The sequence below is a fragment of the Schistocerca americana genome, chromosome 1 (assembly GCF_021461395.2).
Source record: "Schistocerca americana isolate TAMUIC-IGC-003095 chromosome 1, iqSchAmer2.1, whole genome shotgun sequence".
Lineage (NCBI taxonomy): Eukaryota > Metazoa > Arthropoda > Insecta > Orthoptera > Acrididae > Schistocerca > Schistocerca americana.
Window position 1 is genome coordinate 333,974,986 of NC_060119.1, and position 144,179 is coordinate 334,119,164.

The 144,179-nt window shown below is 43.6% G+C and overlaps 1 protein-coding gene across 1 annotated transcript; it reads left to right on the forward strand.

Annotated features, from left to right (window-relative positions):
- Window positions 1-63,969: 63,969 nt before the first annotated feature.
- On the forward strand, window positions 63,970-113,092 carry LOC124547742 (cuticlin-4-like). The gene is made up of 6 exons (XM_047125130.1): window positions 63,970-63,999; window positions 87,751-88,021; window positions 100,092-100,366; window positions 101,253-101,633; window positions 106,712-107,308; window positions 111,422-113,092. The coding sequence occupies exons 1-6, from the start codon at window positions 63,970-63,972 to the stop codon at window positions 111,779-111,781; spliced, it is 1,914 nt and encodes a 637-aa protein (XP_046981086.1). The 3' UTR covers window positions 111,782-113,092.
- The last annotated feature ends 31,087 nt before the right edge of the window (window positions 113,093-144,179 follow it).

A 144,179-nucleotide genomic window follows, 5' to 3' on the forward strand; every position in this document is an offset into this window, starting at 1 on the left:
CTGCTATGCAACCCCAAAGTGACTCGCAGACTACAGTTGGAACAGAGGTTCTGCAGTTCATTACGATTTTTTCTTTTTTGTGTGTGATCAGAGATGTAGGTACAGGTAAGCGACAAATATATTTAACTGAGGAGCGTGAAAATTCAATTATTTATTCAGAATGTGAAGTTCGTTTCAGGTAGAATACGTGAGACAAGTATGACAGAGATGTGTGATTTAGCGTTGCTCGTAATACGTAATGTTTCTTGACATAGCGAAGTTGTGTTGCTCCATGCTCTGAGTGGGCGAGTCCCGAAACAAGGCAGTGGGTGCCATTGTACCGCTCGGAGGTGAACTGGTCGCTGTAGGGCCCCAAGAACGGTAGCTGCGCGCTACCAGACAACGGTCCTGGCCGGCAGAGCACAGGAAGCTCTATCCGGCCGACACTTGCTTCACGCAACACGAGTGGACAACCACCGGACACATCGAGGGAGCGTCCCGTTAAAGGCTCCGCTCCCAGGACCTGCCTGCCCGCTGTTTCACCTTCCGTGGTCTTAAAATATGACGCTGTTTTACGGAGAATGAGGAAACGGACATGTTTGCATGTGTATGTGTGTGTGTGTGTGTGTGTGTGTGTGTGTGTGTGTGTGTGTGTAGCTCGGGCAGTACGCAAGAATGGGTCGCACACGTGTTTTCGCACACCACAAAGACTATATTCGAACGTCAGAGAACTGTTTCTTCAACTCATCTCCATTAACTTACATTTCCTCATATTTAGAGAAAGTTACCATTCGTTAGACCAAATAGATATTGTTTCCAAGTCATCTTGCTTCCTCCCATAGGCACTCAAAGACCACACTTTCCCCGTTCACTACAGTGCCATCAGCAAGCAGTCGCAGATTATTGATCACCCTATGCGTAAGACCGTTTATGTGTATAGAGAGCTTCCTTGGGGGCACTCCAAGTTGCTACCCTTGTCTCTGATGGACACTCTCCGTCCAGGGCAATGTTTTCAAGCCAATCATAAATCTGGCAATGTGTTTCATATTTCGAGCTTTTGTTTGCAGACTGCAGTGCCACACTGTGTCAAACGCATTCCGGAAACCTAGAAATGTGGACTCTGCCTGTTGCCGTTCATCCATGGTTCGCAAGATATCTTGCGAGAAAAGGGAAAGCTGAGTTTCACACGCGCGATGTTTTCTAAACCCAGTTGATTTGTGGATAGAAGGTTCTCTCTCACTAGGAAGTTTATTATGTATTCGAACATAAAGTACGCTCAAGAATTCTGCAGCAAATCGGCGTTGAGAATATTGATGTGTAATTTTGCAGGTCCTTCCTTTTACCCTTTTTTTATATATTACTATTTGGCTGAGTCTTTTTAATGGCCTTATCACGTCTGATGTATTATCACTTATCAAGCTTATGTCTTCTTTACTTGTATGATATCCTCCGAGATCACTGGGATGAAACATGAAATAGGGACATGGTTCTGGTTCCTCCGTCTTATCTGTAGAACTATCCAACCTCTCTCTCTCTGTGCACCTGAGAACTTAAAAGACTGTGTGTACTGTCTTTTAGTACTATTAATTCAACTTCACAAACAGGACAATTAGATCGATTTTCTCCATTTTTAGTGAAATTGCAAACCATTAACCACCAGAAACTGTATCTAACGTTACCATTCGTCTAACGTACCATATTACGCTCACTTAGGTATAAGCACCTTTCTTTGCTAGGAAGGAACATAACTACGCATGACATCGTTTGTAGGGATGGTCACAGCGGTGTAGCCAATGGGGAGGTGTTGTTATAAATCATAATGCATAATGGGCCTGTTCTTTCACTCAAAGATCCGCTTAATAAAATCGTTTATAGATTGCATACACTTGTTTCCAAAATGTTCATCTTTCAAGAATAAAATAGACTTAAAACTAAGATTATTTAAAATTCCTGGATGCCTCCTCGTAGTCACATACATGTGTAACAATGAACTTCATCATGGTGCTCGTTTGAATGTGGTTGCCCGCATCTCGTGGTCGTGCGGTAGCGTTCTCGCTTCCCACGCCCGGGTTCCCGGGTTCGATTCCCGGCGGGGTCAGGGATATTCTCTGCCTCGTGATGTCTGGGTGTTGTGTGATGTCCTTAGGTTAGTTAGGTTTAAGTAGTTCTAAGTTCTAGGGGACTGATGACCATAGATGTTAAGTCCCATAGTGCTCAGAGCCATTTTTTTAATGTGGTTCTAAATGTTTTAACTAGATTGCAAACTAACGTTGTAACGGCAGAACGTATATTTTGAATCCTTAGTCGTCTCGAAACTCCTCTTAGATTAACCATGGGAGAAAAACGACTCACTGGTGTTTCCCTATCGCGTACCCTCTCGGACATCGAGAAAAATACTGAAACAAAAGCTTTATGAAAAGAAATAACAGGTGACTTGAGTTATATATGTTAATGTGTTAAAATCTTTTATAGATTTTACACTTGTTATCTTTTTAAAATCGAGTGAGATGAAAACCATTACTGAGAATACATAGACGTATAACAAAAAAAAAAAATAAAAAAAAAAAAAAAAAAAAAAAATTGACCAACGAAACAAATACAAAATCAGTATAAATCATAGGAAAACCACCCAATTTGAATCTATGCCCTGGTAAATGAACTTAAGATACGGGTCTGGGTGGTTATACATCTGGTAGTTGCATAAATTATTGAATGTAATTATTGATTACGCAAACTATTCTCTTCACAGTATGTGTTCACAACGAGGATTTTGATGAATTGCTGTTTTAACAAGCTTAAATTTTGAACGAGGCTTATTTGGATTACGTCAATAATGTGGCTCTGCGCATTTGTGGTGTGTCCACATTTTATTATACATCTTCCTCTTCTTTCTTCTTTTTCCTGGCCTTATTCCGTATCTTCCCGGGGTCGGCATGTTAATCTGGTTTTTTTCAGTGTAAGAGATAAAGGTTGTCCCCCCCTCCTCTCCGGGACGAAATTGGTGTATCCCATTGTCTGCATCTAGCGTTATCCCATGTACGTCCCCGAATCTAGGACGTGGCGTGCTAACGAATGCGAGTGGGCACGTTTTTATTTTACATTTCTGAAGATATTTTTGGCTGAAGGAAATTGATTACCTGGATTTTTGTAAAACTGTGACCAAAGACCGTGAAAAAATAGTCCGGATATCATCAAGATTACTGTTAAGTACTGGTGACAATGTTGTAATTAGTGATTTTAGTTGCACATTCGTTAGCAAGACTGTATCTATAGTATATTTGAATGTTATAAACACTTGAGAGAAAGATAATATTAGCGCAGTAATAGTTCGTCACACATAAGACAGGCGATAGAGTTTTCACCAGCGCACTACCGAAGGCATTGTCACCTCCAGGTATGCGCCGTTCCCGTAGAGCCGGCATACTGTTCGCACGGTTTCACGTTTCTGTGTCACAGGAGCGGAGCGGTCGGACAACAAAACAATGCGGTAGCCATAGAATGAGAGTATTTCTCATACCAGACACACTTCACACGACACGAGAGGGCCACGTGTTATCCTAACACCCTCATCAACTTCTCGCAGATTTTTTCCGCACGGTGGAGAGTCAACGAGAAATCTCCTTGTTCGTTTAATAATGCTCCATCCACTCTGAGAGCTTCCTTTTAGGTTGACGGATTTGCATAACTGTCATATAATTTCCTCTTTATGTCCAGTAATCAGTGGAGTAATGGAATGGCTGCAGGAAAAACATTTTACACCACTGTCCTTGTTTAAAAGTTTAACCGACGTAGTTAATCTCAGTCAGTTAACGCAATGAAATATTCATGGCCCGAGACAATGGAAGTGGCACGCTGTGGCAACAATAGATGGCCTGGGCGTAATGTGACTCGCGTTCGATATTCCGTCAACACTTGTGCATAATGTCCCGGTCACGGGGTCGTTCCGAACGCCTTGCACCGGGCTAAGTGTATGCAAACGGCATTTCCGTGAGATTCTCTCTCTCAAGGTCAAGCTGCACTGCTGGAACAGACGCCTTGGATTCTGGGTGGAGGAAACTTCTTTTAACCATTGCAATATGCCGCCTTTCGAGACATCAGGAATGCATACAAATAGCGCTGTCATCTGCAGGCGTGGTTGGATCCGGGTCTTTCTGCATTTTGTAGTCCTGACGGGACCATTTATGCATCTTCTCATAACTGTATAGACAATTTATAAGATGAGTACTCAACTGATTTGGCGAAGATCGTTTCTACGTCTATTAATATGCTCTGGAAATCACTAGAAATTGCGTTTTAGGGAGTACTTCTCGCTTTAGGACATATTCAAGTATCTTTCGAGATGTATTTAGAAACGAAGCTTTCGTAGACGATTGCTGATCTGCCTCTGTGTGAGTTGTTGTTATTATAATTAGATCTTTAGTGTATCGGGGAAAGAATAACTGTTTCTTAACGTATCTAAATCCGATGATACCGTATATACTCGGAAAGTTACTCTTCTCCGCAGCTCGTGGTCGTGTGGTAGCGTTCTCGCTTCCCGCGCCCGGGTTCCCGGGTTCGTTTCCCGGCGGGGTCAGGGATTTTCTCTGCCTCGTGATGACTGGGTGTTGTGTGATGTCCTTAGGTTAGTTAGGTTTAAGTAGTTCTAAGTTTTAGGGGACTGATGACCTTAGATATTAAGTCCCATAGTGCTCAGAGCCATTTGAACCATTTTTGAAAGTTACTCTTGAGTGCATGGCGGACGGTACTTCGCATATTAGGTAGTTTTCTTTTGACAATTCATATTTCACAGCTTTCTATAGTTAAACAAGCCGTTGACTATTCCTGATGCTGTCTCACCTATACGCTCGATAGGTTCTGAGAATGGCCTGCCCAACCCTTGGTATGTATGCTACTAAAGGACCCAAGAATCTTTTCTCCGGCGCTTGTTCGCCATTGTACTACTGACAAAAATAATTCAATGCAAGTTTCAGTAGTAGGAGTTGCGCTCTACTTGGTAGCTTAGCCAAAACTGTAAATTCTTAATTTTCTTCTATTGGTCTCCTATGTAGTTTATGATTTTTGTACCTATCTTTGATAGCCGGCCGGAGTGGCCGTGCGGTTCTAGGCGCTGCAGTCTGGAACCGCGAGACCGCTACGGTCGCAGGTTCGAATCCTGCCTCGGGCATGGATGTTTGTGATGTCCTTAGGTTAGTTAGGTTTAACTAGTTCTAAGTTCTAGGGGACTAATGACCTCGGAAGTTGAGTCCCATAGTGCTCAGAGCCATTTGAACCATTTTTGAACCTATCTTTGATACGGATACCTCATGCCAACAATAATTTGAACTGATGGGAGTCCGAAGATTTCGTAGGAGATTTCAATTTTTTTAAAATAATTTTGTGTACAGCTCCTCGTTGTACTACAAAATTAAGTATGAACCGATCGTCCGAGCACGTTTAAACGGTGGCCCTGATGGTCGAAGAAGACAGATGCGACTCAGTCGGACGTCAGCTCTTATTTAGTTTTCACCAAAAATTATTTTATTTGAACAGTACGAATTGATTCCGCAAAATTTACTTCTATTTTTTGAAGGACTTTTACAGATAGTCATTGAAAGTTACCTGTAGTTTTATTTTTATGCTTTACGAGGTGATACAATAAAGTTTGCAAAAGGCAGGGTCATCCTGATAACCATAAAGAATAAGGCAATATGAAGGCGTTTCGTACTGCTTAACGAATTATACCAAAATGATAAAATGTGTGATGAGATACTAGCGGTATGTGTCTGGCAGATCATGAAGTGCCCAGAAAAATAATTCCTATTGTGGCGGCGATCATAGTTTCCTGATGCTTTTTCCCCGCTGTTTCATAGGGCGGTCAAAGGCTTACATGAACTGTAAGTAGAGGTAGAAATTGATTCACTCCTCAGAGCAATGATTTCGCAAAGACGAAAATTTGTGCCATGCAGCCTAAATCCCCAGACGCGTCTTTTTGGAGGATTTAGGAAGGCAGATCAGTAGGCAGGGAAAACGGCATCTGCTATAAGTCGAGCCCTTCCGCGGAAGTTTGGCGCCTCTACAATTCTGTCTGTTGTGGAATGCCACCCAACTTGATACCAGGAAGGAACGGAGAGTGAGACTGATATAAACTTCCGTTTTGTTTCCAGTATACAGCAGACACCCTACATCCGACTGCAGATTCGAAATTGCTTAAAACTGTCCACAGTACGATGGTTCTAACTTCCTGAATATTATCTATTGAAGAACTCAAAACATCTGTGGGGTATTCAAACAACTGTAACTAGTTATTTACCTCACCAGCATTCCCTTTGTAGAAGTAGACCTTAAATACGAGGAGGATTACTGTAAATTTGACACAGCGAATTTTTCGCAGTGGTTAAGAAACAGTTGTCACACTACGGTGGATCGGGTCTAATCACCAAACCGACCACACAGTTCAGGATTTACGTGTTTCGCGTAACTCGTTTAAAGTGAACAATGGGATGTTTCCTCCTAGAAGGACACGGCCAATTTCACGTCACACCCTTGTCCAGTTGGACCTTGTCGTCAATGAAAAGTTACTGTTGTTTCCTTTTTTAAAAAATAAATGAATAAAATTGTCACGACATAGGTGTCCTTTTTAAGTACATTTTCACTTCAGTTTTAAATAAATCCACCAGATGATGGAGCTGTAAATCTCCTAAGCGCGTAGTGGAAACAATAATTTGTGTGACTAGTAGAGATATTTGCCTACTCAGTTGATATTATTAACTACCATGAATAGAAACTTATAAAAATCTTCTGTAATGTGTGTCAGGGTACTTAGTTCATTTCGATGAATCAACTTCGACCTGTTATATTTGTGATGTTATATACCGAACTGCACAATACGTCGGCGAAGACCAGTTTTTGAAGTACAACAAAGACATTCGATGCATACAGTTTGTATCTGTCTCTAATCTAACGTTCCCTGTTTGGAACGTCATAAACAGGAACAAAATAGTAAAAGAGTCATTAACTCGAAGGTTAACTCGAAGCCACAGAGCTTTAGGAGGCACGTTCGTATTGAAGGTGGTTTGCCACTGCCTTCCTCCGACTTGGAATTGGCATTTATAGGGAGAGCTACCGAGTGAGATGACGCAATAGTTAGTACACTGGCCTCCCTGAAGGCAGATGCCACGATGGATTGTTTGAAAAGGATACGGCGGATTTCCTTCTTCATCCATCCTTAATCCGAACTTGTGTGCCGCCTCTAATTATCTCACTGACGGGATGTTAAACTTAAATATTTCTTCCTTTAGTTATAAGAAGAGCTTTCGTTTAATATGGACTCCGAACCACAGTGCGAATTGACGTTTATCATGATAAAAATCATTGGCAGAGATGAAAGACATAATACGTGACAAGAAAAAACTCCTTGGATGGATGCGAACTAACACCGGATCTTTGGGATGGTAATCCGGCAATGAGATGGTAAGCCACACATACAGGGTTAGTCAGAAGGAAAGGTACATACTTTGAGAAATGATATTAATAGTGATTCTGAACAAAAACGTCAAACGAACATATGACGTTTTCTTAACCGAATATGATACACAGCCGTTTGAAAGTCAAGGGCATCAGTCGTATGTCCTTCTTCAAAGGAACTCATATGTAAACACAACCAAAGCGACATTAAGCTATGTAGTGTTGTCAGTTCAGTGCGCTCTTCATACAGTACCTCACTGAAACGTATCCTAGACGTTGGATCGGTCGCCGTGGAGTAATTTCTTGGCCACGGAGGTCACCCCATCTTACTCCGTTGATTACTGTTTGTAGGTTGACTTAAGAGCGAGATCTACACTTGCGCAGTAGAAACAGAGGAGGAACTCCTCACTTGTATTTTACATGCGTGTTCTGTGATAAAGGATCGTACGAACAAGCTCAGATCATTAACACAGCAGCTGCGTACAAGAACAGCGAAATGCCCTGCACCTGATGGAGGATTTTTTGGACATCTTTTTTGAGGAAATGTATACAATTAAACAAAACGTTATATCACAATGTTTCATTTACTATCACCTCATTGTTTTCATTAATCTTCTTGGAAACTGTTAAGTACAGGACATATGTTCATAGAACTTTTTTGTTCGGGATCACTAATGCTATCACCCTTCAAAGCATTATCTTCCCTCCAGCCTCACCCTTGTATAGGTATGGTATAACACGACAAATTGGAAGATACTGACTCGTCGATGGTCAAGAATCTTGCGTAGTGCAGCGTGTTGGCATGTTAGAAATTATCGACTGACAATTGTTTTCTCAAGTTCGAAATTTTTGTTTCATCCTGTAACAGTGTTTCTGCTACTCAGCGACTCTCAAATTGTACTGACCGTTTCCTCGCAGCCCCCGTGTATTGGTCCAGTAATCGACGATTTATGGTTGGCTTGAAGCGCTCAGGCGGTCCCTGAAGTCTTCCTGCTTTAAGATATTTGATCCCTGCAGGTTCGCTCCATTGCCATCCATTCCTGTTCAGAGTTGAAGAATGGCACTCGACTTGTAAGCGACTAACAGTTTACTATAACTTTCGGAGATTCGACAAGTTTTGTTCGTCTCCGTCGGAGTGCTCCGTTCACTCGTGTGGTTGCACCACGATTCTGGAGTAATACCAATTGGCTTCGAATGGTGAAGAGGCAAACCTGGCTGCTAGCGCGGCCATGAAAAATGTGTATCCTTTCCGGCAGAGGGAGTTGGAGCGTCCACAGACGCGTCGACAGCAGCGCGCAGGCTCCTTCTTTCTTAAAGGGGTGAGCGATGCCAAGGACAGACCGGCGGCTCCGGCTGGCGGCTCCCGCGCCTCAGCGCACCTCGCCGCCTCACGCCGGAGCGTCCGTCCCATCGCAGTGCTTTCTCCGCGCGCGCCTGCCTTGTATGTCACCGGCCTACTGTCTGAGGCCCGCGGCTTGCGCCTCCATCCGGTATCTCCCCGCCTCGTCCCGATCGAGCGCCAGACACCGTCCAACCACAGTGAAAGCCGCCTACCGTTTGACAAATAACGAGACTTCAGACACCGGTAATGGCTTTCTCTTCCTGCAGTATCCGTGGGCGGATCTCTGGTGGCCAGATAATACATGTAATAGATAACATGCAAGGAGCAGTTTGGATGCAAACGGGAAAATATGAGAGATTACTCCACACATAGCCGACAGGTAGTATTAGGCACCCTTACAGTATGCAGTTACTGCTCACGAACGAATTATCCGAATGGGACGGAAATCGGTGGATACAATGTACACGCACACACAAACAAATGATTACGGATTCAGAAAAAAATTTATGATTTATTCAAGAGAAAGATCTTCCTAACTGAGCAAGTCAATAACGCGTTGGTCCACCTCTGGCCCTTATGCAAGCAGTTATTCTGCTTTGCATTCATTGATTGATAGGGTTGTTCGATGTCCTCGAGGGCGATATCGTAGCAAGTTTATCCAACTGGCGCGTTCAGATCGTCAAAATCCCGAGTTGATTGGAGGGCCCTGTCCACAATGTCCCAAGCGTTTTAAATTAGGGAGAGAAGGTAGGGTTCGGCATGCACGAAGGCAAGCAGTAGGAACTCTCGCCGTATGCAGGCGGACATTATCTTTCAGAAATGCAAGCCCAGGGTGACTTGCCATGAAGAACAACAAACGGGGTGTAGAACATTGTCACTGTATCGCCGTGCTGTAATGTGCCGTGAATGACAACCAAAGGGGTCCTGCTTTGAAAAGAAATGGCCCCGTGACTATCAGTCCAGGCTGTTAGGTCGTGTGGTGGGCGACAATCAAGTGGGTAGCCCGTCGCTGTCCGGAGCGTCTCCAGACTTGTCTCCGCTGGTCGTCGGGGCACATTTCGAAGCGGGAGTCATCACTTGAGACACTATTGCAGTCCATGAGGCCGAAGAAGTGTCTGGAAACGCCCGGGTAGCGGAAGATTTCGACGATCTAAAGCGCCAGTTGGATAGAATTTGATTCAATATCCCTCAGGAGGAAATCCAACAACTCTGTCAATCAGAGCCAGAAATTACAAATGAGAAGGGGAAAAAAGCCATGAGTTTTAAAAGCGCAAAGCTGATACATTTTTTTGTTCAGTAATTGCTATCCGTTATGTCTATAACAAAGGATTAATCATATGCTTTATTAACTCACCACGGTTCTCAAAAAAAAAAAAAAAAAAGGTTCAAATGGCTCAGAGCATTATGGGACTTGACATCTGAGGTCATCAGCCCCTAGAACTTAGAACTACTTAAACCTAACTAACCTAAGGACATCACACACATCCATGCCCGAGGCGGTATTCGAGCCTGTGACCGTAGCGGTCACGCGGTTCCAGACTGAAACGCCTAGAACCGCTCGATCACAGCGGCCGGCAGTCATTTCGTCGGATAAGTGTTCTTTCACACTGTTTCCATCTTCTGGCCAAGTTTACCTCCCAAGAATGACGCATGGTGAGGGATTCAGTGATGATTTGGGCAGCCATATCGTAGTATTGTATTGTATTGTATGTTAACCGGTTACCTAGAAACGATGGAGAGGCTCCGTTCCTGCCGCAGCCGCAGTGATCCACAACCCCACGACGACTACCACAGTCCACTTCACCCCTTTATTCTGCGGTTCGGCCTCCGGTGGACCCCCCAGGAAACGTCGCACACCATACGAGTGTAACCCCTATGTTTGAATGGTAGAGCAATGGTGGTGTAAGCGTACGTGGAGAACTGGTTTGCACAGCAATCGCCGACATAGTGTAACTGAGGCGGAATAAGGGTAACCAGCCCGCATTCGCCGAGGCAGATGGAAAACCGCCTAAAAACCATCCACAGACTGGCCGGTTCACCGGACCTCGAAACAAATCCGCCGGGCGGATTTGTGCCGGGGGCCAGGCACTCCTTCCCGCCCGGAAAGCGGCGCGTTAGACCGCACGGCCAACCGGGCGGGCTTATCGTGGTATTACGTGGGCCCCAAGGTTGTGTGCTCGCTATCCACCTCCATCATTGTTTCCTGATCTTGCACTAAGAATGGTAAAATATTCCCTTTAAAACAATAAAGAACCTGTATTTATCCAGTCCGAGACGACTGGAAGCTGTCTTGAATGCCAACGGTTTTCCTACACTTTATTAGACACGGCAGTTTCTTGTATTCGTGCTGTTTCTATATTTCTGTACACCTCCTGTATGTATAATGGATCGCCGGCCAGAGTGGCCGAGCGGTTCTAGGCGCTACAGTCTGGAACCGCGTGACCGCTACGGTCGCAGGTTCGAATCCTGTCTCAGGCATGGATGTGTGTGATGTCCTTAGGTTAGTTAGGTTTGAGTAGCTGTAAGTTCTAGGGAACCGATGACCTGAGAAGTTAAGTCCCATAGTGCTCAGAGCCATTTGAACCATTTGTATAATGGATCCTGTGCTTACCATCGAGGAGGTCAACGCTTAGGCCCCCACAACACGCTTCTACCAAACCGGGCAGCAACATTCACTTGCTAGAAACCTGCATTTACGCCTCACGTATAGGCCTGGCGCGCGCAGTATTGAACGAAAACAGTGCCACTTTCAGCACTGGGTGTGAGGAGCGAGGGAGAGGGGTGGTCTGCAGCCAGCGATATCGCCCAGGAATGTCCAGGCAGCGCCAGACGGCTGCGTTCCGGGAGAGAAAACCTTGTACGGGGAGCCGGAAGTGGCACGTGTACGTGATCCAGAGCGACAGCGCCGGAAACCTGCCGCCGACTTTCTCGCTGGCCAGCGGCGGCCGCTTTGAAATTCCAATATCCCTCCTCCCCACACTGGCTTTCTAATAGTTGCTGTAGTTTGAACAACCGTATTTTCGATTTCCACATTAACATGTAAAGCCGTTGCTTCCACCGTCTCTCCATAGAAGTAGCCTGCCTCGGTAAGTGACGTCGTCGGCAACGTGCGCCGGTGTTGTGACGTTTGACGTAGTGGTAGACGGTACGAAAAACACTCGTGTGACAAATTTTATCAATGGGAATCGGCCTCCAATGGCAAGAGAGGAGATAGTGGGAAGTTGATCGTTATTATGTAACGGAGATGTTTAGTGAACTTCAAGGGATTAGCTGAACGAAATACTGTATTGCATTCGTTATCCCTATAATAGATTTCCCGTAATCGTTCCATTTTATGTCGCTTCGTAGTAATACCCCTAGGTATATTTACGAGAAGACGAACAAAATCATTGCCGGCCGCAGTGGCCGAGCGGTTCTAGGCGCTTCAGTCCGGAACCGCGCGACTGCTACGGTCGCAGGTTCGAATCCTGCTTCGGGCATAGATGTATGTGATGTCCTTAGGTTAGTTAGGTTTAAGTAGTTCTAAGTTCTAGAGGACTGATGACCTCAGATGTTACGTCCCATTGTGCTCAGAGCCATTTGAACCATTTTTTTAACCCAATCATTTGCTACTATAGCTGCACTCGGATGCCGTCCAGTTCTTTCTCGTGTTAATGAAAATTATCTTACATTCGTCATTCAGCACATCAGATTGTACTATTGTTACCGTTATGCAAAACTGGTTCAAATGGCTCTGAGCACTATGGGATTTAACTTCTGAGGTCATCAGTCCCCTAGAACTTAGAACTACTTAAACCTAACTAACCTAAGGACATCACACACATCCATGCCCGAGGCAGGATTAGAACCTGCGACCGTAGTGGTCGCGCGGTTTCAGACTGTAGCGCCTAGAACCGCTCGGCCACTCCGGCCGGCACCGTTTTGCATTTTCTAACAATAATGCCGCAGTCAAGTAGAAGAAGACTACGGACTTTCTTATTAACCGATGCGTAGAATCGAAATACTGCATTTAGATCGCTTCTAGTCTGTAGACTCGACATTTAGCTCCGCAAGGGAGGACAGTTTTATGCATAAGTTGTTGTTTTATCTCACTGCGAGCAGCAAAGTATTAAGTTATAGGGACGAGAGCATACATGATTTATCAATGAATGGTCTAATCTTTTCTTGTCATCAGCCGTGTGGCAGCGTCGTCTTGAAGAGAAGTTTTAGCGAGTACCTGCTCGCTGACTTTGCCTGTAGGTGGTTTAAACAGCGCTGGCATTCGGCTGATAACACGAGAAAATTTCGTCTGATTCTAAGGAGCCTGAGCCATGTAATGGCCCTTAACAGCTGCTTTTTCTTCTCGCCATCACTTTCTTCCATCCTATGAAAAGAACTGTATTTGGATTCTTATAAACATTTACAAGCTCCGTGGAACTATCGTTCCATAAAACTGTGGCCCTCTCACCGACCGCTGCTTAATATTGAACGGGTGCCTCTTCGATCATTACAACCGCTTTCGAAACAGCAGTCGCTTTAACCACTTATCAATCTTCTTACCTTAACTTGCGGCATTGGTGACCACTCTAGAATATGAGTGGACAAACGTAAGCTAAAGACAGTTCAACTCTCCTCCGCAGGAGCTTCGCCTGTTCGAAGTGGACGTTAGAGACAGTAAGATCTCAATGGTCAGCTGTTCGGTTATGCTAAGCACCTTGAGTTCCATTTTGCGGTGGGTACCGTTACGTTGGAGCGGCTTGGAGGAGGGCGCAGCTGCTTCCGGAATTAGCAGCTGCCACAACGTGCCGTTGCTTCCTCTTGCGCAAAGAATGCACCGTTCAGAATACTGGGTTTAGCCTAACTGATGTTCCCGAGCATAGCCCACAGATTCCAGCGCGGTCACATACGGTTAAGTACGGAACACTGGGACGTCCCTGCTCATGGTGAGACGAAAGCGTTAACTATACTGGCTGGGTTCGGCTGTCAGTGTTGCAAAAGTAACTACCATATGAAAATATCTGCGTGTAGATAATTCTTTGATGACAGCCCCTGAAGGACCATATTCCAAACAAAAATGCAGATATAGAATGATAAAAGAAAGATTTTCCAGCCAATAAATAACAATAATACGAGCAGTTTATTTCAGGAGGCTCATTTTGCACTTGCGCCGAAGCAACAAGGTGGTAAAATGGAGTTTGGTGAGTCAGTGACGCGACTCACAATTCATAATTCACGTGTTTGTCGGAGGAAGAAATTTTAGTGTCCAAGCGAAGTGGATTGATAAAGAAACGAATTCAGGGGCCATCTCTCCTAAATATGCCCATTACTGTTAGGAAATGGTAACATGGAATGATCACACGCTGTACTTTACATAGCTATAATGTGTAGATTTTCCTTACATTGACTGCACTGTACCTACGATTGAAATTATAGCCGCGCGGGATTATCCGGGCGGTCTAGGGCGCTGCAGTCATGGACTGTGCGGAGATTCGAGTCCTCCCTCGGGCATGGGTGTGTGTGTGTTTGTCCTTAGGATAATTTAGGTTAAGTAGTGTGTAAGCTTAGGGACTGATGACCTTAGCAGTTAAGTCCCATAAGATTTCACACACATTTGAACATTTTTGAACATTGAAATTATACTTGAGCAGCATGGAGATATTCACTTGCCTCTTTCTTCTCCTTTTCCTTATTCTTATTACTTGTTTCCTTCTGGATTGAGCATGATGTTTAGAGCATTAGAAAAGTAATCATGCTAGCGTAACATAATGGAAAGTGTCATGTTATCAGCATCTGCATCCCTGTAAGATAAATACGGCTTCAGAAAGTGACGAGTTGGTTGTATGTTTATGAAGCCAGATATACTTTTACAATCACTGCTGAGCGAAGTTCCATTACAAGAAAAATGAGAAAGTAGTCATTGAAAAAGTCGAGGACGAGAGGAGAACAACCCAAAGAGGTCGAGAGACTGAGAACCACGGTACCTAAATATAGCGAAGATGAGAGTAATTGCAGTAGGTTTTTGAAACCGGGGCTCCTGTGAGTAAGTTTACGATAAGCACATAAAGCTACATCAGTATGGTCGGATGGGGATTGTAACATACGCCGTCTCAAACCGAGTCCCGTATCTTAATTACTTCCCAACCGTACTAATAAGAAGTTATTAGCTGTTATATTCGAGAATTCAGTTTCAAGGTTTCGTGATTTTTCGATATTTTTCCAACCGAATACTGATATAGTTCATATTAGAAGTCATTTACGGTAAACTGTAAATGTGCGTTTTTAACATAAACTCTTCGTTCTTGCTAAAACCTATTATCAAAGATTGAAATAAAACTGGAAAACGCTAAGGTTGGTTGGTTGGTTGGGGGGAAGGGGACCTAACAGCGAAGTCATCGGTCCCATCGGACAAGGGAAGGAGGGGGAAGGAAGTTGGCGGCGATCTTTCAAAGGAACCATTCCTGCATTTGCCGGTAGCCACTTAAGGAAATCACGGAAAAATCAGGATGGCCGGACATGGGTTTGAACTGTCGTTCTCCGGAATGCGAGTTCCGTGTGCTAACCACTGCGCCATTTCTATCTGTTTACGGTAAGGATAGCGCAGTCTTCCATCTATTCCACTAAAATGTCTGTCACTGTAATGTCGTGTAATAATGTTTATGGTAGCAGTTGTTTCCATTAATACTTTAACTTTGACACCATACACTATTGCTACATCTCGGTTTTAAATGAATGTTGAACAACAACTCACAGAATTTGAATTTCGGTTCTATGAATTTAGGTCACCATTAAATTTGTAGTGACTCATATAACGCAACGGCTTCTGCGTGACTGGAGAGTTGTGAAAGGGAGCACCTTGCCACGTATTTCTTCTTGTAGCAACTGTCAACAAGAATAAGCGCTATAAGTAGACGCCAACGAAAACTTGCTGTCTTTGGGAACACTAAAGCTGCATAACGAGACACAGGATACACATTACGACCAAAACACGCGAATCAAGCATTGCTGGAATGGTATTAGATTTTTCATTTCCTCTTTCACATGAATGCACTCGCAGAGCATCATACTGTCCTCAAATAACTCCAGAGGTGTATTATAGCACATTGGCCAGTTGGCACTGCGTAGTTCAATTTTTTAAGTTTTCAAACAGTTTTTAAATATATTTAAAATCCGGCTTCACGACTATTCAAAATGCGGATTATTTTACTGTACACATTTCGTTTTATTGATTTAAAACATCGTCAGTGGTAGCACTTTTTTTTTATTTACGTTTACATCTGAAAGTGTTGTCTGCTTGCACGCTAGTCATGAATTCCTGCATTAAGCACTCATGTTTTTTGGGGATATTTTCGCGCTAGTTTGCTGCACTACAGGTTTACTGAAGTACAAAGCGACTAAATATTGCACCAGCAGTGCTGGTTTAGGTTCTGCTGGCTTTTTGTGTAATATAAATACGGGATTTAAATAACCACGTTATTATTCACTTTCCAGCCCTTCGAGACCACACGAAGCACAACAAGCGGCAATTCAGGAGTTTTGTTTTAGCTTCTCCTTGCCCCATGTTACTTTCATTCTTTCAGAATGTCCTATTCCCTGCTCGTGGTACAATGTTGTTCAATATTCTTGGGTTTTTCTGGCACGCCAACAATCCGCTTTCGAATTTTCTGCATAAAAAGTCTGGTATATCAAGTTGTGTTATTTTTGCTTTTCATCGGGTCTCCTTTTACTGCACCGATCCATTTTATCGTTGCAGTTCAAGATTTATTGAGATTTCCATTGAATTCCACAACATGTCTCGTTAATGTGGTTCATTCCTTTCTTTTCATATGCCAATATAATTTTAGTCTGAGATTTTTTTCTTATTCGAATAAATGTTGGTACACTTTTCAGTTTTATTATTTTCTCTGAATCTTACTTAATTAAGTACAAACACTGCGGGCACGAGACGAATGAGGGATTTTAGTCAATGCAAAGAAATGTCAGTTCAAAACTATACCACACTGGTTTATGATGGGAAAACCACTGAAAACATTGAGAACGATGATCACATGAATGATACTGCTTAGTGAATAGCAGAGAGTACTTTCGTGGAGAACCAGCAGGGGAGCATCTGGGGAGTGGCGGGAAGCAATTTTTCGACCGTGGCCGGTTTGGCCGGATGGCGCAGTGCATCGGCCGTGACTTGAGGTTCGCGCGCGGTCACTGCCAAGCGCAGGGCCAATGTTTATACACAGCGCGGCCTTGGTGACTGCCCAGAGGTCTGACGCAAGTTGCCGGCCCCGAGTGCTGCTGCTGCTGCCGCGGCACCTTGCGGAGGAGCCGCCAGGGGAATGGAAGCGAGTCAGTGTGTCAGCTGCCGGCCGCTTCCGTCCCGGAGACACACACCGCACCAGAACCGGTCTCCCCTCATCCCACACTCGACACCCCAGCCATTCCCCCAGGGAAGGACGCGCGGGCTCCGATTCCAAAAACAAAAAAGGAACCAGGGGCGGCAAGTCCCGTTATGTGCACTCTCCTGTGACGTACGCATCCCGCCAAGAGGGGTGTGAGAGCGGTGGTGGTGGTATTGCGGGGGGGGGGGGGGGGGGAGGGGGGGAATTCAAAGCGTGTGTGTGTGTGTGTGTGTGTGTGTGTGTGTGTGTGTGGTGGGAGGGCAAAGGCAGCAGGTGACTACGTTGGCGTCACGTTGCTCCCGGTGGATACCACAAAAATGCTGCCTACCTGGTGCGTACGGTAATTTTCGTACGGATGTCGTGCAGAGGTATCGTAACATCCGTGAGAATGATGACAGGGTAAAACGAATACTGCTGTGTCAGGTAACGCAGCGTGACGAAGCAACAGGTTCAATAGATTAGCTTTTGCTGCATGAGCATGTTACTCATTATCAATAGGTCTATATGTCAGAAAACAAGTCGTGAAATAAATAAATGCCGCGCGCGGTACCCGCGCGGCTCCCCTCGTCGGAGGTTCGAGTCCCCCCTTGGGCATGGGTGTGTGTGTGTTGTACATAGCGTAAGTTAGTTTAAGTTAGATTAAGTAGTGTGTAAGCCTGGGGACCGATGGCCTCAGTAGTTTGGTCCCGTAGGAACTTACCACCACAATAATAATAATAATAATAATAATAATAATATAAAAGCTTACACCAGGAATGAAAGACGAGAACCGTACAGTTATGAAATACCCAATAATTTTTTGTAAATAATTTTTGTGAGTTCAACGAAAAGTATCTGTAAGAGTGAAAACAATAATATCAAATCGCCTCGCTCTCTCCATCCTACCCTTTTCTCGATAGAATACATGTTTCAAGTTGTGCGACAAACGGTAGAATGCTTTAGCGGTGTGCTTGTCACGAAGGTACATAGCCAGAAATGACGGCACAGTTTACAGATAAACAAACTTGTAACCGTTGAAAGCAGAATAAAACAGTAATTTTGAAACAAACCGATCACAACTGGTCAAATGAAACTTGCGCTCTACACGTAAGACTGCACTGAAACGACCTTCCCCGGTGGACTGAATTGTGTGGCGAAACGTAAATAGAACGTAGTTCTTTAACTGTTACGCCGATACACAGTTTTAGTTTGTCGGAAATTTCCAGAGGATATTTTCCACGGTTTACTCCGGACTAGATCGCAAAGCGCAATATATAAACAATCTCTTAAGACTACTTAATAATATTAAGTAATAGATCCAGTTGCATAAAACGTATCTCTTGCCACAATAAATATATTTTTAAGCAACAGCAGTTATTGTTTAATCAAACTTATAACAACACCTCGTGTCCAAGACTGAGGAACACGTTTAAGAAAACAGTAAAGATCGCGAATGTTACGAAATGGAACATCATCGTATTTCAAGGTTTATGTTACCATCAAGCACCCGGCAGAATTATGTTGTCCATCTTCCACAGAATAAGCGTTAATGTTATCGTTAAACTTCTTCGTGTAGAATTACTGTCAGGTACCCGGGTTCCCGGGATCGATTCCCGGCGGGGTCAGGGATTTTCTCTGCCTCGTGATGACTGGGTGTCGTGTGATGTCCTTAGGTTAGTTAGGTTTAAGTAGTTCTAAGTTCTAAGGGACTGATGACCATAGATGTTAAGTCCCATAGTGCTCAGAGCCATTCGAACCATTTTTTTGAACTGTCGGGTAAACTATGTAGATCGCCAATTTTGTCCCAATTGTCGATGAGGGCTGTAACTTTGTTGAATGTTCCGTCTTTTCGCATTAGGAGTTGTTTTAAAGATACGTTTCTGGCAGAAAATTTTTATTCAAATATCATTATAGGGTATTTCCCCCTTTTTGATAAAAATGCATTGGAGACATCAACATTAGCTAAATAGCATCCCTATATGCAACTGAATCACGGGGCACTAGAAACAAAGCAAAATGTATCAATAGTGGCTAGCACAATCAGACATGTGCAGCTAAAGAAAGGTCCTCTTCTCACGTACTGAAATCGAATTAGGAAACTGTGTGTCCGCAGCACAATATTGTAATGCGATGTTCCTCATACAAACATACTGAAGACTGAATATACGAGGGACATTCAATAAGTAACGCCCCATTTTTTTTCTCAGAACGTATTTATTGTTAAGAGTCAGAATTTGGTGATAATATGCAGGAATACGTCTTGTCCATGTTCTATTTTGCTACTTAATCACTTTCTATGGGAGACCGATGACCGTAGTAGTCTGATCCCTTTAATCCCACAAACCAACCAACTTTCTATCGCCTTAGGCCAACGTTGTGGAAGAGCATGTATTCCCTGCTGGTAAAAGGAAATTGGAAACTTGTGAGAAGTCCTATGGGACCAAACTCCTGAGGTCATCAGTTCCTGTGACGGTCGCAGATTCGAATCCTGCCTCGGGCATGGATGTGTGTGATGTTCTTATGTTAGTTATTTTTAAGTAGTTCTAAGTTCTAGGGGACTGATGACCTCAGCAGTTAAGTCCCATAGTGCTCAGAGCCATTTGAACCAATTTTTGAATCATCACTCCCTAAGCTTACACACTACTTAATCTAACACAAACACCCATGCCCGAGGGAGGACTCGAACCCCCGACGGGGGCTGGTAAAAGCTCTTGTCCTGTAGGCGTGGCCATGTTTTCACTGCGTGACTGACACTCTCGTCATCTTCAAAGTGTGTTCCCCGTAGAGAATCTTCAAGTGGCCCAAAGAGATGGAAGTCCGAGGGTGCCGGATCTGGACTGTAGAGTGGATAATGCAATGTTGTAACAGGACGTTCTAGGTGTAGCTGATCATGGAACTCAGTTTCTGCGTTTCCCGGGGCTGTTAGTTTCTTTGCCCATCGTCCAATTGTACTCCTACCAACCGCAGCATGGCCAAACACTGCACACAAACGTATATGGATGCTCACCACGCTTTATTTTTCTGCACACAAGAATTCAATAACAGCACGCTGCTTGTAACGTGAGTCGTATGCAGACGCCATTTTACGGTTCTGCCATCTGCCGGAACGATTCGAAACTTCACCAGCGAACAGAACAAACATCAAATCTGAAGCACCAACAAGGACGTTTGTCTATGTATATTAATGGCCTTTTGAAATAATGGGGGCCATTATTAACGACCCTCGTAAAATTTTCGCTACAATAAAAATATTTTTGATCGTTAGTCGCAACATTAGACACACATCATTACCACGAATGTTTTCTTCTAAATAACTGAGGAGCTATCACACTTCTGCAGCGATTTTAGAGGATGTGGATAGCACTCTGTTTATTACGCTGAGGTGACATGTGTCTACTACATAGTTGTGTGCGCTGGTGTAAGAAAAAAAAAATGGCTCTGAGCACTATGGGACTCAACTGCCGAGGTCATTAGTCCCCTAGAACTTAGAACTAGTTAAACCTAACTAACCTAAGGACAGCACAAACATCCATGCCCGAGGCAGGATTCGAACCTGCGACCGTAGCGGTCTTGCGGTTCCAGACTGCAGCGCCTTTAACCGCACGGTCACTTCGGCCGGCCACTGGTGTAAGAACTTATATGATGTCTTCACTATTTAGAGTATTTTGTGACGTTAATCTTGAGAAAGGTTCTCTCATAGAAGAACTCTGGCAAGGAGAAAATTACCCTTGGATTACAATTGAAGAACGGCAAGAGCTTCACGACTGGTACAGCTCGGATCGTGACTAGCCCTTTCGCGCCACGTTTTGCCAAGAGTGAAAACTTCATTTAGCTTCTGCACTCTCTCTCCATTCTGTTAAGCAACAAGTTTCTAACAACCATGAATGTTCGCCTAGCGGTAACTGCTTACGACATTGACCATAGCGATTTCCTGTCAGGACTATATTTTACATTTAAAATTAAGTACCTAAAATTCGATTGCTCCAACCATGTACAACGGATAATAATAGTTGTTATCAAATGCTTATAGCACGAGATAAGAAGGAAAGAAACACTTCTGATTACACAGAACACTCATACACTCAAGTCTTTCTCGAACAGATTCTTTATCAGCGAGACTTATTACACCATCTTCTTGTTTGTTGTTTCGATCGACTTCAACCATGTCCGTCTCTGTATTATGAAAAGGCGCTGCTGAACCAGCATTTCAGCGCCCCACAACCGTAATCATCATCATCATCATCATCATCATCACTGTCATCACAATCATCCTATGGAAAGATGTCGTTGTCGCTCGTGTAACGTTACTGTTGTATTTTGAATTCTGGGACGTTTAATCAAGATTTTACGTTCAAGGTCGATGTATCGATTGCAAAGCAGCCTGTTCGAAATCAAAAAATTCAAATAATTTTCCTTTTAAATATAAATGCGGTACAATGATTAAAATCACTTCTTCGTTCGTGCATGTCCAATTTTAACTCGTAAACGACTTTATAGAGTCCTACGAAGGGCCAGCAGAAGACGTTATTGATTGCAGACCGGCTAGCTGATGGACAGCTTACAGCTGCTTGACCCTCTTGGTGGACATCACAAGGCTTCTGTTTTCTTTCTGTGTAATCACTGCCTGTTGTAAACCTTTCAATGGGCGTCAGTATGATTGCAGGCATCTGATGCATAACTGTATAGTTCTGGTTAGTATGATGACGCTAGTACAGTTTACTGTTGTATCTGCTGTTACTAATGGGTCCAATTTCATTACACTCTACACGTATTCCTTTATTGAATGAAGGACTAAGTACGTGCTTGGAAAAAGATCTACCATACGGTGAGAAAACCACCCTTGGTTGTTCTACAGCTATTAATTTCATTAGACGTTTCGTCTTGATTCTTACACGTCTATCCATGCATGGGATACCGAGAAACGATAAGCTTTCTCCGTCGTATAAGGGTAACAGTGTACATGTGTCCTTCCCGGCGATAGCCTGGATATATGTCAGAGGTCTCAACAGTACTTTTTTTTTAATTTCGTAGCGTGTCATTAACACTGAAGTCTGCTTTCTTTTGTCAGGATTGGCCGCTTAAACTAGGTACTGAGAATACCGGCTCGATGACGTTTCACTTGGAGGCTACGGTACAACAGGCGGATCACGGAAACTCGCTCTGCCGCTGGAGAAAGTTTGCAGCCTCATTGTTTCCGTTCTTTCAAACTGCGACCGTGGCCTTCGTGCGGACGCAGTCACACTGGTACTATCGGTGTCAAGGCAAAACCGTGAACCATCCAGGCGCGTTTCTGTCTCAGATGCAGCACCGCGACCGGCTCCACTGCGTGCCGGAAGGAAAACAGCTGGTGAAAGAAAGGGAAAATCTTGGAAAAGAATAAATTGTGGTCGCACCGGCAGAGAGACAACACGCTAATGAAACTCGACACACCTTTAGTAGACCATCACCTTGTGATCCGACTCGAAATATAAATGCTGCGACTGAGTTTTTCTGCACAGTTTAACTGGCATCCCCCACTAGCCACAGCGACAGGTTTTTAAAGAGTTTGTAAATATTTTATATCGATTATTATATTTTTAGTGTCAAAACATTTGCTAGAAATGATGAATGCGCCCTACTTTTTCATTTGTTTACTTTAATAAGAGACTAATGAAAACAGTTTCTGGAACTTTCTAATGCGAAGTTACTTGCAGCAATATTGTGTCTTAAAGAGTTCCTAGATTCATCAGCTGCTAACGAAAGATTCCATTTAGGTAGCGCTTCCATTGCCTTGTCCTTTGTTCCGTTTGAAAAGAACGGAGAAGGGACCCCAACACTGGGTCCCCCGAAGAAGATAATTCTAGAAGATATTCAATGAATCACATATAGAGCTGGAATTTAGGACGAAGAATCCTGTTATCTTCTGAAGGGGACCTCGGCGTGTTTTAGGAAGAAAGACATGTTACGCTCAGACGAAGTTATACATCGTTCCCGAGTCCCGTTCGAGCCATCCTTTAATGTCTCTGTGTCATTTCGCTCCTATCTACCACTTATACGATTATTTCTTGTCTTTTCACATCCATCGAACTTTTGTTGTGGCGTTCTTGGCATGTTCTTGTGCCGGAACGTCTGCTTCATATCAGAAACTTTGGCAGTTCGATATAAGGCGCTCAATCCGTAGTAGGCTCTGGCTTCGAATTTCCTTTCGGCTTTCCAGATTTCCATAAGCAAATTAAGGCGAAAGCCAGCATGGTTCCTATGAATACTCCATGACAGATTTCCTTCCACATATTTCTAATACCCCGCGCCTCTAACGGTCCCGGTCTTAGCTGTAACCTTTCTTCGCCCATAGTAAATCGATACTAATAACTGATCTGAAATAACAAAACGAATGTACTTCTTGCATTTTCGTCGTTGACCAGTTCCCATAAGTGTTCAAAAAAGTACCATATCTTTACTGTCTAAACCCGTAACCCCAAGGACAAAACATGGAAAGTCCTGTTGCTTTGTGTTTTTTTGCTGTCGTAAATGCTAAGCTGCTTAAAAATATCGTACAGAGTGTAAAAATTTCATCTATCGATAAGAACAAACGCACAGATTAAACATTCTACCTTACTTTTCATCTAAAATTTCATTATTTTGTTACTACACTCCTGGAAATGGAAAAAAGAACACATTGACACCGGTGTGTCAGACCCACCATACTTGCTCCGGACACTGCGAGAGGGCTGTAAAAGCAATGATCACACGCACGGCACAGCGGACACACCAGGAACCGCGGTGTTGGCCGTCGAATGGCGCTAGCTGCGCAGCATTTGTGCACCGCCGCCGTCAGTGTCAGCCAGTTTGCCGTGGCATACGGAGCCCCATCCCAGTCTTTAACACTGGTAGCATGCCGCGACAGCGTGAACGTGAACCGTATGTGCAGTTGACGGACTTTGAGCGAGGGCGTATAGTGGGCATGCGGGAGGCCGGGTGGACATCCACCGAATTGCTCAACACGTGGGGCGTGAGGTCTCCACAGTACATCGATGTTGTCGCCAGTGGTCGGCGGAAGGTGCACGTGCCCGTCGACCTGGGACCGGACCGCAGCGACGCACGGATGCACGCCAAGACCGTAGGATTCTACGCAGTGCCGTAGGGGACCGCACCGCCACTTCCCAGCAAATTAGGGACACTGTTGCTCCTGGGGTATCGGCGAGGACCATTCGCAACCGTCTCCATGAAGCTGGGCTACGGTCCCGCACACCGTTAGGCCGTCTTCCGCTCACGCCCCAACATCGTGCAGCCCGCCTCCAGTGGTGTCGCGACAGGCGTGAATGGAGGGACGAATGGAGACGTGTCGTCTTCAGCGATGAGAGTCGCTTCTGCCTTGGTGCCAATGATGGTCGTATGCGTGTTTGGCGCCGTGCAGGTGAGCGCCACAATCAGGACTGCATACGACCGAGGCACACAGGGCCAACACCCGGCATCATGGTGTGGGGAGCGATCTCCTACACTGGCCGTACACCACTGGTGATCGTCGAGGGGACACTGAATAGTGCACGGTACATCCAAACCGTCATCGAACCCATCGTTCTACCATTCCTAGACCGGCAAGGGAACTTGCTGTTCCAACAGGACAATGCACGTCCGCATGTATCCCGTGCCACCCAACGTGCTCTAGAAGGTGTAAGTCAACTACCCTGGCCAGCAAGATCTCCGGATCTGTCCCCCATTGAGTATCTTTGGGACTGGATGAAGCGTCGTCTCACGCGGTCTGCACGTCCAGCACGAACGCTGGTCCAACTGAGGCGCCAGGTGGAAATGGCATGGCAAGCCGTTCCACAGGACTACATCCAGCATCTCTACGATCGTCTCCATGGGAGAATAGCAGCCTGCATTGCTGCGAAAGGTGGATATACACTGTACTAGTGCCGACATTGTGCATGCTCTGTTGCCTGTGTCTATGTGCCTGTGGTTCTGTCAGTGTGATCATGTGATGTATCTGACCCCAGGAATGTGTCAATAATGTTTCCCCTTCCTGGGACAATGAATTCACGGTGTTCTTATTTCAATTTCCAGGAGTGTATATTCAGGCATTAATTCTGGACACATAGTTTCAGTTACGTAACATTTTTCAGCTAACATTTAATGTTTATTATAGATAAATGAAATTATTGAAGTAATTTCGGTAATTAAAGCAGGTGTTCTATTTGTAAATGACCAGCCCAAAAAACGTTTTATGTCCAAGGAAGAAGAATGGAAAATGTGGAAAATGCATTTGCGGAAAATGCATTTGCGCAACATGCATTTGCGCAACATGCGCAACATGCAGTTAGTGCACATAAATGAGCTTTAGGGTCAATTAGGGAAAAATAAGCATGAAGAATGATATGTCACTCTACATACAAAGTGAACTATGCGCTGATGACCCATCACCCATTGTGTCTTCAGCAGTCAGTAGCTTCTTAAACAAAAATGCGAGCATTGTCTCACTCAACGTTCTGCGCTTTGTTTTTAAATCTGCACGAAGATACACTGACGGAAAAAAATCGCAACTCCAAGAAGGAGTTGTGCGACATAAACGAAAACTGGTATGTGTGTTTCTACATCTGAAAGATGTCTATTCAGATTTGGTGCTAGTCGCATAAGAGTGGCGCTAGTAGCGCAATTATGAGGCTGCAAGTAAGGCTTTCTTTAAATACACGCTTTAATGGTCGTGAGCGTTAGATGCTTTTGAGATTGGGTGTAGTGAGTTGATATTAGTGAAAAATGCCTTTAAGACGACAAAGACGCCATTATCAACACCTCATTGAGTTTGAATGAGGTCGTATAATAGGATACGAGAAGCTGGGTGTTCTTTCTGCGATATTGCAGAAAGCCTTGGAGGGAATTTAGCGCCTGTACATGACTGCTAACAGTGGTGGTCACGGAAATGTTGGCAGAAAGAACACCAGACTCTACTTTGTTGTACAAGAGAGGGAAGATCACTGTATTTGGGTATGGCTCTGGCGCATCGTACTGCATCTGCAAGAGCAATTTGAGCAACAGGCGGAGCGCAATGACACAACGAACTGTTACAAATCGATTACCTCAAGGACAGCACCGAGCCAGACGCCCTGTAGCATGCATTCCAATGACCCAAACCACTGCCATTTGGACTTCAGTGGTGTTAAACGAGAGCTCATTGGAGGGCAAGATGGAGGCTTTCTGATGAAAGTTGGTTCTGCCTCGGTGCCGCTGGTCGGCGCGTGTTGGTTAGAAGACCAGTTGAGAGTCTGCAACCAACCCGTCTGCGTGCTAACACAGTTGACCTACACCTGGAGTTATGATCTGGGGTGCGATTTTGAGAGAATGCAGGAGCACTTTTGTTGTTATCCCACGCACCCTGACTGCCAATTTGTACGTCAGTCTGGTGACTCGACCTCTTGTGCTGCCATTCACAAACAACATTGCAGGGGATGTTTTTCAGTAGGATAATGCTCGTCCATATACCGTTGATGTTACGTAACATGCTCTACAGAGTGTCGACATGATGTCTTGGCCTGCTCGATTACCAATCGATCTCCAATCGAACACTTAAGGGAAGAAAACTCCAACGTCATCCGTAACCAGCGTTAACCGTGTCTGTATTGACCGACCAAGTGCAAGAGGCATGGAACTCCATCCTACAAACTGACATCCGGCACCTGTGCGATACAATGCACTCACGTTTGCATGCTTGCATTCGTTTTCTGGCGGCTATACCGGTTATTACCGCACCAGCATATCACATTTGCAATGGCTTTTCTAGTGCTTACATTAAACTGTAATTCTGTAATGTTAATCACTTAAATATGTTACTTAGACAAAAGTATTCCTAAAATTGCATTATTCTTAAGTTAATTATTTTTTGGCGTTGCGATATTTTTTCCCGTTAATGCATAATAAAAAGAATTGTATCCGAAGCAACAGCTATCGGAGACACGAGGAACAGGTGCGTCAGACACTTATTTTCCACTCTCGTGACAAGTTATGGCTATCGGTATCCGCCCATACAGCCATGTGGTCTCTAACCGAATGTTTATCTTTCGCGAGCAGGTTTCTTACCGACAATAGTCTCCCGACTCAAAGCTTTACTCTGTTGGCTCCTATCTCCTTGCTTTCCAAACGACACAGCCCCCTCCCTATGTTAAAGGTTTAGCACTCACGGTAGAATGGGTATCGCTGAGAAAAGCTTAGCTCCAGCTCAATAATTGTTTGAATAATTAGTTTTTCACTGCTCAGTCATGTGTATATTGTCATCATAGAACTGGGATTGTTCCATATTTCCATCTACTGCTGGGTCCAGAACTGGTAGTCATAACCGCATTGTAAAAGATTTCTTGCCTGTGGATGTATATTTATAGAAATACTCATTTGAAGTAGTGCGAACTCTACCTACTACATTTCGGGTGTTATTCGGGAATATTTTCAGGGTATTTCGATATAAGGAACCCATGGTCTCCAGTGACTCGTTGCATAGTAAATGCATTTCCTCCACTGAAGATGACACGGCGTTCGGATGGTCCCGGTAGGCCACTCGTGGCCTGAAGACGGAGTGAGTAAGCGGAGTGCAGTGATCAATGGCTAAGAGCAGTAACAAGCAGGGGAAAGAACAGCGCCAGATGGTCTGTAACGCAGAATGCTAAAGCCTCTAAACTCTCCAAAATAAGCCCTTAGAATAATCTCAGGTGAGATGTACATCTTTTGGAACAATCACCATTCACACGATCATTCAAAACAAATACATAAAATATTATGAGCAAACAGAAACATCGTGTCACTTTCTCACTCAAAATGTGGGCAACGAGACCCTCTTATTTTTCCCTTAAGCTTCCAAAACTTAGTGTAAACCACCACTTTAGAGAATAAGAAGATACGCAAACACTAAGCACAAACAGTTATTCAAAGACACTCTATAAACCCTCATTTTCTAGACCGCAGATGGAAACAGCTCATGGCGCTTCGAAGGTCGAACCCCATACAGAGTGAGTGCTAAGGAGTACGCTGGCCGCATATTCCCCGCTACCTGGCTTTCTCCGGCGAGTCCCAACGGCGAGCGCTTCCGCGAATAATTATGTAAACAAGCGCGCTGCGCGGAGGCTGCGAGGTGCCCAGCAGCGCCGAGATGAATGGAGCGCGGCGCCGTCCCAGATGGCTGCCGCGGCCTACATGCCGCGCGCTCCGTCATTAAGGTCACTCCGCCCGCCGCCAGCACAGCCACCGGGCCGGTCCCACGGTCGCGGCCTTCTTATTAAAAACTCCGGACCTCGTCACTCCGCGCCGTAATTAGCGCGCAGATGATCTCCCCGCCGCCGTGGCCCCGCAACAGCGTCTGTGAATGGGTGAGCGTACCCTCGCCCTCAGAGTCAACGGCGTAATCCGTGGCACCGGCAACAACGGCTAGACCCCTCTTACATCCGTGGTTTTCATCTTGGTGAATGGACGTATGGTTCAGCAAATTAATCTACTGAAGCAGCAGGCATACTATTGATTCCCAACCAAACAGGAGCCGTTGTGAGAAAGAATATCGCGGTAACGTTACGTGTCTTCATGACCGAGATCGCTAGGCTGCAAAGCGAGGTACTTCCGACCTCGACGTAGCCGGTTCATATCTTGATGATGCAATATACACTACTGGCCATTAAAATTGCTACACCAAGAAGAAATGCAGATGATAAACGGGTATTCATTGGACGAATATATTATACTAGAACTGACGTGTGACTACATTTTCACGCAATTTGGATGCATAGATCCTGAGAAATCAGTACCCAGAACAACCACCTCTGGCCGTGATAACGGTCTTGCGACGCCTGGGCATTGAGTCAAACAGAGCTTGGATGGCGTGTACAGGTACAGCTGCCCATGCAGCTTCAACACGATACCACATTTCATCCAGAGTAGTAACGCGTATTGTGACGAGCCAGTTGCTCGGCCACCATTGACCTGACGTTTTCAATTGGTAAGAGATCTGCAGAATGTGCTGACCAGGGCAGCAGTCGAACATTTTCTGTATCCAGAAAGACCAGTACAGGACCTGCAACATGCGGTCGTGCATTCTCCTGCTGAAAGGTAGGGTTTCGCACAGATCGAATGAAGGGTAGAGCCACGGGTCGTAACACATCTGAAATGTAATGTCCACTGTTCAAAGTGCCGTCAATGCGAACAAGAGGTGACCGAGACGTGTAACCAATGGCACCCCATACCATCACGCTGGCTGATACGCCAGTATGGCGATGACGAATACACGCTTCCAATGCGCGTTCACCGCGATGCCGCCAAACACGGATGCGACCATCATGATGCTGTGAACAGAACCTGGATTCATCCGAAAAATGACGTTTTGCCATTCGTGCACCCAGGTTCGTCGTTGAGTACACCATCGCAGGCGCTCCTGTCTGTGATGCAGCGTGGAATGTAACCGCAGCCATGGTCTCCGAGCTGATAGTCCATGCTGTTGCTTACGTCGTTGAACTGTTCGTGCAGATGGTTGTTGTCTTGCAAACATCCCCTGTTGACTCAGTGATCGAGACGTGGCTGCACGATCCGTTACAGCCATGCGGATAAGATGCCTGTCATCTCGACTGCTAGTGATACGAGGCCGTTGGGATCCAGCACGGCGTTCCGTATTTCCCTCCTGAACCCACCGATTCCATATTATGCTAACGGTCATTGGATCTCGACCAACGCTAGCAGCAATGTCGCGATACGATAAACCGCAATCGCGATAGGCTACAATCCGACCTTTATCAAAGTCGTAAACGTGATGGTACGTATTTCTCCTCCTTACACGAGGCATCACAACAACGTTTCACCAGGCAACGCCGGTCAACTGTTGTTTGTGTATGAGAAATCGGTTGGAAACTTTCCTCATGTCAGGACGTCGTGGGTGTCGCCACCTTCGCTAACCTTGTGTAAATGCTCTGATAAGCTAATCATTTGCATATCACAGCATCTTCTTCCTGTAGGCTAAATTTCGCGTCTGTAGCGCGTCATCTACGTGGTGTAGCAATTTTAATGGCCAGTAATGTACTTTACTTGCCAGAGTTGAGAGTTCAGCCGACCAAAATAGGGTTTCCGACTAATCAGTCAGGTTAAAAATCTTTGCTTTGACTCCCAAGTGAGGTAAAATGACACTGGAAAATATCCTAGCTGTGTCCTTATTGTTGTTCTCAAAAAGATGACTAGTTTAGTAGTATGGCATTTTATCTCTGGGGCACTCCGAGAGATATTCGACAGTCTCATTAGAAAGCGACTGGCAAAGCACGTATTCTTTAAAGAATCGAACTCTCGCACATAATACAGCTTTAAAAGTCTGATTACTTTACAAATGAGTTGATATTTTAAATGTTGGTGAGTAACACAACCAACCATAAATATAATTCGCCGACATTCATTAACTGCTGTGGAGTTCACAAGATCCACCGTGGACAATTTAGCACTCCGTCTTCAGGCTACAAGTGGCCCATCGGGACCATGCGACCGCCGTGTCATCCTCAGTTGAGGATGCAGATGGGGCGTGTGGTCAGCACACCGCTCTCCCAGTCGTTATGGTGGTATTCTTGACCGAAGCCGCTACTATTCGGTCGAGTAACTCCTCAACTGGCATCATGAGGCTGAGTGCACCCCGAAAAATGGCAACAGTGCATGGCGGCCTGGATGGTCACCCTCCCAAGTGCCGACAACGCCCGACAGCGCTTAACTTCGGTGATCTCACGGGAACCGGTGTATCCATTGCGGCAAGGCCGTTGCCCCACCGTAGACAATGCAACATTAATTAGTTAAATATTTAAGTTTAAGTACATACGCGAGAAAAAGCTCAGGAAAGATTTGAACTAGTGCTTTAAGTTTGTTAGAAGTTGCTAAATGCTCTCACAAAGAAACACCAGATGACAACAGTCTGGGTAATTCGCCCTTCATTTTAAGCACTAGTTAGTTTTTCACGTATCTCAGTTTTTATGATTTCAAATCTCCTGAACTATGTGTTGTACAATAATACAGTTTTTCAGGTTTATTCAGTGGTATATGCAGATACTTTCTGCATAGTGAGTTGCAAACAGAGGTAGTAGTAAAGAAATAATAAATTAAAACCTCATGCATGCTGCTGAAGTTTTACTGAAGGCCATTTGAAGCGAAAGCTAGTGTTTCACGTACTTAAATGTGTGTGATGTCATATCTCCAGAGTTATGTGTCATACAATGAGATGACCTCGGGTACAGTCATTGGTATATGTGGATACAGCTTGCGAACAGTGTTGCGAATATAATGCTTGATTGGCGAAAATATAGTAAGCGAAAACCTTTTTCCCTTTCGCTATTTTCTGAGGGTGTCAACGATAAAAAGTTTCTTAAAGGTTTGAAATTATGTTCAGAGTATGTTGGCAGTCGCTAATTGCTCCCATTCTCAAATAGTCGATAAACATAGTCGCGGTGTTTGTGCGCCATCAGCTACTCTCAGGAAAAACCGACAGTTTCTAACTGTAATTCTTGTTTCTTTTTGGTAAAATTTTAATATGAGATTACACCTCTTAAAGAATAGATTATTATAGCAGTTTAAATTTTTAAATTCGGTCAATAATTACCAAAAAAATTTAAAATCAAATTATTGTTGAACCCGCACTCTACTACATTTTTTTTTCTTTTTTTGATCCATACTACTATCTCTGAAATCTTCCCGGCGGAGTTCTGATTCACCTTGTACAGACACTGGGCACTCTGTTCAGTTTGTTCTGATAGAGGCGTTGTCATACGGATGAACACCCGGCTGGAGTTCAAAATCAATGATTTGCGATACACTGTGCAATCAATAACATGTCACTGATGTCCCTTACAGGTGTTCTTACCTGTTCTCCAATCAGATGCTCGATTAACAAATCCTGGTTGAGCCTTCGTGCTTCCTATTCCAGTTAAAGTTTTCCAAATGTACTTTTGTCGGAACTTCTACTTAAATTCCAATCTAATGTCTACATCGTAATATTTCTGCTAGCTACGAAAGCTTCCTTGCTCGTCGTATAAAGCTGTTTCGATCTTCTCGTGTGCTCTTTCTTCTAGACCGAAAAACTCTATCGTGTTTGATATTTCTTAAACTCTTGATTGTCCAGCAGGTTGCTATTTTAGCAGCAAATGTAGCGTAAATAACATTGAAACAGTCATGCCAATGTCTCCGGAACACCACTGTTCCATACTATAACTGCTTTCAAATAGAAAAAGTGATATTATAGGAAATGTAGTTTGTTGACGTCTGTTCAGATACGTTTTAGCATGCAAATCAAACGATAAAACGTTTACATTGCTTCTGAAGTGCAACGCTCCGTGTCTGCTGTGCTTAGTGTATTGCGCCTCGGACACAGAAGCTGCTGGGGTCGGACGGACAGGTTACTAATGGGTTGAAATTGCGCCGCTTGGCAACGCAGAAAGCATTTCGGGAATTCCAGCTGCCTTGACGATACGGGCGGAAACAGAGGTGTCTCAATTTCCGAGAGGGCGGAGCGCGTGTCCTGAATTCGGCGTGAGTGCCCGCGGAGATGATCCACTTGCTGCGTGACCCCCCACCAGATTAAACTCCAACGTGACCGCCACGCCACGCGGTATTCGGTCGACAGCCTGCTCTTGTTGTTAATTAATGGCTCTCACGGCTGCCCTCTGTAGCCTTCACTTCGCCCGAGTTTCCCAAATCGAGGGGAACGCTACGAGAGTTGGGTCTTAAAATGTGTACTGCTGATTGTTTACTGTAAGCGACGCTACTAAACAATGGTGGAGGCGCATGAAAGAACTAGGTGCCCGATAACGTGTATAGGGGTTGGGCAAAAATATGGAAACACTGCTAGAAATGTATGGTTGAATACAAATGCAGATGCTAGCCAAGCATGCAGATGCCGCTATTGTATTTGCTGTTCAATGTCCTTAACATGTTGCAAACGTCATTCGTGGTCCAAACAGTGTTCTGACTGCTTTTGCGGGCATTTTGTCGGAGGTAAGTGAATTCGAAAGCGGGCAAATTGTTGGTGCCTGTGTGGTGGGTGCTTCCGTAACCAAAGGAGCCGAAGTGTTTGGTGTTTCAAGAGGCACCATATCGAAGAAACCGGGAAATCATCGTTAGGTGTCACAACGTGGACGAACGTGTGTGTTGAGGAACGCTGACCTATGGTCACTGAACAGTATTCGCCGAAAAATAAGGGGACGAAGGTTGCCGCAGAACTGAATGTCGAACTCGCGAACTCTGTCATCACCGAAGCAAGACGAAGGGAGCTCCATAACCAGGGAACTACCGGGTGAGCTTGAATTCTAAAACCGCTCTTCAGCGAGCAAACCCCCGTAACTGGGAAACGTGCCGGAGGCGTAAAATCTGCACAGTGGAGCTGCGGAAAGAAGTAATTTGATTGTAAGAGTCTTGTTTCACACTTTTTCCAACTTCTGGCCAAGTTTACGTCCAAGTAGTTAAACATGGATGGGTTTCGATGATGACTGGGGCAGCTATAGATATTCCAATGGTTACTCTGGTAGGTCAAATTACTGTCAAGGATTTTGTGAACAATCTGGCTGATCAGGTCCACCCTACGTACAGTGCTTATTCCCCTATAATTGACGCAGTGTTCCAAGACGGCAAGGCCCCTGTTCACACAGGTCTCATCGCCCAGGACCCTTTTTGTGGTCACGTGAATGAATTATCGCATTTCCCCTGGCTGTCACAGTCACCAGATCTCAATATTATTGAGACTTTATGGTCTGCTTTGGTAGGAAAGGTGCATGTCGCTATCTACCTCCACCATCGTTACGTGAACTTGCCTCTGTGTTGCAAAAAAAATGGTGTAAGACTCTCTTGAGAACCTTATAGGACCTATAGTTATCCATTCAGAGAGGACTGGAAGCTGTTTTGAACGCCAACGTATTTCTTACACAGTATTAGACATGGTAATGTGTTGTGTTTTTGGTGCTTCCATATTTTCGTCCATCTCCTGTATTTCTTGCCCAGTAAAAGTTTTGAAGATACGCGTCCGCGCCGTCATGTAGTAAAGTAGACATACGTTTCGGCCATTCTTGTAAGTGATCTTAATCGATGTGAAGTACTTACCATCAATATGAAGGACACTTCAATAGTGACTCAAATGTTGGGGCATGTAACAACACAATGAGGTGGTTCGCTTACTCGGGAATGTTTTAATGGAGGTGACAACATCCATGGAAGTCTCGTACAAGTATTTCTGGTGGTGACAAACATTTCACACTTTCTAAATTGCGTCCTACTAGTAATTCTATTCATACTATTACTGTTCGCTGGTTACTTCCAGATAAAATCAATTTTAAAATTCACATGTTTCACCACTTTCGTGCCATCGTCAGTGAGTATTCTTTATTCAGATATATAAAATGTAAACATAATTTAAATAATAATCAATCCAACGAAATGAGACGTAAAAACAGTTTTTGTCCGTTAGTATCATTATCAAATGTTTTCTATATTATTCGATTAGGTAGGTCCGTCTGTACATTATTAGATATTGCTAGCTTGTCATGTGCAGTCTAACGACGCTGCTGTGAGTTTAGTTAGCGCCATCCAGTAATACTGTTACCTTCTATGGAACTGACCTGAACATTATCTGTCCAGTTCATTTATGTGCTGGATAGTTGTTGAATCGGAGAGGGTACGACATGAGAGGAAAGCTGCAGAACGGTGAAACATTTGCTTCGGCGTCGAGGGGTGGTGCATTCCGAACTATTAGCAGCACTAATAAGGAAAAAGTTTGGGGACAGGCAAGTATTGGATCGTATGTGACATGTTACCGTGAACGCTGGGTCCCGACAGCGTACAGAGATGGAAAAATTGCCACAAGATATGAAGAGGACAGCATTAAACGATCGATGCATGTAAAAGTACTCTATGATATTTTTGGAATTTAGAATCGCTTTTCTCCCAAGGAATGAAAGAGTAAAATGTCAGTCTATATTACTCAGTGGGTTTTGCTAACAACAAAGACTGGACCTAGGAGTGTCATATGAGAAGAAAGGAAGGAAGATTAGAGACTAATGTTCCGTCGACGACGAGGTCATTAGATACGAGCACAAGCCCGGATTGGGAAAGGATTAGAAAAGGATCAGCCATGTCCTTTTCAAAGGAACCTCACAGGCCTTTACCTCAAGCGATTTAGGGAAACTACGGCAAAATCTTATTTTGAAAGGCGGATCCTGTGTCGTGGTTCAAATGGCTCTGAGCACTATGGGTCTTAACATCGATAGTCATCGGTCCCCTAGAACTACTTAAACCTAACTAACCTACGCACATCACACAACACGATCCTGTGTCTTGCCACTGCGTCATCCCAGTCTGTACGCCATACGAGGAGTTATGTCGGATGATTCACATCAACAGAAGATGAGGTATGCTTGTCATGAGTGTAGCGGGGCCTGTAACTGGCTCCCTTCGGGCAATTCATAAGAGCTGTGCCGGCGGTCTCTGGCCGCAATCCGACGTTGCAGCCTACATTCAGGCGCAGGCCAAGATGAATTATTTAGCGCGGGGGGCTCGCCAGCGGGTCAAACACCCATGTCGTTCCAGCACGGATCGGCCTCTGTTTACCAACGAGGCTGCACCGGGGCTCACACTTGCCGTCACAGCTCATCACGTAGATCACCAAGACGTCGAGTCGTGTATAACAACGAATGACACCGTTGTCGATTTCAAAAACGTTCAAATGTGTGTGAAATCTTATGGGATTTAACTGCTAAGGTCATCAGTCCCTAAGCTTACACACTACTTAACATAAATTATCCTAAGGACAAACATACACACCCAAGTCCGAGGGAGGACTCGAACCTCCGCCGGGATCAGCCGCACAGTCCATGACTGCAGCGCCCCTGACCGCTCGGCTAATTACGCGCAGCTTTGTCGATTTAGAGTTGAAAAAAATCGCAAGTGTTTCTTTCTAACATAAGACTCCAAACATTTCTGGAACATTCAAAGCATCGAAACAAAGTGTTTGAAGAGGCTTTTGAAAGAGGAATGAGTGAGCCAAAAGCCATTAATCGACATTATTTCTCGTAACATGATGAAGTGGCATAGTGTTTGATATAAACTCTCGAATCCTCTACGAAAAACTCAGCTACGTACCGCGTATCCATTTCTTCATAGCCGCTTCCACCTCGTCTGCGTCATCAAATTGTTGTCCCCGGAGACTGTCCTCGATTTGAACAAAATGGCAGAAGTAGGAAGGCGCCAAATTCTTTTTGCGCAGTGGGTGGTGACAGGCAGGTTACACCCGAGTAACTTCATTTCTGAACGAGGTTTGGGCTCGATCGTTGTCACAGAAAATTTGGATAGTTTTGAATGTCCTGTGAGATCTCTTCCCTTTAATGGCTTCTCTAAACCTCTGCTGTGTTTAGAACGCCTGCTCGGTATTGATGATAAGAGAATGTACAAAAAAGTCAAGAAAAACTCATCTTCGGCGTATCAGTTCCTGCGCGGATCACTGGCTCTTGATCTTTCTAGACAGTCGAGAGGGTGGGTATAGTCATTCTACGGCGAGATAATTCGGTTCTGGATTATAAATATAGGCGCAAGATTCATTTACAAATAACAGGATGAAGAAAACAGGGTCTTCAGTGGTTTCGAATGCTTAAAGCGGATCAGAAACCTTCCACGCATATCTTCTTCAAAGTGAGTTGTCCACTCAGCATTCATATCTCAAGATTTTCGTCATAAGCTACAAGGTAATCGACGACAGTTCCGTTATGCAGCAATACTCGCGAGTTACGACACTTCTGTTCACACTCTAATCACAAAAAGGGCCCGTAGTCGAATGATTGCATTTCCGTAGTCTAGGTCTGAAACCGTTTTACATCACGGCGTTTAGGTGTCAGATGGATATGAACGTGCCTAATTGATTGCTTTCTTTTTCAAGAGCCGATAAATGACATATTGTTCAGTTATCTTTGGAGCCATTCCCGCACCATGCCATCTCATTGCGAACAAAGGCTTTATGGTTTGGAGAGAACGTCGCAGAGGAACAATGTGAAACATTCACCGCCGTCGGGAAAGTGGGACGTACGCGGAGCGTAGCTCTGACTCCATTGTGATGCACAAAGCAGCGCTTCCTCTAGAAAGTCTCCTGCGATTTCCACCCAATACTAGGCAGCTGTTTGCTAACAGCACTTCAGTTGCTTTTTTTTTCGTTAGTGTGAATATTTAAACGGAGCTGTGAGAAATGTTGTGATGTTTGATTTAAGGAATACTTAACTAAATTTTAGCAGGGAATGTTATAGAAGAAGTGTTGCTTTAGTGAGTGAAGTTTAAAACGTTTTGAGTCTGCACAGTTCGCTTTCTGTGTGGAAGAGCATTTTTAAGACTGTTGAACATCATTCTGGGCATTATTTAAGGTCAATGAATGACTTCTATTAGAGAATTACGTTGCTGATGAACTTGCACGCAAGTTTTACGAAACTAAATTCTCTTGCTTCACCGTGGTAGCTACCTCTTGGACTATCGGGTCTTTGTGTTAACTGAACTGCGATAGATAGAGAGAAAGAGAGAGAGACAGTTTGTTGATTAGTTAGCAGTTTCTTAATTAGTTACAAGTTCCACAGATCATCTGAACGATTGTTTAATCGATATGTTTTGGAATTAGTCAGTTTACAGAATGTATTTATACGATTAGTGTTAATATTAATGAACATATTTTTAGTTATACTCATGAAGCTATAGTTAAAAACTAAATTTGTTTACAGGCTCTTAGTTTTTAAACATAAATTCGTCATGGATCCGCAGTTGTCCACGAAAAATGATTTACGTTAGATTCAAAACTTTCTTCTCTACCTCTCACATATTTTGTGTTATTGGAGAAATGATAAAAAAGTTTTGTTACTACATATTGAACTCATTTCTGAGCCGCTGGCAGGTTTAATAATGGGTAATAAACGTCGTTGTTTTCTTCTGGTGTTGTAGGGATGGAAGCCACTGTTCTTCTCAGATTGTGATGGATTATTTTTGACGAGTTTCATTTGTCGGTATATATATTGTAATGGTGCTATTAAAATGCCTAACCGCTTGAAGAGGTATCTACGTGACAACCGCGGTTGCACACCAAGTATTATTCTTACTGTTCGTTTCTCCACAGTCGCTTCTTTCGAAGTGATGATTTATCCTAATAAATTATTGGCTGGCTCTGAGCACTATGGGACTTAACATCTGTGCTCATCAGTCCCCTAGAACTTAGAACTACTTAAACCTAACTAACCTAAGGACATCACACACATCCAAGCCCGAGGCAGGATTCGAACCTGCGACCGTAGCAGTCGCGCTGTTCCGGACTGAGCGCCTATAAATAAATTATTCCTTAGCACTTTATTGAGGGGAAACATGCAAGTAGCTGAATTCAACTATTCGAGAAATGAGTGATACTTATTTTAAACAATTTTACAGTCTCCTCCGATTTAACTTTTCTTTCAAAAGTAGTATAACATTGTTTGTAACGAATGGTTGATTTCTACTTCAGATTAAACAGTGCAATGACCAAGCTCTTTTCCGTTAGCCAGAAGATAACTGCAGTAGTAAAATAAGGAAGTTCGGGCTGATGTATGCAAATACGCCGATAAGATCATAGTAGTTAGCAAGTGAATGGTGGTTTTTTAACTAAGAACAATTTGAATGTCGACAGTGACAGCTGTTCATTTTGGAGTTATATATTTGTTGGATAGTTCATGGAGAAACTGAAATAGTTGGTCCATTTAGGATAGAGACATCGAATTCTGTCTTGTGTAATGAGCCAACAGAGCAAGACACCATTAATATTTCGAAGCTTCGGCTATGCAGATTCTTATCATTCCCTCTTCGAATATTTGCTGTGGTTAATTATGCAAGGCTGGCAATCCAGCAAAATATCTGTCGGAGAAAGAATTTAATGCGCGCAAACAAGGGAAAGGACACTATTGTTAGATTAGAGTATTGTTTATTAGTCAACGGAATCAATTACAATGGCTTAAAACCGATGGCTACTTCTCTGGAGAGATTAATGGTGCAACGACTGCAGTAATTTGAAAGGCAGAGGGAAGACCAAATTCAGTAGCAGAATCCCAATGAAATGTAATTAATAGACAGTACGGACTGCAGAGCATTGCTCGTCGATATGGACCCGTCACAAAGTTGGGCTAACTAAAGAAACGGAGATTCAAAGAAGCAAGTAAATCATAACAATATCCAGAGAGAGAGACGCTACGGGAATGACGCTTTACTGAACTAAATTGCTTACTCTTAAAACACACAGAGAATGTTTACTATCTGAGACACACCGCACATACTGAGGAACTGACCGTCAGCCCGAGAGAAAGACTCGCCAATATAACAGGAGGCGGGGCATATAGCCTCGTGAATGTCACAAGTGGGCGAGTGAGTTAATAAGTAAGTGTGTTGTCAACAGAACAGCAGTTACAGCAGGTTGGATCGGTCAAGGGAGCTCAGTGACTTCGAACGTGAATTAGTCGTTCGATGACACCGCAGTGACAGATCCGCCAAGAACATTTCACTCCTCTTCTTAAGCCGCTCAAGTCATCTGTTGTGGTTGTGTCTGTGAAGTGCAAACGCGAAGGAACGACCACATCCAAACCAATGCCAGACAGACCTCATGTACTGACGAGAAAGGATTTTCGAGGATTGTGGTGGCTGGTTGTAATACCTGGCATGAAATCAGCGGAAGGCGTCAGTCGTGAGTTCCAAAATACTACAGCAGTCCGTCTAGCACAATGACTGTGCGTAGGGAGTTAACAGGAACGGGGTACAATGGCCAGGCATCTCCTCATTGCCCACGCATTTCTGTAGTCAACGCTAAGAGACGCTTGAGGTGGTAGTATAGAACGACTCCACCGGACGGCGGATGATGGAAATTAATGATTCGGAGTGATAAGACACGCTATATCGTGCGGCAATCCAATGGGAGGGTTCGGGTTTTGCGAATGCTTAAATTACGTTTCCTGCCATCATATGTTGAGCCAACAGTGAAGTGCGGAGGAGGTGATGTTACAATATGCGGCTGTTTTTCGTTGTTAGGGTTTAGTCAACTTATTCCGCTTGAAAAACCCTTAATTCGGAAGGATGTGAACACAATTTACGACAATTTGTACTGCGTACAGCTCAGAGACGATCAGGATGACAATGCAATCTGTCTTAAAGCAGCATCTGTGAGGTCGTATGCAGCCGGTTCGCTTCAAACAGTAAACGAACAGTTTTAATCTGTTGATAAAATATGAGTTTGGAAGTTTTCTTTCGAATGGTAGTATAGCAGTGAGTGATTAACCGGTTTATTCGCACAGGGTGCGTGCAATTACACACGAAATCAGTGGACGATCAGTATCGACTTTCTTAGCCAGTAGCATCCGTTGGCAAACTACATCATTATTGGAACAATTCTTAGGGCTACCATGAATTGCTATAACGTGATAGTTTAGCTCTATGTGAACATAGAACTAAATATAAAACTACTAATATGACTATGACTGGGTAGCTAATGTTAGGAAGCAAATTACTTACGAACTCAACAAGCCAAATACACGGTATGAACCGTAATCCATTGTAAGTAACCTTTTTCATCTAAAATTGGAGAGCTTATCTATTCGTAAGGAAAAGAGACTTGTCTTCGTGTTGAGCAACACATTCACGTTCCGTAGGGAGCTTGTTCTTTTCGTAACCCGTTTCTTACCCATGTCCGATCGGCGCGAAGAAAACTGTTTCAATTAGGAATCAGCAAAATATTGGGCAGAAAAAAAAGCACTCCGTCTTCAGGCCACGAGTGGCCTGCCGGGACCATCCGAACGCCGTGTCATCCTCAGTGGAGGATGCGGATAGGAGGGGCGTGGGGTCAGCACACCGCTCTCCCGGTCGTTATGATGGTATTCTTGATCGAAGCCGCTAATATTCGGTCGAGTAGCTCCTCAATTGGCATCACGACGGTGAGTGCACCCCGAAAAATGGCAACAGCGCATGGCGGCCAGGATGGTCACCTATCAAAGTGCCGACCATGCCCGACAGCGCTTAACTTCGGTGATCTCATGGGAACCGGTGTAGCCACTGCGGCAAGGAAAATATTGGTCAGAGGTTGCAAACATTGTCAAATGGCTCTGAGCACTATGGGACTTAACAGCTGTGGTCATCAGTCCCCTAGAACTTAGAACTACTTAAACCTAACTAACCTAAGGACATCACACACATCCATGCCCGAGGCAGGATTCGAACCTGCGACCGTAGCAGTCGCGCGGTTCCGGACTGCGCGCCTAGAACCGCGAGACCACCGCGGCCGGCTGCAAACATTGTCATTCTACACGTCACGTGCTGCTCATACAAACTGTATATGACCGCCTGAGAACTGCACTTGCCGCAAATAATTAATTAACCTCTTAGGAAGGAAGGAAAAGGAACTCGTGAATTATTTTGTGGGTAGCTGTATTATAAAAGATTTAGACGGAAGATAATTGTCGACTTTTTGAGCTTAACATTTACCAGGTCAGCACTGGGTAACGCGGTAGAGCTCCGGAAAGCTTAGTTGCCAGTCAGGTAATCTGGAAGAACTCAGCTTGGCAGTGACAGCAGAGCCTTGCGCAATGCTTCCCCATTGACGGGAGCGACCGCAGGTTGGCGGTTCAATCTCACGGTCGGAGATCCTGCGGACGAAATGCGCCGCTAAGACACGCCGTGCCGCGCCACGAACAGACGCTGCGGCGGAAAGAAAGCCGGTGCCGGTGTCAGGGGAAAGTGTCGAGGTGCGGAATGTCACGGTACACATCCGCCTTCCCCTGCTCAACGCTCAACGCTGCCGCCTGCCATTGTATGTGCAACAACACGTTCTTCGAGAGTGCGACCACTAATTGACGCTTCGCGTGTAGTACAGGGATTTCCTTATGTCTTCACCACAACCTCTATTTATTATTCACTGTAAGATTTAATAATGCGCAAGCGGTACATTGTACACGCCACCGATAGCAGATACCCAAGCCAAGTATACCACTGCTAACAATGCCACTGCCGCGCGGGATTAGCCAAGCGGTCCAAGGCGCTGCAGTCATGAAGGCTGGTCCCGGCGGAGGTTCGAGTCCTCCCTGTGGCATGGGTGTGTGTTTGTCCTTAGGATAATTTACGTTAAGTAGTGCGTAACCTTAGGGACTGATGACCTTAGCAGTTAAGTCCCACAAGATTTCACACACATTTGAACATTTTTGAACAATGCCACTGTACTACAATCATTCAACAGACGGCAAAAACCGGCCTCATCCCTCACTGCGAAGGATTTTTCTACAGCAAACAACGCCGAAATCTTAACCCTTCCTGAACGAGCACTTTACGCAACCACTGCCATTCCAACTACAGATGAAACTGCAAAATGGTTCAAATGGCTCTGAGCACTATGGGACTTAACATCTGTGGTCATCAGTCCCCTAGAACTTAGAACTACTTAAACCTAACTAACCTAAGGACATCACACACATCCATGCCCGAGGCAGGATTCGAACCTGCAACCGTAGCAGTCGCGCGGCTCCGGACTGAGCGCCTAGAACCGCTAGACCACCGCGGCCGGCAACGAAACTGCAAATCGAAACCTCACCCAACCGAACCAGACCACACTGGCTAGTCTCTGGTCTCCTCCGTCGAAATAATTCTTTCCATACCCGCCACGCTTGAGGACAGGATGAGCACGCTTATGTTTATGCACCTTATAAACACGTGCGTTATCCTAAATAAATCTTATTGTCACTCTGTCTTCAACGTAAATGTACAAGCGGCCCTTTTCTTGAACTGAGGACATTTTGTGTTCAACCGAATTGACAATTAATTAATCCATTTCCTCCCTTCGTAAGCATCTACTATCTTCCAAAAATAAGACCTCATCGCTTATACAATTTTCCATAGTGTCCCGATACCCACTTCCCACTCCAACATGGATACAGACAACCGTACTCTTTCAACAGCGAACGACACACTGTACGATCATCCACTTGAAGGAGTACTCTCGTTGTCTTCTGCCACTGTTCCACCTACCTATAACTAATCGGAGCTGCTCTGTCGTAGTCACCGAATCGAATCTTTTTTGCTTTCGGAGGATCTTCGACGGCACCTTCACCACGGGACAAAACACCAATGCCAAATCACCCTCACATATACTAAACTTCTACGATAATATCAGCATTTAGAAGGCAATAACCATATGCTTCTAATTACAATGGACACCTCTCACTATTTTTTAAACATCCTTGTTACTGTATACAATGGCTATCAATAAAAGTGAAGCACCCGAAAAATATGGTAGAGTGTCAACGTCATTTTCGTAGATGTGCACACCATTGGCGGGTATGGAAAGAGAAGATTTGCGATTCTGTGTGAGTGGTAGAACAGATGGCAGAGTGCTTTAGTACTGGTCGTGTTCTGTGTTGTTACCAGGTCTGTTCCGGTAAACAAGGGGTGCGAACAGCGTCAGATGTTGTGAAGGACGTTGAGACGCCACGTACACGTGTGAGACAGCGATATCAGCACCTCGTACAGTTGTAAGGGTTCTTATTGTGCATCTGCTTTTGGCCACTCGGCTTGAGGCGGCATGATACGGATTGCGCGGCCCATCCCGCCGGAGGTTCGAGTCCTCCCTCGGGCATGGGTGTGTGTGTTGTTCTTACCATCAGTTAGTTTAAGTTAGATTGAGTAGTGTGTAAGTCTAGGTACCGATGACTTCATCAGTTTGGTTCCTTAGGAATTCCCACACATTTGAACATTTTGTGGGTATGCATGTGGCCGGCTGGTCAACTTGTACAATATCAGATCTGTGGGGCATTTGGATGAGACACTGGGCCGATACTGGATAGCATGGGAACGCGAAGGCGGGCATACTCGTCATCAAGGCTTCGGTCGACCACATCTGACCACCATAAGGGAGGATCGCTGCACTGTGTACGAAGCGCCTACATCCGAAAACGAGTAACATTCTGCGTCATTTCGCGCCTTGATCGGAGACTTGCAGCGGCCAGAGTAGGGAAATACCGTCCCATGTGTAAGCTGCAGTTAACACCATAAAGCAAACGGCTGCGTTTGGAGTGTTGCTTTGACTAGCGATCATGGACTACTGATGAATGGAGTCGCACCGTGCTTAGCGATAAACTGCAGTTCAGCGTTAGTCTGGGCGACCGTCGTCGGCCATTACGGCGGCGACGGGGGGAGAAGCACCTGCAGAGAGGTCCCATTCTTCCAGTGCTTTGGAGAGGCACTGTGATATTACTCGTGGCGTCATGGTGTGGGGAACCAGCGGGTATGGCTTCAGGTCACTGCTGGACCCTAAGTAGCTCCAATAGGCCGACAGGTTTGACGTTCCCACTCTGAGTAGTGTAAACATTGTAACACACGCCCGATCACTAAAGCACTGCGGCAGGGATATTAACGCACAATCGTCCCGTCAGGAAAAGTAGAATTTCCAAATTTGTGGTAAGTTCCTGTGGGACGAAACTGATGAGGTCTTCCGTCCCTAGGCTCACACACTACTTCAAAAATGGTTCAAATGGCTCTGAGCACTATGGGGCTTAACATCTGTGGTCATCAGTCCCCTAGAACTTAGAACTACTTAAACTTAACTAACCTAAGGACATCACACACATCCATGCCCGAGGCAGGATACGAACCTGCGACCGTAGCAGTCCCGCGGTTCCGGACTGAGCGCCTAGAACCGCTAGACCACCGCGGCCGGCTCACACACTACTTCATCCAACTTAAACTAACTTATGCTACGGACAGCACACACACCCATGCCCAAGGGAGGACTCGAAACTTCGACGGGGAGAGCCGCGCGAACCTTGGTAAGGCTCCCCCGAGCGGCAGTAGAATTTGAATCACGTACATGCGTTTGTAGTCTCGGACACAGAGGCGAATTTTAATGGAACTGAATACGGCAACACTCTTTGTGAATAAACAGAAACAGATGCCAGGTAAAATATTGGAATGAATGAATGTTACAGGACCAAAACACCTAAATAAGACTTCAGTGGTTCATCAGTGGTGCCCGATGGTTTCTTTCTGTATATTGTTAACCAAGTATATGAAATGGATTATTTCTTTGCAAGGGCACGTAAGGTAGATAAGAGTTACAAGAAAATGTAACTTAGTCTATTGATGGGATGACCAGCTCATTTAAATATGAAGGTTCTTGAGAAATAAAGGCGCCGGCCGCGGTGGTCTAGCGGTTCTAGGCGCGCAGTCCGGAACCGCGCGACTGCTACGGTCGCAGGTTCGAATCCTGCCTCGGGCATGGATGTGTGTGATGTCCTTAGGTTAGTTAGGTTTAAGTAGTTCTAAGTTCTAGGGGACTGATGACCACAGTAGTTAAGTCCCATAGTGCTCAGAGCCATTTGAACCATTTTTTGAAATAAAGGCACGGAAGGTTGAAGCTGACACCATGCACTCTCCAAGAATAAAATCATTCAGCAGCAAGTGAAGGTTATTTGAAGCCGGCCATGGTGGCCGAGCGGTTCTAGGCGCTTCAGTCTGGAACTGCGCGATCGCTACGGTCGCAGGTTCGAATCCTGCCTCGGTCATGGATGTGTGTGATGTCCTTAGGTTAGTTAGGTTTGAGTACTTCTAAATTCTAGGGGACTGATGACCTCAGATGTTAAGTGCTCAGAGCCATTTGAACAATTTTTAGTTATTTCAAAACAACTTACATCCAAGTGAAAGAGGCATTATGTATGAACATCGTCTACAGTCGGGCACATGAAACAGCACCGCACTAGCGGTTTCCGATAGACAGAAGCACCAATACACGCTACCCGTACAAGTGAACGCAGTTTCTGCGATATTACGGAGTCGTTGCAGACTTCCTGTTTCCAATCCCTTTTTTTTCTTCTGCCCCCGAGGGGTTGCCACACCGTCATCCGGTTTGGAGAATCGGCTGGCCTCTTCCGAGACGGGAACGGGATCAAGTTGGCGGAATGTGTTCCAGTAGGCTAACGACAACGAAAGCGCCCCTTCGAGGTGGTCCGGCACGTCAAACAGGTTTCACCCAAACATCCCGCGGGCGGCGGGAAAAAACCGAAAACACGGGACGCGACGTCCTGCCTCCAAGAGACAGGGCCAAGCGGTAGGTTAGGAAGACTGATGGCGCGCCCGGCAAATTATTGATAGCGTTCCGCGCCGCGCAGCAGACGCGGCAGCAGGTAGTAATAAGGGGATGCCGGCCGCGGCGTACATCAGCGCTGCCAACCCGAGCGGGAAGCGACGCTTGTAACTCACATTATTATTACGCTCGGCTCTCGAGGCCGAAGGAAAGGACGACCGAGAATAGATTATGCTAAGTCAGCGGCAACGCAGTATCCATACCTGTCGGACCCCTGAAACGATTCTGCTCCACGAAAGTCGGTAACCAGTAATGCAAACACAGTGCGGAGACGGCAACACCAGGAGCCATATAAGTAGCTAAACAGCGCCATTAATTCGGAATCCAGTTGTAATACGTACGTCCCGGTCTCTCTCATTTTCATAGGGGTGTGATTAATTGCCTGTAGGAGATGATCCTTAATTTCTACGGATTTCAAAAATGAAAACATGAACAAGGGGAAGCAACAATATAACTTTACTCGAGAAATGCGTTTGCACCCTCTGGTCAAAGGTAATTTAACCACACGGGCTAAAAATTGCGAGCCATTGTCATCATATCCCATGATTCATTAAAGATCGCAAGAATTATTATACATTTATGCATAACAGACTGCCTCTGGAACTTGCCTTTTGTAAGGAAGGTCTTGGGTTCGATTCCCGGTATCTTCTCGGAGTTTTCTTGCTTAGGGAGGTCTGGAACAGGATCCATTCGGCCTCGTGGGGCCAAATGAGGAGCTGCTTGAATAAAGAATCAGAGGCGTTACCAGGATTCATCTGCTGGCAATAATGGCTGGAGGGTTAGGTGACATGCTGATCACGTGTTCCATGCCCGCAGATTGCTCATCGCACCGCCTAGTAGGCAGCAATCTTCCAGTCGGAACAGGCCTAAGGCCTAATCTGTGAGTGGTGGTTTTACATAAGCAAGTGCTTATCGTGTATATGGTGGCAGTGACTCGTCACAGTTAGTCAATGTAAATCAATTCCATTCGAATAAAAGAATACCGAAAGACTATTTTGGCAATATTGCAATTCAGGTGGCTTGTAGTCGCCTTCCTCCTTCCTGTGCATCTAAATTAAGTAGATGATGATGGAATTAAAGGAAGAGAGAAGCTGAAACCCGGAACAGGTGTAAAAACGTTTCCTCTTGAATAGCACCAAAATATTGTCGTGTTTCATGGCTTCACCTTTCCAGCGGATGACGGTTCAGTGTTACATGCTCTCACACCAAGATCTTTGACCCGCAGTGTGAAATTTGATCCATCACCAGGATTCAAATAAGCTACCGCCAAGACGACCGCCCTTAGCTTCGGAGGCGGCTTCTCAGTAGAGATGTACAAAGTTTCTTAACTACATTTACTCTATGTCATGTTCTCCTTCCATCCAAGCCTCTTGCGTCCGTCGTCTTTTCCCTTGTTCGTGATCTCGGACGCGTAATCGACGTCACAATATTTGGGCATCTGGGTCTGTTCCCCATGATAGTAACAGATGGTGTTAGTACTCGTCCCAAGTCAGGATATTGTGCATCGATGTCTAGGGCTGATTTCTAAACTTGTTTACAGCTGCTTGTAGAGAGACAGCATGATACAATGAGATCCTTTTAGCAGGTGAGGGTTTCACACTAACCATACTGTACACAGTTTTGAGGTTAGTTCTTGAAGGAACAGCAACGTATATACAACTATTTTTCTTGAGGACCTATCTAAGTTTCTTTACTCAGTGAGCTCACAATCGTATGGCGATATTTGCAGGAGACTATAATCAACGTAAACGTCGTTGTGAAAGTTGTAGCGATAATAGAAAAAGGTAAAAGCAGGTTGCGTCTATGTGTTTTCACCAGCAGTAAACTTTTATTGACGATGTGCACATTTTTATGCTGTGTTCAGTTATAAATTATAATCAGCTATTGATGTGTTTGCTGTGGTATTAAGGCTAGCGAATGTGCAAAAAACATTTTATGGAAGAAATTGTGATAGGTTCTTTTGTCAGAGGAGCCGCGTCTTCATTCAACAGGTTCTCTCAGGTGGCGCCCTCTTGAAACAGATGACGAGCAAGACAGAACATCAGTTAAGACATCTGCTGCAATTTTATGCACTCAATGCACATACATCTTTTATGCCTCATGACCGATACACAGCTAAAGTTTACGAAACTTCCTGGTTTAGTAATGCTGAACTAGAGGCAGTATCAGCTACCATAAACACAGGTGTAACTTGGTTTCCTGACGAGTATGGCTACGACACTGTACGGGACATTTCTCTGATATTACTTGGTGAGTAAGAGCCAATGAACTAGAATATCGTTCGAAAAGAATAGCTTAAAACTCCTGTTAGACCTTCTTAATTTGTTTCCAAGATCCTCCTAAATTACTCGAGACGATTGCACGAATGGTTCATTAAGCCGACAGTGGATTTCCTTGTCCATTCTTGTCGGATCTGATATTGTTCTCTGACTTAAATGATGTAGACGGTATGCCAAACTTTAACTCACTTTCCTTCTTTCTAACGTGCATCACCAACGCTGTGATCAGCTCTTTCTGGGTCCACTTCCATTGTGATTTATATTTCACGTATCAAATTTTAAAGCTAATAGTCATTTTACTAAACCATGTGGAAATTTTTATTTGGTAGTCCTAACTGAACACTAACGGCCTTGCCGTAGTGGTAACACCGGTTCCCGTCACACCATTGAAACTGATAGCTGACGGGGATTGTTAGCACTTGATGGTGACCGCTCGGGTCTGTCGAACCCAGTTGGCAAGGGGGGTGCACTCAGCCTTTGTGAGGCCAGTTGAGGAGCAACTTGAGCAGCCAGAGTGAAAACTAAAATGTTATCTGCAGCGACAGAGCAACGTACTTGATGCTTGAATGAACTTCAAATAGGAAACTGAGCCATCAGAGATTAAGTGGCTTTCAGATCCAGAGTGAAGAGGTTTCGGTCTCATTCGGATATCCAATGTGAGGTTTTATGCAACACTCATTTTCAGAATAGAATGAGCAGAACATGAGATGCTTTGCTGAGTGTAATTATATATTTTGACGATGCCATTACGGCTTTATCACATTAGAACGTGTGTAGAACAGATCTGAAGACGGTCATTAGTGACACAAACCGGTCATCGTCGAAGAACTTTATATTGCGATTAAAAAAAAAAAAATGGCTCAAATGGCTCGGAGCACTATGGGATTTAACAGCTGAGGTCATCAGTCCCTTAGAACTTAGAACTACTTAAACCTAACTAACCTAAGGACAACACACACATCCATGCCCGAGGCAGGATTCGCACCTGTAACCGTAGTGGTCGCGCGGTTCCAGACTGTAGCCACTAGAACCGCTCGGCCATCTAGGCCGGCTCACATTACGGGTAACTGCAGTATACGCACGAATCTTTATCCAACACATTCATGTAGTTTGATAAATATTTTAGCCTCAAATGGTTCTTAAGTCCAGGGAACGGTGAAGATATAGTGCTGTACAACAACGAAGTGTCAGTGAGGACTACTTGGCCCGAATTTCACTCATATATCGCCGCAAGCTGTAATACCGTATCTGCATGTCTTTATCGTTTCCATCATTGCCGCAATTCTGACAAGGTATAAGGCAGCATATGTGAGAGGGCTGTGACGTATCGAAGTCGTAGTCTGTGAGTTGAGCATACTGAGAATAGTTCACAAGTTTTACGTACACCTTGTCGCACTATGGCATAGAAAGACTCACGGGTTTCATTTCACAAGCACCTGTTCACCCAGAGAGTGGAAAGCGACACGCAAGTTACGGCTGTCGGAGACAGAATGCGGACCTGAGTTTCGCGTATTTGGTGCCAGGCGCGCGCGCGCAGTGAAAGTCTGTGGCGGCTCCGCAAGGCGCGGTGCAGCCGACGGTTCCGTGTAGAGCCGTGGGGGGCGGACACGACATCCGGCAGCGGGGGGGCAGCGGCAGGGGCAGGAAGAGGCTTCGCTTTCTGTGGCCGCCACCTGGCGCGGGCTAACGGGACCAGGGAGCGGCGCGCGGAACTGGGACGCACCAGTAGGTCAGTGATGCCTCTCCAGGATGCGGCCGCGCTGCTGCGCATGCGCCGTGCGCCTGCCGCCCGATGCCCACTGCCCTCCCGGCTAGCCAAGCGCGTACGACGTTGACCGCGGATACTGACGCACGAGCTCCAATTGTAACAAAGCATTCAAGTCTGTTGTTGCTGAGAATTACCACCAATAGTGAGGGGGGTCCACAATATACTAAGCAAGCCTTCTTAAGGCATTTGGCTACGGGCATTTCTGCTACATACGTTGAAAAATATCACCAACAGTATAAAATTCATTGGTGTGTCGAGAGGAGTCGGATAAATTTCAGCACTGGATACCATCCTCTCTTTTCTTTTGCCTTCCATATCTCTTTATAACTGCAATACCATTGATATGTAGTGTGAGGTTGGAACAACTGCCGGCCTGAGTGGCCGAGCGGTTCTAGGCGCTACAGTCTGGAACCGCGCAGGTTCGAATCCTGCCTCGGGCATGGGTGTGTGTGATGTCCTTAGGTTAGTTAGGTTTAAGTAGTTCTAAGTTCTAGCGGACTGATGACCTCAGAAGTTGTGCTACAGTGCTCAGAGCCATTTTTTGGAACAATTCAGGAAGAAGAGACATTCATTACATCACTACCGTACCTACAGCACATCGCAAGATTAATGCAATACTTCTTCTATACATTTCTATAAGACTGTTTAAACATTGTACTTCCGTAAAGAAATATTAGTTAACAATGTTGGCTTCTTGTTCTGAATTCCTGCGACTTCTAATTTCAGGTTGGCCTTATAGGAATTCAAGTGTCCGAACATTAGTAACGAGTGCCCCATCCCTCAGAATTTGCTGCATTCCTCGGAATTCTTCTAAGCCGAGGTCTTCTCCTCGTCCATCTTCGGAGTAAAACTACGTGTTCTTTCTACTTCAAACTATATTACAATGCCTAAATAAAGTCTTCTTGGGTATTAGGGCGCGTTATTATGAAACACTAAAGTAACTATAATACCGACGTTTCGACCGACTTTGCAGCAGTCTTCTTCAGGGCGTAGCGTTAGCATTTTAGTTGCTTTAGTGGAAATCTACGAGTTTCTATTACAATGTTTGTAATTCCCATACATATTTTACATTTCTTAATTGATACCGAGTTACCAGTGAGGAAGGTTCCAGGTTGGAAAAGCCGTTGTAGAAATAGCGGTCATTTCTATAAGTACGACAGTAAAATACTCCTCTAACAATTATGGTTACGACGCTCCACTGGCCTTTGCTCTGAATTTATTTGGTAAGTGGAAGCCTAAAAACTAGGCTCGCAAATGGAAAGAGTGGGATTCAAACCCGTGTTAAGCCTCGCTGATTTGTTTCCCTGGTCCCTCTAAATCGCTAGAGGTGATTGCCGTAATGGACTGATTTCCTTCCCCATTGTTGTCGAATCCGAGGCTGTGCTCTGTCTCTAACGATGTCGGCGTCACGTCATATTTTGTCCCCCTTTCGCATTAGCTCCAATTTCTCTGATTTATTCGATCCGTAATTTGGCGATACATGCGTGGAAAGAAGTAATTTGTTGCCCACTCTCCTTCGAAAGTACGGTCTCGGAATTTTAACAGTAAATCCTTACGTCTCGCGGAGTGGTCGCGCGGTTTGGGGCGCCATATCACGGATTGCGCGGCCGCTCTTGCCGGAGGTTCGAGTCCTCCCTCGGGCATGGGAGTGTGTGTTGCTCTTAGCGTGTTAGTTTAAGCAGTGCGTAAGTCTAAGGACCAATGACTTCAGCAGTTTGGTCCCTTAGGAATTCAAACACGTAGTAAAACCTTACGGCGTGCTTGACGCCTCTCTTTTAGTGGCTGCCAATGGAGTTTTTTAAGCATACCCGTGATGCTCTCCCCTTTTCTAAGCGATGCGTAACGAAATGCGTCGCTCTTCATCGTATATTCTGCATCTGTTCTATTAATACAACTTGATAGGCGTTTCGTTGGCCAATTGTTTGTTGGACGAATTCGGATAAATCTCAGCCTAGCGTCCGCTTTTCCTACTTTTAATTCGATCTGGATGATACTCATACGTATTTTGCAGTTCTTACCATTTCCAATAACGCTTCTCCAGTAGCGTAATCGAACAGTTACGTATCTCTTCGCCTGTTTATGGACAGTACGTTACATTTATTTACTTTCATGGTCACCGGCCAGGTCTTGCATCAATCAACGACTCTCGACAGGTTTGACTGCCTTTCGCTACACTCTTCTGGCGTTGCAGCCTCTTGTAGCTTCTGAGTTAACTACATGATCATTTATACGCGGTGTGTTAAGGGTGTAGGCACAGATATTTTAATAAAAGGTACCTTAATATGTACCCACCACAAAGTGTTCGTTGTTTTTTCTCAGCATCTAATAGTTGTCCAGCGAAAACATCATGTAGTTTAGTACCCGATGTCCCTGCATGGTTGTAACTGCGCTTTCAGTGTAGACTGCCCGTTTTCTACACCTCAATACCTGACCTGCTGCCCAAGGGGAAGCGAACATTAATGGTTTGCTTGTGTCACCCTACTTGGTGGTACCAGCCAACCGAAAAATGTTCTACTCGTGATAGCTGCAATTATTAGTCTGCAAATGAAGTAAATACTGATGTATCATTGTTCAGTACACTGTGTTCAGTCATCAACAGAAATGTGGGCACTTATACCCCCAACACATTGTATATTGCAAATAGTATTGGTCCCATAACAACTTTACATATCTCGATTTCTCCTCGTTAAGCAACGTGTTGAGCTCTTATCTATGAGAAAGTCAACGATGATTCCATACATAAAAATACCGTAATGAAGATGATTAATTGATAAATTTTTGTACTAGTTACGAAGAGGCTGTCCTTAGAGCTGCTTTGATTTTGCAGTTACTTTAGGGGATAGAAGACAGGTTGCAAAAATCTGCCTTTGTTAACAGCTACAACGTTTCCTTCTCTTCCCTCTCACAATCGCTTCATGCCCTCCAATCTACTCAAAATTAAAGACTCGCCGTAAGACTTGCTGTCGGTGAGAAAAGAAGAAAAAATAACGGAAAAAAACAGAGTGGTCCAAATAAAACTGCCTCCAAAATTGTTTTCGGTTAATCAATCTCTGGATCAATGAACTGATGAGGACTGACAGTATGGATGGAGCAACCGCACAAGCAACAATGCCACGAGTTCGTGAGTTATTTGGTCTTCACAGACAGCACAGACAATAAAATCTCCTTACATCAAAGATTACCGCATTTCTCTACTTGTATCTCTTAGCTATTTAGCGATGCTCTTATTCGAAATAATATTACTTACCTCATTGTCAGTTGTGGAGCGCAGGGACCAACAGTATGATCCATTTGCTACGCTACGTAATCGAGTTTACTTCGCTGGGTGACTGAAAGAAAGAGGGGGGGAGGGCGGGGGTGCATAACATTAAAGATGTGCAAGAGAGTGCAGAGTGCAAGGTTGCGAACAGACTAATTTCTGAGAACAAGTATTTGTGAGCACAGAAAACCTGATGACAATAAGATGAATGGTAGACACCAATCAGTTAATATTTGCGCTTACTTACCGTCACATGATTTCGCCGAAAATATCCAGCCAGACATCGGAAATTAGCCTAAATTGAGCGCTGCTGACATTTTCTGGAGCCCTTCGAGAACTGATTTCACTGCTCGCAGCAGACATTGCAAAGAGAGAAAGTAACCTGCCTGTTAAGCGTTCCTGTATTTCTCTGTGAAGCATCAGGTGGACAAAAGAACTACTTTCATTCATATCGGTATTTCTAGCAGTGAATCGATATACGATCATGAATTATATTCATAAAATCTAAACAAGGGATGCTGAGCAATCTCGTTATTTCCCTTGCAGTGCGAATTGTTGAGCTGTGTATTGGGGTCCCGCCGCGGCAATATTTTAATCTGTCCGTAAATTTTTTTTGGAGAGCACGCCTGAATGCCCAGTGAAAGTTAAATGCTGCAAAAATTCCATTTTTTTTTTTTGTATTTGCCGAGTTTTAGAAGGATTGCAATAACGTTGGGAGCTCACGGTATTATTTGATGATGACTCTATGACTTTTTTGATTAATTTTAAATGAGAACGTATTATTAACAAAAACGTGAATCAGTTCTGGGTAAAAATACTTGTACTGAGACTTATTTTGTGACTGTAATACGAATTGCGTGTGAACCGACTGAAGACAGCACCGGTCGCGCTAAGGTGAAAATTGCGTTTTCAAGACGCCGACAAAATGAAACCGTTTTCACGCAAATCTAACAGAACGGCCACCATTCATTCTAAATTCATTACAGTTACATTGTAAGTAAGTGCAACTGTTTGTGTGTCTGGAATCAACATAATAAACGCTCCTGTTAGAAGCTTCTGTTAACTTCGAAAAGGGAAACGATTTTCAAAACTTCGTCTGGGAATCAGAACTGGCCGATAGAACTGCAAATGCAATTATTTTTTACATGGTTTTTTGCGGGTTACCGCACATTAGACGCTAATTGCGGGCAAAGGCGTATGGGACTAGTGTATTTACGACAGCAAATTGTACCTTACTTGCAGCGCCTAAGCCATTCTAAAACATAATCATGGAAAAATAACCACGTATGGACATGACTCCAGAAATTTAATCGTGCACTTTATTCTATTAGTGTGGAATGATATCTAACAAGAAATGAATATAATCGTTATGACTCTTTTCAGTTCTTACGATTTTGTCTATTAATATAATTACCACTCTCTTTCTCTTGAAGGCGTACTGGAAATTAAATGGAACTTCTATCAAAATACCACTCGATTCTCTAACTTGCTCTCACGAGTAATCATTTTATCATATTTAACTTAAACAACATACGTGTCTAGTCTGGTCAACTGATCACTGCATTCTATGATACTGAATTATGTTTTTAGAGTTTACTTTTAACAGAAATCTACGAATAGATCTACGAATAGCGATGCACTGTTATTAACAACCAGCTTTTCCAAAGGTATATTTCTCGATATCGGCTGTATCTTGGTAGGAATCTGTTGATATAGCGTATCATTGAAAACCCAGTTTTCACTTTCTATTTGAGAGACAGGTTTCTCTCATTATTGAGATCTCAGTTTTTTTGTAGTGATATTACTAATTACTGTCTGTTTAGTACAATTGAGTATGGACCTCACAGGACACATTTCCAAAGGCTTTCTGGGCTACCTTTCAAATCTGTCACGGCAAGACACTTCCACTCCTCTACTCACATATCAAAACTTTCATCTAACCACTTTCCCTTAATGAGAGAAAACCTACCCCTTGGTAGCCATTGTCATGAGTGAAGCATTTGATACACTCTCGTTCCCCTAATTTTCCTTTGCAACTCACGCAGTGACTCTTCCTTGGTGCTTATGAACACATGTGTCAGTGATGGTGTTTCTAAAATTCGAACTTAGCACAAGATACTTCGAGCTAATTTAATTCGGATCCTTGTTTGGGGCCTCGTGAGCAGTTAGACATTCCACTCGCATACACCAGTTTCTCGTGCAGGAAATAAGCGTTTGTTTTCCTTTACTGTCTTCTGAATCTCTGACTACACTGTTGATCGAATTTTTAGTTTGTAGCCACTGATGCATGCACACACGGTTTGATCTACTGTCAGTCACAAGTCAATGTGACAAATAGTGGTATAAAAAATTTGACTTTGGCCATAATTTTTGTTTTTATTTTCTTACATGCAATGGGCCCAGTAACGGAAGACAGAGATACGTATTAGAAACTTTTTAAAAATGTGGTTGAGCCAGTTTTTATATTACACGAATTCCTACACTCTGTTTTCCACAGCAGTGCCATCGGGTTAATATTCTTCTTTCTTTTATGTTTTTAATTTTTTTCTTTGGCCGTGACCCATTATGGACAGTTCTGGAGTTGTAATGAAACAGTTACTTATGACACGTAGTATCGATATCGATTTTTGATTGTGCTGCTAAATGTCAGACAAAACATTCAAGAGTTTCGGCTACCATCCAGATTAGTTGTAGCCTACTTTTGATCCTGACACTGAACGTGACTTTCCTCTGACACCTTGAACCAACTAACAGATTCCCCCATGACTTCTTGCTAGTTCACAATACGGCTAGTTCACAATACGGCGTTCCGTATTACCCTCCTGATCCCTCCGATTCCATATTCTGCTAACAGTCATTGGATCTCGACCAACGCGAGCAGCAATGTCACGATACGATAAACCGCAATCGCGATAGGCTACAATCCGACCTTTATCAAAGTCGGAAACGTGATGGTACGCATTTCTCCTCCTTACACGAGGCACAACAACAACTTTTCTCCAGGCAACGCCAGTCAACTGCTGTTTGTCTACGAGAAATCGGTTGGAAACTTTCCTCATGTCAGGACGTTATAGGTGTCGCCAGCGGCGCCAACGTTGTGTGAATACTCTGAAAAGCTAATCATTTGGATATCACAGCATCTTCTTCCTGTCGGTTAAATTTCGTGTCTGTAACACGTCGTGGTGTAGCAATTTTAATGGCCAGTAGTGAAGTTCTAAGTCTAGGGGACTGATGACCTCAGATGTTAAGTCCCACAGTGCTTAGAGCCAGTTGAACCATGGGAAATTCAGTAGTTCTTATGCCAGCCTGGTAGTCCTTATCGCAACCTGTTTAATGGATTTGCAGGGAGGCGAACCTTTCATATGCTACCGGAAACTGGCTTTGGCGTTCACAATGACCTCCGCGACCAGTAAACGTGTTGCCATTTCGGTATTGGCTCAGTTACCGACCTTTCTAGACGTATCTTGTACGTTGGTATCGGGACGTGTCTGTGGCGGAGTGTCCGTCAGGTGCGCGGGCTGTGTTCACTTTCTTCGCGAGGGCGCCGTCGGAGCGGCGGTCACGGGCTCGGGCTGGGGTGGGGGCCGCTCAGTGGGTCAGCGGCGGCGGCGGGCGCGCGCGGCCTCGGCGGCGCCAGTCTGCGCGCGTCTTCCCAGCGGCCGCGGCACGCCGACACAGCTGACACCGGCCCAGCGCGCGCGCGCGATTCCGCGTGCGTCTCCAGTGCCCTCACGCAGCTCCGCTCAGCGCCCGCCGGACTGCCGCTCAGTCGCCGACGGACGCCAACGGAACTCGCATTACCAGGCAATGTTCTTTATTACTCGCGTGTTCGCGGTTGCAGTGCAGCCACGTGGACGTCGAGCCGTCTCTACGTCTCGGCCGTGCACTTGTGTGGACTATCAGGCCGTTACTGCAGCACCAGTGCTACATGTGAAAGATTCTGTGGCAGTCCTAATACGTGTTATAGTATTTCGAGCGTCGTCGCCTTCTACGATCGTATTGCTTGTGGGAAGAAACACAGACACGTCAGTCGATAAGGGATCTACAAGTGAATTATGGAAGAACATAGTAGCAGGTCAAAGACAAAAATAAATCACTCCGTCCTTTCGAAAATAATTTATCTGACCTATTTTGAGAGAAAACTTCCTTCTGTACGTCAGTCGGTGCCAGAACATCGAATTTGTTTTCAAAATTTTACAATTTGTTCTAGGCGTCAGTCGTTGGACTGTTTGTCTTCCATCTTCAAAAATGTTCAAATGGCTCTGAGCACTATGGGACTTAACTTCTGAGGTCATCAGTCCCCTAGAACTTAGAACTACTTAAACCTAATTGACCTAAGAACGCCACACACATCCATGCCCGAGGCAGGATTCGAACCTGCGACCGTAGCGGTCGCGCGGTTCCAGACTGTAGCGCGTAGAACCGCTCGGTCACCCAGGCCGGCTGTCGTCTCTCTAATGCCATATTTTACTTCAGTAGATACTTATAACAGCAGACGTCCCCGAGAACTGTTTCACATGTTTGTGTCTACAAATTTCTTCTCAACTTCCTTTCAGTTTCACGTCAACCATTACAGGTTGCCTTAGTACATTTACCACTATATGTTCCTCTCCTTACAATATCTACACCTTTCTTGCTGTGGGTAAGACAGTGGCCTTATTTCTGAAAAGGGACAAGAGTCAAATTACCAACTAGAGATCCAGATTTATGTTTCCTGTGACTACCATAAATTACGTCAGTCGAATGCTAGGACGTTTCCCTTGACTAATCAGAGTTCGTGCTTTTGTCTGTAATGATCTCAAAATCTATGGGACTCCCAGCTTCTTAGCCTTTTTACCCTTTCTACTGACATTTATCGAAAAACCTGTTGCTTCTTCTGTTTTACAAAACAGCTCCTCATCTGACACGTTTACCTGGAGGCATAACTTCCTTTTTACTTATGTGTCAGAAAATGTTAGTTGTTTTCAAATTTCTTCTTCCACGATTATACTGCTGTTGGCATTTCACAGCCATAAAATGATTTTCTTCGACAGATTCAAAAGTTCCTCGACATTTCTGCGTCAAAAAAATTAATGTTATTTTAAAATTTTCAGGTCCAATGCTTTCATTATATCTAGAATACTAGGATTTTATGTGAAGCTGAGACATGTAGAGATGAACATTTCTGTGGCAAATTACAGCGTAGTTTTTCCAAGTATGAGATTGCTGATTATAATTCCGAACGTACTAACATTTTATTGCACTGGAGAAAACTTTCGAAGCTATTGTGATGTTTTCGACAAATACGTGTACGCTGAAATTAATCAGATCCCAGATTTTCGTCCAACAGTCTGCCAGTGAGTGAATATGGCGACAACTTGCTTCATTAAACGAAACGCTGGCGATTATAACGGTGCTTAACTTTAAAGGGTTGACAAACTAATTTTACGTCTGATAACATGATGTTTGAAAATATCCGGATTTGGATGTTTACTTTCGTTTTGATGCAGCTGAAGAACCAAAAGGAGACTCGTTCTGCCTATACGGCAAGAGAGCATCAAATTCACGCTATAGAACAAGAGAAAAGTACTTGTAGACTGAATTTGTGAGACGTCTTCGGAAGTCTCATGTGGTACACCTCTACCTGGAAGAGCCAGGGTTTCGGTCTGATGGCCACAGACCGTTTGTTTTTATCCGTCATGAGAATTATGACGTAAAATTAACTGCTGTAAAGTAATGAGTGTGATACAAAAAATGCTAAAGATTTCGTTGTATAAATGTCTGGTAGATTATCCGAAAGTAAACTGTCAGGGAAACATTACTAAGCTCCTGTTTCTTTTAGGACACAGCACCTGTCCGTTAACCAGGCCGTTGAAAGTGTACTGTTCTCATTAATGTTTCGCAGATACGTGACCAATATCTCTTAGTGTTCATTAACTGAGCTAATCCTCAGAAAGTTTTCCAGTTTCTAATCCGATTGACTACGTCAATGTAGCGAAGACAATAGAATTTCATCCGATATAAATCTGTATAGCTGAAAGCAAAACGGATGGAACTTGGAGACAAATTTCTGGTGCATTATACTCACATAGCATTAATTTACCATTAGGCTTCTCCAACTTGCTCCCAATGACGCCACTTGAGTTGAAGGCGTTCCAACTGCTCACTGTTACTGAAAGCTGATATGCATCTTGCTTACGGATACATATTCGTATACACTTATAATAACTGTGGTAGTAGGAAGAGAATACTTTTACTATGCACTGAGTAGACCTCAGAGTGTTTCACTCGCGGCTGCTTGACTTCTGCACAGCAAGTGGTGTATCCAACACTCTCCCTTACGATCACGTCGGAGATCTGGAGTGAAATCTCAAGATCCCTTCTGTCATAACTGAAATCGACTTACGAAAATCCTTAGTGACATATGACTTAAACATTGAATAAAACCTAAAATACATGTAGTTGGACTTGGTATCGGGATTATAGCGTGTGCAGATGTGTAGCGACATCAGCAAAGGCACATTCGTTCTTACTATGACACGACAGGTAAATGCAGTCTCAAACTACGCCTATTTAAGAATGTTGTGGTAGCATAAACAGAGGATACTTGTTTAAACCCACAATACGTCTTAAAAACTGCTTATTTCCCAAAGTACAAGGTGGTATTACTCGCTAGTGTGCTTTGGCGCATAGGGGTGATTTTAATACCTGTCTACATCTATATCTACATTTATACTCCGCAAGCCACCCAACGGTGTGTGGCGGAGGGCACTTTACGTGCCACTGTCATTACTTCCCTTTCCTGTTCCAGTCGCGTATGGTTCGCGGGAAGAACGACTGCCGGAAAGCCTCCGTGCGCGCTCGAATCTCTCTAATTTTACATTCATGATCTCCTCGGGAGGTATAAGTAGGGGGAAGAAATATATTTGATACCTCATCCAGGAACGCACCCTCTCGAAACCTGGACAGCAAGCTATATCGCGGTGCGCCTCTCTTGAGTTTGCTAAACATCTCCGTAACGCTTACCAAATAACCCTGTATTCTGTGTGTTAAGGAAGGAACGATCGAACGAATGAAAAGCGAGAGAGAAACAGTCCACTTAGTGGGAGCGGAGAAAGAGTCGTACTTTTAGATCGGGTGTGATTTCGATCCTCAAATCACAGTACTGATTTAGGTTCTCCACAGAAAGGCTAGAATGCTTGTCCAATTAAAAGGTCCTCGACACATGTTCGGAAATACAGAAATGAGAAAACTACATATAGCTTCCAGAATGAGATTTTTCACTCTGCAGTGGAGTGTGCGCTGATATGAAACTTCCTGGCAGATTAAAACTGTGTGCCGGACTGAGACTCGAACTCGGGACCTTTGCCTTTCGCGGGCAAGTGCTCTACAAACATTTTTTTTTTTTTTTTTTTTTGTAATCTCAATGTCATTTTTTTCGCTTTCGTTCGTTGCATCTGCTCGGGTCGGATGTCACAAGACATCCGTTTTAGTTCGTCGCTGATCCATTAACTCAGTTTTTTTTATTACAGAGGGCAGCTAACCCTCTGACCAAACACGCTGAGTTACCGTGCCGGCTAGCCGGACCGAGGCTCGAACTCGGGACATTTGTCTTTCACGGGCAAGTGCTCTACCAACTGAGCTACCCAAGCACGACTCACGCCCCGTCCTCACAGCTTTCCTTCTGCCAGGAGACGAGGTACTGGCAGAAGTAAAGCTGTGAGGACGGGGCGTGAGTCGTGCTTGGGTAGCTCAGTTGGTAGAGCACTTGCCCGCGAAATGCAAAGGTCCCGAGTTCGAGTCTCGGTCCGGCTAACAGTTTTAATCTGCCAGGAAGTTTACATATAAGTTGTCGGAATGTCTTATGTCAAGTTGTACTGTGTTTCGCAGGATGTTATAAATCTAAGAAATTTTTCCCTGCTCGCTAAGCGCTAGATTTAGTGCATACGACTGGTGCAGAGCTGTAGTGTGACGGAGGTGTGCGTTGCTGTTTCAGCCTGTGACTGGCCATGGAGCGGACGCGGCGCCTCTCCCCGGCCCCGGCGTGCTGCCTGCTGCTCGCCCTCGCCCTCGCGCTGCTGCTACAGGTACGGCCGTCTTCGGGCTCTGTCCGCTGCACTAACCAACTCCACCGGCTGGCCCACCCTGCACACGTGGCACACCCTCACACTCCTGCAGAAATAGGATGGATCCGAAAAGCTTCCGCCACCTGCGGAACATCTCCCAAACTACACAGAAAATGCTGCACTGCTCAACAGAGCATTGATGTAACACGATGAATGCGTCTTCAAAAACCCATCCAAATTACTACACAGATGACCGTTTCATCTAGTAAGTTTCAAACTGTTAGTATCAAGTAAACCTGTCATCAACCTGAAGAGTAGGCAACGGCCTTGCCGCAGTGGATACACCGGTTCCCGTGAGATCTCCGAAGTTAAGCGCTGTCGGGCGTGGCCGGCACTCGGATGGGTGACCATCCAGCCACCATGCGCTGTTGCCATTTTTCGGGGTGCACTTAGTCTCGTGATGAGTTACTCGACCGAATAGTAGCGGCTCCGGTCAAAGAAAACCACCATAACGACCGGGAGAGCGGTGCGCTGACCACACGCACCTCCTATCCGCATCCTGAAGTGAGGATGACACGGCGGTCGGGTGGTCCCGATGGGCCAGTTGTGGCTTGAAGACGGACTGCAACCTGAAGAGTACTCTGACCCCCAAAGTGCTCAAATGAACGCTTTCTATTGAGGACGGCATGTCCTTATACTCTGTCAAAATAAAAACCATTTCACTCAATCACTTGTAGTGGAACCTACCACTTTGTGTAAAGTTCATTCACACTACACCTTTTATTCACACGAAGGAAGCACTGACAGAAGTAACGGTCACACTAAACTGCCAGCAAAAAGCTTCTGTGCATACAAAAACCATCATTACAAACATTTTTCATCACCATCGCTTTTTCATGAGAGGTATAATAACACATTCGTAATGCCCAGGCTAAAAATTCTATGGAAAACAAATCGGTCCTTAAAGACCAGCCGGAATTAAACGCTTATTAAAGACAGCACTTTTTGGAGAGTTATCACCAATTCGTATTCCATTTCCTTTCTCGCTTCCTTGTGGAGTATTCGGAAAGCAAAAAATTGTTCTCGCTAGCTACACTTCTTAAAAGTCCCCTTACGTAACTCTGTAGGCCTAAATACCCTATACGTTATGTTTTGGTTGGCAGGAGAGCCAACACCGTGTTACTAGAAGGAGGCCGAAAGGCATGCGTTTTAGCTCACGCAGGCTGGCGTGAGGTCTGTAACAGGACAAGGAAATTAGAATTTAGAAAAACGGACGTAGCTGGTGGAATACTTAACTTTAATCCGTTAATGAAGAACGTCGGTCTTGCCGGTACATGATTCACAACATCAATGGTAACTGATAATGGCGCCTTGCTAGGTCGTAGCAAATGACGTAGCTGAAGGCTATGTTAAACTATCGTCTCGGCAAATGAGAGTGTATTTTGTCAGTGAACCATCGCTAGCAAAGTCGGTTGTACAACTGAGGCGAGTGCTAGGAAGTCTCTCTAGACCTGCCGTGTGGCGGCGCTCGGTCTGCAATCACTGATAGTGGCGACACGCGGGTCCGACGTATACTAACGGACCGCGGCCGATTTAAAGGCTACCACGTAGCAAGTGTGGTGTCTGGCGGTGACACCACACGTTAGCGCATCACACATGATAGATTTTACAGAATATTTCAACCGCTGACAGTGCCTGAGTTACCTTACTAAAGCCTCCTTTCTTCCTTCCTATAATGATAAAGATTTATCGCAGAAAGATTCCTATTTTAAAAAAAAATGTGTAAAATCTTATGGGGCTTAACTGCTAAGGTCATCAGTCCCTAAGCTTACACACTACTTAACCTAAATTGTCCTAAGGACAAACACACACACCCATGCCCGAGGGAGGACTCGAACCTCCGACGGGATCAGCCGCACAGTCCATGACTGCAGCGCCTTAGACCGCTAGGATTCCTATTACATCTCGTTGCCCCGTGTGCAGTATGTAGCTTGCTTTCCTGCATTCTCCACACGCTTTCTACCTCTGTCTCTCTTCCTTACTAACCCTTTCTTCAACACTGTCGTCTGATGGTACTTTGGTTTTTGAGAATTTTTTGCAGATGTTTAGTATTTTAGGTTTCTTTTCATATCATGCTTGTAGCTAGCATACGGGCTTCATGCTTTTTTATACATGCCTTTACATTTTACAAGTACTTTATAAGCTAGGTTCCTTAGCTATATATCCCATCCGCGTGCATCAAATCATCTTTATCAAATTTGAAACTACCCGATGTCATTCTTATGGTCAGTCATGGTGCAGGAAATCTACTGGAACTGTAGCTACGGACGATAAAAAGTGAGCAGTCACGTCGCCCTGAAAATCTTCCTCCTCTCTGTAGGGCACAGAAATGATCGTTCCACATGAAGGAAGGTGTTGGAGATGAAGACCAGGTTGGGGAATCAGTCCTAATGTTGTTAAATAACCATTATGGCATTCGTTGAAGTTACCCTTATAAATCCTAAACTGCAGTAAGTCGACGGGAATTTAAACCTTTCCCATTCGGACTGCTCGTGCTGCACCCTAGTCATTGTGCCATCTCATTTGGTTTTAAGGGATGCTGAAGAAGAAGAAATTATATTCGGAGTATTGATATGGACACTCCTCATCCAAAAATTATAACACAAAATACTTGCACACGGCCAGCACGAAATGATACTTCAGTTTAAGCGACCAGTAACAGACTATACTTAAATTTGGAAATACCGATGAAACTTCTGCTTCTGGTGTCGATGTAGGCATTCCTATGAATTCATCTCCATCCGTTCTAAGAACTCTGACTTAGTTTGGACAGCATCACAACTTTTAATAATCCTTGCAAGAAATTAGTCTTAAACGCCAGTGGTATCTTTTAATCAGGCTTTTTACACGTTTCGCATGGCGTACAAGTCGAACTCAGTCAGATCAAGTGAATGCGCTGCCCAACGAACAGTGCTTGATAGCCAACCTTCAAGGAAGTTCTGAGTACTAAACTCACGGACACTGTAGAGTGTAGATCGAATTACGTGCTATACCGTTCCGTGCTCAGTCCTTACTGAAAATAAACACTGATCAATAGACTCAATGATGCTTAATTACACCAGCCAATCGTTTTCTGCCTTGACATGTCAGCACGTAACGCTAATAATCCACGTTTTGTTTGTGAGTTCCGGCTGAGCTCCGCGGTCGTCCGGCAACTATGTTGATTCTTAACTTTTGACATGGGAATTTCAAGAATGATGTGTCTTATCTCTTCCTGACACTTTCGAATTCTGTACGACAGTTTCTCACAGTGATGGAAACTCCCTCCACAGAGATTCTCACTACGAGCCTAAGACTATGTAACCAGAAATATTCAATACTGCCTCCCATCGCCCACGAGACTCATCTTCTGATATAACAGAAAGCTTTAGAGAAAACCTCTGTTAACTTGTACGTAAGTTCCCCAGTCATACTGTAACCATCGATGGAGACTTCGATCATCCAACAATTAATTGGTAAAATTATGGTTTTGTTAGTAGTTGGCGTGATGAGACATCTTGTGAAACTTTACTAAATGCCTTGTCTGAAAGCTACCTAGAAGAGATAGGAACGCCACTCATGATGGAAATGGATTGGATCTAATGGCAACAAATAGACCTCAACTCACAGAGGATGTCCAAATTGAAACTAGTATCAGGACCATGACATGGTTGTGGCAACAATGGGTACGAAAGCACGAAAGACAACAAAAACCAAACAGAAAGATAAATGTATACATCTTCAGTGAACTAGATAAAAAAATCAGTAGCGTCATATCTCAATGGTTCAAAATGGTTCAAATGGCTCTGAGCACTATGGGACTTGACATCTGTGGTCATCAGTCCCCTAGAACTTAGAACTACTTAAACCTAACTAACCTAAGGACATCACACACATCCATGCCCGAAGTAGGATTCGAACCTGCGACCGTTCATATCTCAATGAGGAACTTGAAACTTTCAGCACAGGACAGGAGATTCGTGGAGGAACTCTGGCTCAGGTTTGAAAGAATAGTTGACCATATACTGGATAGACATGTATCCAATAGGAAAGTTCATAATCAGAGGGAACCTCAATGATATACAGTCTCGTCACTGTACATAAACCTCTAAAGAAACTGAGATTACTGCATAATAGGTGTAAAAGACAGCATAGGCTGTAGATAGAGAAATGCTGGATGAAACGCATTTGGCTGTCAAGACAGCAATGCGTGATGTCTTCAGTGACAACCGTAGCAGAACATTGTCAAGTAATCTTTCACAGAACGCAAAGAAATTCTTGTCGTATGTGAAGGCTGTTAATGGCACCAAAGTTAATGTCCAGTCCCTAGTGAATGAGACAGAAACAAAATTGTGGGTAGCAAAGCAAAAGGTGAAATGCTTAACAAAGTTTTCAAATGTTCCTTTACAAAGGAAAACCCAGTAGAAGTCCCCCAATTTAATCCTCGTACCATTGAAAAGATGAATGAAATACGAATTGGTGTCAGTAGTGTTGAGAAACATCTGAAATCGTCAAAACTGAATAAAGCTCCAGAGCCCGATGGAATCCTTGTCAGATTCTATACTGAATTTGCGGCTGAGTTAGCCCCTATTTTAACTATAATCTATCGTAGATTCCTCGAACAAAACACCGTCCTCAGTTCTTGGAAAAAGGTACAGGTCACACCCGCGTACAAGAAGGGTAGTAGAAGTGACCCATAAAACTACCATCCAATATCCTTGAAATCGATTTGTTGTAGAATCTTAGAACATACTCTGAGCTCAAATACAATGAAGTACGTTGAACAGAATGACCTTCTCATTGCCAACCAGCATGGATTTCGATCACATCGATCATGTGAAACACAACTCGTACTTTTCTCAAATGATATACTTAAAGCTTTGGATCACGGGAGACAGTCAGATGTTGTAATTCCTGATTTCCGGAAAGTATTTGACTCAGTAGCACGCCTACGCTTATTCTCAAAAGTACGATCGTATGGGGTATCAAGTGAAATTTGTGACTGGAGTAAGAACGTTTTGGTAGGGAGGATGCAACATGTTACGTTGGATGGACAGTCATAGTTACATGTAAAAGTAACTTCGGGTGTGCCCCAGTGAAGTGTGTTGGAGCCCTTTCCGTTCGTGTTGTAGATTGGTGACTGCATACAATGCAAAAAGTAAAATCAGGCTTTTTGCAGATCATGCAGTTATCTGTAATTAAGTCATATCGGAAAGAAACTGCGTAAATATTCAGCCAGATCTTGATAAGATTTCAAAGTGGTGCAGAGACTGGCAACTTTCTTTAAATGTTCAGAAATGAAAAATTTTGCACTTCACAAAAAGGAAAACAAAGTAGTATCCTATGACTATAATATCAACCAGTCACTGTTGGAATCGGTCAACTCATACAAATATCTGGGTGTAGCTCTTTGTAGCAATAAGAAATGGAATAATCACATCGGTTTAGTCGTGGGTAAATCAGGGGTTATTGGTGGAATACTGGGGAAATGCAATAAGTCTACAAAAAAGATTGCTTACAAATCACTCGTGAGACCGGTTCTAGAATATTGCTCAAGTGTGTGGGACCCGTACTAGGTAGATGTAACAGGGGATATTGAATGTATACAGAGAAGGGCAGCACAAATGATCACATGTTTGTTTAATCCGTGGGAGTGTCTTAGAGATAGTGAAGGAACTGAACTGGAAGACTCTTGGAGATAGATGTCAATATCCCCAGAAAATCTATTACCAAAGTTTCAAGAACCGGTTACTCTAGCACTATCCTAGAACCCCCTATGTATCGCTCAAGTAGGGATCATGAGGATAAGATTAGGATAATTACTATATGGATAGGGGAATTCAATCAATCATTCTTCCCGCGCTCCATAAGCGAATGGAAAAGGAAGAAACCTTAATAACTGGTATATTGTTACGTATCCTCTGCCGTGCACCTCACGGTGGTTTGCAGAGTGTACATGTAGATGTAGATGTAGAATATTTTCTGTGAGAAGGCTTCAGTTGCGCGCAAACGGAGCACCAAAAAGAAATATTTTTCCATTATTTTTCCACTTTTCTTGAAATTTCACAGTGACAGTTAAACCGTAAACTTAAATTATCATTTATAACATGAACGAGCCAGAAATCGTAACCACTCTGTGGTATAATAATATGCCTTTAAGTTCGAGAAAAAGAGAAATTAATCATTACTCAATTATGTCACAATTTTAACCAAAAATTCGCCAGCTACGTCACTCAACTCTGTATCAATGCGGCACAAAATTTACTCTGACTCCGATTCTCTGTAACAGACTGCTTCAGTAGTGTTTAGAAGGTACAGATACTCGCAGAGATATTTTTGTAGCGTTGATTAATTCGTCCTACATTACATCCAACGCTAAAAATCGACCCTTGGATTCCAACCGATGGTGAATTATCATCAGTGACACACGTTTTTGCCTCCTCCTTCTCCTTATCTATTTGTTCCCACTCTGGAGGATTAGTCAGAATATATACATGAAAAAGTGGAATTTAAAAAAAAGGATTAGATCGGTAGAAAGGACGCACACAGTATAGTAACGATTTCAGTCTAAGTATTAAGTAACTACAAAAGTGTGATTCATATGATGGTGAGTTCTGGCGTTTCGATGCCTGTGTTGAATGATCTCCATAATGGTTCCCTTAACGATATGCTGAAATTTGCAGATTGGGAGGTAAGGGGTCTGGTAGCCAATTCAGACGAGTATATGTGTATCTCGAAAAAACATACTCACGAATCTACATATATACTCTACAATATGCTCTGCACTGCATTTCATGCTATATTTCCCACCGTAGCATCTCTAAGAGTTTCTTCCCGATCCATTTGTGTACTGAGCCCGGGAAGAATGACTACTTACTGTCAGAGCTGTGATTAATCTCGTCTTATCTTTGCCGTCTCTAGGGCCCCTATGAGCCCCTAGTATACTTCTAGACCTTTCCTTTAATACTGACTCTTGATACTGTAGGTAGGTTTTCACGGGGATAGTTGATACTTGTCTTCACCCGTCCGTCGGTTCATCCGTTATGCTACCTCGCAGGTTAAGCAAACCTTTTACCATTCGTTCTGCCCTTCTTTGTACACGTTCAGTATTCTCTCTTAGTCCTTTCTGGTAGTAACTGACGGGAAGTCATCTAGTGAAACCGAAATAAATGTAGGCTCCATGCAAGCGTTATAGACACTCTGGTGTTCTTAAGCAATTTGTGAGATAGTGTGAGCAGCCCTCTCGGATTATTTGCAATTGATGCTGTGTTTTACCGTCTACTGAAGTCATCAGAAGATAAGACCGAATTATAAAATGATTTAGTCCAGATATTTGTATAGTGCGAAAATTGGCAGTTAATCCTGAACAATAAAATGCGTGACGCGCTCCATATGAGTCCTAAAAAATCCGGTAAATTTCATTTACACGATTAGTCACACAAATTTAAATACTGTCGATTCAGCAAAATACCTGTCGATTAAAATTAAGAACTAAAACTGAAGCCATCACACAGAAAATGTTGATGGGAAGGTGAATCAAAGACTGTGTTTTATTGGTAGAAGAGGAGGTGCAACAGTTCTACTAAAGAGATTACCCACACTACGTTAACCAGTGCTCTTCTGGCGTACTGTTGTGCAGTATGGAATCTTTACCACACAGTACTCACAGAACTCACTGAGAAAGATAAAAGAGGGGCAGCTAGAGGACAGAGAGTTACAGAAATTACAAGCAAGCTCGTTGCAGCATATTTTTCACAAAATTTCAATCCGCAACTTTATCCCTCGACTGTCAAAAAGTTTTTGAGTCCCATCTACAGTTAGTTACATGTTCCAAGGCTCATTAGAACGATTTTTTTTATCGAAATGATATGTAATGGGTTGGTTTACAGAACACGAATACATGATTATTTTTAACATTAATGAACATACACTTAAAAACTAGTGTATTTTTTACAGGTTACTATTTTTTAAATGAAAAGTCGTCTATGGTATAGAAGGAGTCGTCCAAAAGAAATTATTTTCGTTTAGATTTTAAACTTGCTTTGATACCTGTCAAACATTGTGTACTGTTGGGAGAATGATCAAATAGTTCTGTTGCTGCGTATTGATCTCCTTTCTGTGCCACTGGTAGCTTTAATAACGAATAATAAAGCTCATTTTTTTCTTCTAGTACTGTAGGTGTGAACATCACTAATCTTCTCCCATGATGATGAACTGTATACGTCGAATTTCATTAGGTAATATATATGTTGTGAAGGTATAGTTAAAACGTCTTAACTCCTTAAAGATGACTGCAGGTGAGCGCCACATGTTATTCTTACTGCTGACTCTTCTGTAATCAGTAATTTATTTCTAAGTGATGAGTTATCCTCAGAATTATTCCATAAGACATTATGCAAAATATGTTAGGAAGGTGATTAGTTTATTTCGAAGACTAGCAGTTATATCAAAAGCAAAAGTAACTGAACATAATTGGTTTAGCAGCTCAGTAAATTGCTTTTTCCAACTCAAGTTTTCATCAGGATGCACCTACAAAAATCTGGAGCATTCTACCCTGTTTACTTACTCCTGTTCGAATGCAACACAGTTTTTGGTCTAATTCTGTTTGTTGTACAGAACCGAAAACTGTGTTTCCTCAAGATTTAGGGAGAGTCTATTTTCACAGAACTACTTAATCATTCTTTGAAAAGCAATATTGACCGTCTCTTCTGTTGATTTATCTGTAATGGGAATTATAAATCAACGTGAGTATCGTCTGCAAAAAGTACCAATTCTGCTTGATGAATGTTAAGTGGAAGATCATTCACAATAGGAGTGGAAACAAAAACAGACCTTGTGGCACTCCTCTCGTGATTTCTTCTTAGTCAGTGCCATTTTCTCTTCTTCCAATTTTTTTGAATTATTCAGCGTAACTTTTTGTATTGAGATTGTTAAATATGATTCAAACCAGTCGTTTGTAAAACCATCAACTACATAAATGGTAAGTTTTTCTGGGAGAGTTACGTGATCTACACAATGAAACGTCTTGAAAAGATAAAAAAAAAGATCAACTGGTTATAGCCCATTATTCAACGCAAGGTATATTCGGCGAGTGAATGTCTAATGAGCATTCTCCGTAAAAACCGTTTTGGAGTCAATAGGGAAAAATGACAATGATGATAAAGTAAATCACAAGTAAAGATTTAGTTATTTACTTTGCCCACGTGCCATTCGATAGCGGAAAATTAGAGAAATGGTCTGGAAGCGGTTCAGTACAAACTTTGCAAGACACTTGAGTATGGACTGCAGAGCAATCACATTGATAGAGGTATATGGGTCCCACACTCTTCAATAATATTCTGCGATACGTCGCATGAGTGTTTTGTAAGCAATCTCCTTGGTGGACTGAATTTTTCCAGTGTCATAGCAATGAACCGAAGTCTGCCATATGCTTTACCGGCGACTGAGCCTGCGTGATCATTCCATTTCATGTCCTCACAAATTGTTGCACGAATAGGAGCATGAGCGAAACATCTGAGAGAAAGTCGTAGTTATTGATGTTAGGTGACCCTTAATGTGGTGAGGTCTGATTTTAGCGTACAGTCATAAAGGACGGGGACCGCAGGATGAGTAAACAGAGGATACAAGTGGTGGACAAAAATATGGAAACACCAGAAACACAACACATTGCCATGTTCTTTACGGTTTTTAAGGAAATTTCATGCCATTTTTTTGCGAAATAAGGGCAAGTTCAGGAAACGATGATGTAGGTGGATAGCGATCACGCACCGTTTTGGCCACAAAGCCTCAGTAATACTAAGGTCTGGTGACTGCAGTAGCCAGAGCAGAAGCGACAATTAATTCTCGAGCTCACAAAACCAGTACTGTGTGATGCGAGCTGTGTGAATGTGGGCTCTGTCTTCTTGGAACATATCATCACCATTCGGGAAAGAACACTGTAGATTGGGATGGACCTGATCAGCCAAAATAGTCACTCAATCCTTAACAGTAACGAGACTTTGCAGAGTAAGCATAGGGCCCGTGGAATATCACGATGCCCGCATCTCGTGGTCGTGTGGTAGCGTTCTCGCTTCCCACGCCCGGGTTCCCGGGTTCGATTCCCGGCGGGGTCAGGGATTTTCTCTGCCTCGTGATGGCTGGGTGTTGTGTGCTGTCCTTAGGTTAGTTAGGTTTAATTAGTTCTAAGTTCTAGGCGACTGATGACCTCAGCAGTTGAGTCGCATAGTGCTCAGAGCCATTTGAACCATTTGAATATCACGATGTGGCTGCCCAAATCACCACGGAACCCCTGCCATGTTTCAGTCTTGGGATGTAAACTCGGTCAGGATATGGAAACAGTGTGAAACAAGACTCATACGACCAAATTACTTCCTTCCATTTCTCCACATTCCTTGTTTTATGGCTTCGGCCCCTCATTTTCCTGTTACGGGCAATTAAATTAGTGATATGTGGCTTTGTAATTTCATCTCGCCTGGCAGTTCTCCGTTCCGGAGATCCCTTTCTGTTCTTCTGATGCGACATTCAGTTCTGCAGTGACTTTTGCAGCTGGCGTTCTCTTATTTTTCCTCGCAATTCCGTTCAATGACCGTCTGCTTTAACACTCAACACACACTTTCGTCCGCGTTGCGACTTACCGGATGATGTTCTTCCGCTTTCCCTGTATGCGGTATGCAGTACCTCTTGAAAAACAAAACTTTTTCTCTACCCTGGTTACGGAAGCATACACCATACGAGCACCGACAATTTTCCCACTTTCGAATTCTCTTAGCTCCGACGTAACGCACTCACGACTACACAGAACACTGTTCTGACCATGACTTGACACTTGTAACGTATTGAGTACGTAGCACAGGTACCGTTCGTGGTCAATACAACAGCGGCATCTGCAGGCTAGGTTAGCATCTGTGTTTACGTTCTAGCATGCATTTCTCGCCGTATTTTCATATTTTCGTGCAACTCATGTATGACGGTTAGCGTTGTGGGCAGGGCACCGCTGGCGATGTTACGTCCTGATGTGATGTGTTACAGAGGTGGCCCTGGGGCGCATGTGGAGCGTGAAGCGGCCGGTTAAGGGGCACGCGGCCGGCTCGTAACATCCACCCAGCACGCTGTGCTCCTCCCTGCAGAACGAGCAGCGCTTGTTGTCGTGGCCGCGCCCCGTAACATTTTCCTCCTCGGGGCTACAGTCTTTGTGTTTGCTTCAGACTAAAACGTCAGGATAGTTACTGCCTTGTTCTAGCACAATGAAATTTAAAATTAAATTCTTTGCGTTTTTTTTTAATTTCAATTAGAGTCGAGCCCGGTGGTCTAATGATAAAGCTTGTGCCTGGAAAAACGAGAGGTCGCGAGACTGAATCGTGGTCGAACCGCGGGACTTTTCGGGCTGCCTCTACCCTGGCCGTCATTTCTCAAAGATGTGAAGGGTCGCCAGTGACGAAACGTGGTTCGGATTCTACGTTAAACCTGAGGATCTGTATCTCCGGCTGAATTACTGGGGTACATTAGAGACAAGCAAATCGCCGAAGTGGTGTCCAGTTGAGAGATTTGCACCCGGCCATTGACTCACACGAAATTATCACTATTTGAAAAGGGCTGCTAAGATCAGTGTTAGTGAACGATGTGTTCAGTTTGGGCAGATCAGCATCTCTGGAAAGAAAATAGCATTTTGTAAATAAAATGCGATTTGACTAAATTATTCGATCTGTTTCCACTTTCAATAAATGACAAAGCAGAGCAGGGCTATGTTTTGCTGATATAGATAATGTTACTGTACGTGAACACAGGAGAAGAGGGATGAGGGGAATTAAAGAATGATTGTTTAGAAAACAGAACCGTACCAAAAAAAAAAAAAAAACCACAGAACAACATTATGACAGTAGGCAAAGTCTGAACCAAACGAAGAAAATTTTCCAGCAAGAGACATCCACTTGCATCAAACACTTGCCTTCAAATGAGCAAGCTTCTGGAACTGTGCTTCGAGAATATCATTCTAAAGAAGTGGCGCAAAGAAAAGAAACGGTCGAAATTTTTGAATCCTTGGGCTAATACTACGTAATGACGCGAAAATGACGAGAAACATGAATCTCATTAACCGGGAAAGTGAATATATGATTGGGATTTGTTGGGAGTGTTCACAGAATGTACGGTATATGTAGATACAAAAGCTTAAGAAACCAACAGAGTTTGAAATATGGTGCCGTACGAGTTAAAACTTAATTTGCCATATTTGAAATGAGATGATATAAGCAAAAATTGGAGCTGAACGAAGTGTATTGTACCCGAAAGAAGCCACGACAGGTTCGCAGGCTATATACTGAAATCTCCTTACTTTTCGCTCGACAGAGCACTAGGGGGAGAGAGCGGAATGGTCGCGGGAGAAGATTGATGGCAACCTCTGACAAAGATTGTTGAAGGAGTTTAGTGTAAGAGGTGCGTAGAAATCAATAAATCTACCCAAATTTGGAAGTGGTGGATGGCAACTACCAATAAAGATTGGCGATACTATTTATAATAGATGTTAACTAGACGTATTCCTTCTATTAAAGTTGTCATTTTTATTTCTGTACATACTTGTATTCTTATTAGGTGTACTCTAAACTACCCCAGAACTTAGTGTGTCAAACAGAACATACTCGTAGACCAATAACACTGCGTTATTTGTATACAATTACATCGCAGGGAACAGACTTCGATGTCAGCTTGTGCCTGTGCCTAAATTGGAAAAATGACGCACTCATCGCTGAAGTGTTTGTACAATTCTTATTACTATGCGAGCACTATTATGGTTCACATTAACGCATAAGACAGCGTGTGCAGGGTGATGAAAGACGGCAAAGCGTGCATAGGGGTACGCTTTCCACATTACATCACGCGCGTTGGCCAAAAGGGAAAGTGTGAGGCCCGTTGATAACGTGGGCTACCCCCTGCGGTTTCTGGTTACTCCAGACTTCACGCCTCACATATATTTCTCTGATAAAAAAGACATTACGTTTCAGGGAATTATTATCTACCGCGAATTGAACAAACGCTTCAGCGATCAGTGCATCATGTCGTTTGAAAACGATTTTAGTTTTTTTCAACGAAAGCACGTTTATTTAGTTGAAATCTTCATATAAGTTTATAAGTACGAACATAATCGGAAAAATTAAAACGTAAGTACGCATAGAACAGTGTGAAAGCTACACGAAATTAAGAGGACTGTTTTCCAATAACAGACGTAAGACGGGTTCCACTGTTCGTGGTAAACAGACGTCGACCTGCATATATTCCAGCTTACGTTTGCAAGGAATGACGTTTCAGATTTATTTTGTTCCCTAACTGGTACTAGTAAATCTCTAAAACTAAAAAATAGCTCTTACACTGTGAAAACGCGTAATTTACGGATCTGTTAAGCTAATGAAGATGAGCAATAACTATGAGCAAATATAGATCTAAAACAATTTGTATCCCACAAAGTGCACACCCAACACGGGTCTTCAATCTTCATTTGATGTAAATATTGCTTAACAATAGTAACTGGAAAAAGTCTCGAGTTTAACTAATAACAAACTTGTTGCGAAGTGCGTATTGTACCTGGTTACAACCCAGAAAATGTGACATTAATGGCACGTACACAGACACTTTGTTGTACCCAACAGCAAGTAGATGTAGAATAAAAGAAATGTGTTCGAGGAAATGGTTTGTTTTCATTTTCTAAGACAACAATGGATGTATGAGTCTCACTTCAGAAATGCGGGCACCTGCTTAAAGATATTCTTGTCCTATTCCTGTGTGTCACTGAATGTGCCGAAGGAATAAAGGATTTATCTATTGAAGGCTAATTCCGATATCGTTTCTAAAGGACAAGACAAATTCCTGGAAATACCGATAACGTTTTTCTGCTGTGGCCATAATCTGAACATGACTATTAAAGGACATGAATTAAAACAGCTGCTTAATAATGGAGCTATTCCTTAATCATATCTCTTTTCAGACTATTCTGTGGAAATAAAATTGGATGTTATTATTTGATTCTTTTGCCCCTGTTAATATTATTTCAGCTTCGTTACCTTATCTTGCTTCTGGGCCGAAATGCAAAGACCGACCAATCACGGATTTAACTGGATCCAATAACGTCATGAAATACAAATAATTATAATGTGTGAGGAAATCAAACTTAATGACGCGGTAATTTCGTTTGTGAGTTAATCAAGTGTCCAATAGCTGATTGATTACAAGAGAGTTGATGATATATAATAGGAGGTACCGCTGAAGAATACTCATAACACATACTCGGGAATAGTGTTTAAATCTGTAAATACATGAGCGGTGAATTAGCAGAGTTATAATTCTACTGAAATGATTGTAAGTTTCGTTAATTCGCCTAACATTGCGACAGTGTAGCTTTCCGTGAACTTTACTGTCTTCAATAGAACTCCTGCAGTTATGTGAGTGCGTCGTCAAGTTTTTATGTAGACCGGTACCTATACAGCGTCCGCAATGTTTGTGTATAACACAACATGATGTAGTATTCAAGTACACGAAAATATTGCTATAAAGCAGATGAAAAATGATAGTTAATAATACGAATTGTGAGAAAAACGGCAACTGCCTGATAAAAATTTCATAATGTTCAAGGGATAACTAGGAATGTATGAAATTCCATGCGTGCCCCTTATTTAGAGGTTGCAAAGATAAAGTCACATCACTTACTGTACTTACATAGGGAAGTAAGCATCCATAGTTAGACGTTAGTGTATCGACTACGAAGAACGATTAACAGTGTGATGCTCTGGAAACGTTTTTACTCTCCTATATGACGTAAATTAAAATTACACTCACACATTGCACTGCACTCAGTACCGAAAAAGAGTTTATTGGGGCAGAAAACGATTCTTTAATGAATTTTATGTTTAACTTGTTGAATTGGAGGCTAATATGATTGTTGATCAAATATGTAGAAACTTACAGTATCACTGTAAACGGAGGAGTCAGATTGCAAGGGGTATCGTAAAAGTAGGAGAATGTTTTCGCAGGAAGTGGAGAAGAAAAGAATGATGTAATCGAAAGACATGTGAATAACGGAGACTGCGGTAGTAAAGTTATGTGGAGAGCGCCGCTAAGCGTCGTTCAGGAGTGCAAGCTGAATCAAACGTTTACGGTAATGCTCGCTATGACGTATGACGAAGTGTGGACGCTGAGTTCTTTGAACTATTGTAAGGAGCAGGAGCACTCATAGTTGTAAGCGCGCTGTTCCCAGCGCGTCCTGGGCGACCCAGTTGCCGTATAGAGGCGCCCGCATCCCAGCGTGGAGCAGCTTTCGCTGACAGCACCAGCTTGCTGCGTCCATAGAAACGCGTGCTAAGCCGCGAACGTTGGACCGGATTCCTACTGTAATTACCTCTGGTCGTAGACACTGGAGGTATAATTTTACACCGATTCGCCAGAAGCACATGTACAGCCGAGGCCAACAGAAGAGCTCTTACGTTCTTGACAGGGTATTGTAAACGACTTCTTTTCCGTCATCAAATCTGTATTAAGAATTCTAAAATAAAATTGAGAACCTAAGTATTAGAAGTGGATAAAGTGAGCTAGTGCAGCGGTCCTCGATCATGAGGCAGCCTGCACAAGGAAGAAATCTTCATTTTCATTAGTTGGGCGACAAGGAGAATAGACTCGCAATTCACCAAGCTCGGATTTTGAACCTCTCAGACGTATTTCAAGTAGTGTGAGGACTTACCACACTGTTGATGGTTATCCGCCCGTTGGGTAAAAACGGTAAGCTCGACATCCTACTGGTGCTATGCATGACGAGTAGGTTACACGCCAGCACCATGTTCCCTCTCTGCCTTCTATATCTCATAGTCATCAAAACAGCACTAGACTCTGCAGGGAATCATCGCAGGAAGCTACCCGAAACGGTTACAATTACGCCACAAAACATGCTCTGCTAACGAAAAGCAATATCATTAAAATTTATTTCAGTTAATAGTACTTCTCGATTTAGGTAGCTGAGCCCTATAAGGATTGCCAGCTAATAATGCCACGCCTTTGTAAATTCATAGATGTACCGCTTCATCATGATATAAAATACATAAAATAACTGGCAACTATGAAGTTTTTCGCGAGAATTTCTTAGACATAGTAGGCTGCATTATGCTGAATTCTCTACATCCAGGAAAAACAATCTGGTAATGCAAACGATTATAAATTTCTTGAAATGAGACAGTCTGGGTTGCAAATTGTTTTTATCTATTTATTGGCAATGACACGTCTCGCATTTGTGGGATACTTCCATAGTAGCTTAAGAGGTAAAGTGGTGAGCTGACATCCGTAGTTTAACGCCAGCGTATGGCATTAAAGATGACGCCAGGCCGATGTTTCCTCATAATTTTTATCTTAATGCCACATGCTGGCATTAAAGGACAGATGTTTGCTCAACGCCGCGGGGGTAGCCGTGCGGTCTAAGGCGCCTTGTCGCGGTCCGTGCAGCTTTCCCGTCGGAGGTTCGAGTCCTCCCTCGGGCATGGGTGTGTGTGTTGTCCATAGTTTAAATTAGTTAGATTAACTTGTGTGTACGCGTAGGGACCGATGACCTCCGCGGTTTGGTCCCATAAGACCTTACCACAAATTTCCAAATTGTTAGCTCACCACATTACTTCCTACGTCAATCTGAAGATGCCGCGCAAGGATGAAACGTGTCATTGCCAATAAATAGATAAAAACAATTTGCAACCAAGACTTTTTTATTTCAAGTAATAACACTACTCGATTTAGGTAGCTGAACCCTAGAAGATTTCCCAGCTAATAATGCCATGCCTTTGTAAATTCACATACGCACCGCCACATTATGATATAAAATACGTAAGATAACTGGCAACTCTGCCGTTTTGCACGGGAATTTTTTTAGACACAATTGGCCGCATTATGCTGAATTCTCTACATCCAGGAAAAACAATCTAAGACTTGAGGAAGGCCACTGAGACATCACCGAAACGTCAGTTACTTCAGCTGTTTAGGAAATTTAGTGAAGCACACGGTTTTCTTGAAGTGGTATGAACATCTGACATTTCATTAGTCACATCCTTGCTTGTATAATGTGACATAGCCTTAATAAGGGCCTCACTTCGGCGAGGAAGAGTCTCCACAAGTTTCTTAAGATGTTACATATCCACTTGAAGCCGTTCTTTGATGTTAAATATCTCGTAGAACTACCAAACTGCTGGGATGTTGATCGCTACGTTTCACTCGTTGTTCCAGATAGTCTCAGACGTTTTCAAAGGGATATAGATCGCGTGATTAAGCGAGCCAGATGGAGTGCGATAGGTTGCCTGAGCATTCATTATACCAGAAGCGTCTGTGTACCGCCCTATGAACACGGTTGTTGTTCTCTTCTACAGCAAGCGTGTCCACAGCCCTCTCATCAAGACGATATAGAAGACTTGGTCACCGCCAATACTGAAATAGTCTAGTTCATGTTCATGGTAAACCGAATGTGTGATTCCAAGTCATGGCAAGAAAATCGCTCCCAAGTATCACCAAAACAAATCCGACCCAACTACTCCACTCACACACTGCAGGTTAAACGCCTCACCGGATCGTCGGTGGAGTCACCAGCGCGCATCATTTGAACAGATACAAAATATTTACTTGTCGAACCACACTAAGCGTCTCCAATCAACGACTGTCCAGTTTTCGTGGTGTTTGGCCCATTGAAGGAGTTAATGTGCCGCTGTCAGTAATGGAAATTTTGCGAGATACACGCCTCCAAATATCCACTGAATGCTGTTTCCTCCGTAATCTTCACTCCGAATCTCTTCGAGACAGACCTACATTCACTGGCACCATCAGTTCCTGTCGGTTTTGAAACTGATTGTCCGGTACCTATTGAACAGATCTTTTGATGGCCACTGTACTTACGCCGCGTTATGTGACTGCGTGTGGGACACCATGCTTCGTATACAAATTGGACAATACGCTTTGATACATCAACAAATCAGAAACCTTCATTCTCGGTGTTGTTGTGGGCACATCTAAACACGATAACATTTTCTGCAGTTCTGTCACGTTTCCAGGTCGACACATCTTACTGCGCGCATGTAGCCGACTAAAATACACACGTATAAATCTTCGCGGCCATGACCTACGTCGGCTATTGAGATTTATACAACCGCCTGGAACAAGTTTTACACAGTCTAAAGCGTTCCAAAGTGACTAGTGCGCTCTTTTAAGGGCGCGACAGATATTTTATCCAGTGAGATCTTGAGGTAAGACGGTTGCAATGAGAATCGAATAGAAACTAAATTCACTAGCTTCCAAAATGCATAACTACTCTGTGTGCGTAACGACCAAGACTTGCAAAAAAAAAAGATGTGCTATGAAGCCAGTTGCTCGTTTGCACGACCGGGGCAAGATGTGGATTAGTTGAGCCACGGAAATGAGGAAGCACAAGTGTCACTGCTAAGCAGAGGATACAAGCTGTTTGAAGGCCCGAAAGACAAGGGACGTGTGTGCCTACTGGTGTCTCGGTCGCCATCTGGTCCTGGGAGCGCGAGGCGGGTTCTGGGAGCGGCCCGACCCAACCTGGCCAGCAAGTGTCACGTGGGAATGACGCGGCCGCACTCCTCAAGAACAGAGCATCGCCTAGAGCAGCGCCCGCGGCGTTCCAGGGGGAAAAAACAGTGGCCGCGGATGTGATCACACGCCCGTCTGCGTAGCGAGGCTGTTTGGTCGTGCCCGTTCCACTCAAGCCACGGATTAGGACCTAAATACACTGTGAGAAACTCCACATTTTTTTCAAGCGTAGATAAACCTCCAGCGCCGACACTGCCCCCATTCTCCCTGAATCTCTAGGTCGAGTGCCAACTTTGCTTTCCTACCGTTACCCAGTATGTGTCATCAACTATCAAGTAGCTGCTAGAAATCTGATACTAGCACCAGTGCAAATCCGGTCAAATGATAATGAGGACGAGTTGGTCCTCTCCTGAATCCACGCTGTGTTGATTATATGCGACAAATATAGGCAACTAAGTCGTCAGAAACGTCAAGGTTAGGCATGGCCACTGAGGAAATATCCCGTGTTCTGTAGTCCTTCTATGACTCATCTCTGATGCTACGTAAAGACTGTACTCCTATATCTATTTGAATGACACTCAGAAGTGTCTGACACAGGTATCTGCATTCACTGAAATATACGTGTTGAGTTGATAATGATGTGCTACTATCAGTGTAAATCTAAACACAATTATGGAATACCACGGTTGGGAGACTGATTTAATAATACCTAACACTAAATTTCTCTTTATGCTTATACATGCGTTCTGATTTTCCGTATCTTCGCCTTACGCATTGTACATGAAAGTTGTAATGAGTGCAAGAATAAATTCGGAACATTCTTAAATCCCTGCTGCTTTTCTCTAGAGGAAAGTTACCTGTTTTCTTTCATTTCTTACTAGATATCTTACATGACACGACCACATAAGCTAAGTTGGCAGCGTAAATTTGGGAGCGATACTTGAATTTGTTCCATCCTCTTTTTGAGCTACGCTTTTTAGACGAACAGCGTTTAAAAATAGCTCAAATCCAATAACGCTGATTGTTGGTTTGACCTGCCAGAGACTGTCATTGAGACGCTGAAAGAACTGAACTGGCAGACTGTTGAAGAAATACGGAAACTATCCCCAAGAAGTCTACTAACAAAGTTTCAAGAACTGGCTTGAAATGACGACTCTAGGAATATACTACAATCTCATACATACTGCTTCCACAGGCACACTGAACAGATTAGTTGCAGCACGCACAGAGACATTTAAACAATCACTTTCCGTGCACTCGGTACGTCAATGGTACGAGAAAAAGCCCTAATAACAGGTAAAGTAGGGTTACCCTCTGCCCTGCACTTTAAAGTGGTTCGTAGAGTATAGACGTAGATGTATGTGTAGAAACTCTGTCTTAGACCATTTTATGACAGAAAATACGGACTTGTCTCAATATGAAATTACTGATGGTTCTTGTGGTGCTGTTAGGATAGAACGGCACATCAATACAACATAGGACACACTAATACTGGATAACCATTCTGCAGCGCCGTCGCCTTTATTACTCGCTAGAGGGATGTACGAAAACTAGACACGTAAGTTACATTTCGACGAAATAAGGACTGTCTATAAGCTTCTCAGAGTGCAATGTATCAGCAGTGATCAACTATCAAGACATTTTTTGTTTGTTTCATATTTTCTTAACATTCATGAAGTACATCGAACGAGAAATGACTAAAATTGATGTCCTGCGGAAATAGCGAAACGAAATAGTCGTGCCTTGAATGGCAAACGACTCGAGGACGCACTGTGAATAAATTCGTGGCATCAAGTAACCTCATTTTTTCGAATGTCTAAACCGAGAATCGAATTCCACACAAGATCAAAATGTTTCATAATATCTACTTTTGAGTTACATTCATCTTGTGGATATGATGTATCATTGGTATTTTTGACAATTTAAAAAGACGTATCACCATATTAAGCCTTGAGCAGTAGTACAAAATCAGTTTTCACTTGTACACGATCAAAAATTATTTTCTCTTGTGAACTCTTGCCGCAAAATTTGAGAAAGATCACAGCCATAAAGTCAAAGTTGACGGGTTGTGTATAAGTAACGTATTTAACTACTTGAGTAGCTTGACTTTCAAGTTTAGTGCGTGTGAAAGAGCAGTCGTAAGTGTCAACTGAAGTCGGCTATAATGTCCGAAGAACCGGCAACGATTTATTTAGGTTACGTTCTTGCTCCAGCGTTAACTGCCGAAGTTATGTCGTCTTGCTAGCTTCAGGTGTGCCGAGCATTAATTCCCTTAATATAATATGAGACATTCCGGAGGAATATTACAGCACCCACTTTTTAGTTCCCCTTCCAACGGACGCAATTGGGCGAATGCCAGATGGTTGACTGTGCCTGATGCGTATCGCCGCTGTTTAACACGATACAGTCCTGCATGTCACTACCACTTGCTCTCTTGACATAGCTAAATTCTGACGAAAAGTGAGACAGCTACAAATGTTGTATTACATAGACGTAGCAAACGTCATTACTACCAGCACAAGGAAGAGAAGCGAGAATAATTGAAGCTGAGACAGGATTCAGGAGCACAGGATAGAGTTTAGCGCTGTGAAGATATAGAGGTAATTTACAATATGCACAAGAAAGTTGAACAAAGACGTCGAGAAATACAACCTTGAAAAAACTGTGCTAGCATTTTCCTGAACTGGTTTATGGAAATGGCGGAACATTTGTATCATGATGGCTGCGCAGGCAATGGAACACTGAATCCTGGTCCTCTCGAATATGAGTTCAGTGCTTTAACCACAGCACCAAGAAGCTCTGTCGTTATTACGGGTAGGAGAACACAAAACAACGGACAGAAATACAGTTCCTTACGAAGGCGAGTGAATCTCTGATAGAGATGAGGCTACACACAAAATACAAAGTGTAGGATTTTATGTTCAGTGTGCGACCGCAGTTCTCTCCTGTCGCAGTTGTTTTTAATTGTTTTATCGACTGTCTTTCACTATCTCCGTCGTCCATATTTCGAAAGGCTTTTCGATGCCAAACATGGATATGTTGTTAAATTTTGTTTGCAGAACCCTCGATAGAATAAAAAAATCGAAATATTCGTTCCATCTGTCAACGTATCTGAAGTTTTAATTTTACGACGATGTTAATGTATCGTCAGCATAGAAACCGAGCCCACTGAAGATGCAGCGGTATCTCGCTTGGGCACGGGCTACTCTCTCAAATGGCTGTCATTCAAGAGTCCATAGAAACAGAATTTGACAGAAATGCAGGAAGTCTGTGTCCTTTTCACAAATTTCTGTCCGACAACGTAATAAAGATTGCCGAAACTTGACGTAATAAAGATGCTTTGCACAAGATTATAGATCTGATCGACCTGCCCTTTTAATCGTGTTTAAAAATGGCAGCCTGTTGTCAGGTTACCCAGAAATACAACTTCACTCCACAGCAAGAAACGCAGCGCTGAGAAACATCTTTGCCACCGACTCGACATTGGGGCAGCAGCGCTGCTCCACAGACCTTCCCATTTCATTAGAATGAGAGCGGCGACACTGAAACCTTAATAGCACCTGCCGGCCTCTGCTGGGGAACGTAAAAGCGCTCGCATGTTATTACGGCAGCTGCGCTACGCGTAAATCGGGCGCCGCGGCAGTGACACGGGGCGAGCAGTAGCCGCCGCTTTATGGCGCCATATTTTGCCGCTGGTAACGTCCCTGTTTCGAGGTCAGGCCGCGTTGCGGCAAAGGCGATCGCCTCGCCTTCCCCCAGCGTCCGGCTGCGGCGCCATGATCTCGTTTCCTGTAACACGAGAAATCTAGCTTCCCTCCTCTCCATTCCCAATCCGCGAGAGTCGCTGTCACCACAAACGCCTTTTGCCTCTCCTAATCCCATCCCGACAGCTGCAAATCCTCCCCATTAAAATATAAGGCCGCAACACGATTGATACGGCCCTAATCTGTAACGAGACGTCAATGGTGGAAGCTTGGACTGTTATGAGTGTAGGAAACAGAACTTCACTACGGGTGACAGTTCAGGTTTGACAGCACTGACAATGGCTTCGGCGAACAGTCAGACAACTGAAAGCTGAATTTAATTGGTTGCGCTCATATGTGGGTGCTACGAAAATAGTGTATGTTCCACCTTCACCTCTTGCCATCACATCGCGCTAAATATCTGTTGTTTATTTACAGACAATGTAAACATAAAAATTCGTCCTCATTACAACACAAAATCGTTTAACGACAACACGTGTCTAATGGCATGCTGACACGCACTTCTTAGACATACACGAACATAGTTAATCGAGAAATTGATGTACGCGATACTTCGAAATTGACGATTGTAAGCGATTTAAGTAGACGACTGACAGATCTCTCATAGTGTTACTCTGAGAAGAATTGAAATACTTTAGTCTTCCCACCTCCCATCTGAAAGGTTATTATATCTGATTGACATCCAAAGATCCCGTGTTCAGTCGCCAGTACTGCCGAGGATTTTTCCTTGGAGAGAAGACTGAACGGGAATGTGGAGTGGCAAGGCGGGGAGGGCAAGCGGCATTCAGTCTCGTAATACTAGCAGACGAGCTGCGTGAATGACAGTACACTGCAGTACACTGGCGATTGCCATCATGTCCGTGAAGTATTAATCGAAGCCCTTTGTTTAGAGTGACTGGGCGATCTATTGTCTTTCTGTTCTCAGATGTATTCTGGTGTTGCATGCGATCGAACGGGGCACGTGGTTGGCCGAAAAATTCTTGAGCGTTGATCTGTATGGAAATATGGCTCCAGTTCAAACCACGTAAATATCTACCATGCGATAGTGCCAAGGCGACCTTAGTTGTAGTCTGCTAGCAAGACGTGCACATCGAATTAATGCTTTTCAAGACCACAGTGTCCGTCCATCGTCGGGTATCAACGCGTCCCGTGATTGTACGCCACCTGTCTCCGTGCACAGACACTAGTGTCAACGTTCCTTTGCGTGAATTAATCGCCGTGCCGTGAAAATTGTAGTCGATAGTGACACTCGTGTCGGGCATGGGATAAGTAGGTGCAGTGGTTGAGCTATCGATCTTGTGTTTGGGAGGAGGAGGTTTCAAATACTTGGAAAGGTGCTCTCCTTTCAACAAATCACTTCAGACCAGTTCTAGAATGGTTCCTTAACGTAATTCCCCTATTACTTTATTGTTGTTGTTCGCTTTAGTGTCGATGTTACACCAAGTTATAACCTTTCTTTCCTCCAAATGTGTGCGAATGTTGCCGGCCGGTGTGGCCAAGCAGTTAAAGGCGCTACAGTCTGGAACCGCGTGACCGCTACGGTCGCAGGTTCGAATCCTGCCTTAGGCATGGATGTGTGTGATGTCCTTAGGTTAGTTAGGTTTAAGTAGTTCTAAGTTCTAGGGGACTGATGACCTTAGAAGTTAAGTCCCATAGTGCTCAGAGCCATTTGAACCATTTTGTGCGAATGTTATTTATGTATCGTGCGGGGAGAAGACGGTCGTTCTCGTCCGGCACTGTAATGACGAGTGACTGTCTGTTCTTTGGAACATACCGGGTGATCAAAAAGTCAGTATAAATTTGAAAACGGAATAAATCACGAAATAATGTAGATAGAGAGGTACAAATTGACACACATGCTTGGAATGACATGGGGTTTTATTAGAACCAAAAAAATACAAATATTCGAAAATGTCCGACACATGGCACTTCATCCGATCAGAATAGCAATAAATAGCATAACAAAGTAAGACAAAGAAAACATGATGTTCTTTACAGGAAATGCTCAATATGTCCACCATCATTCCTCAACAATAGCTGTAGTCGAGGAATAATGTTGTGAACAGCACTGTAAAGCTTGTCCGGAGTTATGATGAGGCATTGGCGTCGGATGTTGTCATTCAGCATCCCTAGAGAGGTCGGTCGATTACGATACACTTGCGACTTCAGGTAACCCCAAAGCCAATAATCGCACGGACTGAGGTCTGGGGACCTGGGAGGCCAAGAATGACGAAAGTGGTGGCTGAGCACACGATCATCACCAAACGACCCGCGCAAGAGATCTTTCACGCGTCTAGCAATATGGGGTGGAGCGCCATGCTGCATAAACATCGTACGTTCCGGCAGGTGTTTATCAGCCAGGCTGGGGATGATGCGATTTTGTAACTTATCGGCGTACCTCTCACCCGTCACGGTAGCAGTTACAAAACCAGAATCACGCATTTCCTCGAAGAAAAAAGGCCCGATAACGGTAGATTTGGTAAACCCAACCCATCCCGTGACTTTCTCGTCGTGCAATGGAGTTTCCACGACAGTTATAGGATTTTATGTTGCCCAAATTCTGCAGTTGTGGGCGTTGACAGATCCTCGGAGCTTCGTCGGTCCACAACACGTTGCTCAACCAATCGTCATCTTCCACCATCTTTTGAAACGCCCACACCGCAAATGCCCCCCGCTTCACTAAATCGCCAGGTAACAGTTATTGATGCCAATGGATTTTGTACGGATAGCATCGGAGGTTACGCCTAAGTGCCAACCAAGTAGTAGTGTATGGAGTGCCGGTGCGACGTGCGACTGCACGAGCGCTGACTTCCCCGTGCATAGACGAATCCGCAACAGTCTTCATTTCTTCCTGAACTGTCTCAGCAGCATTACGCCTTGTGCTCGGTCGGCCACTACGGGGTCTATCGTCTAAACAACCCGTGGCTTCGAACTTCCCAATCATTCTCGCCACAGCTGCATTTGTCAACGGACCTTTACCCGTTCGAATCCTATGGCGATAGGATCGTAACGCTGAACTAGCACATTCCCCATTCTGATTACAGCTTCACTAAAAGCGCCTTTTCAGGTAACGTCAATATGCTGCGACTGCTGGCGCATCTGATTCTCTCTCTCATTACAGTTCCTTTTATACACGATTGTCATGCGCAGTCACTGAAGTTTTGATGTCCAGCGCCATCTGTCAGACATTTTGTGAACTTTGTTTTTTTTTTTTTGTTCTGATAAAACCCCATGTTATTCCAAGCATGTGTGTCAATTTTTACCTCTCTATCTACATTATTCCGTGGTTTATTAAGTTTTGAAATTTATACTGACTTTTTGATCACCCGGCATATTCAGTTTTAGGTTTGGAGCTAGTTGATCATAGTAACTGGCTTGGTTCTGGAAGTATGACCCGAATCCAAGAACTTGGCTTCTTGGTCTGTTAAAACTGTACAGGGAGCATGGCTGTAAGGTTCCCGGCCAACACTAATTAGTTTCGCCGCGATGTCCTGTTGTTTCCGATCAGTGTAAGACGATCATTAATACCGACAGGAGAGGAATCAACATCACGCTCACCCACAATACAGAGTATAGGATCACCACCTGTCCAGTGTGTTAACCATCTTTTATTTGCTCGTTCATTGGTGTAGCCATTAAGACTGGCCTCTTTCGCTTAGGTGTAAGTAACGTTCGGTTTGTGATTCGTAGCTGCTTGAATTTATCCCGCTATGCTACCTCGCTTTTTCACTAATCATCCTAAGAAGGGGTTGAAGAGGTTGAGGAAGGCAGGTGTGGCGTGCAGAGGCTGCGAGACTGAGGCACGGAGACACGGCCCGTGTGTTGCAGGCGGCTCCGTCGCGCGGCGAGGTGGACTCGGCGTCGCTGCCGCTGGAGCACCGCGCCGTCTACGGGCCGCCGCCCCCGCTGCCAGGGCTGCCCGGGCCGGGCTACGGCGCGCCGCCCCCACTGCCGGGCCTGCCCGGGCCAGACGACCCCTGGCCGCTCGCCACGCCCGACATGCCGCAGATCAAGCACCTCCAGGTGCAGTGCGAGAAGACGCACATGCGCGTCAACATCGAGTTCGACAGGCCCTTCTACGGCATGATCTTCTCTAAAGGTGAGCACTGCCCACTGATCTTTCTGATACGTCACATGTTTTACTGTTTCACAGACCTCAAAATTAACGAAATGACTCTAAAGCGATATTGCCGCATAAAGTCGTAAAACTACCGCATGCTACCGTAGACTATCATAAGTAAGTGTAGACTATGCTAGTTTCGCCCATCCGGTTGGCCGTGCGGTCTAAAGCACTGCTTTCCGGGCGGGAAGGAGCGCCGGTCCCCGGCATGAATCCGCCCGGCGGTTTTGTGTCGAGGTCCGGTGAGCCGGCCAGTCTGTGGATGGTTCCCCTTATTCCGCCTCAGCTACACTATGTCGGCGATTGCTGCGCAAACAAGTTCTCCACGTACGCGTACACCACCATTACTCTACCATGCAAAAATAGAGGTTACACTCGTCTGGTGTGAGACGTTCCCTGGGGGTCCACCGGGGGCCGAACCGCACAATAACCCTGCGTTCGGTGTGGGGTGGCGGAGGGGTGAAGTGGACTGCGATAGTCGTCGTGGGGTTGCGGACCACTGTGGCTGCGGCGGGGACGGAGCCTGTCCGTCGTTTCTAGGTCCCCGGTTAACATAACATAACATAAGATGCTAGTTTCCCTATTAGATTTCCTTGGTTAAGATCGTAATCGCATTACCTATATGTTAGGTGTGTTGTATATCTACCAGGCGTTACCCCACTTTGATCTCTTTGTTTGCGTATATGATCAGTGTCGTACGAGGTTGCTCTAGAACCTTGAAGTGTTGAACTGTCTAGAAACTGAGTTTGGATATAAAAAAAGAGTTCTGCAACCTATGGAACATTTTTGTTTTACATAGTTACCTTCCTGTCTGTTACTTAAAAATAACCAATATTTAAAGCAAAATTGAAATTTTCCTTGTGTATTTCAGGTGTTACTCGAAGATTTGTAATTTGTAATGTGAAACAGAGAGGTGTTTTAGTAAAACTAAAAAAAGGACAGAGTTATCATGTATTGCTGGAAAAAAGAATTAACTCAAAAAAGGCAAAATTAAAAAAAAAAGACAAACATTGCTTCAATACTTCGTCGAGTTTATATCAAACTGGTTATTATCTTGCTAAACAACTTTCGCACGTATCAGTTATAATAGGAAACTCTTGCTTTTCATCATGATGAATAACGTTCTGTTGAGTACAAAATAACAACAATTATTAGGATTTTTTGTGTTTGTGCAACTAACTGTACTTGCATCAAACGTAAACCTTTTGTGTACATAAAAGTGCTGAAGTTACGCGAAGAGCTAATTCTTTTTTATTTGTAAAATGTAGTTAATATTTTGCAAGAATGTAAAATACACAATGGATTAAAGTGAAGTATGTTCGCTTCTAATTATGTGCAAAACAAAGAAACAAAAAACAATGAGAAGTCGTCGGCTCCCAGTTCTTCTCGCACACATTCATTTAGCTTTGTTTCCCCATCAATGCTACCTGTCCTACCGGTGGTCCTACATTTACTTTATCATTTATGTACTGCACCCAAACTACAGAATCGTAGTTTTGGTAGACCGTAGTTACTAAAAAGAATCTACCAAGCAGCTAACAATTTAATCAATACCGGAAGGATGAAGAATGTTAAATTAACGACTACTCAAGGATTAAGACAAAGGTGCAGCGAATCACCCACAATATCTGATTTATACATTGACTATATCGTTGAAGAATGGTAAACAGAAAAACCCCGGGATAAAAGTAAATCATCATGCAACAATAAATACGACTCATACAAAGAAAGACAAAATGTCTTCAGACATCTACATTCAAGATGGTCCTCTTATGCGTGATCAGGCGCATTTTCTCTTATGTTTCGGTGGATATTTACAGTGTCATTTTTGAAATGAGTAACTGGAGCCATCTAGGACAAATGCTGCCCATCACGGCTTTCACTCTCATTATAGACAGGGAGCGTCGGTTTGTTTCCTGCTTCAAACAAAATGATTTTTAAAGCAGAATTTTACATGCCCAAATTAGTCTAGTGAGATATTCGTTTTATCGATATTAACAGGGGCAGTTAAACACGAAGAATGACCAGTAAGTAGCCTTGGCACGCGTTGGCTGCTACCACCAAGTATGAGCGCTGCTGGGTTGCTGTAGGAGCAACGGTCATTCCTCGAGTTTAACTACTCCCGTTAATGCATATAGACAATACTAACATCTCACTAGACTAATTTGGCATCACTCTATCGATTGAGCACGTAAAATTTCGCTTTAAAACCATTTAGTTTGTAATGAAAAACAAACCGACGGCTTCCGTCGCCATTGGGTGTTGCCTGAAAGACTTTATGAGCAGTATTTATTTTGGCCTACTCCAGCTACACAATGCAATAGAAGAAACTGAAACTATCTGTCAAAACACCAGAGAAAATGCGCCTGACGACTATTCGGAGAGACACCCTATATAGACTTGAACAACTGCCGAAGAATACAACTTAGACATTTTTATACTGGTACCAAAAACTAAAGTTTTATCATCTCAGGGAAAATATTCAATTCGTAAAAAATAATATCGACAGAAAACCCAAAGAACAAACCTTTTATTCCAGCCAGCTAGGGACAGATTTAAGTTACTCGAACAATGAAGATCGAGATGAAGAAACCAAGATTCAACGTTTTGAACACATATCTGATACTATAAACAGAACATTGACTAATAAGAAAAGAAAGAGCACCAGAATCAAAATTTATGAAACATGGCAAGATCAACTTTAATGTATGGATTTGAGACTTGGGTATGTACATAGAACTATGGAGGAAGGGCAACATGTGGATTCGATATTCCTGGATTTCCGAAAAGCGTTTGATATGGTTCCATACTGCCGATTGTTAACGAAAGTACGAGTATACGGAATAGATTCCCAGATATGTGAGTGGCTCGAAGGCTCTTTAAGTAACGGAACCCATATGATTTCTCGAAGGCGAGTGTTCATCAGAGACAGTGGTATCATCAGGAATGCCCCAGAGAAGTGTTATAGGACTGCTATTATATTCTGTATACATAAATGATCTGGCGGGCAGGAATAGACAAAATTTATAGTTGGTGTGACGAATTGCAACTAGCCCTAAATATAGAAAAATGTAAGTTAATGCAGATGATTAATAAAAACAAACAGCATTATTTGGTTGCTGCTTGACACAGTCACGTCGATTAAATATCTAGGCGTAATGTTGCAAAGTGATATTAGATGAAACGAGCATGTGAGCATCACGGTAGAGAAGGCGAATTGTCGTCTTCGGTTTACTGGAAGAATTTTAGTAAAATGTAGTTCACCTGTAGAGGAGACCGCGAATGGGACGCTTGTGGGAACTACTCTAGAGTACTACTCGAGTGTTTGGGATCCGTACCAGATCGGATTAAAGACAGACATCGAAGCAATTCAGAGATGGGGTGCTAGATTTGTTGCAGGTAGATTCGAACAACGTGGAAGTGTTCGGAGATGCTCCGGCAACTCAAATGGGAATCACTCGAGGGAAGGCGACGTTTTTTTCGAGGAGCACTATGAGAAAATTTTGAGAACCAGAATCCGAGGCTGACTGCAGAACGATTCTACTGCCGCCAACGTACATGTCGTGTAAAGGCCGTGACGATAAGCTTAGGGAGATTAGGCCTCGCATGGAGGCATGTAGCAGTCGTTTTCTCCTCGGTCGGTTTGCGAATGGAACAGGACATGAAATGACTAGTAGTGGTACAGAGTACCCTCCGCCACGCACCATACGGCGGCTTGTGGAGAAGCAGAAATGAGTTTTCTTAACTACTTAGCTACAGTTACGTGTCATGTTCCATGGATCATGGTTCAAATGGCTCTGGGCACTGTGGGACTTAACGTCTCAGGTCATCAGTCCCCTTGACTTAGAACTACTTAAACCTAACTAACCTAAGGACATCACACACATCCATGCCCGAGGCAGGATTCGAACCTGCGATCATAGCAGCAGCGCGGTTCCGGACTGAAGCGCCTAGAACCGCTCGGTCACAGCGGACGGCAGCCATGGATCATTTGTACGAATAATTATAATGATGCGGTCATATTTGAATATGGCTATTTACTGACCATTTGAATTTTTAAAAATGCAGATGTAAGGTATTAATCCCAACCTACCGCCTTTTTACACATTACAAAAATAGAAACAGTTCTCCTACGGAATTGGAGTTGTCTCGGAGAAACTTTTTCAACTTCAGTGTAGAAAATGCAGTAAATAAACGAGTTTTTTTTACTTTATGTACAAGAGGGCTTGCACTACTAGCTTTAAGATATTTTTGCACTCTCTTGCTTCAAGTCTTGTATTTCACATGTTCGAAAGGTTCTGTTTCTGAATAGGGCCTTGATGTAGTCAGAATGGCGTTAGGGCTTTGCAATAAAGACAGAACGACGAAATAACTTTTATATTAGGAGGAAGACTATTATAAATTTATATCGCACTGTTTACAATGAAATTTTTACAAGCTGTCGTCATTGCTGGCTGGATATGAAACATTCCTCCTTGCTTTATAAAATGTCCATGGATATTGAAAATTTTATTTATGAATAGTACAGACAAAACTACATGACTAGCATATGGACAAGGGAGGAAATGGGTGTTTTAATAGAGCAAAGGTAGGAATTTTACTCCCGTCCATTTTCGTAAACAAACTGTGTGATTTGTGAGGAAAATGCAGTTGAAAACTGGCCTGGTAAGCGCTGCGATCGCAAGTCATGAGGAGTTTGTTCCATGTGATGCATCAGTTCGTTTCTACGCGTGCGGTAACCACGATGTAAACCACATGAAATACACGTCCCTCGTGAGGACGGCTTTGGCGAAATGAGAAGCCCGAGACAAATTATGCGACGTACTGCTCCTCAGATTTACCCGCAGACCTTTATTGACTGACACCGGTAAGTCCTCTGCACTGCTTCACTGTTAAGTTAGTGTAAATAAGGTCTTATGCCTCGATTTTGCGTGCGAGACAGGGCTCCAAATGCCACCGCACCTACACCACTAATGAATGCATTGTAATAACATAGCTATTTCGAGAAAAGATCTGCTATGCGCCTACTGGATTGGGAAACGTATACCACTAAGCGTTCATAGCTAGCTTCTATCAATATCTGCCAACGATCTACATCAAAAATGAAATAAGGATGACAATTAAAAAGAGCGAGAAGGATGTACAAGAACAATGCAGTTCAAGTTACAACGAAGCATTTCTCTGGATAGGTCTACTTCCTACCAGGATTCTAAAAACATCCTTTCCAAGAGATGCTGGAAAACCCGTCTCGCTACGGAAAGCGAGCATATTAGGCTCCGACCACCATCTATTTAGAAGGATTATAGAAAGACTGTCCCATCATCTCCAAGTAGACAAAAGCCTTCTTTCTCTAGATACTGGAAACCGGCTCTGGAATACACAACAGTCAAGGGCATAGCTTACTCACGTGGCCGGGAAATGAGGTGCTATAGACTATCAGATTTTCTCTGAGATAATTTTATTGTTACTGAAGAAAGGAAGTGTCTAAAAAGTGTGTGGATGATGTCATAAAACAAATAAAACGAAAATGAATGCAAAATACTGTTTTTCCCTTTCAAAGTAATTACCTCTAATAACAATATCATTCGAAGTTTGGTGAGAGCTGGAACGGACTGTGATCATACGGATGCTCTTAATAGAAATGGGTAGCACCGAGGCTCATCCCCTGTAAGGATGCTTTGTAGAAAAAATGGATCTCGGTCACGAGTGGCAATGATGGTTACATTTTTTATCCGTGTGGACAGTTTAATTTTCTCTAGCTATTGTTGAAATCAATCTATTTCATTTTAATGAGCTAAACATTCTCTCAATGTGCAAGTAACGCCTATCGTTGTTTTAGCAGACATTGTCGTTTAGATATCGCTAATTTCACGTGCATTTCTAGACTGTAGACACACGTTGTACTGTTCCCCCTTTAAAAGAATTTTCACGAAAGTGCTGTCCCCTGTTAGAAGTAACTTAGTTCTCAAATTCTGCGCAGTTACGTTCGGAACCATATGCTCAGTTAGCTGATAAACGAGAATTCTCCTCTCTGGTCGCCTCCGTAGAGAAAAAGACAAGTGAACGACCTGAGAGAAAACAAAAAGTAGTTTCCTTGTTTCAGATAGCATAGAACAACATTTTCAAATTGTATCGTAATGAAATGAATTTGCCACGCTGGAAGCGTAAAAATTAAACTGAAATACAATATTATCCCCAACGTAGGAGAAATTATACAAGTAGTATCGTTTAGACCTACGTTTAGATTGAAATTCCTCAGATTGACATTGTTTACATTACTTTGACAGAGAGTGAACTGGTAAGCTGAACTGTCAAAGATTATCTGTGAAAATTTATATCCACGTATCACAAAATTACAGATGCTTCGGTTTTACATTTCATACGTTTACATTTTACGGTTTAAAGTTTTTCAGTTAACGATCAGTAGTAAGTTACAAGGTTTGAAACCAATACTTCGCACATATACAAATAAATTACATGAATACCTGCACAGATGCGCTTTTAGGTGTGGCTTCAGGCTTGGAAGCTGGTAAATCCACTTCATCCGATCTAGATCTACAGCGACTGCGTAAGTCTATAGCAAAATTTAAATGCTCGTAAATTCACAAAAATTAATAAAACTTATTTCTTTCTGGTATTTAAGGCACTTAATGAGATCAAATACAAGAAGGTTGGTCGTGAATGCTAGTTGCATGCAACAACGGCTGATCAAATTTATATTCAAACAAAAGGCAATCACGCAGTGCCAGTGAGAATAATGTAACGTAAGCGCTAAGCTCACGGAAAGATGCAAATTACTTCATATAATTAAATTCTACGCGCTACAACTAGTTCTAAACCTCAACGTAGCTAAACGAAAATTTCCAATCAATCTAGAATTTGTTAGGATAGAGATAAAAAGTTTTGTCAACTTGCGTGTCGAATCCAGGCGGGCTAGTTCTTTGGATCTTGGTGTTCCATCTCTGGCTTTTATATTCCTGGTCATCGTTCAGATCCGCGATGTACATGTACAAAATAGATTAGTTATTTGTCCAAGAAAATATGTGCACTGTTAATAGCTAAAATTACAGTAATAGCTAATTGAAAGTCTGTTGGAGATAATGTATCCATGTGTCCTTTCCAGAGGTCGCCGCTTCTAATGTTCCTCCATAAGAAACAATGAAAAAAAATTATTATTATTATACTTCATGTGGCCGGCTGATTTACATCGTTTGTCGGTTACCGTGTCACCTCTTAAATGCGGAAAAACACTAGAATGTGACTCTTTACTTCCGTTGCTACTTTCAGTTTGCTCTGAAAACACAGAATTCTAGGTGATTAGTTATGGTAACTAATTAACAGATAAAGAGTTGAATTAACCTTTTTGCTTTTATTATTTGATCACTTGAGTACTGTAGGACTAGACATGTGCTCATATATTAATGATAAGTAATTGTGCCGATAGTAATATCGGTTGATGGCAAGATGTAAGAGTTTTACGTAAGTGCGTCTAATTCTATTAGCTGATGAACGAGAACTGTACACTATTGTATTGTCTCCATCTCTGCAGAGAGGAAGGCAATTGAACGACTAGTTAGCAAAAAATACTTCTCTGCTTTGCTATAGATCACAGAGGACAACATCTACAAATTATATCGTAATAAAATGAACTTGTTACGCTGGAGGTATAAAGAACGAAACTCAGATACCGTAGCAAACGTTACCTTTATTCCGAATTCGAACTTTTATTATTATCTGCGCCAGATTTGCGACGTGTGCATATCTTGTATCGCTTCGGTTGGGTTACGGACGACAAGATTGTCAAATAAACCATACGGTTGTGCTTAATTTTGCACTGCTCTTTACTCAGTGATTTTTTCGTATTGCGATAAAGACACATTTATTAGTGAAAGGCACAATTTTTAACCCGTTTCTCAGTTATTATGTATGGTGACACTCCATAATTACAGGAAACGAGAGAGGCCACCGAGACAGAGCTTTCACGGTGCATTTCTAAATCTTATTTGAGTTTAACGTTCTTAAAACTTTGTCGACCTACTAAACGTCGGTTTTGTCGGTGATGCTTCGAAAGTTGCTTGCATAGGCCTTTAACGCAGCCGTGTTCCGCTTACATCTCATTTAGCGCGGCCCTCTTGTACAGTGTCCGGAGAGTTGTTTCGGACAGGCATTTGGCCTCCCGGCTTTCCCGTGCGCCACTGGTGAAAGTGGCCGGCTCGGTACAGGCGAGAAGGAGGCGTAGCGGTACTATACGAAAAAACAGTTTGACTCCCAACAAGTGTTTACCCCAGACAAGCTACTTGGAATTTATGTCACCAAGAGCCTAACGCATTTTACTTCTGAGACTTTCTAAATAACATTTAAGTTTATGACTAAGGAAACTATGTCCGATTATAGGCTACGTGTCGGTCGAGAACTGGCGCCAAACCATATGTGGAGAGGGAGCTACCACTGCGCGACTCTGCCAGAATCGTGATGACAACTTTTATAAATTCTCTGATGCAATAAGCAAAACTCAAAAAAAAAAAAAAAAAAAAAAAAAAAAAAAAAAAAAAAAAATATCAAAACGGCTGTAATCCTAATGTAAAAGTGCATTTTATGAAAGTACTTAAAAAGAACTAAACGGAAATTGACATCTTAAGCAAAGTATATCGAAATTTAGAGCAACAACAAAGCCATTTGAACTGATAGGTTGGTATCAATACATCAGTGCTTTACTAGGTATGGCTCTCTTGGAGATGGTATACTCATGCCTTTCTCCTATCTTTAAACCGACTTATCTGTCCGGTTGCAAAAGGTGACGTACAGGTTCATGCACGGTGCAACTTGTCATTTGCACAAACACAGATCACTGCCCGACACGAAAGAAGCGATAAATGACAGATAAAATACAACCAACAATCGAGGATTGAACCCTGAACATTTCGATCTGTAGGCAACATAGATACAATTAACTACCAAGCAACAATATGTACTGAAATTTTATTCTGGACACGGTTTTACAATAATAGAGGTGATTATCAATCCGTGAGTTAGGAACATTCCGAAAATGTCACGTTCGTTTCACACTGTAATTCTACTTAGGACGTGAGTGAAACAAGTAAATATAATAATCAAGTACTGAAGAGGTTCATATCAGTTTGAAGGTGCTGACATTTCACATTCAAATAAATGACTAAGCCCTGGTTCTCCGACAGTCGCGCTCTAGGGCGCTGCAGTCATGGACTGTGCAGCTGGTCCCGGCGGAGGTTCGAGTCGTCCCTCGGGCATGGGTGTGTGTGTTTGTCCTTAGGATAATTTAGGTTAAGTAGTGTGTAAGCTTAGGGACTGATGACCTTAGCAGTTAAGTCCCATATGATTTCACACACATTTGAACATTTTCCGACAGTCGATCGCGTATGGAGCTACATTCAATAGCACACGCAACTGGTAATGATGGATGCTGCCTTTCGCTAGCTTGACCTGCAACTAATAGATAGAAAGGGGAACTGGAAGTTTTAGTCCACACTTAGATCTCATTTGGTTAATCCACATACGGTACACAAATTTCATAGAAGACTTCTACTGTGTGTGGAAAATAGAATCTATAAATCTTCATTTGTTTATGAGGTCGTTTCGTTTCTCACTGCATGAACTGTCTGTCTTATTGATATCGGCAGATATTTAAGAGCAAAGTACATTAAGCCGAAAGAAAGGTGACTGATTTAGTACTTAGAATTTATAAGAAGCCGAGTTCCTTATCGCTTCTACCACAGTGGCGAACAGGAAACGTATTTACTGGATTCTATTGTTTAGTATTTAGTGTAGAGTTATTTCGTTGACATGAGACAAAAATCTAGTTGTATACAAAGAGAATAGTGGTTTTTAAAACAATAAATATTAGATTAGCGTTGAACGTCACATAGATGCCTGGGTCGTTAGGAACAGGAAGGAAAATCTGATTAAAGAAGAGCAAGAGAAGAAAGTGAAATCAGCTGAGGTACTGCAGAGGAACTATTTTGCCATTCGTCGTAAAAAGTTCACGTAAATCACGGAAAGTATAAATCATGATAATTGGCTGGAAAACTGAACCCCGTTTCCGACTGAATGTTAATCCACTCCACCACACAGCTCGGAAAGAGCGGCCACGTAGTCAACCAATATTTAGAAATAAAATGCTAGATGAGTGCAAATGTTTTTAATGTAACTTATAATGAAGCGTGAGGAACCTCTTTTTAGAAACCAAGCAGTATTTCATAATCCAGACAAGTGCAGGTAAAATAAAAAGACAAACGGTAAATATGAATTCAAATGTCCTTGCACACACACACACACACACACACACACACACACACACACACACACATTACGTGGCACCGCAAACAACTTATTCCATGTTCTCATTTTCCAGATCACAAGATAGTCGAAGCACTCGACCCTTTTATACTGTGGGCAGACGACACAAAGTACAGCAATCACTCTTATTGTAAGCCTCGTGTTGTCAACGCCTGCGTGCCTAGTGAAGAGAGAAATATCTCGATTTGTTGCCTACTAACGAACGGCGGATGCATTAGAAACACAGTCAAGAACAGACATTAACTGCTTTATACAGGGTTATTACAAATGATTGAAGCGATTTCACAGCTCTACAATAACTTTATTATTTGAGATATTTTCACAATGCTTTGCACACACATACAAAAACTCAAAAAGTTTTTTTAGGCATTCACAAATGTTCGGTATGTTCCCCTTTAGTGATTCGGGAGACATCAAGCCGATAATCAAGTTCCTCCCACACTCGGCGCAGCATGTCCCCATCAATGAGTTCGAAAGCATCGTTGATGCGAGCTCGCAGTTCTGGCACGTTTCTTGGTAGAGGAGGTTTAAACACTGGGTCTTTCACATAACCCCACAGAAAGAAATCGCATGCGGTTAAGTTGGGAGAACGTGGAGGCCATGACATGAATTGCTGATCATGATCTCCACCACGACCGATCCATCGGTTTTCCAATCTCCTGTTTAAGAAATGCCGAACATCATAATGGAAGTGCGGTGGAGCACCATCCTGTTGAAAGATGAAGTCGGCGCTGTCGGTCTCCAGTTGTGGCATGAACCAATTTTCCAGCATGTCCAGATACACGTGTCCTGTAACGTTTTTTTCGCAGAGGAAAAAGGGGCCGCAAACTTTAAACCGTGAGATTGCACAAAACACGTTAACTTTTGGTGAATTGCGAATTTGCTGCACGAATGCGTGAGGATTCTCTACCGCCCAGATTCGCACATTGTGTCTGTTCACTTCACCATTAAGAAAAAAATGTTGCTTCATCACTGAAAACAAGTTTCGCACTGAACGCATCCTCTCCCATGAGCTGTTGCAACCGCGCCGAAAATTCAAAGCGTTTGACTTTGTCCTCGGGTGTCAGGGCTTGTAGCAATTGTAAACGGTAATGCTTCTGCTTTAGCCTTTTCCGTAAGATTTTCCAAACCGTCGGCTGTGGTACGTTTAGCTCCCTGCTTGCTTTATTCGTCGACTTCCGCGGGCTACGCGTGAAACTTGCCCGCACGCGTTCAACCGTTTCTTCGCTCACTGCAGGCCGACCCGTTTATTTCCCCTTACAGAGGCATCCAGAAGCTTTAAACTGCGCATACCATCGCCGAATGAAGTCAGCAGTTGGTGGACCTTTGTTGAACTTCGTCCTGAAGTGTCGTTGCACTGTTATGACTGACAGATTTGAGTGCATTTCAAGCACGACATACGCTTTCTCGGCTCCTGTCGCCATTTTGTCTCACTGCGCTCTCGAGCGCTCTGGCGGCAGAAACCTGAAGTGCGGCTTCAGCCAAACAAAACTAGTTTTTCTACGTATCTGTAGTGTGTCGTGACCATATGTCAATGAATGGAGCTACAGTGAATTTATGAAATCGCTTCAATCATTTGTAATAGCCCTGTACGGAGCAGCTGTGTTCAGAACGAACTGACCCTTTAAAGACCGACAAAATAAACTGAAAACCCCATGTTCGTTGGGCGTATACCACGCAAAAGGCGTTAAGTGATGGACTTTGTGTTGCTACGCAGGTTTCTACAGCGACCCTCACTGCGTTCACCTCAAGCCGGGCACCGGCCACCTGAGCGCCACGTTCGAGATCTTCCTCAACAGCTGCGGCATGTCCTCGTCGGCGAACCACGGCGGCGGCGGCTACGGTGGGCCGACGCCCAGCGGCAGCTACGTCGAGAACACCATCATCATCCAGTACGACCCTTACGTACAGGAGGTGTGGGACCAGGCGCGCAAGCTGCGCTGCACGTGGTACGACTTCTACGAGAAGGCCGTCACCTTCAGGCCCTTCCAGGTCAGTTCGGCAGTCTTCTCAAGCTGTTCATCGGTATATCTTGCAGCAAATCGCACATTCGCAGTAGAATGTGGAGTAACTCTTGGAACATGCGTAGTCTTCTTAAGCTTTCCGTCCCGATTGGAATCACCATTCTCAGAACACCTTTTCCGGGAAGGAACTGTGCACGGGCGTGAGTCGTGCTTGGGTAGCTCAGTTGGTAGAGCACTTGCCTGCGAAAGGCAAAGGTCCCGAGTTCGAGTCTCGGTCGGGCACACAGTTTTAGTCTGCCAGGAAGTTTCATATCAGCGCACACTCCGCTGCAGAGTGAAAATCACATTCTGGAAACATTCCCCAGGCTGTGGCTAGGCCATGTCTCCGCAATATCCTTTCTTTCAGGAGTGCTAGTTCTGCAAGGTTCGCAGGAGAGCTTCTGAAAAGTTTGGAAGGTAGGAGACGAGATACTGGCAGAAGTAAAGCTGTGAGGACCGGGCGTGAGTCGTGCTTCGGTAGCTCAGATGGTAGAGCACTTGCCCGCGAAAGGCAAAGGTCCCGAGTTCGAGTCTCGGTTGGGCACACAGTTTTAATCTGCCAGGAAGTTTCAATCTGTCTAATGGTTTAAATGCCCTGCTGTGGTGGTTAAAACTATGAGAAACAAACGAAATGGCACCTTTTCATAGCACAGTACAACATTTTCTTTTTCGCAGTATGTTCTAACAGAAAACTTGCACAATGTTCCTTAAAAAATATATGTGTAGCCTGTGTCCATATGAGTGTTTATTAGAAGATCATGTAAAAATTTGAAGTAAATCGGTCAAACATTTTTCGAGGTTTTTGGTAACAGTGTTAAACAACACCTTGTCTTTATATAGTAGGATAGATTTTTATTGTTTTCTGGTCTTTGCAGGTTGATATGCTGCACGCCGTGACAGCCAACTTCCTGGGCGACAATCTGCAGTGCTGGATGCAGATCCAGGTAGGAAAGGGCCCATGGGCATCAGAGGTGTCTGGTATCGTCAAGATCGGCCAGACCATGACCATGGTGCTGGCCATCAAGGACGACGAGAACAAGTTCGACATGCTGGTGCGCAACTGCGTGGCCCACGACGGCAAACGCGCGCCCATCCAGCTGGTGGATCAGTACGGCTGCGTCGTCAGGCCCAAGATCATGTCGCGCTTCCAGAAAATCAAGAACTTCGGCCCGTCCGCCTCTGTCGTCTCCTTCGCCTACTTCCAGGCCTTCAAGTTCCCAGACTCCATGAACGTGCACTTCCAGTGCGTCATACAGGTGGGTAATACGGCAGTATCTGATGGCACTTCAGTCGCTTTCGACAGCTGTAAACGCTATAATATGTAGCCATACAGAGTTACAGTGACATGTAACGAAATATTTAACAACTGGACATTTATAGGCGATCCACGGTGTAACGAATACAGTTGCGACACTCTTGCTCATTTTTATTTTACACTGCGATAGAAGCGCGCCAAACAGTGAATAAGCTACACTGTTGAATGCAGATAGTACCATTTATTTCGATTCGTAACGTAGTTTGCACAAAAAAGAGCATTTGTACATATGTAGTATAATAAATTACACAAATAACAGATAGAAGATATGGCATTTTCATGCTATGGACAACCAAAAGGTCACAAGCGATATGAATGAGCACATTACAGTATTGTTTAGTTTCCATTTTATTGTTACGTACAGACGATTGCTGAAGAATAGCGTTACTTTGTAAGAATAAGAAATAAATAGCAAACAGCAGAAGCTACGATGAATTGCAGAAAGACCTCATATATTTACATAATAACACGGCGTTTTGTGGAAAAAATACAGCTTATGAATGCGTAAAATACCTACATCATTTAGTGTTCAGATAAGCCACCGTTACTGTAGATGAAGAGAAACGAACTCAAGACGAACCTGTCCAACAACTGCTGTTACATTATAGCCACAATCGGCACAATTTTTCAGTATAGCTGTCTTTTGAAGAAGAGGTAATTATATTAAACAAATATTCGTAAAATGTATACTCGAGTGGACGGCAACAATGAATAAATCTTTAGACTTCTTGTAAAATTATTTTGTGTCAAAGAAAGTGCCCGTCCTAAGAATAGTAAGCAACAGAAACATACTCTTCTTAAGGATGAAATGCTGTGTTTGTATTGCCTTGTTTTCAGTGAAATAAGTTCCAATTATACGTAATTTCGAGAGTATTTCCTTTAAAGAGAATACAGCTTATGTCATTTCATTCATGAGTTTGGGGTCTATTTACATTTATTTTGTGATTCTTCAGATCCTTGGGGTGTCTTTTTAAAGCTTGTGTCCCAAAAATAGCATAACTATTTCGGAAATTAAGCAAAAAAGTTAAAAACAGACATTAGGCAGTACTGGACTCAGTACTGCTTGTTGTGTACCGAAACCTCTGTTCACAGAACGATGTAACATCGATGAGGTGGCGCAGATAAGTGGCGAATTCGACCATGTAGAATAGATTGGACATGACCAGTAGTGTGATCAGCGCGTTCGTTTGTTTTAACAAGCTTCGATACTTATTGAGGTATCTCAAGAGCTCAGTATGCATTAACTTAATTGTCACGACGGCTAGGATTATTTCCTGAATCAGTGTCACGTTTTGCAATGTGAAACACTATCGTGACATACTCGATTGCCACGGGGGGTGGCCGTGCGGCCTCAGGCACCTTGGCACGATTCGAGCGGTTCCCCCCACCCCTCCCCCTCCGCCCGTCGGAGGTTCGAGTTCTCCCTCGGGACGTTTACATTATACTCGTATTAAATAGTGAGTAACCCCAGGGACCAGTGACCTCAGCAGTTTGGTCCCATAGGAACTTACCACAAATTTCCATATTCTGCTATGTAGGACGGTCATTCTTGCGAAGGTATCAAGCATGTAATGAACCTCAGGACCGACTTTTTCAAAATCTGTTGCAAGTTTAATCGAATATACCTATAATAACATGTTACTTTTGTAGGGTTATTACTACTGATTCTCTGAACATTACATGTGCACATGCGCATAAACGACGCAAGCAAAATATTTTCTTCCGATAACACAAACGAGCCCTCTCTGGGTAACACTTTTACGCTAAAGTTTTTTCGGTGTTTTTAGAATGACATTGCCGAGGTATGGGAACACTTTTAGAGACAAAATTGTGGCGACATCTGTGCAAAACAAATCTGTTCATACACTGAGCGTAGATAACTCGGGGAGCTTAAATGGAAGAAGAAGAAGAAGAAGAAGAAGAAGACGTAGTTCTCGCCCAACCCTGTTGGTAAAAAAATTCAGTGAACCTTTATTCGGGCAGCGCCAGTGCGAACACCAGACATCTGGGCCGGGATCATGAGGATAAGATACGGGAGATTATGGCATGTAGAGAGGCGTTCAGCCAGTTATTTTCCCCTCGCTCAATATACCTTGTACCAAGGTCGTTATTCGAACCCGGGTAACCTGCTCACTAGATATGTTAACCACTACGCCACCCTGGCACAGTGGCATTACACAACTGCACGGACTATCCTAGCATACTTCCCTGCTCAGTCCAAACTGGGAGTTGAAAATGTCTCTGGAACCATACAGCTTCATTTGATCAAAGCAGCTATGCCTGGGTTTCCAGCAGTATCCCCCACTTAGTTTGATGCTGAGGTGCTTTTGCAGTACAGTTGGAGAGTTCTGCAATGATGATCGAGTTTAGAAGAAATACCAAGTGGGCTGAAGAGTGAATGGGAATTTGGACTGAGGAGGGAGTCGTGCTAGGATAGTCTGTGCAGTTTTGCAAATCCACTGTGCCAGGGTGGCGTAGTGCTTAGCGCATCCGCCTAGTGAGCAGGAGACCCGGGATCGAATTCTGACCTTGGTACAAATTTTCATTCGCCGCTGCAGTCTGCATACATAGAACATTAGTGCAGTAATTTTATGTATATAGTATTTGCATTTTCTCTTCGTTGGCGTACGCTGTACTCATACAAAGCTTCAACTGAAGGTTGACTGAATGACTGGGCTGCAACTTCTTCGTTTCCCGATGTTTACTGTGGACTCCAGCAACTGAACAAGTTACATCACCGCGGACGGTGAAGTGTGTGCTAGTGCAGGACAGTCAAATGAAATTTTGTGTTACGTATTTAATGATTTCGTGTTTACGTGAATGATACATTGTAATACGTTTCTGAACACGTTTTCAGGAGAGGAAGTGCATTACCGAAAAAAATAGGGTGCTGTTTAAAAATACGTACTGCTCTTCAGATATTCATTACAAACAAAGTTACGAGAAAGGCAATCATGCTGGTTAATGTGCCTTGTAGGTAAACAACAAATGCTGATACATTTTTGATTTTGCTTTTCGACAAAAGGGTTTTGCTATTCGGAATGGCAGTATAAACGGGACGTCCTGTACATACTATCTGACCAAAACTATTCGGGCACCCTTATGCAATGCGGAATTCACCACTAGATGTGACCTGAGCCGAACTCGCCACTATAAAAGAAGGTGAGAAGTGTTGTCAGAAGAGAAGCAGCAACAACACAAACAGGATAGCTTAGTGGCTTCAAATGGAGACTAGTCACTGGATGCCACCTGAGTAACAAATCAATGAGAGACATTACAATGCTTAAAGCTGCCCACGTCGACAGTTGGTGATGTGACTATGAACTGGAAACGCGAATGAATAACCACAGCTAAATCAAGACTAAACAGACCTCATGTACTGACGGAGAGGGTCAGTCCAGGGTGGTTGTAATAAATCGCATTAGATCAGTGGAATCACTCGTGAATTCCAAAGCGCCATCAGCAGTCCAGCTAGCAGAAAGACTGTGCCCACGGAGTTCAAAAGATTGGGGTACACTGGCCGAGCAGTTCCTCATACGTTGCTTAGCAACGCCTGAGGTGGTGCACAGAGCGACGTTACTTAACAGAGAATGACTTGAAACGAGTGATTTGGAGTGGTGAATTAAGCTAACCCTGTGGCAATCTGATGGAAGCGTTTGGGTCTGGCGAATGCCTGGAGAGCTTGACCTGACAGCACGTGTACTGTTAACAAGGGAGTACAGGGGAGGTGACGTTATCGTATGAATGTGTTTTCGTGGTTAAGTTGTGTTCCCAAATACACTAAATGCGGAAGGATATGAACCCATTTTACAGCACTGTGTACTGTAACCAACAGAAAAAACAGTTCAGAAACGATAACTGTTTGAAAGAGAATGACAAGGCACCACGTCATAAAACAGCATCTGTAAGCCAGTGGCGGCCGCGCGGAGTGACCGTGCGGTTTGTGGCACTATGTCACGGATTGCGCGGCACCTCCCGCCGGAGGTTCGAGTCCTCCTTCGGGTCGGGGTCCCGGGTTCGATTCCCGGCCGGGTTTGGGATTTTTCTCTGCCCGGGGTCTGGGTGTTTCTGTTGTCATCATTCCATCATAATTTGTGTAAGTGGCTAAATTGGACGGTGTATAGATTGGGAATTTGTATGGGGGCTGATGACCGCCCGGTTGATCGCCCAAAAACCAAACATCATCATCATCACCTCCCTCGGGCATGGGTGTTTGTTTTGTTCTAAGTATAAGTTAGTTTAAGTCAGTTTAAGTAGTGTGCAAGTCTAGGGAACGTTGACCTCAGCAAAAAAATGTTCAAATGTGTGTGAAATCCTATGGGACTTAACTGCTAAGGTCATCAGTCCCTAAGCTTACACACTAATTAACTTAAATTATCCTAAGGACAAATACACACACCCATGCCCGAGGGAGGACTCGAACCTCCGCCGGAACCAGCCGCACAGTCCATGACTACAGTGCCCAAGACCGCTCGGCTAATCCCGCGCGGCTGACCTCAGCAGTTTGGTCCCTTAGGAATTCACACACTTGCGAACATTAAGCCAGTAGCTTCTGGGCAATACCATCACTGAAATGGACTGACCTGTCCGGAGTCACTACCAGAATCAGATGGAACACCTTTCGGATGAGTTAGATTCCGCCTCAGATCCCAGCTCCCAACATCACTGGCTTCGGCTCTTGAGGAGTGGGCTGCCATTCTTCCACAGGCATTCAGGTACCTCACTGAAGGCGAGCCCATAAGTGTTCGAACCGTCTTAAAGTTGAAGGATGGACCACTAAAAATTAATGTCCACTAATATGTGTCCGGGATACTTTTCATCAGATAGTGTACAGAATTTTAGTGTATCGTGTAACCATGAGGAATGTCTGTACCAAGAGAGACAAGGACGTTTTAAGACATGAGACGACCACACGTGCACAATACTGGTATGGTTGCTTCTGTTTTTCCAAGAGCTGTATGTTTACTCGGCTTCACTCGACTTTCAGGAAGTCTGAATGTACACGCTGTTGTTCCGCAGGTGTGCCGCTACAACTGCCCCGAGCCCAAGTGCGGCGGAGGCCTGTCTGGAGAGTACGGCCCGCCGTCGCTGGGCGCCGAGTACGGCGCGCCGCTGCCGCTGCCGGGCGCCGAGTACGGCCCGCCGCCGCCGCTGCCGCCGTCGCTGGGCGAGTACGGGCTGCCCGCCGCCGCCTTCCCGGACCCGCGCCACCCCTCCGGCCCAGCCGGCGCCTTCTCGGAGCCCAAGCCCGACGTGGTGCCCGCGCCGCAGCCGCAGGCGTCGGCCCAGCAGGGCGCGCCCGCCTCCTCCACGTCCAACCCGGCCACCACGGGCAACCAGCAGCCCAATTCGGGCGGAAACCAGCAGCCGCCGTCGTCGCCCGCGCCCAACGACAACGAGGTGCACCTGCCGCCGCCGCCGCCGCCCGGCTACCAGAACGCCTACACCACCGTCAAGAGGAAGGGCACCGGGGGCAGCGTCGTCGACGAGCTGGAAGGCAACCTGGCCACCCTCGGAGGCCGGCCGCGCTCCGTCGAGCTGGAACTGCTGCACGGCGCGCGTCGCCGCAGGGCCGCCACCCAGGAGCTCGACGTCAACACCAGCCGCGTCATACAGGTGCGCTCGCCCCCCCCCCCCCCCCCCCCCCACATACTTGCCTCCGACCAGTGTCACCCATATTTAAAAGGATTATGACTTGAACACAGCAACCACTTACAAGTACGATGTAAACGATTCGGGAGGACGACGGTTCAATCCCGCGTCCGACCATCCTGATTTAGGTTTTTCGTGATTTCCCTAAATCGCTCCAGGCAAATGCCGGGATGGTCCTTCGAAAGGGCGCGGCCGGCTTCCTTCCCCATCCTTCCCTAATCCGATGAGACCGATGACCTCGCTGTTTGGTCTCTTCCCCCAAACAACCCAACCCAACCCTTACTAATGGTTTGCAGAAGTCTTACAATTACAGCTTACACCTGCAGGTTGTGCCGTCTTCAAGTTTCACTGTAAACACCTACTACGCTCCGAATTGTCGCGTCGAATTAGTTGGCGCCTGCAATAGGCAACCCAATGAACAGATTTGCAAAGCGGGCTGCTGTCACGTCCACCCGAACAATTCGTGTCAGTGAAAGTCTCGCAGTTATTGACTTTTGCGACGTCACAAATGGAGCCTATACTGCGCGCCTGCAATTTGATTTAAAACCTTGGAAAGATGTGTGTCAGTGTTCTGTATGTCTTCTAATTATTGCACGATCAACTTTTGAAACCCTGCGCGGCACTTACGAATGCTCATGTAAGTCCAGCCCCTCCCCGTATCGCGAAACAAAACGGTGGGGAATATTTATTTCCTACTGTTACTTCTGTCTACGACATTAATTACAATAATCACACAAATATCTTTCAGTCCGAAAAAATTGGCAGTGAAATGATTAATGAGTCTGTGATCATTCTGGATACTCTAATCATTTAATATACATTGAGGTGTCAACCGTTCATGCAATCCCTCCTAATATGGTATCGGACCTTCTTTTTCCCGGAGTTGTGCAGCACCCCGACAAGGCGCAGGGCGTGGACTTAACAAGTCGTTGGAAGTCCCCTACACAAATACTCAATCTATACCCATCTATAATTGCGACAATGTTTCCCGTGCCGGATTTATGCACGGAATGATTTCTAGATTTTACAATAAATGTTCGATAGGTGCCCAAATCATTCGCTCGAACTGTCCACAATGTTCTTCAAATCAGTCGCGAACAATTGTGGCCAGTGTCATGGCGCATTGTCATCCATAAAAATTCTATCGTTATTTGCAAACGTGAAGTTCATGAATGGCCAAACACGGAGCACACCATTATGGAGCCACTACCAGTTCATACAGTGACTTGTTGACAACTTGGCTCCGTGGGGTCTGCACCACCCTCGAAACGTACCATCAGCTCTTACCAACTGAAATCGGGACTCATCTGAACAGACCAAGTTTTTCCGTTCGTCTATAGTCCAACCGATACAGTCACGATTTCAGGAGAGGAGCTGCAGGTGATGTCGTGCTGTTGGCAGAGGCATTCGTGTCTGTCGTCTGCTGCCATAATCCATTAACGCCAAAATTCGCCCCATCGTCCTCACGGGCGCTTTCGTCCAACGTCCCAAATTTATATCAAGCGGTTATTTCATGCGGTGTTGCTTGTTTGTTACACTAACTCCAAGCAAACGCCTCTGCTCTCGTCCGTTAAGTGATGGCCATCGGCCAATGTGTTGTTCATGGTGAGAAGTAATGCCTGAAACTCTCGGCACACTCTTGACACTGTGCACCTCCGAATACTGAATTCCCCAACGATTTTCAAAATGGAATATCCCATACATCTGGCTCCAGCTGCCATTGAGCGATCGACGTCTTAATTCCCATTGTGCGGCCACAATTACGCCGGTAACAATTTCACATGAATCACCTTAGTAGACATGACAGCTCCGCTAATGAACTGCGCTTTTATACCTTGTGTGCGCGATATTACCGTCATAGGTATATGTGCATATCTCAATCCGATGATTTTTGTCATCTCATTGTATTTCTGTATTTGTAACTTTCTTTCGGCTGTTACCGTCATCAGATCAAAACTTAGAACTTGTAAAACAATTTCATTTTATATCAATAAAATCAACTGCTAAGTGGGCTCTTTTACTATGGCTGACGTCCCACTTAGGCATAGGTCTTATTGACTGACGCTGAACATTGTTTTACAGATGCTAAGTTTTGATCTGATGATGGCAGTGGCCGAAAAGTCGTTATAAATACAGAAATATATTGAATGGTGTAGATGGTTCTATTTACAAAATAAAAAAAAATGTGTTTACATTTACTTTTAGCCGTTAACAGTTTCTGATATTTTTTTTTTAAATTCCATTGTCAGCTGCTTCTTACAAGCTTTCATACTGAGGCCTCGCTTTGTAGTCGTTAGCTATTTGGTGCTACAGAATCATTAATTTAATTTGTTTAGAGTTCATTATGTATATAGAAAACATTTTTAGTTTGCGGAATTATGCGGATAATGATCAAGTAATACGTAATTTCATAAAAACTTACGTGATGAATGGTTCTAAGCAACACTTCCATTGAATATTTCTGTTGTATCTTCCTAAATTTCGTAATCTTTCATGTGCACTATTCAAATACTGTGCAGTTATCGGTTTAATGAACACCATTACCCACTGTGATCAACATTTACAAAACGTGTCCCAGCTTCGCATGACAAAAAAAAAAAACTAAAGATCTCAAAGGCTTTATGTTACACACACTGTGAAAGTACACGGGAATAATAAAATATGTATTTGCTAAAAAGATAAAACTGAATTTAAAGATAAAAAAAGTTATCTTATACAGAATAATTTTGTAATTACTAGTTTAACACTGTGAGGAATAAAAAAGATGAAAAAAAATTGTATCAGTGAGAATAGAATCTGAGCCGACAAACTGTCTGCTAGTGAAATTGACCACTGCACCACGGTGCCAGTACATGAAGTACTGCTCAAGAATCCACCATACTCTACTTGTAAATCCTTAGAGAGCGTTTCACTTTTGCTGTGGCTCACTCAGGCTAAATATTAAAACACCTTGAAAAGGACATCTACTTGTTCCTGCTCACATAAATTGAGCCAAATCAGTGAGCCCCGTCCCACGCCTTTCCCCTGTCAGATTTAGAGTAGATCAACCTAACTCTTTAACTCTCACATTCTCCTCCAAAGCTCTACTGGAAAGGACCTCTTCAGCAGGTCATCTACAGAATTCGCCATATTGCTTCCACAATACTTTACGCAAGCCCTTAGAGCCAGCATGGATGACGTCACATCAGAACATGTGTGTAGCAGAAAACTTATCGTGGAGAGAACGCTACAAAACATGTTTTCGTCCGCTTTATTTGCCTACCGGAACGCGTTCGAACAGAAACAGCGTAACCTTAGTTCAATTACCAGCTCGCAACCGAAGAGAAATGGCATAACTTTAGCACAGTATTCGCAGTGTGCTGTAGCACATTAGGACATGATAACTAGCCGCCAGTGGTCTGAGCATACTGTTAATTCAAAGTAGTTAAGTGTCTGATGAGTTTCTGACGAAATTCCGGCTGAGGTGAACATGTAAAACATAACTGACAAAAATAAAACAGTATCAGATAAGATGGAAAGGACACGTAAAGCATATGCAATATGCAAGAATCACTAAAAAGTAAAACGATATAAAGCCAGTACCAAAAGATCTTAACCAACACTAATCAATAGAAGACCTGATCAGTTTCGAAGGAGACGGAACAGACCGAACGGCCTACCACTTCGTGATAATGGTCATGGTGATGATGATAAAGCACTCCGTCTTCAGGCCACGACTGGCCTACCGGGACCACCCGACCGTCGTGTCATCCTCAGCGGAGAATGCCGATAGGAAGGGCGTGGGGCCAGCACACCGCTCTCCCAGTCGTTATGATGGTATTCTTGACCGAAGTCGCTACTATTCGGTCGAGTAGCTCCTCAATTGGAATCACGAGGCTGAGTGTACCCCGAAAAATGGCAACAGCGCATGGCGGCCAGGATGGTCACCCATCCAAGTGCCGACCACGCTCGACAGCTCTTAACTTCGGTGATCTCACGGGAACCGGTGTAACCACTGCGGCAAGGCCGTTGATGGTGACGATGGTGATGAATATATTTAAGATGTGATCTGGGCAGTAATTTTGTTCTCTATTTCAGGTTGTGGCTCCGGGAGACGTGAACTTCGCTCTGGGCGGCTCGGGCTCCACAGCCAACGAGACGGTGGTGATCCAGGCGGCGCCGCGCGCGGCCGACGGCGAGCACATCTGCATGTCGGTGCCCAGCTTCGTGGGCGGCCTGGTGATGCTGCTGCTGCTGCTCGTGGTCGCCTCGCTGGTCGCCGCCTTCCTGTTCGTGCGCGTGCGCGCCATCGACCGCAAGGGCGCCGGCGCCGGATCGTCAGGCCTGGGCTTCGTGCCCTCCGTGTCCGCCTTCCTGCACCGGCCCTCCGCACCTGCGGGACCCTTCGAGCACGCCGCGGAATTCGTCAAGGTCGCCGCGGGCCCCTGTCCCAACTGAGCTCTTCCAGCCTGCTACTAAACGTAACCGCAGCCCCGCTGCCGCCACGTCTCCGCCACCCGCTGGCCCACCTCACCGGTTCTGATGCAGTGAGCAAGTGGGGCAGCGCCGTTGTGGGCGTAAATCGACCGCGCTGTCCATCACTGGAAACCGGCAACGTCGTAGCTGTAAGACGAGCCATCTGCAGACCAGTTTACACCTCACACAATGGACCATCGTCAGTCTCGTCTGTTTCGTACTAAAAGTCTCATTGAGTTTGGCAATGAGCACTTTACAGCAATTCAAGAACACATGACGTCAAGAAGAGAGTGCTCTACTGAAGATTCTGCTGGATAAAAATAAAACACTTTCGCCGTAAGGCAGCTACTACAACGACGACCACAAGTGCGATGGATTGTGTTCACCTGTTTCGCGATGGTTTTCTGTGCTGAGTACTCACTTCTTTCTTTGGTAACAAGTTTTTGGGCTCCCGTCCGTACGGTACATAGTGTTAGGGTCAGGGCAAGCAAAATTCTTGGGATATTTAGCGGTGTGTCCACAAATACAGCGTTTTTTTTTCTTTAAATAACTCAGGGTACATAGCAATTTGTAGCTCCAGTTTAGTTCACTGTAAAAGAAACACATTGGCAGCTTAGAAGGAAGTGAGTAACTCAACGTAGATTTCAGTTACGACGTTGAGGTGGCAGCAATAGCCCTTACGAACTCATAGGGAAGTGAGATGTGTGGGAAACGTGAAAGTGTGCTGCTCGGACAGCACGGGAGGTATCTCGCCAGCATTTCGGAAACGTGACTTCCTTGAAAGGATTACAGTCGTGAGACTCGAAATCCTTTCGGCCTAGGGCTGAAAAGACTGAACTGACCTGTTGCAACTGCCCTACCTTTTGAAAGAGTCTTAGCATTTTACCTGCAGTTAGGCCATTTTAATGGACTTTAAAATGACTTAACGGCAGATCAGTCATTTAATTTAAGACTATCCTAAAATTAAGCACAACCTCATTTTTCAGAATGATTCGTAATTGTGTGTCATTGACACCTTTTCTACTTTTAGTTAGAAAAGCGAGATATTCAGTAAGTCAATATTGCAGACTCTTAATAGTAGTTCTATACAGCGCTGCTGTTACGTGTTGTCAGAGTTCATTCTTTCTTTTGTTTTAATCTCCGAGAAAAAAGAACTTCTGTTATTTTTCCAAAAAAAGAAAAAAATACGAAAGTACATCAATCTTTGTATGCGCTTGAATTCTCTGCGCTTCCTCTTTAAGATTTTTTCATCTCATTTGATGTTATTCATGCCACTATGACACGTCATTTTTTACACGCATTATATGTAAATCATTACAATGCTCCTATTTATATGAACATAATTTATCGTTTATAATTTAAGTTATTTATATTTTAATTGTAACTAATGACACAACTATTATGTATAAGTCAGAACAGTTCAGTAAAACACTCCAGTGTCCAGCTGTTGTTCTCCTATTGACCAAAGTGATACAAGGTTAGCACTCTCTCGTTAAAAATTTTCTAGCTTTCCTAAAGTAATTATTCCAGTAGTAATTACTGAAAAGCATCTAATTATGTATGATTCCGGACATACTTCATATTGTGAGATTTATTACTAGAAAAATCTTTGCCTTTCAAATGTGAAATCTCTCAGGAAGGGACCAATGTAATAGTCAGTGTCCACTATTTTAATCAAAATACATTTTTGTACAGTTTAATCCAAGTGTGTAATTAATATTAACATTTTTAACTTTCCATAAAGGAAGAAACTGTAGTTACAAGGTAACTAGACAAAAGAAACAACGCTCGGTAAATTATAGAGTGGAGAAACAATGTTTTCCCTACGAAAGTTTACCTTTAATGTTGCTCTGTTGAATTAAGTCAGTATTATCAGTTGAGGAATGTGCGTTGGATATAATAGAATATGCGTTGAAATAAAGCACTTTTGGCAGATATGTAACTGCCTTGATTATTTGCAACAAGAAGAGGATAACAAAAGTCATCTCCGCATTATATGATAAACCAGAAGAATCTGTGTTTTTACTTTTAGTACTGGCACATGAAAAAAACTTTTAAACGACAAAAATTTCTAATGTTCCTTTTATATCTATCATGTTCCTGCTCTTACTTGATTCTACCGCCATGACTCTTACTTGAACTTTTAACGTTAAATTTGTTCCCAGGTGACATCAGTTTTTGTATGAAAAGGTGATGTTTAAATGTGCCTGAGGCAAGAGTGTTGTATAATTCTTAAATTGGAAAGACAAGACAGTTTCAGTGTTTATTATGTTGAGAGAGGTGACGATGACAGAGAGTCTGTGATTTTTGTCAAAAACTTTATTTTCGGTCTCCGTGAGAAAACAAAGATATCGAGTGAAGATGGACTGTGGTAGAGGCACTGAACTCAAATTCAGGATGGGTTTGATTCAATTCAACGTCTGCCTTTCTGGTTTAAATTGTCAGTGGCTTCTGTAAATCTGTTCAACTGAGTGTCTCCTTTGATGCGGACACTAGAAATTTCTTCCAGCAAAATCCAGTTAGTACTGAAGTAAAGACTGGATTAAAAGAGAAACATATTTAGAACATTGGATGCCATAGTCGGAAACAAATGAGATGTCATTAATTCGCTTCTTGGTTGCTATCTGCTATGGTATATACATGAAATTATTTTCAGCGTCGAAGCTTGCTGCACTGTGACTTTTTACGGTCCTTTACTACTATGCAGGACTACTTTTAAAAGAGTTGAATATGAACAATACGCTTTACTGTGGGAAATACATCAAAATCAGGAAAAAGGAAGGAACGATGATCTATGTCTGTCATAAAGCTTTAAAGGAGTGATGTATAGCTAGGTGACTCATGATCGCAGTTAGTAGAACACAGCGTAGTTGGTCATCAGTTAACACATTAGTCTAACGACGTCTGGTGGTCATGAAATTCAGTACGACATAAATCTTATAATCGCGAAATGATCACTAATGCCCTTTCCAGTCTCTTACCCGTACAGTACAAAAGAACATCCTACACTTTATACATGAATGGCACGGTGAAGAAATCTTAATCGATGGTACTGCGTCAGTTATCCTCTGCCAATAGTCAATTGCAACGTACATACGTAGTAGTAAAAGCAGACAATGTCGTGTTTAGTACGTGAAGAGCCAAATACTTTTAGGCGAATTATTTCGTGGCGAATTATTTTGACAAGTACCGTTTGTATGGTAATCTTTAAAAGCTAAAGCTCCTATAGTAAATCAAATGATAGTATTCGGCTAACCAGGGACACTATAAGAATCTGAATATCCCAGCAGAGGGGTCGAAACGTCGGGTGTGTAAACAGAAACTGGCGCAGCCTAATCACCTAGAAGGTATTATCTTCAAATGAAGATAATATTCATAGGCATTTCATTACGATTTGAACCTTCTTCAGTCCGCCAAAGCTCAATATTTCAACGTAACATGGGTTCCACTAGTTTCTAGACGCTTAGAAAGGTAATTACGTACATACTCTCTTGACCGCCGCCCATTGCTTCAGTTGGAAGATTCTGGTAGCACCTGGCTCGCTTTATGTTCCAAACGCGCTTTCGTATTTCGACCTGTGTGATGAACAAATTATACGTTGATACCGTTGAGAATACTTCAAACCCATGCTATATGAGCGAGGTGGCGCAGTGGTTAAACACTGGACTCGCATTCGGGAGGACGACGGTTCAATCCCGCGTTCGGCCATCCTGATTTAGGTTTTCCGTGATTTCCCTAAATCGCTCAAGGCAAATGCCGGGATGGTTCCTTTGAAAGGGCACGGCCGACTTCCTTCCCTAATCCGATGAGACCGATGACCTCGCTGTCTGGTCTCCTTCCCCAAAACCAACCAACCAACCCATGCTGTATTATCTCTGTCATGTCAGGAAATACTATAATTCTCGAATATTTAGTTATTGGTAAGGCACAATGAGACCATAAAATGATGTCCATCGTCGCGATGCAATTAAAACGTAGCCATTTTCACTCTGTGATTCAACACGTCTCACATATCGTTCGTATATACCAGACACTCCTATTTAGCTTGTCTGTTAGTAAGGACGACTCTGCTCATATTTTGAAGCTCACCATAGTCAGGTCGATGAAGTCAACAACTATGTCTTCCATTGCGTGAGATAATGACTCCAAGTAGGTACACTTCCTGCAGTCTTGAAGCTGGAGACAGTGAATAATAAATCTCCATTTTCTTAACAACTTTCGAAATGAACGTTTGTCGTTCAAAGTCCGATAAATCCCTCTGTAGCAATCAACGAAAAGACTTTTAAAACAAACATAAGAGTTCAACTGAGATAACTGATAGCCTGTGTTTATTACAAATCTGATGAAACCATCGTTTGCCTATTTGCATATTTTTACGGGATAAAAAAATGGTTCAAATGGGTCTGAGCACTATGGGACTCAACTGCTGAGGTCATTAGTCCCCTAGAACTTAGAACTAGTTAAACCTAACTAACCTAAGGACATCACAAACATCCATGCCCGAGGCAGGATTCGAACCTGCGACCGTAGCGGTCTTGCGGTTCCAGACTGCAGCGCCTTTAACCGCACGGCCACTTCGGCCGGCCTTTACGGGATAACTTCATAGGTTTAATTTTTTTTTTTTTTTGTCAAATAAAAGTAGTTGTCGTCAGAACTGAGTAAGATACTGGGGAATTGTTGCCTCCAACTTTTGGGTCTAAAAGAATAAGATCAGCAAAATCATTAATGATGAAGCACTTTGTAATGAGAAAAAAGGGAGAAGCTGCGTCCGTCTCAAAGAACCATCGTCACATTCACATCGAATAGCAGAAAGTGACGACAGTTACGTAATTTTCATAGGGGTTTGGTCCCAGTGGTACTAACATTTCGCCTGAAATTAACTTGAGTTTCTCAACAAAATTTCTTGTGAATGTGCAAAAAAAAAAAAAAAAAAAAAAAAAACCTGGGTTTCATCTACATCTACATCTACATCCATACTCCGCAAGCCACCTGACGGTGTGTGGCAGAGGGTACCTTGAGTACCTCTATCGGTTCTCCCTTCTGTTCCAGTCTCGTATTGTTCGTGGAAAGAAGGATTGTCGGTATGCCTGTGTGTGGACTCTAATCTCTCTGATTTTATCCTCATGGTCTCTTCGCGAGATATACGTAGGAGGGAGCAATATACTGCTTGACTCCTCGGTGAAGGTATGTTCTCGAAACTTCAACAAAATTCCGTACCGAGCTACTGAGCGTCTCTCCTGCAGAGTCTTCCACTGGAGTTTATCTATCATCTCCGTAACGCTTTCGCGATTACTAAATGACCCTGTAACGAAGCGCGCTGCTCTCCGTTGGATCTTCTCTATCTCTTCCATCAACCCTATCTGGCACGGATCCCACACTGCTGAGCAGTGGGCGAACAAGCATACTGTAACCTACTTCCTTTGTTTTCGGATTGCATTTCCTTAGGATTCTTCCAATGAATCTCAGTCTGGCATCTGCTTTACCGACGATCAACTTTATATGATCATTCCATTTTAAATCACTCCTAATGCGTACTCCCAGATAATTTATGGAATTAACTGCTTCCAGTTGCTGACTTGCTATATTGTAGCTAAATGATATGGGGTCTTTCTTTCTATGTATTCGCAGCACATTACACTTGTCGACTTTGAGATTCAATTGCCATTCCCTGCACCATGCGCCAATTCGCTGCAGATCCTCCTGCATTTCAGTACAATTTTCCATTGTTACAACCTCTCGATATACCACAGCATCATCTGCAAAAAGCCTCAGTGGACTTCCGATGTCATCCACATGGTAATTTATGTATATTGTGAATAGCAACGGTCCTACGACACTCTTACTTCGGAAGACTTCTCTCCATTGAGAATGACATGTTGCGTTCTGTTATCTAGGGACTCTTCAATCCAATCACACAACTGGTCTGATAGTCCATATGCTCTTACTTTGTTCATTAAACGACTGTGGGGAACTGTATCGAACGCCTTGCGGAAGTCAAGAAACACGGCATCTACCTGGGAACCCGTGTCTATGGCCCTCTGAGTCTCGTGGACGAATAGCGCGAGCTGGGTTTCACACGGTAGTCTTTTTCGAAACCCATGCTGATTCCTACAGAGTAGATTCCTAGTTTCCAGAAAAGTCATTATACTCGAACATAATACGTGTTCCAAAATTCTACAACTGATCGACGTTAGAGATATAGTCCTATAGTTCTGCATATCTGTTCGACGTTCCTTCTTGAAAACGGGGATGACCTGTGCCCTTTTCCAATCCTTTGGAACGCCTCGCTTTTTTTAGAGACCTACGGTACACCGCTGCAAGAAGGGAGGCAAGTTCCTTCACGTACTCTGTGTAAAATCGAACTGGTATCCCATCAGGTCCAGCGGCCTTTCCTCTTTTGAGAGATTTTAATTGTTTCTCTCTGAACTGTAGGTTCTTGTATAACATTACGAACCAGTTCTCAGGTCTGGAAGGCAAGAACGTTGTACCTTCATTAGCATTATGTCTAGTAAATCACTGGAGTCTTCATATCAACCTACAACTTGAAGACAGGTGTACCTTACTTCAGTTATTCAGTCAGTGCATTGAAAAGGGAAAGGGGAAAGAGAGAAGACAGTTACAGTCTGCAATCGCTGTTCGGTTCAGTTATCAATTTATCGATTCATGCCAAACTGTCCTTTTGTTGGAGAGCTAGTTTTTATTCCAGTACGGCAACACTGACAACTAGTGTGAGTAAATTTTCAGCTGACACAGATAGTGTTGCACCCTTGCACGAAACTACTGTGCGGTATCCGCCTCAGCCCGCGAGCATACTTTGGAGAGATGGCGAGCGATGGGTGCGCGCTCCTCGGCCGTGCAGGAAACGTCCGGTCGCTGCGAGGCTCTGCGGCGAAGTGTGCCACCGGCGTGGGGCCCGGGCTGGTTCTGCCAGTGAACTGGCCGCGCGCGTCCACGGCTGCGCGCTGCGGCGCTCCACTGCGCCACATCCCCTGCTGCCCCACTTGCGCAGGTGCCGGCGCCGAGTCCGCCTCTGCCTCGCGAGTCCCTTCACGCGGACAGCGTAACGAGAGCGGAAACCACCCGTCCCTCAGCCTCTGTTCCTACTAATATCCTTCGACGCCTGCTAGAGGCCGGCTGCGGTCTCCTCAGAGCTAAATAAAGCTGAACTTTCCGGCCCAAGAATCCTCTGGGCCAAGGAAAGGCAACGAGAATTGAGTCGAATCCTTCCGGCCTAAGACGCCCTGTCCGCAGGACAGAACAGGTAGTTGGAATTGTGGAAAGGGGCCAAAAGGGGGGCTGTCAGTTACACTCAAACAAATATAACTTTATTTAGTTGTTTAAACAATACAGCAAAAATTTTTGAACTTACAAGGGAACCTCCCCATCGCACCCCCCCCCAGAGATTTAGTTATAAGTTGGCACAGTGGATAGGCCTTGAAAAACTGAACACAGATCAGTCGAGAAAACAGGAAGAAGTTGTGTGGAACTACGAAAAAAATAAGCAAAATATACAAACTGAGCAGTCCATGCGCAAGATAGGCAACATCAAGGATAATGTGAGCTCAGTAGCGCAGTCATCCCGTGGTTAGCGTGAGCAGCTGCGGAACGAGAGGTCCTTGGTTCAAGTCTCCCCTCTAGTGAAAAGTTTAATTTTTTATTTTCAGACAGTTATTATCTGTCCATCTGTCCGTCCGTCCGATGCGAGGTAACTGCGCAGTAGTATGGGGACGCTACACCTAAACAAACATCGAAACACACTACAGCGCACGGAAGAGAGAGTATTCCTGCTAACGAGGCTCCCTGGCTGGCAGTTGACTGTTCGCTACTTTGGACGAGAGTGCATTAAACACGTGAGATGTATTCCGTGGGCAATATGAATCCAGCAAATATAACTCGCGACTTCAATAACAAGGTCAATGAATATTTTCCGAACTGTAAGGAATCGGAAAGTTCCTTAAGGGATCGAACGATTGTCGAAAACTTGTATGATTATTTCCTACATTTGTTGATAAACAGTACGTGTGGTGATGATTGTCTGAAAATAACTATTAACTCGAGGGAAGACTTGAACCAAGGACCTCTCGTGCCGCAGCTGCTCACGCTAACTATGTGAGCACGGCGCTCCTGAGCTCACGCTATCCTTGATGTTGCCTATCTTCCGCATGGACTACTCAGTTTGTATATTTTGCTTATTTTTTCATAGTTCCACACAACTTCTTCCTGTTTTCTCGATTGATCTGTGTTCCGTTTTTCAAGGCCTATCCAATGTGCCAACTTACAACTAAATCTGAGGGGAGGGGGGAGGGGGGTGCGATGGGGGGGTTCTCTTGTTAGTTATCGGCTGAATAGGCCACACTATTTTATGACTTAAGGGCACAACCATTTAAATTTAAAAACGGCTGAAAGCCATGAACTTATATTTCAGACTCAAAACAGAATATTTAAAAGGTAAAAGGCCTCACGTAAGTAAGTTTTATAACTTGGCTGAAGGCCCAACAAATATAACACTTGAAAAGCAAACAAGTTTAATATAAAGACGGCTGAAGGTCCATGATTTAAGACTGCAGGTAAAATTACTTAAAAAAAAAAAGCAGAAGGCAGAAGGCCTTATCTTCAATTAGGCTGATACTTGGAAGACAAAACTTTAATTTAAAAACGTCTGAAGGCCGATTACTTAAAACAACTAAAATAATTTTTAGTAGGCAGAAGAACCAAAGCTTTTTCTTTAAACAATATTTTACACAGGCTGAAGGCCCAAACAATATAAGATTTAACAAGTAACCAATTTAAATTTTAAAGCGGCTGAAGCCCCATTATTTAAAACACAACTAAAAGCATACGAATTCAAACCATCGGCCATAAGCCATTAAAATACACAATCAAACACCAATAAGAAAACGCAGTATAGCCAGCGGCGCTCAGAAGTTTCCGGGGGTCGGTGTGCACTTGAAATATTAACGTTCGCTTAAGGGAGACTGGTAGTCGGCCCAACTATATCCGATCCGTTGGCAACCCAACCAAGAAACAGTCAACGAGCCCACCGACAAAACGACTTGCTTTCCACCGACCAGTGCACAAGGAAATCCAAAGCCAAAACGTAAAAGGCGTAACCGCCCACAACCAAGTATGCGTAAGCTGTCGAAACTACACACACGCGCTGGACAGCGACAACACGCTAAGGACACTAAAAATGGCTCTGAGCACTATGGGACTTAACTGCTGAGGTCATCAGTCCCCTAGAACTTAGAACTACTTAAACCTAACTAACCTAAGAACATCACACACATCCATGCCCGAGGCAGGATTCGAACCTGCGACCGTAGAGGTCGCGCGGTTCCAGACTGTATCACCTAGAACCGCTCGGCCACTCCGACCGGCGCTAAGAACACTGACTGAATTTTACATCAGCGGCCAGGGCAGGTAACCGGAAAGCTGACGGCCACAAGACAGAAAATTCCGCTGGTGCAATTGGACTTCAAATAACCAAAATACAGTTAAACTCCACCCGATGGTGGCCAAACCTTTGCCAACTCGAACACTCGCTGTTGCTCACGGGAATACCCCCAACAGCCAACCATAAAAACCAACAGCACAATGTGAACAGCCTGGCTTCGGTAATTAAATCAACACTCAACTTTGATATCCTGGGTCGGTGAGCTTCGAACGTCGTAGCAATCGGAGCAGCTCCCACACACTCCGACACTGCGTAGAGACCGCCAGCGGGCCCGGCCGACCACGCCGCACAGATTTCCTGGCTGATGAACACCGACCGACCGACAGCCACACATCAGCAGGGAGACAGCAGGCAGCGACTGTGCAATAACAATGACGAATGACGAGTCGGCACACGCAGGGAACCCATAAGCGATCGCCGGCCAACATACACTTCGTCCGACAAGACGACCGACCGACGACCAACCAAGGTGGTCCGTACCTCAATGGCAGCCGCGCTCCGAATGAACTTCTGCCGCGTCCTAAGTCAAACACTACCAGGTCCGAACTGCACTGCTGGAGCCTCCCAACTCCAGGCAGATCCGGACAAACTCCGAACACACCACAATCGGGAAGTAATAGCAAGGTAATACGCCAGTGCGTATGTCAATAAGCGCCACTGCTGCCAATCACGGGCAGGTAAGGCGGCAACTCAGTGACACCAGTAATTGAAATTAACATAACGAGGTGGTAGTGCAGTAAAAACAGGATCTCAAATGAGATACGGCACGAACATGAGCCACGCACGGCTCACGGCTCCCTCTCCTCCTCTACATAAAGGGTATTACAAACAGGTACGGCCAAACTTTCAGGCAACATTCCTCACACACAAAGAAAGAAAATATGTTATGTGGACATGAGTCCGGAAACGCTCACTTTCCATGCTAGAGCTCATTTTATTACTTCTCTTCAAATCACATTAATCATGGAATGGAAACACACACCAACAGAACGTACCAGCGTGACTTCAAACACTTTGTTACAGTAAATGTTCAAAATGTCCTCCGTTAGCGAGGATACATGCATCCACCCTCCGTCGCATGGAATCCCTGATGCGTTGATGCAACCCTGGAGAATGGCGTATTGTATCACAGCCGTCCACAACACGAGCACGAAGAGTCTCTACATTTGGTACCGGGGTTGCGTAGTCAAGAGCTTTCAAATGCCCCCATAAATGAAAGTCAGAAGGGTTGAGGTCAGGAGAGCGTGGAGGCCGTGGAATTGGTCCACCTCTACCAATCCATCGGTCACCGAATCTGTTGTTGAGAAGCGTTCGAACACTTCGACTGAAATGTGCAGGAGCTCCACATGTTGTGTCGTACTTGCAAAGGCACATGTTCTAGCAGCACAGGTAGAGTATCCCGTATGAAATCATGATAACGTGCTCCATTGAGCGTAGGTGGAAGAACGTGGGGCCCAATCAAGACATCACCAACAATGCCTGCCCAAACGTTCACAGAAAATCTGTGTTGATGACGTGACTGCACAATTGCGTGCGGATTCTCGTCAGCCCACACATGTTGGTTGTGAAAATTTACAATTTGATCACGTTGGAATGAAGCCTCATCCGTAAAGAGAACATTTGCAGTGAAGTGTGGATTGACACATTGTTGGATGAACCATTCGCAGAAGTGTACCCGTGGGGGCCAATCAGCTGCTGATAGTGTCTGCACACGCTGTACATGGTACGGAAACAACTGGTTCTCCCGTAGCACTCTCCATACAGTGACGTGGTCAACGTCATCTTGTACAGCAGCAACTTCTCTGACGCTGACATTAGGGCTATCGTCAACTGGACGAAGAACTGCCTCGTCCATTGCAGGTGTCCTCGTCGTTCTAGGTCTTCCCCAGTCGCGAGTCATAGGCTGGAATGTTCCGTGCTCCCTAAGACGCCGATCAATTGCTTCGAACGTCTTCCTGCCGGGACACCTTCGTTCTGGAAATCTGTCTCGATACAAACGTACCGCGCCACGGCTATTGCCCCGTGCTAATCCATACATCAAATGGGCATCTACCAACTCCGCATTTGTAAACATTGCACTGACTGCAAAACCACGATCGTGATGAACACTAACCTGTTGATGCTACGTACTGATGTGCTTGATGCTAGTACTGTAGAGCAATGAGTCGCATGTCAACACAAGCACCGAAGTCAACATTACCCTCCTTCAATTGGGCCAACTGGCGGTGAATCGAGGAAGTACAGTACATACTGACGAAATTAAAATGAGCTCTAACATGGAAATTAAGCGTTTCCGGACACATGTCCACATAACATCTTTTCTTTATTTGTGTGTGAGGAATGTTTCCTGAAAGTTTGGCCGTACCTTTTTGTAACACCCTGTACAAGGAAGTACAAATGTCTAAAATAACACTCCATTTCCTTCCATGCCATACACCGATGATCCGAAGTAATAATGACTACATGCTTAATAGCGTTTTGGTTCAACTCTGAGACGCAGTACAGCAGCGATTCTGCATAGCATAGACTCTACAATTTCTTACTAGGTTTCTAGAGGGATGTGGCACGAGATGTTTATGTACAAGTCGCGCAGTTGCAGGACGGTTGTTTATGGGTGCGAAGTTGCCACCTTATACTAACTCAGATGTGTTCCATCGGGTTTAGATCAGGCGAAGTTGACTGTCAAGACATCAACCACAGCCGTCATTGTACCTTCGACTGCTGTCACAGATTCCATGGAGAAACACGTGAATATGACCCATAGCATAATACTGCACCCACCGGCCTTCATCCATTTTGTGGTGGAAGTATCGAGCAGCCGATCTCCTGGATGACAGTGTATTCCGACACGATCATGGGCGTAACAAGAAGCGTGTTTCATCAGACCCGGCTACACGTTTTCACAGATTCACGGCCCAATCTCGATGACATTGTGGCCACTACAATCATAACTGACACCGTTAGGTCAACACGTAGGGGTTGTCTGCTGCGGAACCTCATGTTCTACAATGTTCGCTGAACGGTGTCCTTCGAAACACTTGTGCCACCATGAGCATTTTATTCCTGATTTAATTTGTTTCTTCATCCAGGGACCATCTCCCAATGATACAAGATTTGTCATCATAATACAGTGAAAATAAATAGGTCAAAATATACATACAACATAAAAGTGTGATCTTATTAGGATATCGCAGGTGGTCGGCAGTAGCCTTGTTGAAGGAAGCATCTCAGCATTTGCCTGAAATCATTTAGTAAAGCTACGGAAAGTGGATCGGCGATCAGGGCAAACTCCATCCTCCCCAATATGAGACCAGTGTTTCAAGCTCTGCACAGCCTCAATCGGTTAGTCCATACTGCACAATGTTCCTTGATTTACAAGCTATTTGCACAAAAAAACTTATAAAACATAGTTTTGCACCGCATCACGACATACACTAAGGACACCCGTTGAAGACTCCATGACCACGAACATACTGTTGGACTAGGAGCATGCCGCTAAGCCCCTTGACACACCCACAGTATGCTAGGGAAAATTACTTCAGGCCCATGAATACGAGTATGCAACAGTACTCAAGCACGTCTTTATGTCCTCCCCTCAGACGGCGTGGAAAACTGATTAAGAATGGCCCGCTGATGAATGATATGCTGAGTTCAGGACACTGACAAGACATTAATATCATGCACTAAGATCTTGGCACATGATTTTCTTGTAAAAGCATTACACTGTGATTATGTATTGAAATGTGTTAGGATGCCCATGTTGCCTGTTTTCTTTATCAACCACTAACCTGAGTCATATAAGTAGCTTTCAGATGTCGTATACAAGTTTTAGATGCCTTTTTAAACAGGTAAAATTTTAGTACTCTTTTTAATTTTCTTGCGCAATTTACTAAACAGTTTTATTCCCTGGTAGAAAAAACTGTTTTGATTGTATGTTTGTTTTTACTTGGTAAATGTAAATCCAAACTGACTCTTCTTCTTTGAGTGTATATACAATATTACTTAAAAATTTAGTAACGTTTTCACTGATATGCACAATATACTGGTGGATTTACTGAACTTGTGTCCGCCTGCTTAGCTGGGTGGTAACGTGCTCGCCTCCTACGCAAGCGGGCCCGGGTTGAATTCCCGGTCGGGTTGGAGAATTTCTCCGCTCGGGGACTGCGTGTTGTGTTGTCCTCATCATCATTTCATCCACATCTCCGGGGCGCAGGTCACCCAAAGTGGCGTCGAATGAAATAAGACTTGCACTTGGCGGCCGAACTTTCCCTAATAGGGGCCTCCTGGCCAACGATGCCATACGCTCATTTCATTTTTTTTTACTCTTGTGCAGCACGGACACCGAATTTTTAAATAATTCTTTACACTGAGCCCGACTACTACTTCTAGTCTTCTAGTTGTTATTCTAAAGTTCAGAAACTGTGTTCATGTTCTGTGCTTTAGGTCTCCAGAAAAGAGTTTCATAGCTAAGATTTGGGAGTGCATAGGAACAATGTGTCAGCAAAAGACGTTGGCTCTCATAAATTTATGATAGAATTTAAGAGCGTAACATGCATATAGCGCTCTCTTGGTCAGTACTTTGTGTGTTATTTCCATGTTAACTGACAATCAACATTTATCCCTAAAAAATTATGTTTGATATACAATGTAGAGGTTTACCGTCTATGCTTAATAGGAGAGACTTGTGCTGTAGTGCATACTCTTTGTTTTGTTTACGTTCAATGTTAATTTATTACGTATTACCTTATCGTTAACATCCTTGGGGTTTCATTTGCTTTCTCTAGTATGAGTTCTGATGTTTTATCATGGACTATGATATTGCTGTCATAGGCAAAGAGAACTTTTTTCCCCTTGTCTGAAACACAGGTTTACTAAAGTAAAACTATTTTTATTAAATATGACGGGCTTCCACTATTATTTATTGAGTTTTTTACAAGATGATGATTTTTACATCTGGCATTTCTTAGTTTGTGGCCAATTTTGAACTTGATGTCCTGTAGTATGTGTTAATAACATAAACTCAGTCACTTGTAAACGGCATGAAAGGTCGAAACCTGGGTATTAATTAAATAAACAACAGTACAGTCAAATGGCGGAGTGTTCATTTAAAAATTATTATACGGCTGTTACTCAGCAACATCAAAATTCGTAAACTGCTCTGTTTTTCAATAATCTCCGAGTTACCTGTTTTTAGTAACGACAAAATTAGTCCGTGATTCATGTAATTTGGGAAACACCTGAACAAAATGTCACATTTAATCATGTTTGTTGCATTGTTTCATCCATATTGGCCGGCCGGAGTGGCCGTGTGGTTCTAGGCGCTGCAGTCTGGAGCCGCTACGGTCGCAGGTTCGAATCCTGCCTCGGACATGGATGTGTGTGATGTCCTTCGGTTAGTTAGGTTTAATTAGTTCTAAGTTCTAGGCGACTCATGACCTCAGAAGTTAAGTGGCATAGTGCTCAGAGCCATTTGAACCATCATCCATATTGATAGCAACATCAGGATCGAAGTGTAGAATTATAGTAGACATTTGACGTTGAAACGTCTGTGCGATTTGTAGTAATTCTTAGAATGCACGGTTTTTCTTTGTCTTGACATATTTAATTACATGTCGCTACCAAATCTTTTGCTTTCTCTTGAAGCTAACACAACACGTTTGCGAGGTTTTAAATTGAAAATCTTCGGATTATAATGAAACCATTATCGCTCACTGCCGCAACATTCGGTTTGTAATCAGGTTACAACTTCTTAAAAACGATCGTAAAACAACAAACAGATTTTATATCTTTCGTGGTTTGTTCCACCCCCTTCATTTTGTTCTTCCATCGCAACAGCTGTTTACTATTATTTAGTTTACGCTTGCTTTTTCACGCAATCGTTTGCATTGTTCATTTTGGATTAAGTTCGGTAAGTCTTACTGCCTTTAACTGTAGTTAAAAATGGAAAACTGGTATTTTATCACATGAAGTTCCTGCTCAAAAATTTTAACATTACATGAAAGTCTTGCAAATACAATTATAAAAATATAGATTTAATTTTATCTCCAATTCTAGTGGGACTGGGTCAATTTTTTGCTTGTCTTCACTTTTTTTCTGGTCAGCTGGAAGGCTTTTCTTCGACGACTGTATGTGCAGTAAAAACCACCTGCTTCCTTACAATTTCTTCTGCAGTCAAGATTTCTGTTCCACCAGCAAACACCCCGCAGTTGAGAAGATCTATGACTTTTTCGCCATTTCTTTGTCCAAGATTTTCAATCGGTTGGATTTTATTGTTTGTGTCTTAATTATATGCAATTGCTCTAACAGTTCAGTACAATAATGCAGTACAGTAACCCAGTTATTTATTGCTTGAGGGCTAACGGTGTCACACTCGTTTACAATATCCACAGATCCTTCCGTATTACTCTCGTCCTAAAGATCGGTCTCCGAGGGCCCCACTACGGGCTCGGTTTCATTATTCCTTTGTTTTGATTTTGCAGGAGGCTACATTACTGTCTGTTCGCTTTGGAACTAACTCAATAATGATGTATTTCCGTTATTGATTCCCTCAAGGAAACAAATCCAGCTGCGCAGATCAGAATCGGTTTAATACAAAACCCTCCTTGGAGGCTGCAGATATAAACGGATGTACTTGCTCGCCGACCAAACCCCAATTCTCCGGAAGAAGCACAACACCACCAATGTTACTGACAAGACGCACCACAGGAATTTCACCAAAAACAGTTCCAAATAATTTTCTCATTCACTTTTTTAATTCATTCACTAGACAGAAAATTAATGCATGAATAATAATAGCATTATTTTAGCATACGTTGGAAAGAAACCATTCGTGTAGTTATCTTCTGCGGACGTGGACAGATAAATGAAAAAAAAAATACAATGATCGTCTTTCGATGTCTGGGCGCAAACATGTGAATCCGCGACGCTAGCCGCTTCACCCTCGCTTCATTGAGCTTGTCACACTCTTAATAGACGCCTGAAGTAAGTCGAAAACTTAGGAACGGTCCAATAACTACGGATAAGCCGAGACACATGTTTGTTTACTTTCACCCCTCAACCTCCGCAAAAAATCTCTGGGTAATCGGGTTACTGTGCTTGCCATGTTCTCCAAAGTTCCACATAATCACCTGTATCTTCATCTATGCTCAGCTTGCCGAGTGTAGTGACGGTTACTTGAGGAGCAGCTATAATTTCCTCCTTTTTTGGTAAGCTGGGTGGACCCTTTACTTCTAACATTTGAAATCTGTAGCTACCTTCAAAAATTTACCAACATAAAAGCGAGAACTGCACTTTTGTGATGTTTACCTAATGATATCATTCGCAAGCTAAAACTTTTATTTCATTGTTTGTTTCCTTGTTACGAACAAATAACATAAACAATCAATAGACCGCATAAATATGCTCTTGTTGTCGAAATGACACATTAATGACAAACTTTTCGCAACACGCTGCTACAGCATTTTTTCGTTTCCCCACGAGTCGAAAAAGACGCTTATAACAATAATGTTAAACAATGTCAACAAAAGTTTAATGAAGTAAACATTACCAGTAAATAAAAAGTGCACAAAAGTAGATGTAAACATAGTTACTAACAGATGTTGGTCCAAAGCCGTTGACAAATGTTGGATGAACACAAGTAATATAAAAAATATTTTCTTCGGAAATGGCAAACATCCCAAAGCTAATCAGATATCACTCTTGCTGCTATACGATCTGCTGTACTCTTCAAGTGGCGCTCTGCATAATCTTAAGAAATTTAAATTGGGCACAAATTAACATCTCCACATCTTATGGAAAACATAAATTGACAAAATCATTGAAAGTCAGACGGTCAGAAAGGAGCTACCATCAGTTCCATTTTCGAACGAAATTCTTGCTGCCTTACAACTTAGCAGAAAATATGGAGGGACTACCACACGAAATAGTAAAAAAATCACACGAATCAGTAAAAAAAAGACCTCAGAGAAAGCGGGCAGATTTTTTGAAGTAATCCGAACAATAGCGATCGCAATAACTTTGGACCAGAAATCATGGGTAAAACGCTGAAAAGATGCGCAGAAGAAGCAATACACAGCCCGGATATAAGATTTTGTTACATAGAAAGTGCCCGCTGAGCTTTCGGTTTCAATCGTCACAGCGGCAGCCTCACGACGGTAGAAATAACTACGACATTAATTCACTGATAATTCCCTATTTCACTTTCATTTACGTAATGTAATGGCGTCGCTTGCAACTATTAAGTAACTCAACCGCTCAGTAATTACACGACAGCTCTCGTAAAGAAACTCCACAACTCCTTTGCACTTACCTAACCTTTACAAAACGATTATGGGGAAGGCGTTACAGCATAGCCGAAATTGTGAAGCAAATCTTACTGCTATTTAGTCCTACTACTTACGCGGCGCTATCTATGGCGTTGTCGTGACAACTTCACGTTCCGAACTCCGTCATCGCCTTGGAGAAGTGATTACTATTAGCAATGTTACTCGTTACGGCTACATGCTACCTGACAATTTACACACTTGCAATAAAACAAAAGGGGCTACATGCCATTTTCTCTGGGTCCTAAACGGGATACCGTGTAGGACTTCCCGAAGAATGTATGCTAATAATACTACTGCAGACACGGTACATATGTAACCCGTGTAATAAGACGGTTGCTCAAACGTTAAATTAAAAGTGTCATAACTGATCACGGTTGTGTCAGGCACACATGTCACCATTTAGTAAACTGGAGGGAATATAGTGGAGTGTTAGATACAAATGTTACACGTTATTGCAGCGTCGTAAATCGTGCACTAGTTGTATCCGATACTGCTTTCGGGATTGAGTTTATGCTTTGTTGATATAAAGTACGGGGCTTCTAAAACCTAAGTGATTTATGTAGGTAATACATATATTTCATACATCACTTTTGCAAACTGGATTAAGAAACAAGACGATAAAGAGCTCCTTGATTGTAGTTCAGAATCGATAGTGAATCACTATGCAAAATGCCGTCACACATATTATTCTGAAATCCATAGCCTGTATTTATAACCTGTTTGCAATTTCTGTGTATATCTGCAGAAGACACACTGATCTTACAATTAGCAACAACACAAGCTACTGACGTAGTTCAGGGACTTTCGTTGGCACCTTCTAACATATTTGAATCTCACACTTACCTAATACAATACGATTTATCCGAGACAGATACACTCCAGGAAATAGAAATAAGAACACCGTGAATTCATTGTCCCAGGAAGGGGAAACTTTATTGACACATTCCTGGGGTCAGATACATCACATGATCACACTGACAGAACCACAGGCACATAGACACAGGCAACAGAGCATGCACAATGTCGACACTAGTACAGTGTATATCCACCTTTCGCAGCAATGCAGGCTGCTATTCTCCCATGGAGACGATCGTAGAGATGCTGGATGTAGTCCTGTGGAACGGCTTGCCATGCCATTTCCACCTGGCGCCTCAGTTGGACCAGCGTTCGTGCTGGACGTGCAGACCGCGTGAGACGACGCTTCATCCAGTCCCAAACATGCTCAATGGGGGACAGATCCGGAGATCTTGCTGGCCAGGGTAGTTGACTTACACCTTCTAGAGCACGTTGGGTGGCACGGGATACATGCGGACGTGCATTGTCCTGTTGGAACAGCAAGTTCCCTTGCCGGTCTAGGAATGGTAGAACGATGGGTTCGATGACGGTTTGGATGTACCGTGCACTATTCAGTGTCCCCTCGACGATCATCAGTGGTGTACGGCCAGTGTAGGAGATCACTCCCCACACCATGATGCCGGGTGTTGGCCCTGTGTGCCTCGGTCGTATGCAGTCCTGATTGTGGCGCTCACCTGCACGGCGCCAAACACGCATGCGACCATCATTGGCACCAAGGCAGAAGCGACTCTCATCGCTGAAGACGACACGTCTCCATTCGTCCCTCCATTCACGCCTGTCGCGACACCACTGGAGGCGGGTTGCACGATGTTGGGTTGTGAGCGGAAGACGGCCTAACGGTGTGCGGGACCGTAGCCCAGCTTCATGGAGACGGTTGCGAATGGTCCTCGCCGATACCCCAGGAGCAACAGTGTCCCTAATTTGCTGGGAAGTGGTGGTGCGGTCCCCTACGGCACTGCGTAGGATCCTACGGTCTTGGTGTGCATCCGTGCGTCGCTGCGGTCCAGTCCCAGGTCGATGGGCACGTGCACCTTCCGCCGACCACTGGCGACAACATCGATGTACTGTGGAGACCTCACGCCCCACGTGTTGAGCATTTCGGCGGTACGTCCACCCGGCCTCCCGCATGCCCACTATACGCCCTCGCTCAAAGTCCGTCAACTGCACATACGGTTCACGTCCACGCTGTCGCGGCATGCTACCAGTGTTAAAGACTGCGATGGAGCTCCGTATGCCACGGCAAACTGGCTGACACTGACGGCGGCGGTGCACAAATGCTGCGCAGCTAGCGCCATTCGACGGCCAACACCGCGGCTCCTGGTGTGTCCGCTGTGCCGTGCGTGTGATCATTGCTTGTACAGCCCTCTCGCAGTGTTCGGAGCAAGTATGGTGGGTCTGACACACCGGTGTCAATGTGTTCTTTTTTCCATTTCCAGGAGTGTATTTAATACAACTTTTATGCAGGGAAACCATATAGGAACTTTATGGCTACTACTTTTTAGTCGTAATGAGCACGCTGGGGCCGCGGATGAAGACTACTGGAGTACGACACGTGATAGGGAAAATGGCTCTGAGCACTATGGGGCTTAACTGCTGAGGTCATCAGTCCCCTAGAACTTAGAACTACTTAAACCTAACTAACCTAAAGACATCACACACACCCATGACCGAGGCAGGATTCGAACCTGCGACCGTAGCGGTCGCTCGTTTCCAGACTGTAGCGCCTAGAACCGCTTGGCCACCCCGGCCGGCGTGATAGGGAAACGAAGGGAAAGTAGTAGTGTAGCTGCTGAGATGCAAATGCAATCTAAAATGTCGTGTAGATCTTTCAGTTGCTGTACATGAAATTCAAAATAGTCTTGTTGTCTTACAAATAAAATATCGAGAAATTCAAGATGGGCAGTTATCCTATTGGTTGGCTATCCAAGAGCACAGCATACGAGCACAGCTCTGTGATGTCACAATCCGAGACAGTGATCTAAGACGGTCGACCTGAAGAAATGAGAACAGCGTCTGTGACATCACAATCGAAAATGGCGATTCAAGATGGATGACCTGGTGTACGAGCACAGTTTTGAGTACATTTGTGTGTGTGTGTGTGTGTGTGTGTGTGTGTGTGTTTTTCTTTCGTTCATTGTGACAGAATGGTCGTTGGCGAAAGTATCGATCAAGGCAATGGTATCCGCTGCCTTCAGAGTCTCGAGACCGGACAGAGCGATCTGGATTTCACTTATAGGTAAGAAACCAGGCATGCAGTTTCAACTACTATTCAAATTCGCTTTTATCTTATCTTCAAGATCGACATGCAAAGGCAAATGTAGATAATCGTATGTACAAGACTTTTAAAGTGTAAACAATCACCAAATTTTGTTTGTTATGTGACAGGACAGAAACGTTTATTTATTTGAGCAATTGCCACATGGGCCTCAACCACCCGCATGCCAAGACGTGTGGCAAGATTGCTTACCATTGGCGCCAACCACCGCAGAGCTCCACACCACTGCTGAAGTTGTTTTATTATGTGTGTAGTAGATATGAACGTCTTTATATTTATTTAAAAACTGCGGGGGTACAGCAACCGCAACATCAATCGATGTGCAGACACAAGGTCACCACGATCGTGGGTCTAAAAGCAGCGGCAGCACAAGAGCTGGTTTTGCCATGCTGGCAGACCACATGTGGTGCATCAGCCACTTTGAAACGTCCCCTTTGAACAATTCTACACGAGACTGTGCTTAAACTGACACACAATATTTTGTTAGCGCAACGCAATCTGACTTTCAAAATTCCCTACAAAAGAATGGCCCTGACTAACATTAAACAATACCTTTCACAAATCACTTACCTCACAAAAATCTTCGCTGCTCAAGCTACTGCAATACAGCTAGCGCCACTACTGCCAGCTAAATAAAAGATTCAAACTATGGAAGGCACTAACTACTGATAGGGATAGTTATCAAATGAAAGATATTAATAGAGAACAAACAATGTATTTACCTTGATATCATCATATATAAATATAGCAGTTCATGACAAATTTCAAAACTCCGCCATCTCTCTCCCCACATCCACCACTGCTGGCGGCTCACCTCCAACTGCGCAACGCTACGCGCTGTTCACATCCAGCTGCCGCTGCCCAACACTACAATGGCGAGTATTACAACAATGCAAAGCAGCCACAGACTGCACACAGCACAGCCAGTGATTTTCATACAGAGGTGGCGTTACCAATAAAAAAACCTAAACAGCCTACTTACAACTTCTACGCTGCATACTAGACAAAGCGCGCACTGTATTCACATTCCATTGCCATGACTGCCGTTCTGTGTAAAATGTATGGCAGCCCATGGGAAGTCCACACTAGTTTTGCTGCACCAGCATACCGGTCACAAAGATGTATGCCTATGAATAGCTCCCAGCAACAACAGTGCAGCTACACCACCAGACAAATGTGCTAGCAAATGTCAGCCTATGGATTGGAAGGTCTTCGTTGTCGATCCCATGTCTGCCACTCATAGGATTTATGTCTGTCAGTATGTCTTTCAACCCTGTTAAGGTTTGTTTGTGTAAGGTCAAACATTGTAGGTTCAAACCACATTCTTCTTTAGTTGGGACATTTCATATAATCAATAACATGGTTATCAAATCATAATAGTATTGGAGTAGCCACCTAGTTTACAGGAAAACAATTAAAAGTATAAGTGGACAGAACACATAATTTCTTGGGATCGCGTTACCAATTCCTTTCGCAACATTCTAGCGTACAGACCAAAAGTTTTTATGACTTTAGCTAACGATAAGCTACTGGCCCGTTCGTGCTAGAATAGAAGCATATGGCATGGGGAACATTGTAAATATTGTCTGTTAGTATGAAAAATGCCTAACGCCATAATGCAGTTATAAAAAGCAGCTTAACAGCATGTTCTTTTGTCTGAACGACACATGTCAGGACATTTTATAAGACTGATAAGATGGTTACCTAGTCATAAATGTTATATCACGTTATATATAAACATTTATGGTGTTACTGCCACTGTACGCATTAGGGTGGGGATGTGGGCTGGCGTTTGTTCTGGAATTAGGGTATTATTTTATTCATTTGTATGCTTTATTTCAATTACGTGCACAGTCGCTACATCGAGTGCCTCACCGAGCCACAATGTACACTTATCTCTCTATCAATGGCGGCCACTGTCTCGGAACTCAGCCCTCCTTCAGCAGTGCTGCTCTGTGCTAGAGACTAGGCTGGCATCAGGAGCGGCCATCCCACCGCAGCAAACACTTCCAACAGCTGCAGATCAGATTGAATGCATAACACTAGAAAGTGACGCTACTTCTGGCACTCTAAGCTTAGACCTAAGCTAGCGCTTCCAATTACAACACAGGCATTTCTACAGCTACATTTTATTTCCACAGTTCTGATTTTATAAGTGGATAGCAGTCTTAATTCTCAAAGAATGCAATGTAACTGTCATGGGAATTATTTCTAGCAATAAGTCTTAATGTTATTTGTTGTATCTTCCATGTAGCTAATTCCTCTGAACACCAGACAGGCAGCTGCCCTGCCAGGATGACGTGTGTAAACAATCCTCACCAAAACTGAGATATTTTCTTTCTATGGCCTGGGCTGTTTACCACGAGTTACATGTCACCCCCACATTATCCTGGGGTGACAACCTCCCTGAAAAGCAGCGTGCCGTTTGCAGCAGAGCACGCTGTCAGCGGGCTACTATTTTGCTACGCCAGGTCACGTGGTCTCACAGCACCATGCAGATATCCATCTGAGCCCAACTATTTAAGTCAACACTGGACTGTGCTGTCAGTTACGCCCTATGCCTCAAGCCAGCAGTAGCGGAAGTTCCATTTGGCGGCATCATCAGCCCCGTAGCTACCAGTTGCAGTACAAACAGCTTTGTCTCAGCACTCCATGCCAGCAGAACCAACAAAATTATTCAGTGGCACCAGCAGCACATCAGACGTCACATGCTAGCAGCACTGGACCAGTAACGTCCCATGTCTTCATGCCACAGCTTGCCATGCCTCTGTGGTTCGTCATGTAAGCACATCACAGAGGGCTGAAAACATTTTACGTCTTCAGTTGAGGGATAGTTAAGTAATGGCAGACAGTGTGTTCTACTATATGGCGAATGTTACGCATCTCATTATAAGTAAATGATACAGCAGGTAGGATCAGAAGCACTGTAAGATTGTTCGATGATAATGCTATTGTATAAAGTATCACTCTCAGAAAATTGCAAGGAACTGCAGGGAATCAAGGACAAAATGTACTGTCATGGCAATAACAAAGATCCTTATGAAAGCGTAACAGAAATGTTCTGAGAATTGAAACAAAATTCCTTGGAAGAATGACAATGCAGTTCTTATGATGAAATTGTGCTGGCTCAAGGGAGGTGAACACCAGGCTACAAGAAAAACACCACCAGTAGGAGTGACTCCAACCACTGAAAAAAGAAAAGGGTCATATACATATAGAATAATATAGAATAATGCTTACTGAGTAGCATTATCAAGAACTCTCAAAACTGGCTATTGTCAATATGTATACGCATGGTCATCAAACAAAAGGTTTACTGGTTCCTGCAGTTTTATCCACCAAATGACCATAGTCAATCTCTTTTCTGGAGTGTAATTTCTGATACATTTTAGCCACAAATTTGGTGGTATAGCCGTAAGTGTCTATCTTTAATATCGGACCTAACAGTCTCTGACTGAGGGCAAATGAGAGACAATCCTCCCAAATCTACTACAGACTAAATTTACTGCATGAAGTGCTACAACATACAATGATCATGGGAAAAATTTATATGCTAAACGTAATATAGGAAGAACAACTAAATTTAGTTAGAGACACAGAATGGTGATAAAGAAGATTGTGATTGGTCTATACCAACAAGCTGCTGGCTAGGCCAAAATTACGTCTAGAGGATGGTGTGAATGAAAACAGGAGACAGGAACTGCAGAAAACATGTGGAGTAATTTGTTATAATATTGCTGTAACTTTGGGCAGTTTGCTACACTTTTGGCGTCACCTAGCGCTAAATGAAGCATTTTGTTACAGTTTTCCTGTAGATGATGATGAATGGGGCAAATTGTCACGTAGTCTTCACTGTATGATAACGTAAGTTAGCATTATCAGCAGAAGATGACGATCGTTTTGTACTGCAAGATAAAGTTAAAATCCTAGCTTAGAATCAATGAAACGTTAGGGTGGGTAGTTGAAAGCATACCAGTCTTCATTTCTGACCTATAAAAATATGTATTACTAGAGTTCAGCATACTATTTCTTCAAAGTGTTATGTAGTATCTGTCGTATGGCAGCATAAGCTAGTTGTGAATAAGTGTGCTTTAACTCGTAACTGATGTCAGTAGTAATGGCGTAATATATATTTTGTAATGTTATAGAACAAATTTTTAAGTATTTTAATAAATAATATCCAAAACCGTCATGAACTTCCAGAGTAAAGAGACGGGTCTTTGTAGTAAAGCTGCTGGCATTTTCATCTAAGAGTTGACAATTATTGGGAATCTTCCTATCACATTCATGCAGTGGTGGAAGGAGTTTGCAATGCATTTGACCGTAAAATAATAGGATTTATGACAAGATAGCGGACAGAAGTTTGAAATTCTAAGAAAAAATGATAATAGGCTATAGGGAAAGAATGATAACAAAAGCATGTAAAAGAACCGATAGGGAACCATATGAATATAAGTCCACATGAGAAGTGCTCAGACTGTAAACAGGTAAGGCAATATTGGAATGCTACTACGCTACAGCTTAACCTGTACATCAAAGAACCAAGAGCTACCGCGATATTCCAGACATTTTTACCATCCAACATACCCAATTTATTGTCAGGCAATTATAATGTCCACGTGTTTTTTAAATGATTCTTTGCTAATTTCAGCGAGTATTCCTCTTGCTGTCACATTGTCATTCCCATGTAAGACAAATGATGTTTCAGCCTTGATTCTCTCTCTCGCACAATGAACTTGGAAAATTTAACACGTAAACAGCTGTTAAACACACCATGCATATTTCTTCCTTTAAAATGACAGACAGTCCCATCCCTAATTTTTCCAGCACTCCACTTGATCACAGTTCTTAAACACCATAGTATCATCACAAAACAGCTCTGTAATATATTTAATTTCTTCTTCTTGCTAAAGAACACACCATTTTAGGCGTGATTTGTGCCTTCATTATCAGTAACAAGACTGACCAACCTGAAGTGCAGCACTCGGAGGTGTTTGCTGAGATGGGACAGTTACTCCTGACATCAGTCTTCGTACTCAGCACATGACATCACTATTGGGCGAATTAAATGCCCAAATAATGCCTGTTAATTGTAATTATATGGGTCTGCTAGGCATTTTTCATACTGTTGTTGTGGTCTTCAGTCCTGAGACAGGTTTGATGCAGCTCTCCATGCTACTCTATCCTGTGCAAGCTTCTTCATATCCCAGTACTTACTGCAACCTACATCCTTCTGAATCTGCTTATGTATTCAACTCTTGGTCTCCCTCTACAATTTCTGCCCTCCACGCTGCCCTCCAATACTAAATTAGAAATACCATGATGCCTCAGAACATGCTCTACCAATCGATCCCTTCATCTTATCAAGTTGTGCCACAAACTCCTCTTCTTGCCAATTCTATTCAATACCTTCTCATTATTTATGTGGCCTACCCACCTAACCTTCAGCATTCTTCTGTAGCACCACATTTCGAAAGCTTCTAGTCTCTTCTTGTCCAAACTATTTATCATCCACGTTTCACTTCCATACGTGGCTACATTCCATACAAATACTTTCAGAAACGACTTTCTGTCACTTAAATCTATACTCGATGTTAACAAATTTCTCTTCTTCAGACACGCTTTCCTTGCCATTCCAGTCTACATTTTATATCCTCTCTACTTCGACCATCATCACTTATTTTGCTCCCCAAATAGCAAAACTCCTTTAGTACTTTAAGTATCTCATTTCCTAATCTAATTCCCTCAGCATCACCCGACTTAATTCGACTTCATTCCATTATCCTCGTTTTGCTTTTGTTGAAGTTCATCTTATATCCTCCTTTGAAGACACTGTGCATTCCGTTCAACTGCTCTTCCAAGTCCTTTGCTGTCTCTGACAGAATTACAATGTCATCGGCGAACCTCAAAGTTTTTATTTCTTCTCCATGGATTTTAATACCTGCTCCGAATTTTTCTTTTGTTTCCTTTACAGCTTGCTCAAAATACAGATTGAATAACATCGGGGAGAGGCTACAATCTTGTCACACTCTCTTCCCAACCACTGCTTCCCTTTCATGCCCCTCGACTCTTATAACTGCCATCTGGTTTCCGTACAAATTGTAAGTAGCCTAACAAGCAGTATTTACAATGCAGGTCTGCCATAAGCTTCTATGGTAGTGTAAACTGGCAGACAACCATTAGTTTGCGAATGTCATGAAACTTTATGGAATTTGTAACATTTCCAAGCTAAAAGAGAACGTGGTAATAAATTACAAAGAAGTGAACGTGGTAATATATTACAAGTTGTAACTCTACACAAGCTTATGACTCTACACAAGCAAAGATCAACAGAGATGAAAGACTTGGCAAGTAGTCGATACAAATCCTACGACTGACTGACACGGTATCGAAAACTGAGACCCTCTGATCTGTAGTCTGACACTTGCTTGTACAGTTGTTGTCTGACCGCGTTTTGTCTGCGTTACTCTGGGTTGTATCAGTGTATTCACTATATTGGGCCAGTGCAATTAGTGCAGACCTGTAGCGATGTAGCTGTGGCCTGCATTACAGCTTCCGCTGAGCGACAGTTGTGACATTACAATGTGAATATGGTTCGCATTTCTTCAGTTGGTGGTGTAGAAGGAGATAACATGCAGTATGACGTGTGCAGTGTTGAGCTATGTTTAGGGCGTCTCTGTAGGATTGCATCCTGCTGTTGCAATTATTCAATGTACGCGACATCTGATGAGAATGGTGTGTAGTGATCTCTCCACATGCCTCAGCGCACAGATAGATGAGACCTGAATGGTGTTTATTTGGATAAATGAACATTCTTGTCCTATCATATCTTACAACCACATTTACCAGTCACTGTTTAAACATTAAAAATTTCATATTTATGAAAATCTACATGTCTTTCGATGGCAACACTGAAATGTAGGTGAAATTGGGTAGCTGGGTGACATGACGTCCTTGAGACCCTAAAAGCAGTAAATGCTAGTGTTTAAATTCGGACTTTCACCAACATTCATTCTACTGGAAGGATGCAAAAAAAAAAAAAAAAAAAAAAAATACCGCAGTTGCCGAACCAGAATCATACGACTTTTGTAATCATTGGACGTCATATACCTCTGGAAAACAATCAAGGGCCTGTGTGTAACACAGAGTTGGCGTTGTATGGATGCATACCAATGCACTACTTAGTGGAACTTCACTTGCACTAACCAGACTGTCCAACCTCAACTCTACTTCGATATAAGTATTGACAAATTTCTATTTCATGAAAAGCCTACACTCAACAATCAAAATCAACGTTAATTAAAGAATTAGACTCTCATATATAAAAACAGTATTTGGTCATTGCAGTGCTATGCAGGTACTGAACAGCATTTTCATCTTGTTGAAGTTTGTTGGCATTATGTGTGGAGCTCTATGCAGGAGAACCTTGCTAAGTGAATGTATATCAGTAGTTCGAAGTAGATTTCCTACACTGGAAAGTTGACAATGTCACAATCCAGATAACTAAAAGATCATAAACCGTCCAGTTATAAAATTAGATTATATGTAAGTATTGTGAGGGTGGGGTTGATCTGCTATTCTGTTATTCTGCGCAATGGATTAATCTGATATGTACCCTATACCCTGTGGCTCCTGCAAGATGCAATTTCCACCCCCACACTACTACAGAAGTCAGACAGACGCTCCTAACGTTCTAAAGAGAAATGCCTGAAAAACTTTCAGCAATAAATATCTTCTGCAGTCGTCCGCTGTAAGGAAATGACACAAAAATTCACAAAATTTCTTATGTAACTAGTGGGATACTTGGGTACTGGAGTAGTGGTAGTTAGTGTAAGAAAAACATAAAACTAACGAAAATTATTATTTATTTTGCAAAAATTCTGGGAAATCACAATGGCACTTTTAGTTATGAAGTGAGCAAGTTATATCCTGGTTCTTTTCAGAATGTGAAGTTACCTCTCAAGGATAGGATTCACTAATGAAATTTCTATACAAAGTTTAAGATTGTTGTTGACTTGGCAGAATGGCTGAGAGGCGCGCCTACTCAACTTGAATAATTATCCTTTAGACTGTTGCTAGTACAGTCGAGGCCGTCGCATGTGAAATGCAGTGAAGTGAACTGTTGTGGAGGAAATATGGGGCTCGCAATAGCTGTAGCACACAATACCATAAGCTGCGATGACTGCTGTCTGCGCCGTTCACTGCTGACAAATCAGATAACTCTCGTTCTATCTGGATTGAACTTCGCCAATCAAACTCTCCCTATGCCTTGATGAAGTAAAGGATTCCTATTCGCCCCTAGTCTAACTATTGGCATGGTACACCGGTCAGATAACCAGTCAACCACGATGCCACTCAAAAATTCGCTCACAGGCTTTTAACTATAACTCTGTCTGTTCACACCGCACAGTAAGTGTGTCAGCCAACGCAGTAAACAACGCTTAATCGCAAGGACTCAATATAGAGTCGCACCTCGATTCGCTCTCAACAGAGGTGCTCTCCAAGTGAAGTACTGTGAAGAGACTTGTTCCTCGCTCCAAGAGCGACAACAGAACGGCGCCTCTTCATGCCAGACGTGAAGGGATATATCTTTCGATCTCTTCCATTACTCCTTCAGCTCAAGGCGTCAGAAACATCGTCTGCCAATCAGCATTGCTCTTCTAAAACGGAAGAATGATGTTTCGTTTAAGGCGACCAATATGGAAATCTGTAGTATCGGCATTTGGTGTTTGCTGTCTCCCTGTGAAAATCTCTGAAACTGCGTGCTATGTGTAAAGAATGCATAGGTTGGATGCTCCCACACAATGTAGTGGAATTTGCTTTTTAGCCGAACACAGGGTCGTTCCCCCTTTCACTCAGGCATATGCTGTCTGCTCCACGGGCGGCCGAGGTTGACTCATCCTCAGAAGGGACCGGCCTCCCGGTGTGTGGTCTGCCTCTCTCAAACTAAAAGCTCCTGTGACCGTCGTGTCTGGAATGTATGTGTGTACGCCAGCCTCGAGTATTTCACCCCGGTGCGCACTTGTTATTTGCATATCGTTTACATGAATTCATACAACATTGACTTTATCTTATCGAGTTCAGGTTCAAATGAAGCGTCTTGATGTGCGGAATATGATTGTGGGGGCGGAATATATAAGCAATGAAGGTCAGGAGACCACGACGTCTTACAGTATAAAATCATATAGTCTTAAGAATTCTTGTGAAAGCTATTTCTTAAATCTAATCACATTGTCTGGGGGGGGGGGGGTGCACACTGCCCGTACCATAAAATAAAAAATAGGTGACTGGCATCTGCCCAAATACCAACTACAGAACGTCCCGATGTATGTTGTATGGAGTGAAAGCAAGTAACTGTAGTCTTACAGCCATTGCACTCTGAATCTTTGAGACAACAAGATGTGGTGACCAGTGTATGCTTTTGCTGGCTGGAGGCGGTTCCAGTGCTGACCCAAGCCCATCAGCACAGAGCAAATCAAGCGTTGATGCATCGAGCCCATACAGATGGTGACTGACCCCTTGCAGAGGTATGTGTCAGCACTTGCCAGCAGAGCGGCTGGGGCTTTGGCATTATTTGTTTGGATAAATAAAAGCTCCTGTCATACTGTCATATCCTATCCTACAATACAAACATGTGCACGCACACACACACACACACACACACACACACACACAGTGATAACTGTTTAAACATTGAAAGTCTCATATTTATAGTAATCTACATGTGTCTTTGGGCAGCGATCTTCAAAAGGAAATCGGATAGCTGGCTGAAACTGAAAAGTAGTTGAAATTAGGTACTTGAAGGCACTTCATGCCCCATTTTCTTGGACTTACAGCCGATATGACAACTACTCATCTTGAATATTTCCCGACTTTTATACATAAGGCAACTGGACTATTTTGAATTTTCTGTCCTTTTATACATATGACAATTGGACTACCCCCTCCCTTTATGAAATCATTATGTGAAGGGTAATTGAACGATGTATACGATATTATACACTGTGCGTGTATCCCCATTGCTCCACTACTTCAAGTGACTTTAACAAAGAGCAGATTGTGGTGGTTCACGAGGTTCTTCAGTTGTGTGTCCCTATTATACATAAAAAATGAATGATTGTGAAATAGATAGCAGCCAATAGGCTATTTGATATCAATACTTTTCCCAAGACCGTGCGTACCTGTAATGTAAAAGAAAAGATAATCTATGCTTCAAATGAAACAGTACTTCAACGCTGAGGAAACTAGAATTATAGCGTACCACAAGGTTCATTACGAGTACCTGCAGATGGTTTTCCACAGCAGAGTGCCTCACACATGTGGCCTTGTCACAGGAAATAATCCATTAGTAAGAAAGGTTAGTCTGAGGTTTCTAGAGATGGGGCGGAAAATGTTTCGCCTTTCTGTAAGAATTTCTCAACATTCGTCTGAACCCGTTTAGAAAAGCTATGGAAGCTCCAAATCAGAATTAACGAACATAGAATCATACTCAGAAGCCCCGAATATTAGAGTGGCTTTCCCACGGCGGAAACTAGCTCGGTAGTGCCAACTCCAGTGAGTGCAGGATGTCGTGCCTATACTATGGAACAACGGGAACGATGTGCTCGGTCGGATAAAAAGCACTTATATCGATGGTCCCTCAGAAGAATATCTACTCCACATTATATTAATTCACGAAAATAAAAATGTAATTACACTTGACAGCCCTACTACGAAACCAAAGTTTTATCAATGTGTAAACTGACTAATGAGATAAATATTGGCAGTGTTCAAAAACAATTGAAACTACGAAGCGCCATTACAAAACTCCTGTTACTTTTTACACTGAATGCAACACGGAATTAGCCTTTTTGCTAGCTTGCATTTATCGAGATTCTCTCGTCCATCGAACAGCTCTGTGTGGTAGAGCAAAGGGCACAGGTCACTCTTGTTTATAAGAACGACAAAATAACTGACGAACGGGTCAGTATCTCTAACAATCGTGTGATGCAAAGTGATACAAGATATTCAAAATTCAAATTCCTGCAGGAAAAGAAACTTTTCTCAAAGAATCAACAGGGTTAAAGAAACATTGAAAGACTTATGTAATTTTCGTACCTCTTTCACAATACTGTCGTCCACTGACTTGTCCTTATTCCATATTAATAATTTTTATCAGATTCATTTTCCTTTCACATGCCGATGCTTGGAGGAGGGATTCAAAGGAATTTATATTTCTCCGTATATTCATTTGTGACCAGCAGCCTCGTCTTCTAAAACCTGCATGAAATGGGAATATGATAGCGCAGCTGTAGATCAGTTGATGTTTCTTTCCTTTTGGAGGCCAGGGAAATGTCACTTAGTTTTTCTTTAAAACTTAGTTGGGATGTCCAAGTCTTAACGGCAGGGCGGAACTTTCCTGTCGATGTAGAAATCGTGTCATTTGATTAGTGCTGTGGTCTGCCATGCACAAGTTTCGAGTGCCTTGTCAAA

What these genes read in the sequence shown, in the direction of transcription:
- LOC124547742 (XM_047125130.1), top strand. Translation starts at nt 63,970, where the DNA reads ATGAAGGAAGGTGTTGGAGATGAAGACCAG. An exon ending in CGGCATGATCTTCTCTAAAG is followed by an intron (nt 88,022 to 100,091) that starts GTGAGCACTGCC and finishes GTTGCTACGCAG; the next exon opens with GTTTCTACAGCGACCCTCAC. An exon ending in ACTTCCAGTGCGTCATACAG is followed by an intron (nt 101,634 to 106,711) that starts GTGGGTAATACG and finishes GTTGTTCCGCAG; the next exon opens with GTGTGCCGCTACAACTGCCC.